Source organism: Phyllobates terribilis, unplaced genomic scaffold, assembly GCF_046119375.1.
Source record: "Phyllobates terribilis strain yellow unplaced genomic scaffold, ASM4611937v1 Scaffold_12__6_contigs__length_324123572, whole genome shotgun sequence".
Classification (NCBI taxonomy): Eukaryota; Metazoa; Chordata; class Amphibia; order Anura; family Dendrobatidae; genus Phyllobates; species Phyllobates terribilis.
The window spans coordinates 195,787,540-195,931,718 of NW_027362772.1; the positions used below are offsets into that span (position 1 = coordinate 195,787,540).

The 144,179-nt window shown below is 45.1% G+C and overlaps 1 protein-coding gene across 1 annotated transcript; it reads left to right on the top strand.

The window, feature by feature from the left end:
- Window positions 1–7,901: 7,901 nt before the first annotated feature.
- On the top strand, window positions 7,902–91,337 carry LOC141173197 (visinin-like). Its single transcript, XM_073657822.1, has 3 exons — window positions 7,902–8,380; window positions 84,215–84,326; window positions 88,901–91,337. Exons 1-3 carry the CDS (start codon window positions 8,000–8,002, stop codon window positions 88,990–88,992), a joined length of 585 nt encoding a protein of 194 aa, XP_073513923.1. The 5' UTR covers window positions 7,902–7,999; the 3' UTR covers window positions 88,993–91,337.
- The last annotated feature ends 52,842 nt before the right edge of the window (window positions 91,338–144,179 follow it).

A 144,179-nucleotide genomic window follows, 5' to 3' on the forward strand; every position in this document is an offset into this window, starting at 1 on the left:
TACTGTATAGAGTAATATATGGGGCCCATTATTCTGTATTGAGCACTATGTGGGTCCATTATTCTGTATGAAGGACTATGTGGTGCCCATAATACTGTATGGAGGACTATGTAGTGCCCATAATCCTGTATGGAGAGGACTATGCGGTGCCTATAATCCTGTATGGAGGACTATATGGTGCCCATTATTCTGTATAGAGGACTATGTGTGGCCCATTATTCTGTATGGAGCGCTATGTGGGGCCCATTATTCTGTATGCAGCACTATGTGGGGCCCATTATACTGTATAGAGGACTATGTGGGGCTCATTATTCTGTATGGAAGACTGTGTGGTGCCCATTATACTTTGTGGAGGACTATGTGGGGCCATTATACTGTATGGAGGATTATGTGGTGCCCATAATACTGTATGGAGGACTATGTGGTGCCCATTATACTGTAAGGAGAATTATGTGGGGCCCATTATACTGTATGGAGGACTATATGGTGCCCATAATACTGTATGGAGGACTATGTGGTGCCCATAATACTGTATGGAGGACTATGTGGGGCCATTATACTGTATGGAGGACTATGTGGGGCCGATTATTCTGTATAGAGGACTATGAGGGGCTCATTATTCTGTATGGAAGACTATGTGGTGCCCATAATACTGTATGGAGGACTATGTGGGGCCCATTATACTGTATGGAGGACTATGTGGTGCCCATAATACCGTACGGAGGACTATGTGGTGCCCATAATACTGTATGGAGGACTATGTGGGGCCCATTATACTGTATGGAGGACTATGTGGTGCCCATAATACCGTATGGAGGACTATACTGTCTGGTCTAGAATGATAAGTCTGCAGTCATTCTGTGTGACTGCAGACTTTTGAGTCAGCTTAGGTCATGGACTGTGCACTGTGACGATTCACCGGCTTCTGAGCTGTTGTAGAATTTACAATAGATATCTCTCATGTAATGTAAAAAGTGAGTGAAATCTTTGGCCTTGTACTATACCTATATTTCTTATCTGTGCATCATATATAAGTATCTATTATTTTAATCCAGAAAAGTGGGACAATTTTCTTATCACTTGTCATCCGTGTGCAAGTCAGTTTTTTTTGCTCAGCAGCTATTAATCTTTTACACGACCATTTACAGTGTCCTATGTTACAGAATTGTAAAGTATCCATACATATTGGATGCATGCTGTAGCGCCGGCGTCCCTGCCCTCTGCTAGGCAGGGACGCTGTTCCCCTCACCTCCCTGCTCCGTGCCCGGCGTCCTCCTCCCGCTCTGCTGGCAGCGCGCGCTCCTTCCCGGCCACTGTGCTTAGGGCGCGCACGCGCGCGCTCTCCCTCCCTCTTAAAGGGGCCGCGCGCGCCGTCCTAAGGAGTCCCCGGCCAATGGCCGGAGGACTTCACCATATATAAGGCACCTCCTCCAAAATGGAGGTGCCCGAGCAATGTTGTTGCACTGTTCTACTCTGCTTCAGCCCTCAGGTCCCGTTGCCAGTTACCTGCCAGTTACCTGCCTGATTCCTGCCAGAGTCCTGCCAGTTTGCTGTCTGTTTCCTGCCAGTTATTCCTGCTACCTGCTTGCTAGCCTGAGGTCCGACGGTCTGCCTTACAACTCCTGTCAGTCTGTCTAAGGACCAGCTTGCCCGCTCACCTGGGAGCGCACATCAGCTACCTGCCTGCTTGCTAGCCTGAGGTCCGACGGTCTGCCTTTCTACTCCTGTCAGTCTGTCTATGGACCAGCTTGCCCGCTCACCTGGGAGCGCTCCTCCGCTACCTGCCTGCTTGCCTGCCCGGAGGCTCCGCCGTCACGTGCTGTGACCACCAGCTATTCCAGAGACTCTTGCCCGCTCACCTGGGAGCGCTTCTCCGCTACCTGCCTGCTTGCCTGCCCGGAGGCTCCGCCGTCACGTGCTGTGACCACCAGCTATTCCAGAGACTCTTGCCCGCTCACCTGGGAGTGCTTCTCCGCTACCTGCCTGCTTGCCTACCTGGAGGCTTCGCCGTCACGTGCTGTGACCACCTGCTATTCCAGAGACTCTCGCTTGCTCACCTGGGAGCACACATCCTCCATCTGCCTTGCTAGCCTACCTGGAGGTTCAGCCATCACAGGTCGTACCTACCCTTTACCTAGAGACTGCCCCAGTCACTTGCCGTGACCTCCAGCCCGTTCACCCAGAGACTGCCCCGGTCACTTGCCGTGACCTCCAGCCCGTTCACCCAGAGACTGCCCCGCTCACTTGCCGTGACCTCCAGCCCGTTCTTCCAGAGACTGTCCCGGTCACTTGCCGTGACCTCCTGCCCGTACACCCAGAGACTGTCCCGGTCACCTGCTGTGACTGCCTGCCTGGTCGCCACCCGCTCCCTTACAAGGACCGCCCCCTTGTATAGTAGCTCAGAGGTTCCGCCTCCCAGACCCGTTACACATGCTATACTGTGGCATCCAATTTTTTTTTCGTACTCATAGACTTGAATGGGTGAGTCTCATCCAATTTCAGAGTCAAATCGCAGCAAGATACAATTTTTTTTCTCACACCGAATTAGTATTAGAAAAAAATGTTTCTCTCTGCGGCCTCATTGCATAACATCAGTCAGTGTGCGATCTGAAAAAACATCAGATAGCACATGCCTGATTTATATGTTTGTTTGCATGAGCCCTTGGTGGCATTGGACTCCTGGATTGTCATTATTGGTTTATTATTTTCTATACAGTATATAAAAATAAATCATGGAAAACCTGTTTAAATGGGCTATCCCAAGTTTGGAAATTATCCCCTATCTGCGACGGTCCTGAGAAACGGAGCACTGAAGAGCACCATGTAAATGGAGCTGTGGTTGATCATACACACTGCGGCGCCATTCACATGTGGCTCTTCAAATAACTCCTTTAAGAGAATGTTGAAAGGCACGACAACGTAAAAGCAAAATTCACTGATCGGGGCGTGGAGGTGTTATAGTATGTGGGGTTTGTGTGGCAGAGCTGCTTTTTTGTCCCAGTTTGGCCCTGCTTGTGGCCCTCATCAAATGGACTTTGAGAATAGTATTGGGGAGTCAGAGCCATGCACCTCAGCTAGTGAGATCCTCACATGACGGGAAGATGGAGATTCCCATAATGGTTTGCTGGTCTAATGTAGCATGTAATAAAAGTAATGTACTGCCACGTGTAATCGTGAGTTTCTGCCTCTGGATTGTGCAGAAGATGTATTTTTAAAGTTTTGTGCCTGCTATCTGATGTATACACTTCTCATCAGTTTGGTTAGTAAAGAGAAAAGTATTTTTGGACTCTGGTCTCCCTCATTCAGCTCTACTGCATTGGGTCCTAGCCCGCCATGTCAAGCAGCATCATGCAGTTTGCAGTGGCGTATTGCTAAGGTAAAAAAGCACCCACCCACCTAGGATCCTCATTTTCCGGCACTGTGGCGGGGCACGGAGGATGCGCACCTTGGGCACTGCCGTCCCGCCCATTACACAATGAAGATTAACTGAAGAAGAACACATGACACAATTTCCAGTTTTCATCTTCTGTAGTGCTGTGGTTAACTTTAGTTCAGTAACAAGCTTAATCCATAAAGGTTAGTGTAGGAGAGCTGAACTCCTCACCTTAATGTGCGCAATGGATAAAGAGTGACATTAATTCCTCTTTAGTGACAGATCAATAAGGACAAGAAGATTAAGCATGTGGTAGTGGAAATTAAATCTAAAGCAGGACTTTTGTAATTGCATTTACAAGAATGCCTGAATGCCTAGAGTACCTCTGCCACACATAAATTGGTAATATGTATACGTATATATATATATATTTCACAAGTGCAAAGAAAACAGTTTCTAATACCTGAATTTACCTTGTCTTCAAAGGAAAGGTGTCAAGCAATTTACCTTGAAGGGCAAGTACACATATTCAATATGTAAATATAGAATATAGTAAATATAGAATAAAATAGTAGGTTGATACAGGGATTTATTCTGACTGCTGGTTTCAGAGTCGGGAGGGAATTTTTCCTCAGGTGAAGATTGGCTAAATCATTTGGGGTTTTTGCCCTCCTCTGGATCAACTTTAGCAATTACAGAACTAACAGGTCGAACTTGATGGACGCAAGTCTTTATTCGGCTTTACTAACTATGTAACTATGTAATATTTGCTGCGTTTTTGTGACATTTTTCCTGCACAGATTTGTCATAAAAACGTATGTATTTCCGAGTGCCAGCAAAGTGAATTCTATTGCTGAAGTCTCATGCACACCTTGCTTATCTCTTCTTGCAGATTTGAAGCAGTTTCATATATGTAGAATGTCAATTCTTTCAGTGTTTTTGCAGCGTTTTTCACCTATAATAATCAATAGAAAAAATGCATCAAAAATGGTTGTAAAAATTAGTAAAAAATGAGCGTATATTATGCTGCTTTTTTCCTGCCAACCCATTAGTATTTGCAGCAGATTTTTTGCTGCAAATACCGAACATGTGCACATATCCTAAGTCTCATATTACAAATAGCTTAAAAGCTTAAATAATTTGTTTTACAATAAAAAAACCTTCACCACCTATCCAACACTGGGACCCCATGTTTGCTAGAACAGAGGGTCCAGAGTCCCTGGTACAAAGTAGTTTGAATGGAGCAGTGATCTTTTATGTAGACCAGTATTTTATCTAAAGTCTATGAGACTCACTGAGAATTAGCTCAGTGCGGTATTCGGCTATCTTAAACAGTCCCATAGAAATTGGATCACACATAGTGTGTAGTCAAGATCAAACACAAGCCAGCATTCCAAAAGACAAAAGAAAGATATAACTATAGCAGTAAACTGAGAGATCAGGAACAGAAGTCGCTACGAGAATTTAGTGACATTAAGAAGGCACAAGATCCAACTAGAGAGCGATAATCAAAAGTCGAAAGACAACTGTCCTATTTTTAAGACAATTGAGGGATTTAGGAAAGAAGAATAGTTCTGACTTGTCTAGCTAAGTGTAAAACAAAGAAAGATATAATATCTTCTATAATTTTAATGGATTTATAGTTGAAGGAGTGTAAACCTGGATATAAACAGGCAATAAAGACAATAGCTCACATTTATCAAAAATGACATAATTTGCATCAAATCTTTAGTGTTCTCACTCAACTTTGCTATATATTATTCAAATATTGTACTTTATTGATACATTTTAGCACATATTATGCCAGCGCAACTTTTGAAGCATTTTTAATACACGTCGCAATGTTAGATAAGAATGGGACACCAATATGTCAAGTGACTAAACAAGAGCGAATCTGATGAGATTAAAGAATGTCTCTTATCATAGTTGAAGCCCCAAGGCACAATAAATGTAATATATAGAAAAAAACTAAAACAACTAATACTTCACCACTTACTTCATTAGCCATCCCCACTCCTCGCTGCCCCCTGTACAGTGCTTGGCACCTTTTTTTACAGCTGCCGAATGCTGAAACCTCAGATCTTTTCATGTTAGGCTGGGACTTCCGAACATGACCAAGCCCGGGACATCCCTTCGGATTCAAATCGCAAGGTCACAGTGCATGTTGAAATTTTGCGCCTAGAGATGAGTGGATTTTTTGAAAATCAAATTTATCAACTTCACTGAATTTTCCAAAAAAATTAGATTCATGGTGAATAAGTTTGCACAAATTTCAATACTGGAAAGCTTGTAATTGCTTAAAAGATACATGTGGGGGAGAAGAGAAAGAGAAAACCCTACTGTACACTGTACAGAAGAGAGCGAGAGGACTCCGGTAATCATATGAGCTTACACTCTACAGGAGAGAGAGGACTTTGCTTACCATAATAGCTTACAATATACAATAGAGAGAAAGAAAACACTGCTGATCATAAGAGCATAAGACTAGAAAGAGACTTATTTAGTGACTCTGTAGATGGAAAATGACTGTGCCATGCAAACTGAGCATCACTGGGAACCGCTGATCTGTGATGGGCCAGGTACTGACGACTAGTAGACAAGGTAGATTTCGATAGCTGCAGGGCATTATGGTGAGGTCTGTGTGGCAACACAAAATGAAATTTAACCACTCTCTGTCGTTTCAGGAGTGTTGGAAATGGTGCTGGACAATTATTGGAATTCCAAAATGCTCAAATTTGCTTTAAACTGTAAATTTCAGGAAATTTGACTTGAACTTTATCCTCCACAGACCGATTCACTCATCTCTAGTTACGATCTTATGATATGCATAGGCAGAGACATCTGTAATCTAGTCATAGCCTGATGTCCCAGTCTAGAGAGCACGATAAAATATCGAAGGCGGAATGTTGTAACACCATTACCTCACGACTTTGACTTTGACTTGACACACCTGATGAAGGCTCTATGAGCAGAAACGCGTTGTGTGATCCTTTTTAAGACCCCCTTCTCCCTCCCCTTTTTTTGTATATCCAAGTCCCTTATGTGTATTCACATTTTTTTAATAAACCTACTAGTATTAATCCCTTGTGGAATATCCTCCATGTGATTGCACCATATTTGGAAGATTCAACAATTTTTTGGTTACTCTTTCTTCCATGGGAGCGCCTTCAGAATTCATTTGTCTCAATTTACCTCACGACTTTATGACACACATGTGCAGACATATTTCTGGCCTGGTTGCTGCCAGAAGTCCAAGCCTAGCATGAAGAGATCTGAGTTTTGGGCACATGGTGTAGGAATGTAGAGTCGCTGAGTACCATATGGGGGACAGTGAGCAGTGGAGGTAGCCGAAAAGATAAGTGTTGAGGTATTAGGGGTTTTTTTAACCTTTTGCCAGTACATTGCAGTCACCTGCAATAAATCTGTGTTCTGGGGAATACGGATTTTTGTAACATTAAGTAAGAATTAAATTCCACTCAAATATTTTTGCCCATATCTACAAGCTATGCAATTTATTTAGAATGTTGTGCCAATACCTACATTTATTATGCATCTTAAAAAATAAAGTTGCTTCATAAATGTATTTGTTCCAAGCATTTTTTGGCAACAGCTATGACCTGTTTAGAGTGTGCGACTTTAAAGAAGCACTCCCATCAAAGTTTTTATCCTCTTAATGTATTGCTCTCATCATATTATATAGCACTGTGTACTTACAATTGCTCATTTTGTCTTTCTACCTAGCTAATTCTTCTCTTTTCTCTGCTCTGTGTAGAAACAGGGAGTTTCTTGTCCCTGCATTTATCAGTCCCCTCTTTATCTACTGACGCAGTTGCTCTGCTCCTCCCCCTGTCAGGGTCTTTTGCAGCGACTCGTTACTCATACAGGGAAAATTGACATCCAGTTTCTACATAGAGCTTAGAAGAAATAAGCTGGTCAGTTTTAAATTTTGTGATGTCATAGACCGAATGGAAAAGAGAAGAATTAGCTAGGTAGAAAGACAAAATGAGCAATTGTAAGTACACAGTGCTATATAATATTGCAGTATATTAAGAGGATACAAATTTTGATGGGAGGAGGAGGAGTGCTTTTTTAATGTAGAAATACTTTTCTAAATTTGTTGTTCACCGCAAAAGGTTTCAAGTCATTTTTAAGTTTTGGTGTAAGTATTAAACAAATGATATATTAAATTGAGTAAAACATGGCTAAATTTGGCGTACAGATTTACGACAAGAAAATGTTTTAAATTTTGCATATGTTGTGCAACTGCAAACAAATATGTTCTTGTTCAGTTGTTTTCCATTCTTGGAAAATGGAGATGGACTATGAGCATATGGTGGAAATAGAAGACATGACTAAATCTACTCAGGACTAAAATCCCCTAACATTAAAAGAGACATGCATCACTAAGCCCTTTACTTATGCACTCCAGTAAGCTAGGGAGGAGTGGGCTGGCCTTCTGGTATCTGATGTAATAATTAACTTAAGAGTCTATAAAAGATGAAACTCTAAATCTTAACATCTTTACTTCAAATCAGGTCTCTGGAAGTAACGTTGGTTTGACGTTAGCATTTAACCTAACAGAAATAGCTGCAACCTCAAAAAAATAGGTTACGTGAATCATACAGAATGGGGAACAGTAAAAGTGGAGCCCTATCTAAAGAAGTTCTTGATGATTTAAAGTCAAATACAAGATATTCAGAGGACGAGCTTTGCAAGTGGTATGACAGTTTTAAGAAGCAATGTCCAGATGGCAAGATTACTCGCCCAGATTTTGAAAAAATCTATGGCAATTTTTTTCCAAACTCTGATCCCAAAACCTATGCACAACATGTGTTCCGCAGTTTTGATACAAATGATGATGGCACATTGGATTTCCGGGAATACATCATCGCTCTTCACCTCACCTCTTCTGGAAAAACCAACCTGAAGTTGGAATGGGCATTTTCTTTGTTTGATGTTGACAGAAATGGTGAAATCAGCAAAGTTGAAGTCTTTGAGATTATTGCAGTAAGTAGACATATATTGCAATATTTAAACAAGCATAACGATTATTATGATTATTATATTTATGAAAACATGAAAATTAGAATTAAATTAAAAAAACTAATTTCTTTTGTGTAGTTATTCTTTTTTAGAAAGAATGCTCCAAATGTTATTTTTAAGCTTCTCCTCCTCACATCTAACATGTGGTCTCCATCCAATGCCATGACAACTATAGTGAATTGGTTGGTGAACAAATCCAAAAACAATCATGATTGACCTCATTGTCTTGTAATAGATTCTATAAGATTTAGGATTTGAAACTATTGTCAAAAATACCAGGCCCCTGGAAATCTAAAAGCAGTGTGAGCAGACTCTATGAAAAAAATCCTGCGACAAGAAAATATATGCAAAGACAGATTTCACAGATAAAAATGCATGTCTGTCCAATATGTAGGAAGTATATGGAAATGTTTTTATTAGAAATTAGGTTAATATTTTATGAAAAGAAGAATTAATTTTAAAACAGACAGGGCAGTTACTCATAGAGTTTAATGGAACCATTCATTCTGTGTGTTCGTTCTATTAAACTGCATGTACTATTCTCATTTATTTTGCATATCAGACTTTCAAGTCTGTGGGGATCAGTCAAAAGTGGAAGAGATCCCTTTTCAATCTGTTTTTCAGACATTTTAATAGCAAAAAAGTTGGCCTCGTTCAGTTTTTAAAAACAGATGTAAAACGCATGCAATATGGATGAAACATGGGAGAAAACAGTTCTATTTGAAGAACGTAAATACAGAAATTGATGTGTGAATGTAGCTTAAGGATTACAATTGACTAAAAGTGAGAATTGACATAATAATAACTGTAGAAAAGGAAGGCAAATAAATAGCATTCTTTAACTTAGGAGTCTGAGATATTGTCTTCATGTACCTAACAATGTGATTGTAGCTAGTGTGTCCCTTGTATTTATGTTTAGTTAGCATTGTTTAGTAAGCCCATTCATTGGCAGCGCCATCCACAGATTGTCATCATTCAGTCTTTGTCCCCAGTGGGTCTTACAATCTTATTTTTCTATCTTGGATATACATTCCAATTTTATGCCATAGTGAATTAACCTGTGCAGATGCTTTTCAGAGCATGGTTGGAAACCCATACAAAAACAGGGAGACATAAATACATATGACTCGTATGGAGATACAATAGAATGATTGTAATGCCCACAGTATATGTGCTGTATTATTGTGTTGTAATAATGGTATTTTTGGGGTTATAGTTTTAATTCTGATGCATAAGTAGATTAATGATTATACAGAGTGTAGAGGTCCTGCCTGATGGAAAGATTCCATTGCTGCCTAGTGCCTACCCTTACATCTATGTGTCTTAGTGCTCGCTAGAACTCAGCCCTTCAACACAGCTATGTGCCTAAAGGAACATTTACACTCCAAGGTAATCGGGAATAATCGCTGTTGTTTATCATAAAAGATCATTTCCATTAATCTCGACAATGCATGTTCCCGTGTAAACAGGACTCCCACTGCTGAGAACTATGGCAGCCTATGCTCACCAAGCAATCTAGAACAGTTTGCTCAGTGCACATGTTTTACTTTGGTCTGCATGTGTAAACCAATATTCAAACGACTGCTGATCAGTGAAAGTTTACCGACAGGCGGTCATATTTGTGAACAAACCTTAAGTTATACATTTGTTTCAAGTCATGTTTTAAGGCTTTATTTTTGCAAAATATCATTTTACAATCTAATTTATAAGGTCACATATATGAAAATCTATGGATGTTTACTGTAATTCACCTGAATGTTTTTTTTTATTTAACTGTAGAAAAGATTTCAGTCTTTTTAATAGATTGAATAGTGGCAGAAATATGGATACAGTATGGAAAACTTTCATATACAAACATTACCATTAGTGATGAGCGAGTATGTTTTGTTAACCCTTTCGCCGAGTATGCTCGGCTGAGCACCGAGTATTTATAGCTGCTCGGTGTTATGTTTGAATCACTCCCGTGTGCATGATTTGCGATGGTTTGACAGCTTTATTACATGGGAGGAATGTGTAAGAAGCAGACATTCCTCACATGCATCAAAGCTGTCAAAAAGTTGCAAATCATGCACACGGGAGCGATTCAAACATATCACCGAGCACGCTATAAATACTGGGTGCTCGCCCAAGTATACTCGGCGAAAGGGTTAAGAAAACATGCTCGCTCATCACTAATTACCATAACTTTAAGAACCATACCCAGTAGATGCAAGGTGCGTTATATCTGCTTCAACGGGATCGTGGGGTGCAGATGGGTTGCCAGGGCAGCCAGGGGCCTGCTGAAGTCCACCGTGTCTGTCATGATAATGCTCCTGTGAACACCAGCCTATAGCAGGACTTTTCTCTATATACTGCAATACCATAGTATTCTATATAGTACTGCAGTATATAGACTAAGTGATCAGATGGTAGCAGGTTCAAAGCCACCCAAAAGGACTAAAGAAAAGTTTCTACAAATTTCTTTTGCAAATTTCAGATTTTGTTTTTCATTACTTACAAAAAAAAATCTTTACAAATTTAGTATTGCCATAATCAATCTGACCTACAAGATTATTCTACCAGTTCATTTTAAAGACACAATAAATAACGTAAAAAATTCAATGCAAAAAACAATAATAGAATTGTGTTTTTTACACTATTTTTTTCACAGTATCCCAGTGCATTGTATGCTAAAATGAACGGTGTAATTTAAAATTATAATTCCTTTCTCAAAAAACAAACACCCCAGAACAGCTTTGTTGATGGCAAAATAAAAAGTTATGGATCTTGGTAGAAGGGGAAGAGAAAATGAAATCGCAAAAGGCCACTGAGGAGCCTTTTACCTGCATCATTCTGTATTTCTGTATCTTCATGTCAAACTTACAACTGTCTTCACAATGTCCTGCATAACCGACATGGTTCAATAAAAATTCTGCTGTCTGTAGACTGTAATCACTGGCCTTTTATTATTCACTTTTCTCTAACTGCACTCAACTATCTGTAGTCCATCTGTATCCAGATCTTTCCTGAGTTCTTTCTCAGGCTGTCCGTCTCAGGCACTTCTTGTGAGTAAATCGATATGAATAGGCAATTGTAAATAGGGAGTAGACCTTTTCCTGTACATGTAAACTAATTTGAATGCCAGAAGCTTATTTCCTTAAACATACACATTTGCAGGCAAGTGATTGTGATAAGGCACAATCTGATTGCAGACACAATGCTGTACCGGCCTACAATAAACACGCCGTATTTAAGTTTAGAAAATGGAATCATTACTTTGTAAAATCAGGATAATAATTATGTGGCATCATAATATTTGAAGATCTTCATAATGTAATATGCACAATGCTAACATTTGTTTTTAAAAGTAAACGTAAATTGTTAGTGTACATAATATTTTATAATTATGATCTTTCTTTCCTTATACAGATTTAATGTTTTTTTGTGCTTATGCAGGTAAGAGAAGTGAAATATGAAACATGAGCGGATCATTTGAAACTTAAATTTGCCAGCTTCCCCAAATTTTTTTTTTTTAATTTGATTTGCGGTAAATAAATATGTCAAGAATCGCAATACCATGAAGCCTCTAATTGCCTGGAAAAGATGTGTGTAATGCTCGGAGGTATCCTAGGACTGTGCTGAACTCCTCCTGAGTTCCTTAACGCAAACCTAGGCTTATTGATGTCCAAGTAACCTCAACCTGGCTAGGGAAAAATGGATGGTACCAATGGTAACCAATAGCTTATTTAACAAAACTGCTCTATTAGATCACATGGGTAAGCAAAAGTGCATAGTGTCATAGAAGTTTGCAAATCAAATAGATCCTTAAGCACTTGTTTAGTATGTAATACATGTCTCAAATTTCATTGCTTCCACAAGATGCAGCCCCTAGCAAACACTGCAAGTACTAAATGATCATAGCCCTGTGGCTAGTGACATCTTACCCTTAAGTGATTGGATCCCCCAGAGCAGTAAAACGCAGTCCCCAACTCGTGTTTCGATTTTCTTTTTTTTTCTTTTTCAAGGGGAATAAGTGGTAGTGGTGTATCCTAGGACTCTACTAAACCCCTCCTGAGTTTCTTAATGCAAACCTGCGCTTTTTGATGTTCAAGTAACCTCAACCTGGCTAGGGAAAAATGGATGGTAACCAATGGTAACCAATAGCTTATTTAACAAAACTGCGATATCAGATTTTTAGGCTACTTAAACTGTAAAAACAGTTCAAACTTATACCTTGCTGGTGTTTATACAGAATCGATGAAAACGGAATAATCCATGAGTTTTTGACATGGGTTGGTATAAAAATTCTCTGTTTGGGGAGTATCAACAATTGTTTTCTTTGTTAAATGAAAAAGCATATAAAAATTACCCCTTTATTTAGAAATCAAAAAGAGTGTACTGATTTGAAAGTAACAAAGTAATGGCTTCTCAACTAGGAATGAAAAAATTACCTCCCTGAATAGCCTTTCTGATATTACAATGGAGGCTGAACATAACAGTAAGGTGCTAGCACAATGGGCCAGTTCTTGCCACTAGTCCAATCTTCTGACCTAGAAGTCCATGAAATTACAGATCAGGATATCTGTCTGAGAAAGGACACAGTTTAGGTACAAATGATCCTGACAGTTCAGCAGGTACGACTGTTTGCTGAGAGGCGTCAGGTTGTCATATTGGCAGATAAAACATCTGGTCCATCATGTCAAATATACTTTAGCTATTGCAGCCCTGGTGCTGGCCCAGGTGGGGGAGCATTGGTCTGCAGACATCACAAAGAGTCTCCTGGCTAGTTGTTGGCAGGTGTCCACTTAGTGAAAGCTTTGTAAAGCAGGTAACACTGCTTATCCTGGTAAAAAGCTAATTTGGACAGAAAAAAACAGAAAAATTGCCCCACTTTGCTTTTATAACAAGGTCTAAAAGCACGGCTATTCAATATGCAGCCCTTTGCCTACTGATCACAATGTGGCTGTGATCTCACAAGAATTCCAGTATACAGCGTCCTTTGCTGATTAGCATGACTGAGGGCCCCATTGTTTCATTTTCATTACCCCACTATGACAGTTGGTTATCATGGCCAACATTGTCATCAATCATCATTTTCACTCTGCCAGTGTTATGATCTGCAAACAAGAACTAAGGAAAGAAGGGGAAAGCTTTCCCTACAGTAAGACTAAGCTGAATCTCTACGATGTAGCGGGCTGCCTGTTCCTAGCGAACAGACCCACCTTAGTCCTAGGCTAGTCTGAACGAAGACCTATAGAATAAAGGGAAGGGGTCCCTAAAAGAACTAAGGACTGGAACAAAAATGGGACACCTCCTGAACAGAGAAGGTTGTTGCAGAAAACAAAAGATAAACTGACAAAAAGGTACTAGAGGTCCCAGAAGGACCAAGAAAACCTTAGAGGTATAGGCACCGTAGCACCTGTCTAGCAAAACAGTCAAACAACACTTAAGTCCAGCACAGCCAAAAGGGCGGAGCTGGAATATAAAGGCAGATGGTCACGTGACCGCAAAACACAAGATGGAATAAACAAACAGGAGGGTTCTAACAGCCAGCCCCATCACCTGCCTATGCCAACTCTATTTTTTGCAAAGCGAGGAGGACATCCTCTGCCATATAAAAACAATTAAAATTAGCTGACACTTTCCTGGCCCTCACCTTCCTCAAGCAGGTATATTTCCTTAAGAAATGTTGCACAACTATATTCACTATGTGTTCCAAGCAGGGAGAGTCAGTTACTTTGCCCAACCATAGCACAGACAGAATATTTCGGGAATTGTCGCTCATTATAATTGCCAGCTGCAGTTCACAAAGAAACAGCTAGTGTGAGAGTTGCCAATTGATGCACACCAGGTACACATCTGATGTTTGACTTTTGCCCCCTTGCTTTTAAGCTGTAAAACCACTTAACAGCACTTTACCTTGCATTAGCAAAAAGAATGAGGTTGGTGTGCAGAATCATCGCTGTGCTCTATGCCTGTTGGAGACATGTCTTTTGAATATGATCTGGAGTAGGTATAGGATGAAACAGATAACCACTATATGGCAGTGGAAACAAATGTAGCTCACAGTCGTACCGACTCTACCACCTGTACTGGTTGTGGTGGTGCATCGCTACCACTCAAAACATTCACCAAGTGGGCCATGAAGCTCATATATTGTTTCTGTCCATAGTTGCTGTTCCAGATGTTTATGGTGCAGTGCACTCTGGTGCTCAAAGACAAGTCTCAAGAGTGGCCTATGTTCTCCTGCATATGAATGCACACAGATGGGCACCCATTTCTCTGAGAAATAATAGCGGATTAGTATCTTGAGGATGAGTGCACGCTATTATTTCTCAAAAGGCAGCCGACACCACCAGCAACTTGACCAGTTGACAGTTTAGTTGTACAAACCAGTGGATGACTGGGAGTGCATGCCTTTTTCTTTGACACTCAATCATGGATTAACATTTGCTGGTGCAGCGGAGAAGTAGGGAAAGGCAAATACTAGTGGTGGATGACAATAATGTTCATAATGACATTGACCATGTAATATTTGAGCGTAGTATCTGGCTGACAAAAAGACGAGCATGTGAAAAGGGAGGAGGATGTGTTATGACTGAACCCTAACACACGGGGATGAACAAACCAGGGTATATGTTAAACTTGCACACCACAGGTTCATATACAGACTAGGCAAATCCCTAACCTGATTTGTCCCTGCCTGACCACGGAGGTTCGCACCCTAAAATTATGCAATGGTGCCCCTACTCAATGTCGACTGATCCAGAGTGTCCTTAACTGCACCCTCAAAGAGAGTAACCCAAAACAACAGAATGTAGTGGACACAAACAGAGAGTGAGACACAGGGCTAAAGATGTGTTCACACAGTCACACAGGAAAAATGGAAGAAAATAAGAAGAACCACACAACAAACAGAAAACGTAGAAAACCTGCCAGACCCCAAACATAAAAGAAAGGAAAGGGTGCTGGGGAGGAAGACAAACAAACAAAATGTAGGAAAAGCAACATTGATTAATAAGGTAAGATAATCCCTAGCTGAGGAGCTAGATCTCCAAAAACCATCTGTCTTGAAATATAGCCAGGAAAGATGCAGGTGCAAGGTCAGTATAAAGAGCTCCTCCCAATAAGTGATAGGACAGAACCAAATTGGGAAGTGAGAGACACCTGAATATAAGCAAACAAAGGAAAGGAAAGAAAAGACATATGAACCATAAGCATTTGGACAGAAACCAAACTGGCTGTGGCTCAGCAGAAAGAGAACCCAACCATGCAGCAAAAAGTCACCAGAAACGAGTCCCAAAACTGAGGCATGACAGGAGGATAATTTGAAGGTTGCTCTGATTGCTGGCCAGAGGCTGCCAAAGTATCCTCTAGGAGCAGCATGCAAAAGAACTCCCACACAGAAGATGCCCGCATGTATGACTTGCTACCACCGTGACCAGACCTTTCAGGCTCTGTTGAGCCTACTTCACCAATAGCACATGTAGCATTATTTGCTCTAGAGTTGACTGCTGAACAAGCAGATTTTGCCCCAGGAGTTCTTTTTGCAGCATGTTGCCTGCACTGTATATCAACAAAGCAACACTCTCCTCCTCTGATGACATCACCCCCTTGTCATTCATCTTGTCCACTGCAAAATCAACATTATCATTCTCCTCTCTGATTCAGCTGACAGTTGTATCTAAGTGGGAAATTACCTGAACTCCTTACCCTCCCACCCCTTCACTGTCTGTTTCCTACCTCAAGTTTTGCCCTGGCTCAGTGTACTGCTATCACTGCCAATTCGCATACCACTATGGCCTACAGAGCCAGCAACACAGCTTGGCCTTAAAGTTGGCTCCTCCATCTTCTCCAACCCCACTTCATCTGGGGAGAAATGCTGACTTTTCATCTTTTAAAAAATATCAGCTGGAAGAAGCTGTGGTGTCGGATATTCTTTAACACCTGGAGTTAGAGGAGAAATTCCACTATGTTCAATATTAAATGTTATGGTGGCAGAGGAGATAGACTGAGCAGAACATTGTAGCTGATGGTGTTGCTGTCAGAGGCTACATAATCCTGCTGTGACTGAGACAAGTAATGCGACCTATATTCCATTATGCACTCCGCATCTTCCCCACTGATACGCTTGCCAGAGGAAAAGGAGGCCAAGTGTGACCAGTGTTTAGTACTACTTCGGCCGGGATGGTTGCTGCCAGCAGCACCTGTGGTGATGCTGCTAACAGCTGCCCCATTGCTAGCTATGGTATGGTTTCTTTTTCTCTCATTCTGCCACCAGCACCAGTGCCAAATTTTGGTTTAATATGTATTTTGGGAACAAGAATAATGTTGACATCATTTACAAAAATGTGTTACTTACCACACTTGGCCAACTCTGAAAAAGCATGGAATTGGCCAGAAATGCTAAGCAGTGTTCATGTCAAAAAAGGCTAATTCAACAGTTTAAACAGACATCTCAAAATAGACCTGCACAGTTAAATGGCTTGCTTTAATGTAATAAATTGCGGATGTTTGCAGATTTTTGGCTAAAGCAGATTAATTACCCTGCCCAAAAAGGATCACTTAACACCAAATGCCAGGAGGTAGGGATACTGCTTAAAAATGTTGCAAAAGCCCACAGTATTGTTGTGGGTTTTACAGTTGCCAAACTGGAATATGAAAACAGGTATGCAAACAGTAAAATGTTTGTATATTGTTTTTAGATTTTTTTTAAATACTATTATCACCCTTGACAAATAATGTAACCCTGAATGCTTTGATTGGTAAAGAAAGGAAATTATGGCAACTACAGCAGTATTTTTGTAGAGCATGATAATAAAATAATTATGCAAAATATACCTTTTTTGCTCTAATTTTATAAATGTTTTTTGTTTTAAATTCACCCTCTTTAACAAAAATGTCATATCCTTAAAGAACTATGTTACATTGTCAGTACATGCACATGGAGTAATGTGCTGCCACATGCAGCAGTATTGTTGTGGCATGTACAACTTAAATTCAACTATTAACAATTATGCAAAAATATAACTTTTTTGTATTTTTTTCATAGATTTTTTTGCTTAATCCCCCCCTCTCTTTAACAAAAATTCATGGCCCCACTATCAGTATTTCATATGCATTCGGTCAGTATTTTTTCTCAGGAGTGGGAGCCAAAACCACAACAATCAGAGAAAAGGTATAATAGAAACAAGTGCACCAATTCTGCATTTATCACACACTCCTGGTTTTGGCTCCCACTCCTGAGAAAAAATACTGGCCGAATACTGATTGTGGGGCCGTGGCCTAAAAAGCTACATTGCTAGGTAGGTACATGTTCGGAATGTAATTTGTGGCAACAGCCAGCAGTATTTTTGTCGCACATAAAGTTGTTGAATTTGATTAGTAAAACAGATAGAAAACCTTAACCTTTTTGTATTTCATTTATTTATTTATGTATTTTATTATTCCCCCTTTAACAAAATGCAACATAACCCTAAAATGCTATGTTGCAAAGTAGCAATAAATAACTTCACACCTGGAAAACGAACATGCGACAGCGGTATGCAGTATGGACTATAAAACAGATATTCAAAAATTAAAATGTGGCCTTTAATTAAAAGGTTTAACCCTTTCGCGCCAGAGCCTGTTTTCACCTTCGGAAATTTTTACATTTCTGACCAGTGTCACTTTATGAGGTAATAACTCTGGAGAGCTTCAATATATCCCAGTGATTCTGAGACTGTTTTATCGTGACATATTGTACTTCATGATAGTCATAAAATTTGTTCGATATAACTTGCGTTTATTTCTGAAAATATTGGCAATTTGTCAAAAATTTGGAAAATGTCCTAATTTTCAAACTTTTAATTTTTATGCCCTTAAACAAGAGAGTTATGTCACACAAAATAGTTAATAAATAACATTTCCCACATGTCTACTTTACATTAGCACAATTTTTGAAACATTTTTTTTTTTTGTTAGGAAGTTAGAAGGGTTAAAAATTTACCAGCAAAATTTACAAAACCATTTTTTTTACGGACCACATCACATTTAAAGTGACTTTGAGGGGCTTTTTTTGAGAAAATACCAAAAAGTGACACCATTCTAAAAACTGCAGCACTCAAGGTGCTCAAAACCACATTCAAGAAGCTTATTAACCCTTCAGGTGCTTCCCAGGAATTAATGGAATGTGCAAGGAAAAAATGAATATTTTACCTTTTTCCACAATAATGTTACTTTAGTCCCAAATTATTCATTTTCACAACGGTAACAGGAGAAAATGCACCATAAAATGTATTGTTCGATTTCTCCTGAGTGTGCTGATACCCCATATGTGGTGGAAAACTACTGTTTGGGTGCATGGCAGGGCTCAGAAGGGAAGGAGCACGGTTTGAGTTTTGGAATGCAAAATGGCTGGAATCGATAGCGGAAGCCATGTCCCTGAGATGCCTAAACAGTGGAAACCCCCCATAAATCAACCCACTCTGGAAATTAGACCCCTCAAGAAATGTATCTAGATGTGTAGTGAGCACTTTGAACCTTCAGGGTCTTCACAGAATTTTATAGTGTTGAGCCGCTAATATAAAAAAAATCACATTTTTCACACAAAAATGTTGTTTTAGCCCCAATTTTTTTTTCACAATGGTAACAGGGAAAATGGAAGACAAAATTTGTTGTGCAATTTTTCCTGAGTGCGCCGATACCCCATATGTGGTGGAAAACTACTGCTAGAATTCATCTAGGGGAGTAGTGAGTATTTTTAACCCTCAGGTGATACACAAACTTGTAATTGGGCTGAGTAAATTAAATATTACTATTTTTTTTCACTAAAATGTTGTTTTGCCCCCAAGTTTGCAATCTTCAAAGGGGCTAATATGAGAAAATGTTACACAATTTCTCTTGAGTACATCAATACCCCATAAGTGGTCAAAAACTACTTTTCAGGTACAGTGCAAAACTCAAAAGGGAAGGAGCGCCATATTACAGTGCAGATTTTACTGTTGTGGTTTGTAGGTGACATAACCCAATGGGAGAGTCCCTGAGGTCCCAGAACAGCAGAAACCCCACATAAGTGACCCCATTTTACAAACTACACCTCTCAATGAATTTATCTAGGGGTGCAGTGAACATATTGATACCATATGTGACTCAGGAATTTATACCATTGGGCGGTGAAGAAAAAATAATTATATTTTTACCACAAAATAATTGTTTTATCCCCAGATTTTACATTTTCACACAGGGAAATGTGTCACAATTTCTGATGAATGTAGAAATACCCCATATGTGGCTGTCCAGTACTGCTTAGCCATATGGCGAGACTCGGGAGGGACGGCGCGCCATTTGACTCTTGGAGAACAAATTATTGTAGATTACTTTGCAGACTCCATTTACAGAGCCCCTAAGTGCTAGAAGAGCAGAATCCCCCCTCAATTGACCCTATTTTGGAAGTTATACCCCTTTGTGAATTTATCTACAGTGCCAACCACATTTTTATACACGCCTAAAAAAAACTGACACCACTGGATAACAGGTCAGACAAGCGTCCACAATCCATCTGCCTCATCACAGAGAATCTTCCATCAGGGGATATCCGTGTGAATCACGTATTTCAGAGATTTACACGGAAACACCGGTGTTAGCGCTCAGAGCACAGCGTAGGATAAATGTGAGCTGAGCCTTACTGCGTTGTTTTGGGAAACAGAATGAACAAATCAACAGCAGGTGAAGAATTGGTTTTATTTATTTTTTACGCCGTACCTTGTGCTGTATAAGTGATTAGGTGACTTTATTCTTCGGGACAGTATGATTACAGCGATACCAGATTTATAGCAGGTTTTTATGTTTGGCTGCTGTCACACACTAAAAGACGCTTTATTTTTTGCAAAGACTAGTTTTTGCATCGCCATATCTTGAGAGCTGTAATTTTTCCAGATTTCAGCTGACAGTTATGTGAGGGCTTGTCTTTTGCGGAACAAGTTGACATTTTTATTGGTACCATTTTCGGGCACATGACATTTTTTGATTGCTTTCTATTCCGTTTTTTGGGAGGCAGAATGAACAAAAACCAGCAATTCAGGATTTGTTTTTTAAGGTTTTTCTTAATGCCGTTTCGCGGCATAGAAAAAAGAACTGTTTTTGCATCGCTTTGTTCTGAGAGCTATAACTTTATTTTTCCACTGATGGAGCTGAATGGTGGCTCTTTTTTTGTGGGACAAGATGACATTTTTAGTGGTACCATTTTTATTTCCATTTTGATTTTTGGTCGCGTTTTATTCCATTTTTGGCGGTATGATGAAAAACTATAATTTTTTCTTCCGTTTTTTTTTTTTTACGGTGTGCTCAGAAGGGGTTAAAAAATGTGAAAGTTTTATAGATCGGGTTGTTCCGGACGCGGAGATACCATATATGTGTACTTTTTTTCTTTTTTCATAAATATAAGGATTTATTGGTTTAATATTTTTTTATTATTATTTATTTTGATATTTTTTTTAATCGTTTGAAAACATTTTTAAACTTTTTTTTTTAATTTTTTACTTCATTCCTGTATGTAACTTCAATTATTATTTTTCTGATCACTGGTCTCATGCAATGCAATAGACATGTATTGCATTGCACGAGACCTGACAGTTTTACCCTGGCACATCTCCTGTTAGACTCTGCTGCTGGCTGAGCCTAGCAGGCCACCCACCATACATGGCAGACCCGGAGGTCATCATGTGACTTCCGGCTGCCATGACAACATCAGATCTTATCACGGGGCCGTCGGAAAGGTGAGTGGACGACCCCCTCTCCCTATATTTTAAATTCCACGATCGCTAAGGATTGTGGCATCTAGAAGAGAGCAAAGGGTTAACATCATTGGGAACTGATCCAATCAGCTCCCAATGATGTCTCCTCTCAGAGCTGTAGCTCTGCACAGGAATATCAGCACTTGCAGGATCCTGGGGGTCCGCCGACTATTCATAAACGTCTACGCTGCACAGAGCGTATGTACAGTGAGTGGTCGGGAAGCGCTTAAAATAAAAATAAAAATAAATAATTCACCCATATCTTTAAAAAAGTATGGCACGTAGAAAACTAGGCTGGTTCACATCACCTGCAACAGGTCACTGTATTTGGTTGGTGTTTACTGGTCTAATGTTGGACTATTACAACAAGAAATTGTTCAAAATACATATGTATATTTTACAACACGCACATTTTTTGAGGTAAAAAATTGTGTTTACATTTCTGGATTGTGGAGATTTTTCTTATTGCTTATCTGACTCACAATCCAGGATGCACATTTTCACTGACACACAAGCCTTGGTTTCAGGATTTTGGCTCTGTAGCAAAGAAGGGTAGATAGGATAGAGATGCTCTCCTTTTGGTATTGAGTGAAGTACACTGCTCAGAAAAATAAAGGGAACACTCAAATAACACATCCTAGATCTGAATGAATGAAATAATCTCATTGAATAATTTGTTCTGTACAAAGTTGAATGTGCTGACAACAAAATCACACAAAAATCATTAATGGAAATCAAATTTATTAACCAATGGAGGCCTGGATTTGGAGTCACCCCCAAAATTAAAGTGGAAAAACACACTACAGGCTGATCCAACTTTGATGTAATGTCCTTAAAACAAGTCAAAATGAGTCTCAGTATTGTGTGTGGCCTCCACGTGCCTGTATGACCTCCCTACAATGCCTGGGCATGCTCCTGATGAGGTTGCGTATGGTCTCCTGTGGGATCTCCTCCCAGACCTGGACTAAAGCATCCGCCAACTCCTGGACAGTCTGTGGTGCAACGTGACATTGGTGGATGGAGCGAGACATGATGTCCCAGATGTGCTCAATTGGATTCAGGTCTGGGGAATGGGCGGACCAGTCTATACTTCAATGCCTTCATCTTGCAGGAACTGCTGACACACTCCAGCCACATGAGGTCTGGCATTGTCCTGCATTAGGAGGAACCAAGGGCCAACCGCACAAGCATATGGTCTCATAAGGGGTCTGAGTATCTCATCTCAGTACCTAATGGCAGTCAGGCTACCTCTGGTGAGCACATGGAGGGCTGTGCGGCCCTCCAAAGAAATGCCATCCCACACCATTACTGACCCACTGCCAAACCGGTCATGCTGAAGGATGTTACAGGCAGCAGATCGCTCTCCACGGTGTCTCCAGACTCTGTCACATCTGTCACATGTGCTCAGTGTGAACCTGCTTTCATCTGTGAAGAGCACAAGGCGCCAGTGGCGACTTTGCCAAACCTGGTGTTCTGTGGAAAATACCAAGCGTCCTGCACGGTGTTGGGCTGTGAGCACAACCTCATCTGTGGACGTCGGGCCCTCATACCACTCTCATGGAGTCGGTTTCTAACATGCACATTTGTGGCCTGCTGGGGGTAATTTTGCAAGGCTCTAGCAGTGCTCCTCCTGTTCCTCCTTGCGCAAAGGCGGAGGTAGCGGTCCTGCTGCTGGGTTGTGGCCCTCCTACGGCCCCCTCCACATCTCCTGGTGTACTGGCCTGTCTCCTGGTAGCGCCTCCAGCCTCTGGACACTACGCTGACAGACACAGCAAACCTTTTTGCCACAACTCGCATTGATGTGCCATCCTGGATGAGCTGCACTACCTGAGCAACTTCTGTGGGTTGTAGAGTCCGTCTCATGCTACCACGAGTGTGAAAGCACAACCAACATTCAAAAGTGACCAAAACATCAGGCAGAAAGCATTGGTACTGTTATGGGGACGGTTGCAAACAACTTTATTAATAACGGAAAGCAACCAAACATGGGGTCCGCGATGCAGCCTGGAAGACTGCGGCCGAACACCTTCCGGGTAATAAGGTCAAACAACCAACTAATATATAAATCCCCCCAGTGTTACTGCACACCGGGATGGGAAAAGGGATTTGCACAATCTCCATTAACTGCACGAGAGATGTGCGACAAATAACGTAGCCGTAGCCCTGTTAACTGCACAGAGGCTATGCAGCAGGCGCTAGGAAGTGTGTGTGACTCACGCCGGCGTATACGTGCTCCCAGCCGATGTACGATCGGACTGCGGAGTAACTCTCCCCGTGGCTAACAGGCGGTGCCAGGAATACGGAGTCTGCAGTCGGCTCGGGGTGTATAGCGACCCCCTTGTCGGAGCCAGACTGTCAAACGGAACTACCTGCCTCCCTCCAGCTAAGACTGCCTATCCCCAGCTAAACCTGCCTGTCCGAAGCTAGAGTAGCAAGAGAGCACGTGGAGCCCAAACTGACAAGCGTCCACACATGAACACCACCTTAGTTCAATAATCAGAGCGCGTCGCCATGCTATTTAAAGACACCAAACCACCAATCATGGCATGCTCAGTGCAGTGCACCCTGGACTTAGGCTGTAGCAGCCCTGTTCCTTCCCGCAGCCGATGCTTAATGCTACTAGGAACAAAGACCCGAGAGACAGCCTGTACATCTTTTGCACTAGTTAGGCATTGGGCCTGATGGTGATGCTGAGCTGTGTCTGCCCTGGCTGGACCAGAATGGGAAACCACAGAATCCACTGATGATTCTGACCCAATTTCAGACCCAGCACACACCTGACACCTAACAGGTACCGATTTGTGGTCTGTGATCACCACCTGCAGAACCACTCCTTTATTGAGTGTGTCTTGATAATTGCCAATAATTTCCATCTATTGTCTATTCCATTTGCACAACAGCATGTGAAATTGATTGTCAATCAGTGTTGCTTCCTAAAGCCCCCGTCTCACATAGCGAGATCGCTAGCGAGATCGCTGCTGTGTCACGGTTTTGGTGACGCAACAGCGACCTCACCAGCGATGTCGCTATGTGTGACACTTTGCAACGATCAGGCCCCTGCTGTGAGGTCGCTGATCGCTGCAAAGTGTCCTGGACCATTTTATGGTCGTTGCTCTCCCGCTGGTCAACACACATCGCTGTGTGTGACCAGCGGGAGCAGCGATCAGGCTGATAACTATGGTAAACATCGGGTTACTAGGGGCACACGCGCAACTAGTAATCCGCTGTTTATCATGGCTACGAGCCTGCTAAAGTGAGCGGTAACCTCCCTCTCACTGTAGCAGAGTGGTAACCATGATAAACAACAGGTTACTAGGAGCGCGTGTGCCCCTAGTAACCCAATGTTTACCATAGTTACCAGCCTGCTCCTGCTTCAGCAGGCTCGTAACCAGGAGCAGGACATCGTGGAAAGATTCTTTCCACGATGTCGCTGCTCCCCTGATCGTTGGTGAGCCTGCCTGTTTGACATCTCACCAGCGACCACATAGCGACGCAGCAACGATCCCTGACAGGTCGTATCGTTGTCGGGATCGTTGCAGCGCCGCTAAGTGTGACGGGGCCTTAAGTGGACAGTTTGATTTCACAGAAGTTTGATTTACTTGGAGTTATATTCTGTTGTTTAAGTGTTCCCTTTATTTTTTTGAGCAGTGTATAAGAAAAAAAGTAACCCAGGTAAGAGAAAATGGCTGCACTCAATACTAAATAAAATGATGGGATTTCATCTGCCCGGTTTAGCAATTCTATGCTTCAATAAAAATTCAGCACTTTATTTGGCATTGAGTGCCGCTATGTTTTCTTACCTGGATTATAACAAGTTCTCACTATGAGCTGAGCACCATTTGATGTATTATCTTTTCTACCTGCCTTGTGGAGTACTTTAAGATCCATAGACGGGGGTTTCCCTCTTTATACTATTAAGTAGCTATTATCTGAGGCTTGCATTGCTGGCGGTGAGCATTACTCTCTTTTTCAGCAATAAGAAAAAAAATGCTGTCATTAGGGTCCTGATTAGAGATGAGCGTTGTTCTACTCGAACTGTTCGCCAATCTCAAATTCGAGCTGTTTTGGGCGGTGTTCGAGCCGTTCGGCGAACACGAACAATTTGAGAAAAATTCGGCTGTTCGAGGTTATGTTCGATAACTGTTCGTGCACCAAAATCATAACTGGATTTTTTCTCAGTAATGATGAAAATTAATGTTAATACGCAGTTTGAGTGTACAGCGGGGTGGGGGGAGGGGCAGGGGATGGATCTCTGCAGGAACAATGAAGACCTCCATTTTTTTTTCTCTTTCCCGCATTTGCAGTGGGGAGGTGCAATCTGTCAGCCTATCAGCAGCGCACACACGGAGCGAACTGCTGTTTTTCACACAAGCAAGGGCATGTGTCATTGGCAGTGTATGTCACATGTCCTTGCCCTATAAGACCAAGCCATTTTCCCCGTCGCCACCATTTTCTCACTGCTGCAGCTGCGTGTTAGACGGCACCACTGTTGCTGTGTGCGCTATACCTTGTTAATTTCAAGCCAATTTTCGCACAAATCTACAGATAGCTTGGGAGTAGGGAATAGTTGTGATTGCAGTCCTTTTAAGGACTAGGTTACAGCATTTCCTACGACTTTTATCAGGCAGGTCTGTGCTCTTAAATAGATAGATTGTGGGAGTAAAGACTAATTGTAATTGGAGTCCTTTTCAGGACTAGGTTACATCAGTTCCTATCAGTTTTTGCCAGGCAGGTCTGTGCCAGTGCTGTGCAAGTTTTTTTCACAGCATTTGGCTGAATCTAGCAAAGCTAATCCTTTTTGGCCTATTGCAGAGTGTGTTAGTCAGTGGAGTAGCCTATCTGTGTTGCAAGATATACCACCTGTGTATAGAATACCAATTTTTTTACTGCACCTAGTGAAGTAAAATCTTTTGGGCATAGCATCATTCTAATAGTCCATCTATACTGACCTCCATCAGGTTGCAAATTGAATATAATTTTTTTCTGCATCTAGCTCTGAAAAAATATTGGGCTTCTAGCTGTGTGTGGGACTTGTTCTATTAATCCATCTATACAGACCTCCATCAGGTTGCAAACTGAATATATTTTTTTCTGCATCTACCTCTGAAAAAATATTGGGCTTCTAGCTGTGTGTGGGACTTGTTCTATTAATCCATCTATACAGACCTCCATCAGGTTGCAAACTGAATATATTTTTTTTTGCATCTACCTCTGAAAAAATATTGGGCTTCTAGCTGTGTGTGGGACTTGTTGCATTAGTCCATCTATACTGACCTCCATCAGGTTGCAAACTGAATATATTTTTTTCTGCATCTACCTCTGAAAAAATATTGGGCTTCTAGCTGTGTGTGGGACTTGTTCTATTAATCCATCTATACAGACCTCCATCAGGTTGCAAACTGAATATATTTTTTTCTGCATCTACCTCTGAAAAAATATTGGGCTTCTAGCTGTGTGTGGGACTTGTTCTATTAATCCATCTATACAGACCTCCATCAGGTTGCAAACTGAATATAATTTTTTTCTGCATCTACCTCTGAAAAAATATTTGGGCTTCTAGCTGTGTGTGGGACTTGTTCTATTAGTCCATCTATACTGACCTCCATAAGGTTGCAAACTGAATATAATTTTTTTATGCATCTACCTCTGAAAAAATATTTGGGCTTCTAGCTGTGTGTGGGACTTGTTCTATTAGTCCATCTATACTGACCTCCATAAGGTTGCAAACTGAATATAATTTTTTCTGCATCTACCTCTGAAAAAATATTGGGCTTCTAGCTGTGTGTGGGACTTGTTCTATTAATCCATCTATACAGACCTCCATCAGGTTGCAAACTGAATATATTTTTTTCTGCATCTACCTCTGAAAAAATATTGGGCTTCTAGCTGTGTGTGGGACTTGTTCTATTAATCCATCTATACAGACCTCCATCAGGTTGCAAACTGAATATATTTTTTTCTGCATCTACCTCTGAAAAAATATTGGGCTTCTAGCTGTGTGTGGGACTTGTTCTATTAATCCATCTATACAGACCTCCATCAGGTTGCAAACTGAATATATTTTTTTCTGCATCTACCTCTGAAAAAATATTGGGCTTCTAGCTGTGTGTGGGACTTGTTCTATTAATCCATCTATACAGACCTCCATCAGGTTGCAAACTGAATATAATTTTTTTCTGCATCTACCTCTGAAAAAATATTTGGCCTTCTAGCAGTGTGTGGGACTTGTTCTATTAGTCATCTATACTGACCTCCATCAGGTTGCAAATTCAAAATAATTTTTTGTCTGCATCTACCTCTGAAAAAATATTTGGCCTTCTAGCAGTGTGTGGGACTTGTTCTATTAGTCCATCTATACTGACCTCCATCAGGTTGCAAACTGAATATAATTTTTTTCTGCATCTAACTCTGAAAAAATATTTGGCCTTCTAGCAGTGTGTGGGTCTCATTGTATTAGGCCATCTATACCAAGCTCCACCAGCTTTTCAATTAATAATAATTTTTCGCTGCATCTAGCCCTGAAAATAATTTTTCTTCCCAATAGTGGTAGCAATAGAAATATGGGGCGCGCTCCTGGCTTACAAAAATATACGCTTCATAACAAAAAACACCAGCTTAGCGCACTGCATTAATAAGATGGCATCATCATCTCTCCCAGTGCTAGGCCTACTACCCAGGCTAGCATTCCTGTGCCTAAAACACAATGTATGGGTCCGCGCTAGCCACTATGCTGAGGGGTCTAAAGCTGCTGCTAACGCTTTATAACAATTCAATTGGCAGATTTTCACAGAGCTCTTCCACAATGCCCACCCATCGGGACAACAGTTGCCCACCTTCCCTATGGGATCTAGTGGCGAATAGTTGATGCCATTAATCAGAGCGTCAGTTGCCCCGTCGACGTGGCAAGCATACGGTAAGGCATGGGAAGAGTGGACACGACTAGTAGCAGGCAGACGGGTAGACCAATGTGAACAAGCCAGATCACAAGTCACCATAGAATTTCTCCACCAGCTAATGATGAGGGGCATATCAGGGGCGTCAGCGCAGCGGTGTCTGACCGGAGTAGCATTTCACTTCCATCTACTGAATTGGGGAGATGTGACAAAGATTCATCATCAGACAATCCATAAAAGGGTGAAAAAGGGGTCAGCCAAATCAGGAGTGTAGACGTCCCGTCCCGTGTCACTAAAACTGATTTCTCACATCATATCCCTAACACCATTAACATGACACTCACAATTTGAAGCAACACTACTGTCTACTGCATTTGTAATTGCCTTCTTCGGGGCGCTATGCATAAGCGAATTAGTCCCTCAATCCAAAATTAGCACCAGTGGAGGCTTATTACACCAGGACGTAGTCATAGGCAATAATGCAATACGTCTACGCATACACAAATCTAAAATGGTTCCAGCGGGCAGGGGCACTTGGGTACTTCTACAACCCACAAACGGTACACTGAGTCGGGTAACAATAGTAAAACCATATCTAACCATCAGATCACAAAGTAATTTGTTCCTATCACACATTGATGGGACGCCATTATCAAGATACCAGTTCCAAGCTATATTTAATAAATGCATAACATCGGCAGGGAACCACCCCAAAGATTACGGGACACACTCATTCCGCATAGGCGCGGCCACAGAAGCAGCAAGAGCAGGACTGTCAGAAACGGAAGTTCAGAGGATAGAGAGATGGTGATCCACGTGTTTGGCAAGATACATAAGACCGGACTTGTTATCCTAACGTGGTTTGTTTCTTTTACAGGTGACGCTAAGCCAACAGTGTGGGTGATAGGCCACTCGTATATATATTGGGCAGATTAAAGGGCGAAAGTCCGCCCAGGCGGGAGGAAATTAGAGTTTCATAACACATATTTCAACTGGAGAGGTATTAGAGGCCTGCTATGGCCACAGGTACTAATGGAGGTAATCAAGGTAGGGAGAGAGGCAAGATGTCCGGTCATCTTAGTTATACAGGCCGGGGAAAACAACCTAGGTCATCACAAGAGTGCATAACTAATGGCAATAATGAAACTAGACACTGAGCGCTTCAGAGAATTTTTCACAAAACTAGCTATATTATGGTCAGAGATTGTGCCGATAGCGCTATGGCAAGGTGCGCGAGACATCACGGCCATCGAACGGACAAGGCGGGTAATAAATATTCGGATGGCAACATTTAGAAGAGACAGAGGCGGTGTAGTGGTACGACACCGACAACTGGAAGGAGATAATGCAGGCCTCATATGGCCCGACGGTGTTCACTTAATGGATATTGGACTGGACATATTCCTGTCAGGACTCCAGGACGGAGTGGAACAAGCGTTAAGAGTGATGGGTGGGGGTCAGAGTCCTGCATACGAGTACGCAGGATCCTCCGTGGCCTGGAAATAGAAAGGACATGTTGGAGAGTTACACTTGTTGGCCAAGTTGCCGGAGTGGAGACCCAGGGCATGCTGCAACAAGCTGAATTATTTTAGAAATAAAATGTCTTTCTAATGGAATGAGTATAAAGAGTTAATAAAGCTGTGACCGATCCTCACCCATCCAGTTGTAAGAGTTACATTATTGTATTGTCAAGGAAAGGGGGGCGGTAGGGGAGCTGAGCGTCTGGGTTTGGTTGGGGGTCCCCACAGTCTGCCTAGGCTAGATGCATTTAAAAATTCTTATTAGATACACAGGCGGTGCAGCTTGCTTCGCAGCTGGGCTACTACGCCCAAAGTATTGCCTAGGCTAGATGCAGTTAAAAATTCTACGCTGACTAGCAGACACTGAAGATTTGGAGCAGACCTCTGAGTAAACAGCTCTTCAGACTCAATCATCTGTGTTACCCCAAGCCATAGTGTATGTAGTTTCTTACAGTTAAAAGGGGGGGGGGAGCGACCCAACCCACCTGGAATTGACGATGCCAACGTCACGTAAGACACAGCAAGGGGACTCCAAAAAGAGTTTCCATTTTTTCCCAAAATTGTGGCACAGACACCACTTAACCCTAGAACGCATACCTGGGGCCTCGCAGTCCCGCCCTGTTAATTGTTTTCTATTTTCTGCAAGATTACTTTAGTTAGAATTTTGAAACTCTAGGTATTCTTCATGTATATAGTTGTTTGTCATTTGAGTTTGAGTTATTCAATGTTATTTGCACACGGGCCTAAAAGGCCCCAGGTATATGAAAGTGTAGATTTTTATGGTCATGCGTTCTAGGGTTAAGTGGCATCAATTGCCCCACAGTTGCTTAAAATGGTTGGTGAGGTGATATTACCAAATCCTCAAGCTTTTAGCCTCCCAAGGATAACACAGGATTAGAAAAGTCCTTGCGAATCCATGATTTGTTCATCTTTATGAACGTGAGTCTGTCTACATTCTCAGTGGACAGCCGCGTGCGCTTATCTGTCAGCACACCATCAGCAGCGCTGAACACACGTTCAGAGAGAACACTGGCTGCAGGGCATGACAAGATCTCCAAGGCGTGAGTGGCGAGCTCCGGCCATTTTTCCAGATTGGAATACCAAAATGAGCAAGGGTCCAGTGACACAGTCATGGCTTCGATGTTCACTTGGAGATACTCCTGCACCATCCTCTCTAGGCATTGACTATGTGTCAGACTTCTTGTCTCCTGTGGCCTTGCAAAGGATGGTCTAAAAAAGTGGTGAAACGATTTCACAAAATTGCTGTTACCAGCAGATACTGTGTTACTGTTACGGTTTGAGTGATGAAGACTCGACAGTCCCGCGGTTGGCAAGTTAGAACTGTGAGATTCACTTCGTGCACCACTGGTGTTTTGTGGAAAAGCACATGTAAGATTCTGCAACAGCGTCTGCAGATACTCCTGCATGCGTCAATCCCTTTTTATGGCAGGAATTATTTCGGCAAATTTACTTTTGTACCGGGGATCTAAGAGTGTGGCAACCCAGTAGTCGAGATTACTTCGAATTCTGCAATCTGAGGGTCATGTTGCAGGTAGTGCAGCAAGAAGGCACTCATGTGTCTTGCGCATCCAGGAGGACCAAGTCCTTGTTGTGTTGGTAGCGAGGTAAGAATCATGCTTCTTTCCTCTGCCCTCTCCCCCCAACCTCGCACAACAGAAATGTGATCAAGGTCTCCCTCATCTGATGAGTCTTCCATGCCCATCGCCAGTTCATCCTCCACTTCTTCCTCGGCTCCTGCACCTTCCTCAACAGTTTGGCTGCTACCATGCGCCCTGTTTAATCCCTCTCCCCCACCCTCCCATGCCTGCCTCCTTGGTGCTGCCAACCGTCTGGACCTTGGAGATGTTATCCCTTCCGCATACGACTCCTCCTCTACTTCCTCCACCTCCTCTTGTCCGACCACCTGACTCTGAATTCTGTTTAATGTGTGCTCCAGCATGTAAATCACCGGAATAGTTATGCTGATAATGGCATCGTCGTCAGCACTAAACATCTTCGTCGCCATTTCAAAACTGCGCAGAAAGGTGTGTGGCGCCCCTGAGGGTGCAGTCACCACAGAGTTACTGCATCTCACCCAGAGGTGTGGTATCTCACCCTCAGGTAAGGAAGGCGTATGGCTCGGGACCCTAACACCTGCATCCAACACATACCCGCAGTGGGGTTAGGGCGAGATTGCTCCTAAGGGAGAGCACAGTCCCAGGTCCCTAGCTGGTGGGAGGATCCTATGTAGTGGGTGCTTAGGGGAGCAGCTTAGGGGAGCACATGACAGGGAGAGTATAAATAGGAAGCCATCTTAGAAAGAGCAAGCCAGTCAGAGGAGGAAAAGTGACAGGAGCAGAGGCTCGGCATGAGCTCTGCTCCGGAGGCGGGCCTAGCCTGGGAGGCCCAGGACTGAAGGAGAGAAGAGAGGAGTGGGAGCAGGAAGGCTCCAGGAACCGAAGGGACCCTAGGGCTACGGGCCGTGCAGAAGGCCACCTGTACTCCCGCTGCTACCAGGAGGTAGAGGGGTCAGGCCAGATAAGGGGAACCGGTCCCTCAACTAGAGGAGAAACAGCAAGGCTCAACTAGAAACCGGAGGCTGCAGCATTTCATGTACTGCAGGCAAAAGTCCACACCAGTCTCACTAAGAAGGTAGCCACATAGGACCCAGGGGACGGAACACAAGTCGCCCGCCAAGGCCCGAGGATACCGGATAGAAGTGTCACTGGGTGTGAGGTGCAGGGAGAAGGCTAGAGAAAGGACACACAGAAGGGGGTCCTGCTAAGTACTCCGGAGCTATCTGGGGGTGGACTGAGCCCCTCACTGAGTACGCACAGCACGACGGGTGAGATAGCTCTGGTACCTGTAATCTGGACTGCAACAACTGTGAGTAAAGATCTTGGGACTGCATCACACGGACTCTGTGTTCATTACTGACTCCCTGCACTACAACCACCATCATCCACCCACACTGCCCTGAAGCTACACTCTTCCTGTGGTGAGTAATAATACCATTGCAGCAAAACCACCAGCTTCAGAGGACTGTTCCGCAGCGGCGGCCCCTTTGGCCGCACTCCACAGGTGGCATAGTCGGACATTATAAAATCCATATATACAAATTACCGTTGGATTGACCGCCCTGGGTCACGGACCGGGTCACCGCCACAGTGACTACAACCCCCAGCGTCTACCGGCCCGGCTCCGGGTACCCCACGGCCCAGGGGGCGCGTCAACTTCATAGGTCCCTGATCTGAGACCACTCCTGCTGTGTGATTTGCCCCATCTCTGGATCTCGTTGGCCCAGGCTATACGTCAGAAACTATTGCACCAGGGCTTGTCGGTGCTGCCACAGTCGCTGCAATATGTGCAGAGTTGAATTCCACCGTGTCGGCACATCGCATTTCAGCCGGTGAACTGGCAGGCCCAACGACTTCTGTAGAGATGTAAGTCGTTGAGCTGCGGGATGCGAACGGCAGAAGTGAGCACACAGCGACCGTGCCCTCTGCAGAAGGCCATCTAGTCCGGGATAGTGGGCTAAAAATTTATGGACAACCAGGTTCAACACGTGAGCCATACAAGGCACGTGTGTAACATTGCCCCGGCGAAGGGCCGCACTCAGGTTTGCAGCATTGTCGCACACGGCCTTCCCTGGTTGCAGGTCCAGTGGAGACAACCATTCATGAAACTGGGTCTCCAGAGCTGACCACAAGTCCTCAGCTGTGTGACTCACATTTCCCAGACATTTCAAAGTAAACACTGATGCCGTTGAGCCCTGCTGCCAGCATAGTAAGGAGGTGCGCAGTTAGAAAGCAGGTGGCATTACCAGACAGGCTTTGGGTGCAGGTGGAGGACCGAGAGGAGGTTGAGGAGGCAGAAGCAGTGGAGGAACTTCTAGATAAAGAGGATTGACGTACAACTCGCGGGGACGGCAAGACTTGGACAGCAGCCCCTTGTCCTGCTGTCACCATAGTTACCCAGTGCCCTGTCAGCGACATGTAACGCCCCTGTCCATGCCTACTCGTCCAAGTGTCTGTGGTGAAATGCACCCTGTCACACACAGAGTTTCTCAAAGAAGCGGTGATGTTGTGTGCGACATGCTGGTGGAGCGCAGGCACACCTTTCTTTGAGAAGTAGTGCCGACTGGGCATCTGGTACTGGGGCACTGCGACGGACATAAGGTCTCAAAAATCCACTGTGTCCTCCAGGCGGAAAGGCAGCATTTCTGTAGCCAACAGCTTGCAGATGGTAAAATTCAACCTCTTAGCTTTCTCATGGCTAGGAGGAAATGGTCTTTTACTTGTCCACATCTGAGGGACCGAGGGCTGGCTGTTGTGCTTTGACGGGGTTGAGTAGGGTGTCCCTGGCAAACTGCCGGTCTGTGAGGAAGATGCAGGCGGACATGTTAGGTTGCCTTGATCCAAAGGTGGTGCTCTCGATGTCAGAGAGCTCTCAACACCAGCAGGTGTTTCCACTTCCCAATGAACTGACGACCTGCCAATCACACTGGCTGTTGCAGGTAAAGAGGTGGCAGGTCTGCGCCCAAAAACATGTGTGACTGCTGTCCCCCCAGTCACAGAGGATGAAGAGGCCGCGGATGCACAAGATGGGGCAGACGGTGGTTGGCCCAGCCTGCTAGGCCGCATTGTAGCACAGTGAGCTTCCCACAGCAACTTATGCTTCATATCCATGTGACGGTACATGCATGAAGTACTCAAACTATGGATTTTTTGGCCTCTACTTAGCTTTTGGTGACAAATATTACAGATAACACGAGTTGGGTCATCCTTATCGATCTGAATAAATGCCCAGGCTATGCAAGGCTTAGAGTCCATGCGACCTGAAGAGCCACTACGACTTGTGGTCAGAGGCGGAGTTGTGGTTGAGGATGCAGTTGTTGACGTGCTTCCAGTACTCCGTCTCTGTCCAGGAAGGCGCAATCTAACCTCGTCGTCAATAGCATCTGTGACGCCCCGCTGCGCTTGGTATCACAGATCCTAGAAGAGTGTATTGATGGAATCCTCCACAAGAGGCCCCCATAAACATTCACACATCTCCACCTTCCACCTCAGACCAGCAGAGGGAGCCCGTTAGGGATATAAATAGGGAAGGTGGAGCTAGGCAGTTCAGTTCCTCTGAAGAGTTCCTGCAGTAGAGAAGCCTAAGAGAGGTCAGTCTGCAGTGGAGCTCAGTCTAGTCTAGAGAACTCAGTTAATAGTTCAGCAGTGGAGCACGAGGCTCCTGCTAGCTAGATTCAGGGAGCCCAGATAGAGCTTAAGGTGTGCCGGCGTCATAAGATCGGTGAAGCGCGGCAAGCTGCCGTTAGTGTGTATAGCCTATTGAGGGCCCGAGTAGGCCGAAGGCGAGTGGCGAGTTAGTACATAAGGGGCAGAGGAGCTTAACCAGCTCACCCCGAAGCATTTACCGGACACCGGATCCGAGCTTACCGGGATCTCTATGACCCAGTAAGGCATAACCGGAATCCCTGGAGAACTACAAGTCCCAGGATCGCTAAGGTGCTGATACGTAACAGAGCCAGGAGACGCTTAGGCCCCGCATACTGGGAGCGTGAACTTCAAGAGAAGGCCCTACCACAAGGTCAGCCAGCGCAGGACAGAGACAAAGTTAGGCCTAGCTCCAGGCAGGTCAGAAACTTACTGCGCAGAGGCAAGAAACAGGAGGCCCTACACCCGCTCATTGGGGAGGATCCTGATATGCACCCTTCACCCTACAGTGCTCCAGGATGTGCCTGAATTTCCTCTAGTAAAAGGTACTGAAGTGACTACCGTGTCCGTTTCCGTTCTTGCTCTGACCCAGCTGGGTCTCGCCTGTCCTGCATTCCCCCTGCATACGCTGCCCTGAGACCTAGCTCCACCTGTGGGGAGCTATACCATCGAGCTGCCTTATCACGGGCCTCAGTGGACTGCTGCAGCGCTGGTGCTTCTCACCAGATACCACAGGTGGTGTCACAAACTCTTATAAAATTAACAATTATCCACCCTTTTAAAGAGTGAACCCAGGGTACGGGCCAGGGAGCCGACCACCGCGACATCCCAAAGGCCAGGCAAAGGCCCGGGTGACCTCATCGACTGGCTGACTGTGGGTTGACAGTAAGTGGGATCTCCAACCTTGTCATCATCACCCTGTGTGTTATCACACCCGTCGTCCTCAAAGCCAACCTCTTCCTGCCCTGACCGAAAAGTCAAGTTGTCGCTCCAATCAGGTATTTGAGTCTCATCATCGTCTTCATCATTGTCTCCACCAACAGGAGTTACAGTTTGGGAACGAGGGTCTACATTATGCTCAGAACCTTCTTCATCTGGTCCTGGATCCGACTTATAAAGATTCTGGGCATCAGTGCAGATCATTTCCTCGTCTGGATTAACAGAAGCTCTGGAGCAGACCTCCGTTTCCCAGGCTATAGTATGAGTAAACAGCTGTGCAGACTCAACCATCTGTGTTACCCCATACTCAGACGGGCAGCTGGAGACTTGGGAGCTGTGAGGAAGCAAGTGCGATTGGGGTGACACCTCTGAGGACTGGAGTATTTGTGATGTTGAAGTTGAGGTGGAGGAGAGCCCACTTGAAGGAGCACTTGATATCCGCTGAAGCACCTGCTGTTTTTGTGCCTCATCTGGAATTTGTAGCGATGGGCGTGTCCGTAACAAAGGGATCGTATCACATTGTCCACGAAAAGAAGTCGACATGTTAGTTTGGCTGGAAGATGGTCTTTCTTCTGCAGATGTTACCCCCCCCCCACCGCGGGGGCTCGCTCGACCCACCAGCGGACAGGCACCAGTATTAGGAGAGGGGGGCTGGCCGTCAGGGTCCACCGCGGCTCTGGCACAAACCCGGCGACACGGAGGTGGCACGGGCAGGAACGGACTGGCCGTGTCGGCTTCTCACTTTTTGGATTTTAGAAGGGCATGACATGCCTATATCTGTGTCTCCCCCTCCTTTTACTCCTCCACCTCTTTTATTTTCGCATGACTATATGTACTTGTCACTTTTCCATGTGTTAGTTATGTCTTCTGAGCAGTTTGTCAGCTTTTGGACACCTTTGAAGTTGTTTTCTATGTGTTTCTATGTGTTTTTGTTTGCCTGCCATTGGTTTTAACGGTGTTCGAAGGTGTTCGACGAACAGTTCGACGAACAGTTCGGCGAACACACGGGTGTTCGACGAACCGAACCGAACTCGAACACTACGGGGGTGGCTCAACACTAGTCCTGATACTGCAGTATATCACAGATCAATTCAGTCACACTGAGTGAGTGACTATACTGCTACAGCACTCCTTTATATATCACTTGAATCTTTGAAGTACTATTCACAGACTGCGACTACCACTCACTTTTCAATCTGCTTCTGCATTTTCAATCTAGGTACTTCTGTATACCACAATCAGATTAGACCTTTTTATATTCCTATGTAGATTGATCAGTGCGCTCTGACCTCCTATCCCAATGCTGTAAAATCTTAAACTTACGCTGGCTGTGATAGCCCCAATGATTGGCTGCGCTAGACCATGTGATGTGACAGCTGTAAGGCATTATGGGGAAGCTGTTCGGCCAAGCCTGACATCATTAGCCATCGTTCTGAGTCTTCATCAGTGTGTGAAATGGAGCAGAGGTTTTTTTTATTTTGCGACCTTGTGTATCAAATTGTAAACTGTTCGAATTTGTGGGAATCTGCAAATGTGAAAAAATTTGACTATAAGTCGATGCTCTGCAAATCAATCCACTCATGTCTAATAATTACTGAAAATATTCTCTTTTCGTTTTAAAGGGAATGTCCAGACCATCTTTCTTTCTTTATTTCTTTGAAATACCAATATTAACTGTATTAAACCTCTGCCACTGTGGTCCCTGATTGTCTCTCTATACTTCTGGCCAACAGGCTTCTAAATGGCTTCAGTTGTCACACTGCACTGCATAAGCATATGACTGTGACATGCTACATGATGATCATCAGTGATCACCAACCATCTAAGCATGTGACAATAGAGGCCAGTGATTGGCCACAATGGTCTTGTACTTAGACGAAACATGATCAGAAACCCACAAATATACAGAGACTGGCAGGAAATGGGAATTTAAAGAGGTTAGTATTAGTTAATTTATTTTTAATCACATTCTCTGCTTTTTGAGAAAGATATACACCCCTTTAAACAAGGGCTTTGCATTAAATGCCTGTAGCAATGCGATCTTACATTTAAAATATACCCTAAGCTAAAGAAGATTTGAAGACACATTACAGTTGATGTTTAGTAGAATGGTGGACAATTATGACATCAAATGTGGTAGTTAGATAATTAAGTAGCACCACCTGCTGGTTGTGGGCCCCAATGAAATTACACATAAAAGATCAAAAAGCAGAAAAAACCCTTTCCATGGAGCAGAAAAAAGACTATGTGGGTTAATTTATTTTAAAGTTATTAACCTTCAAAAAGTATTATTCAAAACTCACTAAGACATTTGCGATTCAATTGGTGTGAATTGCCCCAAAAATGCCTACCGCTGTTTTATTGCAGAAGATGTATGAGCCAAAGGGCAGCATACTGGGCTCAATAGTTATCATTGTTGTACTGCAGCGCTGGGGTCCTGGGTTCAAATCTCATCAAGGAGAACCTTTGCAAAGAGTTTGTGGGTTTCCTCTGGGTACTCTGACTTTCTTCCACGCTCCAAAGACATACTAATAGGGAATTTAGTTTCTGAGCCCCAAAGGGGACAGTGATGATTATGTATGTAAAGTGTTGTGGAATATGTTGCTGCTAGGTAGGAAAATCAATAAATAATTTCAAACACAGCTTCCTGGCCTTCTTCATAATGCCTTGTAAATACCATATCATATGGTATAGAACAACCATTTGGGAGGGATTGTATAAAAGCCAAGGCAGGGAATGCAGCCTTTGCTTTCAGGTGATTCTTGAATATTTTTAATATAATTTTTATGTAGGTGAAATTCCAGATAGCGCTTCTGTTTGAAGGAAACAATCCCAAATTGGTTGCCAGAGGGTTTTCAGCCAAAAAAGGTTGATAGAGGTCAATAGCGACCGCTGTATGTAAGAAGTGTGACAGAGTGTGTCACTCAATGGGCTCCCCGCAGTGTGATCAGGGGTTGCCGATAGTTGCTATGGAAACTGGAGATCTTATAATTGTCTCAAATCTGCCATAGAACAAAGCCTAATAAACTGTGCTTGAGGCGTGGTCTGATAGGTGCCCTGTTAATATAAGGGCTTGTCCAGACAATCATATAATAGGTCTGCGTGCTGCCAGAGTTTGCCAAGGACTGCACATGGAGATCCATTATAACAAGTGTGCCAGTGCACATGGCCAATTTTCCACTTGGACTGATGGTGCGAAAACAATGACAGACTGCACTACATTGGCCTATTTTATGGACCACAATAATGCATTTAATGTAAAGACAGGTTCTGCACCCATTCACATTGCTGACAAACATATGGAGCTGCACACAAAGGCAGACACATGCGCAATTTGCAGAAACGAATAAACTGACTTTCAATACAGTTGTCTGTTTAATCAAGAGATAGTGTGTTTCAGTCCACTTATAGGACTAATAAATATTGCTAAAAAAAGAGAGAAAAGTGTCATGGAAAAAATATCCTGAATATAAAGACGTTTAATTAAATACTATCATGTGAATATGCTATTCAAAGAGATGTGGTATACATAAGGTAGCAAACACAATTTCAAGAAATCACATTTTAAAATAGAATGTTGAAATGTAATGGCAAATTAAAGTGTATGTTCACAAATGCCAGGGGACTAGCAAGCAAAATGAGAGAGCTTGAAACTTTGATACTGGTGTTAAAGATTACTGTAGTTGGTGTTGCTAAGACATGGTTGGACTCTTCACAGGATTCATCTGTAAGGGCTTGCTCTCACTTACGATTAAATCGGACGGATGCAATCCGATAAAAAATCGGATTGCATCCGTACCAATTTAATCCTATGAGTGTGTGCTCAGTGGCGTTTTTTTATCCAGCGTCGATCAGATTGCGATCGGGCTGGAAAAATATCGGAGCATGCTGTGATTGCATGCTGCATTCGGATCGCACGCACCAATATAAGCCTATTGGTGCGTGTGAAACATCGCACTGCACTCAGATATCACCCGAGTGCAGTGCAATACCCGCCGAGGCCAGCCACAGAGGAGATGGAGAAATTGATTTCTCCGTCCCCTCCGCAGCTGTGCTGCGATCCTTTCTGTGTGAGAGGATCGCAGCACGGAGCACTGACATTCGGCTCCCGCTCGCAGCAGAGAAGGAACCGGATGTCATTAGCATATCGCATCTGATGCTTTCGCCTCAGGCTCCATACGCTAGTGGGGATCTGAATAAGTAGGTGGAATTACAAATACTGAAAAAAAAAATATTTTGGGATATAATCTATAAATCCATCAATATCAAAGATGGTTGGATGGTCAGCTCCATAATCAAATAGAGTGGGCTGCACGTGCTAGTATATGAGAGAAAATTCTTAACCTCTTTCTAAGATAATTTTATGGGCCAGTTTGAGGAAGAACCAACAAGAGGTGATGTTCTGTTGGATCTGGTCATTTCTAGCTATGTAGACCTTGTTGTCATTGTTCGTGAAAACCTTGATAACATCGACTATAATATAATTTAATTTTGCTTAACCGTTTAATGACCGCCGTAACACATTTTCACGGCGGCAGTTAAGAGTACTTATGCCTCAGCGACGCTCTTTCACGTTGCTGAGGAATAAGGCTGTAGCATAATCCCAGCGTCTGAAATTCTCCGAGGTCTCAGCTACTGGGGGTAGCTGAACCGCTGGAGAACATGATCAGGGCCAGTTTTTCCGGTCCCAGATCATGTGATCGCCATTATTAAATGAATAGCAGCGATCCAGTAAAAAAAAAAAAAGTGCTGCTGTTAAAATCATTTCTCTCTCTTCTGACATGACATGCAGGTGCATCTCACTAAATTAGAATATCATCAAAAAGTTAATTAATTTCAGTTCTTCAATACAAAAAGTGAAACTCATATTATATGGAGTCATTACAGAGTGATCTATTTCAAGTATTTATTTCTGTTAATGATGATGAGTATGGCTTACAGCCAAAGAAAACACAAACATCATTATCTCAGTAAATTAGAATACTTTATAACAGCTTGAAAAATGATTTTAAAATCTGAAATGTTGGCCTACTGAAATGTATGTTCAGTAAATGCACTCAGTGCTTGGTCGGGGCTCCTTTTGCATCAATTACTGCATCAATGCAGTGTGGCATGGAGGCGATCAGCCTGTGGCACTGCTGAGGTGTTATGGAAGCCCAGGTTGCTTTGATAGCAGCCTTCAGCTCATCTGCATTGTTGGGTCTGGTGTCTCTCATCTTCCTCTTGACAATACCCCATAGATTCTCTATGTGGTTAAGGTCAGGCGAGTTTGCTGCCAATCAAGCACAGTGATACTGTTGTTTATAAACCAGGTATTGGTATTGTTGGCAGTGTGGACAGGTGCCAAGTCCTGAAATTTCCATCTCCAAAAAGCTTGTCGGCAGAGGGAAGCATGAAGTGCTCTAAAATTTCCTGGTAGACCGCTGCACTGACTTTGGCCTTGATAAAACACAGTGGACCTACACCAGCAGATGACATGGCTCCCCAAGCCATCACTGATTGTGGAAACTTCACACTAGACCTCAAGCAGCTTGGATTGTGGCCTCTCCACTCTTCCTCCGGACTCTGGGACCTTGATTTCCAAATGAAAATTGGAACTCTGGGTCCTTGTGGAGTGTGTCAATGACTGCCTTCTGGATATCTGTCAAGTCAGCAGTCTTCCCCATGATTGTGGAGCCTACTGAAACAGACTAAGGGACATTTTTAAAAGCTTAGGAAGCCTTTGCAGGTGTTTTTTGTTAATTATTTTAACTTACTGAGATAATGACTTTTGTGTTTTCATTGGCTGTAATCCATAATCATCAATATTAACCGAAATAAACACTTGAAATAGATCACTCTGTTTGTAATGACTCTATGTAATATATGAGCTTCACTTATTGTATTGAAGAACTGAAATAAATTAACTTTTTGATGATATTCTAATTTAGTGAGATGCACCTGTTCATGTCAGAGGAGAGAGAAATGATGCCCACCCAGTACCTCCGCCATCCCTGGGCCCTCCTCTTCTGTCTCTGATCACGTGATCTACGATCAAGTAAAAAATAAATAAAAAAAGTGCCGCTGTTACAATCATTTCTCTCTCTTCTGACATAATATACATGTCAGAGGAGAGAGAAATGATGCGCCCCAAGTCCTTTCAGTGCCTCTGCCATCCCTGGGTCCATTTCCTCTGTCCCCCGGCCCCCACGTCATATTCCAGTAAAGAAAATGGTTGGCACATGTGTAGTGCACCCGTCAAGATCTGCCAGCTGGTACCCGGCAACAGCAGATCATTTTTTCTGGTTTTATAAAATCTGTTGGCCAGAGGCTTGGACGCCAAGCAAACCCCTCCTATCTGCTTACTGTTTCCCTAAATCATCGCCTATGTGCTAAATTACCATATTCCCCCCTCCTCTGCACGTCACAGGGCCCTGTGACAGACCCTGTGACGTGCCCTGCTCTGCCTCCCCACCCACGCATGCGCAAAGCGCCGCTCCCATCGAGCACACTTTGTTTCTCTCCGGTCCTGTTTGGCTGCGTACTGCCAGCGGAACGAAAGTCTCAGTGACTCACAATCGATTGCGCAATACAAGGCTGCGGCGCAGTACGCGGCCAAGCGGGGAGGCAGAGCAGGGCACGTCACTGGGCCAGTCACAGGGCCCTGTGACGTGCAGGGGAGGGGGGAATATGGCAATTTAGCACAGAGGAGGCGATTTAGGGGAATAGTAAGCAGATAGGAGGTGTTTGCTTGGCATCCCCCGGATGCCAAGCCTATGGAAAACAGACTTTATAAATGCAGATTTCACTGCAATCAGACCTCTGCTATGGGCCATACAAGGTAAGTATAAATTTACTTTTCTATCACCTGTATGGCCATAGTAGAGGTCTGATATCGCCCAGGGGGGGTGACAGATTCCCTTTCAACTGTTCAAAACAGGGCAAAAGCACTTAGTTTGAAAAAGTAAATAAAGTACTGCCACGCTACTGACTGGACCTGGGGGATTAATAAGGTGAAACCACAAATGGGGGTAATCACCTAGTCTTGTTAATAACCAGGTGAGCCAATCTGCAAAGTGCAAAGAAGAAAAGGTGAAAACACATGGGAATAAGGATAAATGTAAGTGTATTCCAATACTACAAGATACAGGTACAAATGATGATGAATGGTTCAATTAAAATAGTCCTGAATATAAAGACATTAAGATGCATAAATACACTGTGTTTAAGATATGATTAATAGATGAAACATACATGAGAATACTGGTGCGTCCTCTTTCAACTGGCTATTGGCTAGAAAGAATGATGTGTTGATTCCTTGTAAATCCTCTACTTGCTGTCTTCCGTGAAACGTCGATACTTGGTGCGAGAGAGCCGACTGGTGGTGTCACGGGTGTATCAGAGGTGCAGACAGTCAACCTGCAGTTGGTTGCAGGAGATCTCTACGTTTGGCATTACAGACATCTTCTTAGATGAGAGGCTGTCTCTAGGACCTAGCGGCTACCTCCCTCTAGTAATTAGCCGTCTGTCCTGGGTGTATATATACCTGGTGTGTCTGAGAGGGAGGTGCCGGCTATATTCATTTCTACTTGTGAAGGCTTAGCAAGAGCAGTAATTTGTCCTCTCTGGAGCTTGAGGCCGAGTTCGCATTTGTCTGGAGTCGTCTAAAGCTAAATGACACGCCCCCAGGGGCCGTGGGGTACTCAGAAGCCGGGCCTGTTGGTTCTATTGGGGTAGTCACGGAGGCGTGACCCGGTCCGTGGCCCAGGGTGGTCAATAAATAAAGAAAAGAGGGGAATAAAGTTTTGGGGATAAAGTTTCGTGACGCCACCTGTGGTATGCGGCTATAGGTGGCTGCGGCTGCTGTTCAGATCCACTGGGGCCGTTGGTGACGCAGCAGAGATGGTTCAGCTCTCCACAGGTAGAGCTAGGCCTCAGGGCAGTTAAAGAGATAATTTTAGATGTTGGTGTTGTAGGCGTTGTGTTGTAAGGCAGGTGACGCAGCAATTAAGTCAAGGACACAGCGGGGTGCAGTCTTCAAGTTTACCAGGTATATATATACCCAGGCCAGGCAGCTAATTACCAGAGGGAGGTAGCCACTAGGTCCTAGAGACAGCCTCTCATCTAAGAAGATGTCTGTAATGCCAGATGTAGAGATCTCCTGCAACCAACTGCAGGGCAACTGTCTGTCACCTCTGATACACCCGTGACAGGTGGTGAGTGCTGAGTCTGTAGAGCCAAAGGTTCCCTGGATACCGTGCAGACAGTGTCTGGTGGGGCTGGAGAGGCATGTCATGTCACAAAATTACTGAGTCCCATGGAGACCAATAGACCAAACAAAGGGGCCCCTGGCTCTACAGACTCAGCACTCACCACCAGTCTGCTCCCACGCTCCAAGTATCGACATTTTACGGAAGCCAGGAAGCAGAGGATTTACAAGGAATCAACACATTATTCTTTCTAGCCAACAGCCAGTTGAATGAGGAAGCACCAATATTCTCACGTATGTTTCATCTATTAATCACATCTTAAACCGAGTATTTATGCATCTTAATGTCTTTATATTTAGGACTATTTAATGGGATTATTCATCATCATTTATAACTTTATCTTGTTGTGGGTTCTGGGTGGGGTTTTATATAGTATCCCTTCTCTGCACTTCCTTGCTGGCTATATTTCCTGCTGAATGTACATTTAGGAGTTCCAGCTCTTTATCTAAGGGGTTTACTTTGCTGAGTAAACTCCCTTTGTATTCTTACAGTAAGTTGGTTTGCTTTCCCTCCCAGCATCTTTTCCTTTTGTCTCTTTTTAGGTTCTTGGGAGGATTTACTGGTTCCTTTAATTTTTTGTACTCCTTAGGCTATGTGCCCACGTAGCAGATTTGATGCAGAGCGTTTTTGCCTCTCTGGCAGAAAAAAATGCATGCAGATTTACATGCATTTTTTCTGCCAGAGAGAAGCGTTTTTTCAGCATTTTTACATGCGTTTTCGCATGCGTTTTTTCAAGCAGTTTTCCAAGCGATTTTGAGCATCACTTGGAAAAGTGCTTGACAAGTTGGTAACACTATATAAATCCATGCAACCAGCATGGATTTATATAGTGTGACCAAGTAATAGTTAAAAAAAAGATTATACTCACCTTCCGGTGTCATCTCTGCTGCGTCCGGTCTATTGCAATGGTCGCGGTGGTGTGAAGGACCTGCGGTGATGTCATTGAGTCATGTGATGGGTCACATGACTCAGTGACGTCATGGCTGGTCCTTCACAACAGCGCGAGCATTGCAAGAGACCGGACGGCGTGGACAAAACACCGGGAGGACATCGGAAGGTGAGTATAAACTTTATTTTTTATTTTAAATTCTTTTTTTTACAGGTTCTATGGTACCCGAGTCTGGAGGAGAGTCTCCTGTCCTCCACACCCGGGTACCATCCGCACATGAGAACGCGCCAATTATGCAAGTACAGATGCAGTCTTGCGGAATTGGCGTGTTCTAATGCAAGTCAATGGCGGAGATTACGCTGCGTGTCCGCAAAATTAATGGACATGCTGCGTATTTTTGAGCGCAGCATAAACGCTGCGGAAAAATACGCAGCATTGGCATTGAAAGTGCGGAATTGCATTGGAGACCATGGGGGAAGGTTTACCAAGCGTTTCCCAAGTGTTTATGCTGGGGAAATTCCGCAGCATAAACGCTTGAAAAACGCATTGTGGGCACACAGCCTAAACCTTCACTCCTTTCACCTTATTTGAATTATGTCTTAGTTTCTCACCTTGGGTTCTTGTATCTCTCCTCACACTTTCCTTTACCCTTGTTTGCAATGTGTTGCGGCCTCCCCTCTGGTTCCTCAGGAGATATGAGATACCCCTCGATGGCCTTTTAGGGAGCCAGGCCCTAGCTGGTGTTTTTTAGTTGTGAGTCTAAGGCCTTTCTAGTCTGTACAGGGACCAGTTGGGTGTAGGTGCAGCGTTTCCCTGGTGTGAGTGTGAACACATTAATAACAGCATGTCATTGACATGCATTACACCACATGTGCTCACGTGTAGCACAATGCACATTGTTAACGTGAGTCATGACCCAAGTGACAGTGCGGGGTTTGGTGTATGCAAGAGCCAGCTGGAAATGGCCAGAACCATGAACGAAAATAGAAGACAAGATATGATCTAGAAGACCAGCAGCAGCTGGACAGATGCATGGAGGGCCTAAAGGAGGTGTGTAACACATTTTTTTTAACCCCATCCCTGTCCTCTATAATCAAGCAAAATGGCCCAAAGTGAATAACAAAAATAGATGTGAATTCAATTCAATTTGAATTGAGTCTCTCATCTCTAGAAGCCAAAGCGCTTAGTACATCAAGTAACATATGCAATTGGCTTAATGTACATATGTTCCAAGATAAGTTGAACAAAATCAATGTGACAAAGGAAACTCAGAATCTCAGCTCAGTTATTGCTGTGCTATTATTCATAATTGTTTAGACACTCTAGTGACCATTACACTGCGAAGCAATTGGTGCAAAGCTAATGTAGTGCCCATCTTCAAAAAGGGCTCTATCGAAACTACAGTGAAGAGAAAAAGGGTAGCAATGTTTTGAACTTTTGACTTTCAGACTCCATATCTCACCATCCACTACTGCTTCAAACGTGAAACTACCATCATTTTATAGGCAATCATCTCATACATAAACTTGACTTTCAACTACTTTGCATATGATTACTTATGCAGATTATTGTCATAGAATGTTAGAGTTGGAAGGGGCCTCCATGGTCACAGTGTCCAACCCCCTGCTCAATGCAGGATTTACTAAACCATCTCAGACAGATGTCTGTCCAACCTCTGTTTCAAGCCTTCCATTGAAGGAGAACTCACCACCTCTCGTGGCAGCCTGTTCCACTCATTGATCACCCTCGCTGTCAAAAAGCTTTTTCTAATATCTAATCTGTATCTTGTCCCATTCAGTTTAATTCCATTGCTTCTTGTGTTTCCATGTGCAAATGAGAATAAGAATGATCCCTCCATACTGGAACGTCCCTTCAGATATTTTTAAACAGCTATTAAGTCTTCTCTTATCCTTCTTTTTTGCAAGCTAAACATTCCCAGATCCTTTAACCGCATTTCTCGTAGGACATAGTTTGCATTCCGCTCACCATCCTGGTAGCTCTTCTCTAAACTTGCTCCAGTTTTTCAATCTCTTTTTTTAAAATGTGGTGCCCAGAACTGTACAGTCTTTCAGATGAGGTCTGAACAAGGAGGAGTAGAGTTAGATGATTACTTCACATGATCTAGACTCTATGCTTCTCTTAATACATCCCATAACTGTGTTTGCCTTTTTTGCTGCTGCATCACACTGTTGACTCATGTGCAGTCTGTGATCTATAAGTATAATCAAGTCTTTTTCACATGTGCTGATGCTTAGTTCTATTCTTCCCATTCTGTAGATGTAATTTTTGTTTTTCTTGGCCTGATGTAGAATCTTGCATTTTCCCTGTTAAATACCATTCTATTAGTCACTACCCATTGTTCAAGCTTATCTAGATCCATCTGAATGCTTTCTCTGTCTCCTCTAGTGTTAGCTATCCCTCCTAGCTGTGCATCGTGTGCAAATTTGATCAGTTTTCCTTTAGTTCCATTATCTAGATCATTTATAAAAATGCTGAGCAACACTGGGGCCAGGACAGAGCCTTGTGGTGCTCCACTTGAAACACTCTTCCAGTTGGATGTGCAACAATTTATTACCACTCTTTGAGTATGATCACTGAGCCAGTTGTGAATCCACCTAACTGTAGCCTTGTCAATCCCATACTTGGTCATTTTCTCAATAAGGATAGTCTGAGATACTTTATCAAATGCTTTGCTGAAATCAAGATATACTATACTTACCTCATTTCCTTAATCCACCCAGTCAGTGATTCCATCATAGAAGGAGATTAGAATAGCCTGGCATGAATTGTTTGCTACTAGAGATGAGAGAACATGTTTGGAAAATGTTTCGTAATTTCAAATTCGACATGAACATCGCACATTCAGATTCGTGATTGGACCCCCAAGTGTTTTTACTCAGAATCGGCAAAATTTGTACAAAGTGCGTTAAATGATCGCGCTTCCACTAGTGTATTTTTTAGGACTTTGGCTAGGATAGTGGTGCTGTATGATAAGCGGCAGTAACCTGTTTGATGAGGGGAGGGGGTGAAGAGCGGTCAGAGGTGCGGCGGACTGTTATTCTTAATTTTTTTTTCTTAACTTAATGTGTGGAGATTCCAGGAAGCCAATCAAGGCGCAGGAACCATCCACAATGTCCAGACACAAAGGCTTGTGTCATTGGCTGCCGAAGTCACATGTCCCTCTCCATAGATCGGACATGTTGTTTTGGCACCATTTTGACAGTGTTAAAGTGCAGAAAGGCTGCACCTGGATAGTGAGAGAGTGAGATAGTTAGCTAAGTGGTTGCTTGTAAGTAAGATAGTTTAGATAGATAGGATCCTGTGTGGCTGTGAGATCGACCTTCCAGCAGATCAATAGTTTTTGATAATAGTGTGGTCCAGACAGAGACACCAGGACACATTTCAGCATAGAACTCTGTTGTGCCGATATAGTGCTCTAATGTCTCTAAGTTCCAGACTGTCATCGCACAGGCAGGTGCCAAGGGAGGGTGGATTACAGAGATGGAGGTGGGCTCATGGTACCAGACAAAGTGTTAGTGAAGGTGCAGGAGCCGAGGAATAAATGGAGGAGGACGAGGAGGAAGAGGTGATGGGCGTGCAACAGTCAGGAGATGAAGAGGATAATAATCCCCTCTCTGTTGTCCGTGGTTGGCGGGAGGGGATGGAGGAAGCAAGCTTCAGTGTTATCTCGCCACCAACACACCATGGGCTTGGACCTCATGGAAGAGCCCGACACATGATCGCCTTCTTGCTGCACTATCTGCACCATGATCCCCATATTGTTAGAATTCGAAATAGTGCTGACTAATGGGTTACCACTCTGTTACATCCACAGTACAAAAGTAAATTTTGCCAGATGCTTTCCGCCTCTGAAAGGGACATGTGCATGCTGGAGTATTGAAACACGCTTGTAGACAACCTTAAGAGTGGTTTTCTCCAAGACAACAGTGAGGCACACAGTGTGCATCGCAGTTGTAGACCTCCAACCCTGGTAACGTGAATTTGTCAACGCAAAAACATTAGCTGCAGCAGTGTAAGTAGCAGAAGCAATTTCTGTGAGTCGTTTCACACATTTTTTAGACCAGCCCGTACACCAGCACAACAGAGTACAAGTCTGACACATAGTGAACAACTGGAGAGGATGGTGCAGGAGTATCTCAAGCTCAATATCAATGCCATCAGGGAGGGTTTGGACCCTTTACATTTTGGTATTCAAAAATGGAAGAGTGACCTGAGCTCGCCTGTCATGCCTTGAAGGTTTTATCATGCCCGGCAGCCAGAGTTCTCCCAGAACATGTATTCAGCGCTGCTGGCGGTGTCCTGACAGATAAGTCCGGCTGTCCACTGAAAGGGTAGACCACCTAATTTACATAAAGATGAACAAGTCATGGGTCAGCAAGGACTTTTGCACCCAAATTGCAGACTTTGCAGACTAGGCCATGGTGTCGTTTTTAGTGTGCTGCATTGATCTCACATTGTTGCAGTCTGTGACATCTTTGCCATGGCTAATGTGCCTGCTGTTGCCGCTGATGTAACCAATAATTTTTTGAAATGTGGAGACTTGTGGTTGAGTGTCAGTCCCCATTATACTATTTCTACTCTGGTGAAATTGATGCCACTTTGGTGGTGTCTGTCCCTAAATTTTTGAAATGGTACTCTATGAAACTGATGTTTGTGCCACCTGAGTGTGGCTGATCAGAAAAGCAGTTTGAGCTGTTGCATGAGGTATCAGGACTCCCAGCACAGCTTGCGTACACCAATCCCTCAGCCACCTCATCTTACTTTGAAGTTCAATTCAAAGCTGTAAATGCTGGCCCAGACCCTGATACTTCATGCATGGCCCATGGCTGACTGCTGCTGTGCCATTATAAAATTTGTACTGTGGGTCAATTGATCAGTCAACTACCTGTGTTGCTATCTGTCAGGGATTCACAGGATTCCGATTACTCAAAGAGACCGCCCACTGTAATCTCTTGAGCAAACAACTCTCTGCTGCCCCCTATCGTCCGGACGATTGCACGATTGGCCGATGATCAATATAGGAGGCTGCAGGCTGTTCTCACTAAGTAATTACAGCAAGCTAGCAGTGAGCATACGGCATACACACCACTTTCCAACACATGGAATATATGTATATGCCCTCGTACTATCACTGATAGCCTCACGATAACCCACTTAATATTATTTGCTGCCACCACCGATCAATTTTAAAATATAATACAGGCCTGATCGGATGCCTGCTTTCTGTTAGCGTATATAGCTTCGGGGGAGGAACGATTACAGGACAAAAGAAACAGGACTATTAAATTTTATATTTAATCCAAAAGGGAGGCAGTGTTTATGAAAAATATACAAAAGGCTTTACAAAGGGAGACATTACAATAAAGAATATACAGTTACACAAATAAAATGGGATTAAAGAAGAACTTACTAAAAAGATCGCAGAGATGATTCTGTTTAGCTGGAGGGGAGGTGCTCCAATTGACTGTTATTGAACGTGACCTGTGCTATATGAAATATATACTCACAGCATGAGTGCTGACCCAACCTCAGCTGGGTCTTTTATGTCGAAGCGGGACCTGCCCACACATCCCCTGTGATGACATCACGTGGGCTGGGCTCCAGCCTTCATATTTTTATTAAAATATCTAACTTCCGCGATAACTTATCGCTGGTTGATCGCAGAAGCTTGCAAGTGGCGTCATATTCTTTATTACGAATTTACCTTTCCTTAGGGACTACACATGGCATAGCTGTAGTCCATTATTCTTTTACTTTTGTGCCACAGCTCACCAGAGGGGCTCACAGCTATGGAAAACTATACATATTGTTCCTTAGCTGACCCAGCTGCTAATAATACGTGTCTCATTATTATCAGAAGTATAAAAGTTCCGATATTCCATATTTTGCGTCGGTTCCGGCGAGACTGCAGATTTCTGTTGAGCAAATGGGGAATGCCCTGGGGGTGAGAGAGAATTCTTTTGAAGCCAGGGATTGCATCCTTCTCACCTAGGTGTATATTTGTCACAGGCCGGCATCACTAGAAATTACACTCGTAAGTTAATTGGGTTAGTAGCTCCCTTTGTACTAGCATTTACCTATTAGCCACTTCTCCTGTGTGTGCTAATTTGCATAGAGACAGCTCCTTAGATTGCCAACTTTTCTACTCTGACAGATGGTCGATAAGGGAGGGGGGAAGAGTGGTTTGGGAGAAATTCATAATATTTCTATGACACTATCCTTATTTCTTTTCTACCAATAGTACTCTATGAAACTGATGTTTGTGCCACCTGAGTGTGGCTGAACAGAAAAGCAGTTTGAGCTGTTACATGAAGTATCAAGGCTCTCAGCGCAGCAGGCGTACACCGATCCTTCAGATACCTCGTCTTATTTTGAAATTTAATTCAAAGCTGTAAATGCTGGCCCAGACTCTGATACCTCATGCGTGTCCCATGGCTGACTGCTGCTGTACCATTATAAAATTTTTACTGTGGGTCAATTGATGCCACTTTTCCTGGTGTCTGCCCCTTATTTGATCTGTTTTGGCAGCTTTGGGGCCCCTTTGAAGGTGTTGTCTATGCGTTTGGTTTTGCCTCCCATTGAATCCAATGAGTTTCGGATATGTTTGATAAACTGTTCATCGAACTGTTCGGCGAACATTGGAAAATTCGTCGATCTGAACTGAATCGAACCTTGAAAGGTTCGCTCATCTCTATTTGCTACAAACCCACGCTGGCTCTGGTTAATTACTGTATTCTTATCCAAGTACTTACATAAATGCAGCTTAATAATTTGATCAAAAATCTTTCCTTGTATAGAAGTAAGGCTCACTGGCCTGTAATATCCTGGCTCCATCTTCTTTCCTTTTTTAAAGATAGGGACAATATTTGCCCTTTTCCAACTTTCTGGGACTTCTCCTGTTCTCCAGGGTTTTTTAAAGATTCTGGGTAGTGGTTCTGCAATTTCCTCTGCTATCTCTTTCAGTACCCCAGGATGTAATTCATCTGGACCAGGATATTTAAATTCATGTAAATTAGCTAAGTGTTCCCTCAACATCTCTCTGTTTGTAGATAGTGTGGATTAGTTTATTCAATAGCACAGTGAAGATCAGTTGATGTTACATTTGCTTTCTCAAAGAACACAGATGCAAAATAAGAATTTAAAAGTTTGGCCTTCTCAGTATCATTTTTGACCACTTCACCCTTTTCATCCTGTAAAAATCCTAAAGCATTTTTGACTTTTCTTTGTTTTTGACATACCCCAAAATCCTTTTTTATTGCTTTGGGTCTCCATTGCAAGCTTCACTCATTACTAGCTTTAGCTTTTCAAACGCTTGCCCTGCATTCCCTGCAAACAGAATTACATTCTTCTTTAGATATGCCCCCCTCTGATATACATTTTTTTTTTCCTTTTTAGCAAGTGTTTAAGCTCTGTGCTCATCCATTCTGGTTTCTTTAAATGCTTCCAGTTCTTCCTTCTTTTTGGGATTGATATTGATTGTGCAGTGAGAATTTCATTTAGCAAAATCTCCCGTCCTTGAACATTTTTGTCCTTTTGAACATCTAGCCATTGGACCTTTCCTACCCTCTTTCTGAGTCCATTAAAATCTGCCTTTCTGAAGTCCAAACTTAAAGTCTGAGTCCTAGCAGGTCTTCCTCCTCTTGTAATCCAAAATTTGAGGATAGCATGATCGCTGCCTCCTAAATTCCCAACCATCTTTACTTCCTCAACCATTTCCTCCCTGTTGGTAAGAATTAGGTCCAAGATAGCAGATCCTCTTGTTCTCTCTTCTACCTTTAGAAAGATAAAGTTGTCAGTGAGAGAAGATAAGAATTTTCTGGACCCATTACTTTTGTCTGAGAGAGATTCCCAACAAATATCTGGATAGCTAAAATCTCCCATGATCACTATGTCATACTTTTTTTAGAACAAAAAAGATATCTGTTGTAAAAAGAGTTCATGCATATCTTCAGTCTGACCAGGTTGCCTATAGTAAACACCTATAATAGTGTCCTTTCTGTTCTTCTCTCATTGTATTCTTACTCAAACAGTTTCTACAGAGCTACCTTTCTCTGAAGCTTGGATCTTTATGGAGATAAACCGTTGTGCTCAAACGTTTACATACCCCGGCAGAATTTTTGCTTTCTTGGCCTTGTTTCAGAGAATATGAATAATAACAAAAAAAAATTTCTCCATTTCTTGGTTGGGTGAAGCCACTTATTGTCAAACTACTGTGCTTTCTCTTTTTAAAGACAACAAAAACATCCAAATGACCCTGATCAGAAGTTCACATACCCTGGTGATTTTGGCCTGGTAACATGCACAGAATTTGACACAAATGGGTTTGAATGGCTAATAAAGGTAACATCTTCAGCAGTGCTTGTGATCAGTGTGTGTGCATAAAAGCTGAATGAGTTTCTGGGATCCAGACAGACTCTTGCATCTTTTATCCAGCCACTGATGTTTCTGGATTGTGAGTCATGAGGAAAGCAAAAGAATTTTCAACAGATCTACGGAAAAAGGTAGTTGAACTGTATAACACAGGAAAGGGATACAAAAAAAATTCAAGGAATTGATAATGCCAGTCAGCAGCGTTCAAAGTGTCATTAATAAATGGAAAATCAGGTCTCTGTAAAAACCAAACCACGGTCAGGTAGACCAACAAAAATTTCGGCCACAACTGTGAAGAAAATTGTTCAGGATGCAAAGAAAAACCCACAAATAACATCAGCTGAAATTTAGGACTCTCTGTGGCTATTTCAAGAATCACAATAAGGAGGCACTTGAAGAAAAATGGGCTGCATGGTCGAGTCGCCAGAAGAAAGCCATTACTGCTCAAATTCCACAAAGTATCTTGCCTACAATACGCCAAGCAGCACAGAGACAAGCCTCAAAACCTCTGGTACAAGGTAATTGGGAGTGATGACACTAAAATTGAACTTTTTGGCCACCACCATAAACGTTACATTTGGATAGAGGTCAACAAGACCTATGATGAAAGGAACACCATTCCTACAGTAAAGCACGGAGGTGGATCGCTGACGTTTTGGGGATGTGTGAGCTACAAAGTCACAGGAAACTTGGTAAAAGTTGAAGGAAAGATGAATGCAGCACATTATCAGCAAATACTAGAGGCAAATTTGCACTCATCAGCTGCGCATGGGACGTACTTGGACGTTCCAACATGACAATGATCTAAAACACAAGGCCAAGTCGACCTGTCATTGGCTACAGCAGAACAAAGTGAAGGTTCTGGAGTGGCTATCTCAGTCTCCTGACCTCAATATCATTGAGCCACTCTGGGGAGATCTCAAGCGAGCAGTTCATGCTAGACAGCCCAGGAATTTACAGGAACTGGAGGCTTTTTGCCAAGAAGAATGGGCAGCTTTACCATCTGAGAAATTAAAGAACCTCATCCACAACTACCACAAAAGACTTCAAGCTGTCATTGATGTTAAAGGGGGCAATACACGGTATTAAGAACTGGGGTATGTGAACTTTTGATCAGGGTCATTTGGATGTTTTTGGTTGTCATTAAGATTTACAAAGAGAAAACACAGTAGTTTGACAATAAATGGCTTCACCCAACCAATAACCATGAGTGGAGAAAAAGTTTTTTTTTATCATTCATATTCTCTGAAACAAGGCCAAGAAAGGAAAAATTCTGCTGGGGTATGTAAACTTTTGAGCACAACTGTACGCTTTCCTAATGTGGCGCCCATGTCTATAGCACCACAAAATGCCTGCATGTGTGATATAATTCATATGTATTGCCAGCAGTGGTGAGGGATAAGTTCTCTGCTGTTATCATTACATACACACATTGTTACCTGATCCCTTTCTGGAGGATTGCGCACTTTTGCCAAACCAGGAAGTTGTGCACGATCCATCAGAGAGGGGAGAAGGTGCATCAGTAGTGGTAGTTGTAGTGTGAGGAAGAAGAAGCACCATCATGGAGTTCCCTGTGCAAGAGAGAGAAGTGTGCTCTCTGCAAGGGCAAGCTGCATGAGGCAGGGTCCAGTCTCTAGAGCACAGAGATGTCCAGAGTCTGTGCTAAACTGTGTGTCTGCTCGGTCTTCATATAACGAGCAGTGAAGTGTTTTCCCGGGAGCTCAGGAACCGCATGGAATCAAAGACACTGCTGTAAGAGGAAGTGAGTATTTTGACAGGATTCATGTTGCCTGCTTTCTGGAAGGGATCAAAGATCCAGTAACTGATTTCCTTGGACCCCTGGGGATCCAAGGAATCATCTACCAGAGGTAAAATTAGCAGCAAGAAGGCTACACAACCTCACAGCAGAGAATCTGAACCCCCCACCATGCAGGTCTGACCAAAAGCCTGTATGTGAATTATACAGAAGCTTCTAGAACTGTTTGCAAAAACTCCAGTAAAAGGTACAAATTGGTTACTTATTACCCTGTCCAAAGCCTATTATTTTCTGCTACGCCATTCCTGCTCCAACTCCCCTGGGAGCCAGCCTTGGCTGAGAAGGGATAATCATCTGGCACTGCTCCTCACCACCTAACTCACAGGGATCTTCATCAGTGCCCGGCCATACCAGGCTGAACGTCCCAACTGGCGTCACAAACCCTTTTTATTATTTTATTATTAACCCCCACAATTGTTAAAGACTGGCGCGTGCCCCCGGTCGGACCATACCAGCACTCGGACCGCCATGCAGCAGTACTGTGACCGTAGCGGCCTGGCCGGGATGGCACACTTACATGTAATGCAACACCTTCAACCCTATTGTTAAGCCTGTTTCTAATAAATAAATTGTAGCCTTCAGGGTTTGTATTCCAATCATGTGTATCATCCCACCAAGTTTCAGTTATGCCTATGACATCATATCCCTCTTCCTGTGCTAGCCGCTCCAATTCTCCTTGTTTGTTTCCCATGCTCTGTGCGTTTGTATAGACACATTTTAGTTTATAGTCGGTTTTTCTTACTCCTCTATTTTCATTCAGAATTTGTTGTCTTTGTTCTTTATTTTCACTTCTACAACACCTGGCAAAAATTATGGAATCACCAGGCTCGGAGGATGTTCATTCAGTTGTTTAATGTTGTTGAAAAAAAGCAGATCACAGACATGGCGCAAAACTAAAGTTATTTGAAATGGCAACTTTATGGCTTTAAGAAACACTAAAAGAAATCAAGAAAAAAAATGTGGTACTCAGTAAGGGTATTTTTTTTTCAGACCAAGCAGAGGGAAAAAATTATGGAATCACTCAATTCTGAGGAAAAAATTATGGAATCACCCTTTAAATTTTCATTTCCAAAACTAACACCTGCATCAAATTAGATCTGCTCGTTAGTCTGCATCTAAAAAGAAGTGATCACACCTTGGAGAGCTGTTGCACCAAGTGGACTGACATGAATCATGGCTCCAACATGAGAGATGTCAATTGAAACAAAGGAGAGGATTATCAAACTCTTAAAAGAAGGTAAATCATCATGCAATGTTGCAAAAGATGTTGGATGTTCACAGTCAGCTGTGTCTAAAATCTGTACCAAATACAAACAACAGCGGAAGGTTGTTAAAGGCAAACATACTGGTAGACCAAGGAAGACATCAAAGCGTCAAAACCGGAAACTTAAAGCAATATGTCTCCAAAACAGGAAATGCACAACAAAACAAATGAGGAACGAATGGGAGGAAACTGGAGTCAATGTCTGTGACCGAACTGTAAGAAACCGCCTAAAGGAAATGGGATTTACATACAGAAAAGCTAAACAAAAGCCATCATTAACACCTAAACAGAAAAAAACAAGGTTACAATGGGCTAAGGAAAAGCATTCATGGACTGTGAATGACTGGATGAAAGTCATATTCAGTGATGAATCGCGAATCTGCATTGGGCAAGGTGATGATGCTGGAACTTTTGTTTGGTGCCGTTCCAATGAGATTTATAAAGATGACTGCATGAAGAGAACATGCAAATTTCCACAGTCAATGATGATATGGGGCTGCATGTCAGGTAAAGGCACTGGGGAGATGGCTGTCATTACATCTTCAATAAATGCCCAAGTTTACATTGATATTTTGGAGAGTTTTCTTATCCCATCAATTGAAAGGATGTTTGGGGATAATGACATCATTTTTCAAGATGATAATGCATCCTGCCATAGAGCAAAAACTGTGGAAACATTCCTTGAAAGAAGACACATAAGGTCAATGTCATGGCCTCAAAATTGTCCAGATCTCAATCCAATTGAAAATCTTTGGTGGAAGTTGAAGAAAATGGTCCATGACAAGGCTCCAACCTGCAAAGCTGATCTGGAAACAGCAATCAGAGAAAGTTGGAGCCAGATTGATGAAGAGTACTGTTTGTCACCCATTAAGTCCATGCCTCAGAGACTGCAAGCTGTTATTAAAGCCAGAGGTGGCGCAACAAAATACTAGTGATGTATTGGAGTGTTCTTTTGTGTGTTTGTTTTTCATGATTCCATTTTTTTTCCTCAGAATTGAGTGATTCCATAATTTTTCCCTCTGCTTGGTCTGAAAAAAATTACCCTCGCGTGCTGCGCCAATTCTCTGGAATGCACTACCCAGGACAGTTCGATTAATTCCCAATACCCACAGTTTCAAGCGAACCCTAAAAACACATTTCTTTAGACTGGCGTATCACCTAAACACACTCTGTCCATCCCAGCTTTCCCCCATATTAAAATCTTCTTCAACTTCGGGTTCAAACCAACCATGCACATAAAAGCCTCTGTCAGGACTGCACACATACTGGCTGGCGACCAGTCCATGTATTATTATTTATCCTATTCAGTATATCAAGGCTGCATTATACAATATATGTACTTTTTACCTTTTGTGTCTCCCCCACTTCCTCATAGACTGTAAGCTCGCGAGCAGGGCCCTCACTCCGTTCGATATGAGATGCTTATTCTGTATTGTCTGTATAAGTCCCCCCTAAAATTTGTAAAGTGCTGCGGAATATGTTGGCGCTATAAAAATAAACTATTATTATTATTATTATTATTATTACCCTTACTACCACATTTTTTTTCTTGATTTCTTTTAGTGTTTCTTAAAGCCATAAAGTTGCCATTTGAAATTACTTTAGTTTTGTGCCATGTCTGTGATCTGCTTTTTTTCAACAACATTAAACAACTAAATGAACATCCTCCGAGCCCGGTGACTCCATAATTTTTGCCAGGGGTTGTAATAGCTGGGTTCTCAAAAGAATTCATTAGCTGCATATTTTTTTTCCTAGCCGTATATTTTCCATCCCATATTGCTCTAGTTTAAAGCTCTCCTGATGAGTGTAACAAGGTGTCTACCAAATATATGTTTTCCTGTTTTCGGAAGATGCAACCCATCTCCTGCAAGGAGTCCATTATACAGGTAATTCACTGCATGAGCAAGAAACCCAAAATTTTGCTGACGGCACCATCAATATAGCCAGATGTTCACCTGTAGCATCCTGTTCAATCTCCTTGTTCCATGTCTATCCACTCAGAGGATGGATGCGCTCCCAGTTACTTCACTTTTCGGCCTTGGTCCTCAAAGTCTCTGCATATAGTTTCCAGGTCCTTTTTTGCTGTATCATTTGTTCCTATGTGTATTAGTAGACATGGGAAGTCATCTGTAGTGTTGAAGAGTCTTCATACCCTATCAGACACATCTTTGATTTGGTCACCTGGAAGACAGAACACTTCTCGTGAGGTGATGTCCGGTCAACAGATAGCGCAGCTTCTGTTCCGCTCAGCGGAGAATCCCCCACGACCAACACTCTCCTTTTCTTTTTCACCACAGTGCTTCTTTTTCTCCCTTCAATAAACTTCTGATTGCTTACTGGAGTGTTCTTTGTTGGCAAAACACCTTTGTGATGTACATCTTCGTAGTTGTCCTGCGTGAGAGCCTGATAGCGGTTCTTCAGTGGTATAGGGGCTGACTGAAATGTGTATAGCAATAGAGAACAAATGGAAGTCAGCTCACCCTCCACGGATTTCAGCATGTTGAAGCCAGGAACAACGTGTGGTTACACGTGGAATCAATGCAAAAAAGAAGTGAAAAATTACAGCTCCAAAAAGTTATATTAAAAGTTTTTATTACATCATTTGAAAATCTGATGATCATTTTAAAATCTGATGAGGTCACAAGTTACATGGAAATTCACATAGCAATGCATTTCCAACGCCAACCAGTGTTATTTGTAGCATCTTTGTAGCTTGACAAATAACGCTGGTTGGCGTTGGAAACACATTACTATTGAATTTCCATGTACAGTACAGACCAAAAGTTTGGACACACCTCATTTAAAGATTTTTCTGTATTTTCATGACTATGAAAATTGTACATTCACACTGAACTAGACAACCAACAGATTAGACCCCTAAAATATAACTTTTATTCGAATATGCTAAAAAGGACTCAGTAGTCACCATAACAACAAACACAAAAACAAGACAAAATGCCAGGGAACAGGGATAAGTCACACATCAGTCAGGAAGGATTACGGGCTCTATCTGTCCCTATTTTGTCCCTAAATTCTCTCCCTTCCTGACAGCGGAGGTTGGCACCCTAATTTTTGCTCCATGGCGCCCCCGCTCAACGTCGGTGTCCCTAATATCCCTGGTAAATATCTATCTTTATATTTAAAAAACCACAATCGTGAATAAAAGATAGAGAAAAGTGAACGTACAGATTAAGAAGCCGACAATTCATCATAGATATGCATTTAATGAGACCCAAGTCTATATATTGCGACAATAATAATAGCCCTGGGAATTTTTTAGAAGGTAAAATTTGTCTCAAGATAGCTGGTTTATTACATTCATACACAAACCAGCATATACTAAATAACCAAAGCTAATAAAGCAGGTTCTGTTATATATGAGACTAATCCCCAGAAGTAATGCCCACAGACCGGTATCACATGTGCATCCTGCTCTATGTCGTTCTAAATTGTCAGAGCCAGAATGTGATAGAGACTGTAACACATACAAGCAAAACAAATGACCAATTCTAAATGCATTATAACAATCTCAATATCATTTAGTAAGGAATAGCATTTATCATTGGTAATGCATTATGTCACATCTCATAGATATCAAAGAAATAACACAAATCATTAGTGATTCCTAATATCCTATGTCAGAAAATACAGGGATTTAGCACTTATCATAGATAGTGTTATGTTCTGCTACCAAAGCTAAGGAAAGAGAGGAGATCTGTCCCTACTATAAGACTCAGCTGAATCCCTACGATGTAACAGGGAACCTGATCCTGCGATCAGACCTGCTAAAGTCCTAATCTAGTCTGTACGAAGACCTATAGATGTGGGGAGGGAATCCCTACAAGTACTAAGGACTGGGAGGAATATGGGACACCTCCTAACAGAAATAGTAGCAGACAGACGAACAAACAAAATAGATAGAACATAGAGGTCCGTAGACCAAGCAAACTAACAGAGTTAGATACAGAGCACAGGCTAGCTAGAAAGTAGATATACAAAGAAGTCCAGCAAAGCCAGAAGGGCGGAGCAGGATTAAATAGGCCAACAAAGTCATGTGACCAGCAAAGGAAAAAAAACCTAACAGCAAGGTTCTAACAGTACCCCCCCTTCTAAGAGGATCCTCCGGATCCCCTAGGACCAGGCTTATCAGGAAATCTCCTGTGAAACGCTCTGATAAGTCTGGACGCGGAAACATCATCAGACCTCACCCAAGAGTTATCCTCGGGTCCGAAACCTTTCCAGGCCACAAGATACTGCAAACTACCTCTATACCGTCTAGAGTCAAGGATGCGTGAAATTTCATATTCCCCGTCCTCCACCACCGGAGGAACAGAGGCAGAGGCGTCACCATCCGACACAACAGCTTTTTTTAACAGAGAGACATGAAAGACCGGATTAATTCTCCAGGAGGTAGGAACCTCCAACCTAACAGCAGATTGGTTGACAACCTGAAGCACCTTAAAGGGCCCTACAAACTTGGGACCCAATTTCTTAGAAGGAATCCTCAACCGCAGATTCCTAGAGGACAACCAAACCATGTCACCAACAGCGAACAAAACCTCCTGTCGTTTCCTATCAAAGTAGTCTTTAGATTTTCTGTTGGCCTCCTGAAGATTACCACGCACATCCGTCCAAACTCTTTCCAAATCACCGGAAAAATTCTCCTCCTCAGGCACGGCAGATCCCAACTTGGAGAACGACCCAAACGACGGATGTCTCCCAGAACAACAAAAAAAAGGCGAACAACCAGCAGAAGAAGATGTATGATTGTTCAGAGCAAATTCGGCAAGTGGCAGAAACTCAGACCACCCCTCTTGATTGTCTGCCACAAAACAACGCAAGAACTGCTCAACATCCTGGTTTTTCCTTTCTGTCTGGCCATTAGATTCAGGATGATATCCGGACGAAAACGACAAATGAATTCCCAACCTGTCACAAAAGGCACGCCAAAAACGAGCCACGAACTGAGGACCCCTATCAGAAACAATGTCAGTAGGAACGCCATGAAGTCTGACAATTTCCTTGACAAAGGCCTTAGCGAGAGTTTTAGCGCAGGGCAGTTTGACGAAGGGAACCAAGTGACACATCTTGCTAAAACGGTCCACGACCACCCAGATGACAGTAAAACCCTCAGAGGGGGGAAGGTCAGTTATAAAGTCCATAGCCAAATGTGTCCAAGGAGCACTGGGGACCTCCAAAGGACAAAGCAACCCCGCAGCAGGAGTATGTGAGGACTTAGATCTAGCACATATAGTACATTGGCGCACCCACTTAATGACTTCCTTCTGCCATCCAGGCCACCAAAAACTGCGACCCACCAGTCTCTTGGTCTCAGAGATTCCGGGATGACCTGCCAACCGAGATTCGTGACACTCAACAAACAAATCTCTCCTAAAGGTCTCAGGCACAAACAACCTCCCATGAGGAGTGTTAGATGGGGCATTCTCCTGAGCTTTAAGAATCTCATCTTCCAAAACGGAGTCTAAAGCAGCTATCACAACACCTTCTTGTAAAATGTTTTCCTCTTTCTCAGCACCGACTATGGGAGAAAAACTGCGAGATAAGGCATCCGCCTTAACATTCTTAGTACCAGGGATGTAAGTAACGGAGAAATTAAACCGCGAGAAAAACAGTGCCCACCTAGCCTGACGGGCATTCAGGCGCTTGGCAGCATCAAGATATATCAGATTTTTATGATCCGTAAGAACCTGAACGGGAAATTCCGCACCTTCCAAGAAGTGGCGCCAGTGTTCAAATGCGAGTTTAATAGCCAATAATTCCCGATTACCAATATCGTAATTCAGTTCAGTCTCCGAAAATTTTTTTGAAAAAAAGGCACAGGGATGTAATCCATCCCCGTTATCCTGAGACAATACTGCGCCAACCCCCACAGAGGAAGCATCAACCTCAACCAAAAACGGCCTAGTAACATCAGGCTGCATAAGGATGGGAGCAGAGGTGAACCTCTCCTTGAGATACACAAAAGCTTCAATGGCCTCAGAAGACCACTGAACCGCATCAGCACCTTTCCTGGTGAGATCAGTCAGAGGTTTGACAATACTAGAAAATTTTTTTATGAATTTTCTGTAGTAATTGGCGAAACCCAAAAACCTCTGTATCGATTTCAAACCAATAGGCCTAGGCCATTCCTGCACAGCCTGAACCTTAACCGGATCCATCTCAAAACCTTTGCTGGAAATAATGTAGCCCAAAAAACTAATTCTCTGTACAGCGAACTCACATTTCTCCAGCTTAGCAAAAAGCGAATTGTCCATTAATAACTGTAATACCTCACGCACGCTCCGCCAATGAGACTCCAGATCTGGCGAATAAATCAAAATGTCATCCAAATACACAACCACATTTTTACCGATCAAAGGTCTAAGGATGTCATTAATCAGATTCTGGAAAAATGCAGGAGCATTAGTAAGACCAAAAGGCATAACCAGATTCTCAAAATGACCCACAGGAGTGTTAAAAGCAGTCTTCCATTCATCACCCTCCTTCATGCGCAACAGATTGTATGCCCCCTTAAGGTCAATTTTAGAGAACCACTTGGCCCCCAATAACTGGTTAAACAGATCAGGAATCAATGGCAGTGGGTAAGGATTGCGTACCGTAATTTTGTTAATCTCACGAAAATCCAGACAAGGACGTAAACCGCCGTCCTTTTTTTTTACAAAAAAAAATCCAACCGCCACAGGAGACTTAGAGGGCCTAATGTGACCGGCGGCCAAACTTGTCTGTATGTATTCCTCCAAAGCCTTCCTCTCAGGAATAGTAAGGTTAAATAAACGACTTTTAGGAAGAGTCGCTCCAGGGACAAATTCAATAGAACAATCATAGTCTCTATGGGGAGGCAAAACCTGCGATTCCTTCTCAGAAAAAACTCTCCAAAAATCCTGAATAGGAACAGGCAATTCTCCCCTATCCAAAGCTGCAATACGCCCATTACAACACTTGTCATAACATTTATGGCTCCAGGATTTAATTTCACTGGTAGACCAATCCAGTACAGGATTGTGAAATTTTAACCAGGGCAAACCCAATATTACTGGAGAAGGCAAGTTATTCAACACTACCAAATCCAATTTCTCATGGTGAACACCATTAATAGTGAGAGGAAATTCACTGACCTTGAGAGTAATATTCTTCAAAGGGGAGCCATCCACAGAAACCACAGCAATGGGGGATGATAAAGGTTCAGGTTTTAAATTGAGTTTTTCCACGAATCCCCCATCAATTCCATTCAGTGTAGACCCGCAATCAACAAACACCCGAAATTCCATTAATTTTTTCTGAGCAATCGTGGAAGCAGCTAAAAATATACCCTTGGAATTTAAACAGGCAATACGGGCGTGACTGACCATTTTTTTTTCTTTCTTCATCCGAAGCTCACAGCCTTTAATCAAATGACCAGATTTTCCACAATAGAAGCACAAGCCTTCCGAAAAACGACGGTCTTTTTCTTGAGAGCGAGGTGCCACCGATCCAATCTCCATCGGTTCACCACTGTTAGTACACACATTATCATAACCAGAAACTGACATAGCAGAGGATTTGCTCTCATTAACCCTAGCACGCAGTCTTCTATCCACCCGTATAGCTAATTGCATAGCCTGTTGCAAATCCTCAGGTGTAGGATAAGCAATTAGCAGGTCTTTAACCCTTTCACTGAGCCCAGCAAGAAATAGACTTTTCAGAGCAGAATCGTTCCACCCTGTTTGAGTGGACCAACGACGAAAATGTGTACAATATTTTTCCACATTACCCGATCCTTGTTTTAGACGTCTCAACTCAGTCTCAGCTGATGCGACACGGTCAGGATCATCATATAATAGTCCCAAAGCAGAAAAAAAACTATCCACTGATCTGAAGCATGAATCACTAGGTTGCAAAGAAAAGGCCCACTCCTGAGGCTCTTTGCGCAAAAGTGACATTATGAACCCTACGCGCTGGGATTCATCCCCAGAGGACTTAGGTCTCAAACGAAAATACAATAAGCAAGCATTTTTAAATGAAAAAAATTCTCGGTGTTCACCAAAAAATAAATCCGGCAAACATACCTTAGGCTCCAAGAAATGTGCTCCAGGACAGTTACTCACGTGCTGACGGAGTTCGGCCACCTCCAGAGAGAGTCCCTGCAGGCGATGAGCCAAATCCTGAACCGACACCATGATGGAACAGAAAAATCTTTCCTTAGAGAATTTGCAGGCTGGACTTACTGTTATGTTCTGCTACCAAAGCTAAGGAAAGAGAGGAGATCTGTCCCTACTATAAGACTCAGCTGAATCCCTACGATGTAACAGGGAACCTGATCCTGCGATCAGACCTGCTAAAGTCCTAATCTAGTCTGTACGAAGACCTATAGATGTGGGGAGGGAATCCCTACAAGTACTAAGGACTGGGAGGAATATGGGACACCTCCTAACAGAAATAGTAGCAGACAGACGAACAAACAAAATAGATAGAACATAGAGGTCCGTAGACCAAGCAAACTAACAGAGTTAGATACAGAGCACAGGCTAGCTAGAAAGTAGATATACAAAGAAGTCCAGCAAAGCCAGAAGGGCGGAGCAGGATTAAATAGGCCAACAAAGTCATGTGACCAGCAAAGGAAAAAAAACCTAACAGCAAGGTTCTAACAGATAGTCCCTTATATCATGTCCCAAATGCAAAGACAGTCTGATATCATATAAATAGACAGGGAGCAACACTTATCATTGATGATCCCTCATATCTCGTCCCAACGCGTTTCTCCCTGGTACTCTCCAGGGTTCATCAGGGGAACTGGAGAGGCAATCAATCCTTCTCTCCAGACGCTCAGTCAGTGCTGCATATGAAGAAATGGGAACATCTCCCACATATATAGACACCCACACTCATCTCCCAATGTTCACTAATTGTACCTGTGATTAGACGCCCCCTTTTTCCACCATGTCACTCACCCTGGCAGTCCAGCGCACGCCATTAAGCTCTCACCACGTGAGTAGTGTACATAAAGCACACACCCACAGTCTGGAAATGTGAGCCCCTGTCTCCGCCAGCAGCACATACCGGAAATGATGTCACTGGAACGCACGCCATGCTGCGTGGAACGCAAAACGGAAGTTCCGCCCCCTAGTGATGTAAACCGGAAGTGAGGTCGCTGGAACACATACCAGAGTCAGTGGAACACACAGCATGAAAGCACATACATAAATGGTTCTGGCAGCAGCACCAGAAGGTGCCCATAATCGTTTTGCAGTACCAATCTGCAGATAACCACCTCAAATAATCATAAACTCATAGATGGTTAACAAAAGGTACACATATAGTCAAACTAAGGGTATGGTATATTAGATTCACCACTGTGGAAAGCACAAATCTATAAAAGGGATACAGTAAAATTTATTATTGTGTCTCCATTGAAAAATAATGGAAGACAGGAAAAAATCCCATTTCTATTGTAGGTAAGTCTCAGTGTTATTCACACATTCTAACTCATCTGCCCTTAAATATTTGTTTATTGTTAAGATAGGGATAAAAATAAAAAAATTCCCATCGTAATAGTGGGTGTAAACAAGTGATAGCCCTCACGGGCGATTGTCACCAAAGCTGATATCTTCTTGCCCCCTAATATCCTACTCTGGATTAAATGAAACTCGAGAAGCTCAACTGCTCATTAAGACCCCCTGGGGCCATCGACTCCATCCAAAAAATCCAACGGGCTTCCCGCTGGAGAATTCTCTTATTCCAATCTCCCCTCCTGATAGATTGTTCCACAACCTCCAAAGCTCTAAATGAGATACATTCAACGTCACCCCCATGCTTTGAATTCACATGCCTGGCAAGTGGTGTGTCCCTGCCGTGTCTTATATCTCCAAGATGTTCACCAATTCGAACACGTAGTTCACGTTTGGTTTTCCCAATGTAATCCATTGGACATGTACACGTACAGAGATATACCACTCCTGACGTTCTGCAGTTCGCAAAACCTCTCATGTCGTACACCCGGTTTGTCACTGCACTTTTGAAGCTCTTTGATGGTGTCACAAATTTACAGAAAGAGCAGTGCCCACACCTAAACGTTCCATTAGACCTGTTTTGTAGCCAAGTATCCCCCCTATTTTTACTTGGAGTAAAGTGGCTATGTACAACGGCATCCCTAACCGATCTCCCTCTCCTATACGTCACCGAGGGTGTTTTGGAGACAAGGCTCGCCACATCTGGATCGACCTGCAAAATACTCATATGTCTTTTAAGGATATCCATGACTCGTCTCAACTGATCATCATAGGTACCGATCAGGCGTGTAATGGATTCAGAGTCAGGTCTATCCCTTGGGGTAAGAAGGGATGATCTATCTATTTCCTTTACTTGCGGATACGCCCTGTTAATTACTCGTTCAGGGTACCCCCTCTCATGGAATCTCCCTGATAATTTACATGACTCAGACTGGAAATCATTCCACGTGGAGCAGTTCCTCCGTATTTGAAGGAACTGCCCCTTGGGAATGCCCCTCTTGAGTGGGGGAGGATGAAAGCTCCCCCACTCAAGGAGGCTATTTGTTGCCGTTGGTTTCCGATATTGTGACGTTTTCAAGGTGCCATCTCTACTCTTTGATATCTTTAAGTCAAGGAAGGAGATATTCTCCAACCCTACCTCACACGTGAAGGATAGTCCAATGGTATTCATATTCAGATGCGCCACAAATGACCGAAAGGACGCCTGGTCACCTGCCCACAGGACAAGTATGTCGTCTATATATCTACCCCAAAAAAGTATTCGTGGGGCCCAGACGACATCCTCGTCCCTGAACACAATGGTGTCCTCCCACCAGCCCAGGAGCAAATTAGCATAAGTGGGGGCACAAGGGCTCCCCATTGCTGTGCCCCTGAGCTGGTGGTAACACTTCCCATTAAATAAGAAAAAGTTGTGACGCAGGACAAAGTCCAATAATTCCAAGAGGAACTTGTTGTGTGGTCCAAAATGTGTCCCCCTGCTCCTCAGATAATACTCGACAGCCTCCAACCCCACTTCATGCCGGAAGGCATCAAAACTATGAATTAACAAATGTGGAATTATATACTTAACAAAAAAGTGTGAAACAACTGAAAATATGTCTTATATTCTAGGTTCTTCAAAGTAGCCACCTTTTGCTTTGATGACTGCTTTGCACACTCTTGGCATTCTCTTGATGAGCTTCAAGAGGTAGTCACCAGAAATGTTTTTCACTTCTCAGGTGTGCCCTGTCAGGTTTAATAAGTGGGATTTCTTGCCTTATAAATGGGGTTGGGACCATCAGTTGTGTTGTGCAGAAGTCTGGTGGATACACAGCTGATAGTCCTACTGAATAGACTGTTAGAATTTGTATTATGGCAAGAAAAAAGCAGCTAAGTAAAGAAAAACGAGTGGCAATCATTACTTTAAGAAATGAAGGTCAGTCAGTCCGAAAAATTGGGAAAACTTTGAAAGTGTCCCCAAGTGCAGTTGCAAAGACCATCAAGCGCTACAAAGAAACTGGCTCACATGAGGACCCCCCAGGAAAGGAAGACCAAGAGTCACCTCTGCTTCTGAGGATAAGTTTATCCGAGTCACCAGCCTCAGAAATCACAGGTTAACAGCAGCTCAGATTAGAGACCAGATCAATACCACACAGAGTTCTAGCAGCAGACACATCTCTTCAACAACTGTTAAGAGGAGACTTTGTACAGCAGGCCATCATGGTAAAATAGCTGCTAGGAAACCACTGCTAAGGACAGGCAACAAGTAGAAGAGACTTGTTTGGGCTAAAGCAAACAAGGAATGGACATTAGACCAGTGGAAATCTGTGCTTTGGTCTGATGAGTCCAAATTTGAGATCTTTGGTTCCAACCACCATGTCTTTGTGCAACGCAGAAAAGGTGAACGGATGGACTCTACATGCCTGGTTCCTAGCATGAAGCATGGAGGAGGAGGTGTGATGGTGTGGGGGTGCTTTGCTGGTGACACTGTTGGGGATTTATTCAAAATTGAAGGCATACTGAACTGGCATGGCTACCAGAGCATCTTGCAGTGGCATGCTATTCCATCCGGTTTGCGTTTAGTTGGACCATCATTTATTTTTCAACAGGACAATGACCCCAAACACACCTCCAGGCTGTGTAAGGGCTATTTGACCAAGAAGGAGAGTGATGGGGTGCTACGCCAGATGACCTGGCCTCCATAGTCACCAGACCTGAACCCAATCGAGATGGTTTGGGGTGAGCTGGACTGCAGAGTGAAGGCAAAAGGGCCAAAAAGTGCTAAGCATCTCTGGGAACTCCTTCAAGATTGTTGGAAGACCATTTCCGGTGATTACCTCTTGAAGCTCATCAATAGAATGCCAAGAGTGTGCAAAACAGTCATCAAAGCAAAGGGTGGCTACTTTGAAGAACCTAGAATATAAGACATATTTTCAGTTGTTTCACACTTTTTTGTTAAGTATATAATTCCACATGTGTTAATTCATAGTTTTGATGCCTTCAGTGTGAATGTACAATTTTCATAGCCATGAAAATACAGAAAAATCTTTAAATGAGAAGGTGTGTCCAAACTTTTGGTCTGTACTGTACCTTGTGACCTCATCAGATTTAAAATGATGTAATAAAAACTTGGAATTTTTTAATATAACTTTTTGGAGCTGGAATTTTTCACTTCTTTTTTGCATAGGGGCTGACTGCCTTCTTATCATCCTGCTTTTTTGGGTCACATGATTCCATTTCTCTTCTTCTGCACGTATATTGAAAGTTGCTTCTCTGCAAACATCTGAATAGCTATTTCTACTCTGTCATTAGCTTGTGCCGGAATGCTGAAAAGTTCTCCTCTTGCATCATTCTGAAGAGATTCTTCTGCTCTGTCAAGGAAATCTTCATATTCATTGATGAGCTTCTGTGTAGCTATTCCCTCCTGAAGACTTTACACCTTTTCCTCTAACAGAGTCACAAGCTTGCATTTTAGGCACGTAAAGATTGTCTTTTTCCTCTGGCAAGTCTGTAAATGTATAGCACACATTGCAGCACACCATATTATTATTATTATTTATTTATATAGCACCATTGATTCCATGGTGCTGTACATAAGAAGGGGTTACATACCAAGTACAGATATCACTTACAGTAAACAAACTAACAATGCTAGACTGGTACAGAGGGAAGAGGACCCTGCCCTTTCAGGCTTACAATCTACAAGGGATGGGCGAGGATACAGTTGTTGAGAGTAGAGCTGGTCGTGCAGCGGTATGGTGGAGCGGTGGTTACTGCAGGTTGTAGGCTTGTCGGAAGAGTTGGGTCTTCAGGTTCCTTTTGAAGGTTTCCACGGTAGGCCAGAGTCTGATATGTTGGGGGGTAGAGAGTTCCAGAGTAGGGGGGATGCATGGGACAAATCTTGTACGCGATTGTGGGAAGAGGAAATAAGAGGAGAGTAGAGAAGGAGATCTTGTGAAGATCAGAGGTTGCATGTAGGTAGGTACCAGGAGACTAGGTCACAGATGTATGGGGGAGACAGATTGTGGATGGCTTTGTATGCCAGGGTTAGGGTCTTGAACTTGAGTCTCTGGGCAATGGGAAGCCTGTGAAGGGATTGACAGAGGGGAGAGGCCGGGAGTAGCCGGGGGACAGGTGGATTAATTGGGCAGCAGAGTTTAGGATAGATTGAAGGAGTGCGAGTGTTAGGAGGGAGGGCAAAGAACAGGAGGTTGCAGTAGTTGAAGCAGGAGATGATGAGGGCATGGACTAGAGTTTTTGCAGAGCCTTTGCTGAGGAGTGTGCGGATCCAGGAAATATTTTTGAGTTGGAGTCAGCAGGAAATGGAAAGGGTTTGGATATGTGGTCTGAAGGAGAGGTCTGAGTCCAGGGTTACCCCGAGGCAGCGAGCTTGTGGGACTGGGGAGAGTGGGAATATGCAAATAATCTCCCTCAAGCTTTAATTTCTGGTTTGTCAATGTCACTGCATTGTTACTGTTTTGCTCCTGATGGTGGAAAAATCTTTTTCTTCCTGTATACTACAAATTACAACCTGTTCTCACATTCCCTAATAGTTATTAGGTGTGCTATTAGGTCGATTCCCAAGCAAAAGGTCACTGGTTTGAATGAAGGAGCAGCCATGAAAATTTCCCAAGAAAAGGGAAACCGCATCATCCAGCTCATCGATAGCGGTCTCTTGGCCAAGAAAATTACCAAACTGCATCATGTTAGTGCAATGACAGTTGGAAGAATACGAAATTACGTCCGTCCATCCATTCCAAAGCCAAGAGGTGGATGTCAAAGCAAAATATCAGAGCCAATAAGTCAGCTCATCACAAGGTCTATCAGTTCTGGTACAACAAACACAGCAGTGGAGGTAGCTCATATGATTCGTAATAGTGAGATCACAGCCATCCATGCAAGCACCTTGCGACGCATGTTACATAAGTCTGGAACGGTGGCCCGAAAAAAGGTGAAGAAGCCGCGACTTCAATATCGTCATAAGAAGCGTTGGCTCAAGTTTGCAAAAAAGTACGAAAAGTGGATAATAAAAGATTGGAAACAGGTGATTTGGAGTGATGAGATAAAAGTCAATAGACTAGGCTCTGATAGGTGCAAATGAGTCTGGAAGAAACAATCGAAAAAGGGACTAACGGATTGAAAAATTAAAGAAACTGGCAAGTTTGGTGGAGAAAGCCTGATGATATGGGGTTGTTTTACAGCCAAAGGCATTGGATACTTGACCAGGATCGATGGTGTTCTCAATGCTGAGCTACAGTATATGTGAGTATCATACAAGATGAGTTACTTCGTACACTCAAGTACTATGAATATGAAAAGAACGACAGTGTTCCAGCAAGAAACGTCCTGAAGCATGCGTCGAGATTGGCGAAATGGTTCAATAACAATGAAGTGTTGGTGCTGGCTTGCCCTCTGCAGTCTCTAGACCTCAACTCAATTGAGCACTTGTGGATAGAGTTGAAGAAAAAGCTGTATCCATATCCAAGTAAGTTGAGCAGTATGCACAAACTTTGGGAACATGTAGAAGAGACTTGGGATCAGATTTTGATTGAGAGATGGCTGAATCTGATCGAGAGCATGCCCAGAAGGATTCAGGCAATATTGAAAGCCAAAGGTCGGTTACAAAATAATAAACATTAACAATTAGATTGGTAAGAGCAAAACAGTAACAATGCAGTGACATGACAAGAATCTGCATAACTAATCATATGCAAAATAGTTGCAAGTCAAATTAATGTATGAGATGTATGAGATGATTGTCTATAAAATGACGGTGGTCTCCGAGGTAGTGGATGGTGAGATATTAAGCCTGAAAGTCAAAAGTTCAAAACAAGTTTTCAAATCAAACTGAATTGTTTTTTTTTGAAGAGGTGAGAAGGAGCCTGGACAGAGGGGTACCTGTGAATATAGTATTTTTGGACTTTGCAATGGTATGTGACACTATTCCACATAGATGCCTAATTGGAAAATTTGTTTCCTACATGTATAGATTATAATTCTCCTATTAGGCATCTGTGTGGGACAGTGGGACTCTCTGGGGGCGGTCTTGGGTATCAATATCTACATGGATGTATGCAGCACAGTCTCGTAAGATGTTCATGAATTACCAAACTGAGTATTTGGGCATCCATATGGCAGATGAGATTCGATGTGAAGAAATGTTAAGGTATGCAGATAGGCACTAATGTGGGCATCGTTTGGTTTAGAAGGAGTGAAACTAGGAGAGTCACTTGTAGAGAAGGATCTGATACTTATAGATCACAGATTAAATAGCAACATGCAATGTCAATCAGCTGTTCCTAAAACCAGCAGGATATTGTTATGAATTAAAAGAGACTTGGATTTTTTGGGACAGAGATATAATTCTACCACCCTACAAAGCATTAGTGTAACGTCATCTTGAATATGCAGTTCGGTTCTAGGCACTAGTTCATAGAAAGGGGCTAGAAAAAGTGCAAAGAGGAGCCACAAATCTAATAAGGAGTATGGGCGATTTTTAGATACAAGGAAAAGTTAAAAGAATAAAATGCATTTAGTCATGAGAAGAGACATTTAGAGGGGACATGATTAATTTATACAATTACATAAATAGCCCATGCAAAAAAGATAGTCATAAACTGTTCTAAATGAACTTCTCTCAAATGACATAGGGCAAACTTTTCATCTAGTGAAAAAAAAGTTCATTCTCCAAAGTAAGCCTTCTTTACTATGTGAACTAATAAGAAGTTGTGCAATGTAGAAACCATGCTTTCAAAAAAGCATGAAATGATTTCTTAGAACTTGATAAAATAAAAATAACATAAGTTTAAAATTCTTGTTCTACATGTCGATTCAGTCAACTGACACCTTGTGATCAGCAGGCAAAATGTGCTCTTCTAAGGCAGGTTGTTTCATGCACTATAGTTGTACCTATACCCCTTTCCATTATTCAATATTTCAGTTCTTCAATACAAAAAAGTGAAACTCATATATTATATAGAGTCAGTACAAATAGAGTGATCTATTTCAAGTGTTTATTTCTGTTAATGTTGATGATTATGGCTTACAACCAATGAAAACACAAAAGTCATTATCTCAGTAAATTAGAATAGTTAACAAAAAACACCTGTATAGGCTTCCTACACGTTTAAAAAGGTCCCTTAGTCTGTTTCAGTAGGCTCCACATTCATGGGGAAGACTGCTGACTTGACAGTTGTCCAGAAGGCAGTCATTGACACACTCCACGAGGAGGGTAAGCCACAAAAGGTCATTGATAAAGAAGCAGAGTGCTGTATCCAAGCATATTAATGGAAAGTTGAGTGGAAGGAAAAACTGTGGTAGAAAAAGGTGCACAAGCAACCGGGATAACTGCAGCCTTGAAAGGATTAAGAAAAGGCCATTCAAAAATTTGGGGAAGATTCACAAGGAATGGACTGCTGCTGGAGTCATTGCTTCTAGAGCCACCACACACAGACTTATTCAGGACATGGGCTACAAGTGTCACATTCCTTGTGTCAAGCCACTCATGACCAATAGACAACGCCAGAAGCATCTTACCTGGGCCAATGAGAAAAAGACATGGACTGTTGCTCAGTGGTCCAAGGTGTTGTTTTCAGATGAAAGTAAATTTTGCATTTCATTTGGAAATCAAGGTCCCAGAGTCTGGAGGAAGAGTGGAGAGGCCACCATCCAAGCTGCTTGAGGTCTAGTGAAGTTTCCACAATGAGTGATGGTTTGGGGAGACATGTCATCTGCTTGTGTAGGTCCACTGTGTTTTATTAAGACCAAAGTCAGTGCAGTGGTCTACCAGGAAATTTTAGAGCACTTCATGCTTCCCTCTGCCGACAAGCTTTTTGGAGGTGGAAATGTCATTCTCCAGCAGGACTTGGCACCTGTCCACACTGCCAAAAGTACCAATACCTGGTTTACAAACAACAGTATCACTGTGCTTGATTGGCCAGAAAACTCGTCTGACCTTAACACCATAGAGAATCTGTGGGGTATTGTCAAGAGGAAGATGAGAGACACCAGACCCAACAATGCAGATGAGCTGAAGCCAGCTATCAAAGCAACCTGGGCTTCCATAACACCTCAGCAGTGCCACAGGCTGATCGCCTCCATGCCACGCCGCATTGATGCAGTAATTTATGTAAAAAGGAGCCCCGACCAAGTATTGAGTGCATTTACTGAACATACATTTCGGATTTTAAAATCATTTTTCAAGTTGTTGTTATAAAGTATTCTAATTTACTGAGATAATGACTGTTGTGTTTTCATTGGCTGTAAGCCATAATCATCAACATTAACAGAAATAAACACTTGAAATAGATCACTCTGTTTGTAATGACTCTATATAATATGAGTTTCACTTTTTGTATTGAAGAACTGAAATAAATTAACTTTTTGATGATATTCTAATTTTGTGAGAAGCACCTGTATATTATGGAATTGTGTAACTATATGAAATGTCATTAGGATTTGCAGCTTGCTGCAATTGCTCCTTAGTTTATATTTTAAGCATAGAAAGAAATATTTTACCCCTTCTAAACTCACTGCTTTCCTATACAGATGGCTGAGAGAGCACAGATGCATCTCATAATGTTTTCTAAAAAAAAGATTTCACACTAACTTTATAATTTTGTTCAGTGCAGTTTTTAAATTGGATTAAAAGCATAAAATTGTAAACTTTTCTTTCTAAATATTCTTGCTACAAAAATGAGGTTTTTCTTTAAATCTTAGTAGAGGAATCATGCTGCAGAGAAGGGTACATATAATATAACAAGCTACTTTGTATTTTTGCCAATAAGGAAAATGAGAATATTAAAATTGGCACTGGCAGATGTCACATAATCCAAGCAGGTACAAAATGTCCAGGAGAAGAATTACTAATCTATAAAATTACCAAAATAACGCAGATTTCTACCTTCGTGGAGGACAACTAAGGTTATACTGTATAAATGTATGAAGCAATGTTTGTGATTTTTATTCCCATGAAGTGATTAAAAAAAGAGTTTTGCATTTAAAATGTAGATAAATGGAATCACAGAAATACACTTTAACCCCCTAAACTAGGTCTAGTCTGGATCTTTTTTCATTTTTTTTCCATCAATGCATTGCAGTAACCATAATTGTTTTAAGTTGATACAGCTGTATGAGGCCTTGTTTTTTGCAATATAAATTTTATTCGTCAGTGACAGTATTTGGAGAAAGAGGAAAAAACATCTATTCTGCTGTTGATTTTGACATTTCAAATTTTACACTATTTATGTGCAGCACAAGTAAAACATTATTCCGTGGGTCAGCTTGATTAGGATGCTATTAAAAATATCTTGTATTACTTTTCTGCATGTTTGAAAAAAAGCACCCCCACAGCCCTCCACACATAGAATGATTGCTCCCACAGCCCTCCACACATAGAATGATTGCTCCCACAGCCCTCCACACATAGTATGATGGTTCCCACAGCCTCCCACATAGTATGATGGTCCCCGCAGCCCCTACATACAGGTTGATGGACCCATAGCCTCCATACACAGTATAATGGTGCCAAACACACCCCACACACAGCTTGATGGCCTTTACAGTCTCTCACGCACAGTATGATAGCGTCCGAAGTCCACTATACAAACAGTTTAATGACTTCAACAGCCCTGCACAGAGTAGGATAGCCCAAAGAGCTGCTTAGTAACAGAGCATAATGGCCCCATAGCCCCCACACACAGCATGATGGTCCCTATAGTCTCCCACACAAAGTATGATGGCCCTAGAGTCCCCCACACATAGCATGATGGCCCCTACACACCGTATGATGCTTCCACTATAATTGACTGTCAATGGATGCTACTCACCCAGAACTGTTCCACCGACACACTCCTCTGGTCTGTTTTGTGAGTGGACTGAGGATCCACACACTCCAAATAGCATTAATAAGCTATAAAAAAAACTTTTACTGTATGCAATTTATTTTAGTACAATTTCATTACCAATTTAATATTACATATATTACCATACACAGAAGAAATTTCTTAATCCTTGTTTGGCAATTGTAAACATATTCGTTTGGCACAAATGCCTCCGACATGAGATCCAGACTTCAAGACATGTAGCAGACACAGAAGCAGTCAGCTCCAAATGCACTGACTTAGGCTATGTTTCGGGGGAACGCCCCATTTCTCAAGCATGTGAGTTGGAACATTGCAGAGGTTTAAATACTTAATCATTATCATCATTATTATTATCTACATACATAAAACAGCTCGGATTACAAATGTGCACCACAATACCCAGTAAATATAAAAATTATTGGCATAATAAATTCTATCGAGCCACCTTCACGTGATAGTAACACATTTATCATATTAGGAACTGAAGAATTCATAGTGAGCAAAGTTTCTCATTGCAGCAAACGTTTACCATTACATCTGAATAGTCACTTACAGAGTCTTCCAAAATTAACCATCTAAGGTCAGACATAACGTGTCTCCTTTCAAAAAAGTGTTATGCAACATGAATTTCACCATTTTATCATCTTTTTTTTCCAATTTATTTATAATTTTTCAGAAATCTTTTCTTAAAAAAAAAAAAAAAAAAAATCTCTTTTCTTTCTTTCTTTCTCCTTCCTCTTCCATAAACCTTTTACATATTTACATGTTGCTAAACACTATTCATTTAGTATTATTTTTATGTATATAATTTATTTATTTATTTTACTCACTTAGATAGCGCCATTAATTCCACAGCGCTTTACATACATTATCATCACTGTCCTCATTGGGGCTCACAATCTAAATTCCCTATCAGTATGTCTTTGAAGTGTGAAAGGAAACCAAAGAACCCGGAGGAAACCCACGCAAAAACAGAGAGAACATACAAATGCCTTGGAAATGTTGTCCTTGGTGGGATTTGAATCCAGGACCCCAGTGCTGCAAGGCTGCAGTGCTAATTACTGAGCCACAGTGCTGCTGTGTTATTTTAATAACTTTAATAATATACATAACAATTACCATATATTTATTTTACAAATAGCAACTAGGATCATAAGTGCACCCCATGACACCCAGAAAACATAAAAACTAAAAATATTAAATACTATAGAAACACATTCCATGATAGTTGTTCATTTAAGCCCTTAGGAATTAAAGAGTTCCTAGTAAAAATTCAAAAAACTTCTCTTTGCAGAAAGCGTCTTTTTACTATATCTGAATTGTCACCTACAACTTCTTCTAATATTAACCATTTGAGATCGGACACAGGCATAAATTGGCCAATTCATGTCTGCCTAAGAGCCATCCACAATGCGACCTTCGTTGTTGGGAACCTAACCTAATATGAAACCTCTCCTGGGATGATAGCGTACAAATTATATGGGTGGGTAGGAACAAGCTGTGATTAAAATCGCCATAGAATGATGGGTGGAGTGCTTGGTAAGAGCACTGTGTATACAGGTTCCCTGCAAAGAAGGTTACCTTGTCGGTGGCTATTGGGCACACATGAATTGGCCAATTTATGCACTGAGTATCTTCATTTGAATGCAATGACGAACTGGGACTGAAATTCAGCCCTGGCATTGGAATGCACATAGGCCCATGCTTTCCCTACATCCTTTACCCTGCCTGGAGGAAATCAAGATTTACTACATGACCAATATTTTTAATAATACTGCTATATAAGATTTTTTATTATTATTAATAATAATAATAATAATATTATTATTATTACTATTATTATTATTAATAATAATAATAATATTGCAATATAACAGACAAACACCACCAGACCATAACCACATATTTTTAGCAAATACTGCATTACAAATACCACTATACTGATCATTAACCAAAATCACTGTACTAGGACTGATATTACCACCATACAGTGACCATATAATTGTAATTTCAGTTCTACAACAGTGTTTTGCAGACCATATATGTGTGTACTGTTCAGGTTCTCACCAGTGGTATGCTTGCGACTGTAGTCAGTCATTATTCCTTTTCTTCTCCATTTGGCCCAGACCACCATGATCACTTCTTCAATCCATAACCTGTTCCTGCAAAGTGTAACGCACAAACATCTTTGGCTAACTGCTTCACCAGCACACTGCTTACATTTCCCCACCTTTATACAAACCATACAGTGCTATAACCAGTGACCTAGAAAGTAATATTGTCCCTTCTGTGCCCTGTATAGTAATGGTACCCTCTTTTTGTGCACCACACAAAAGCTGTGTCCCCTCTGTGTGCCTACAAAGTAATAATGTTCCCTCTGTACTTCCTCATAGTAATAATGCACCCAGTGCTACCTTACAGTTATACAGTACCCTATAGAAATAATGTTGCCATGTGCCTCCTTATAATAATAATTCCCCTTTAAAACTAATCTTCCTTGACCCCTTATAATAATAATGACCCACATCTCTTTCACATAATAAAAACACCCTCTTTGCTTTCTCATGAAAATGATACTGCCTCCTCTGCTTCACTTGTAATGATAACGACCCCCCAGTGTGCCTCCTTATAAGAATACCTCTCAAAAGTGCCTTTTTATTGTAAGAATGTCTCAGAGCCGGGATGTAGCATGTGTCCCCACAGCAAAACTCCTATAATTGTACATAGGCACAGTCACAGAAGAGCATACTTTTAAAAACACGGAATATGTATTTCAGCACATACACAATTATTTTGCCTCTACTGACACCCATTAGTGTTTACCCTCTATGATACCCTTTCTATAGCCACCATAGAGTATGATACCTCAAAAAAATGCCCCTATACAGCAGTGGTTCTCAACTCTCGTCCTCAACCACAGCTCCCCATGTAGTATGATGGTCACCACAACTCCCCCACACAGTATGGTGGTCACTAAAGCCCACCATTCAGTATGGTCATCCCAGCCACCGCACACAGTATGATGTCCACTTCAGCCCTCCACACAGTATAATATCCAACACAGCCTCCACAAAGTTGATACACCCACAGTATGATATCCACCACAGCCTTCCACACATTATGATTTATACCCCAGCTTCCCATATAGTATGATGTCCACCACAGCTCCCCATACAGTACGATATCCACCACAGCCCCTACACAGTGTGATGTCCACCATAGCCCTCATAAATTATGATGGCCACCACAGCCCCCACACAGTATGATGTCACCCACCACCTCTCCATAAATTATGATGGTCACCAAAGCCCCTATATAGCTCACCCATAGATTGTGATATCCTCTACAGCACTCATGCAGTATGATGGTTGCACAGCTCCCTATATACATTATTATGTCCTCCACAGCCACCCATACAAAATGCTGTCCCCGACAGCCTCCATACTGTACATTATGATGTCACCCACAGACCACCATAGAGTATGATACACCCACCATCCTACTCCCTGGCTTGGTAATATAAGAAATTGAAAAAACTTTATAACGTATTTTTTTCGGACTATAAGACACACTTTTTTCCTCCAAAATTTTGGAGGAAAGTAGGGGGTGCGTCTTATAGTCTGATATATATATATACTGTGGCTGTGGGTGGTGTGGGGGGAGTTAGAGCAGAGGAGGAGCGGGGCACATGAGGCAGTAGCCCGCTGCTGCATCCTACACTGTGCCCGCTGCTAAAGAAAATGAATATTCACTGCTCCCCATGTCCATGGGCATGGGGAGCAGTGAATATTCATTTTCCTTAATAGCGCGCACACTGTACTTGCAGCGCAGCTCCTGGTATATGGCACCCTTCATCCCTCATCCTGGTATGTATGGTCTCCCTCATACCTCTTCCTGGTATGCTGGTATGTATGGCACCCCTCATCCCTCTTTCTGGTATGCTTGGCAGCCCCTGATCCCCATCACTCTGCACACAAAAAATAAACAATTATACTCCCCTTCTCTCTGCACCAATGCTGCATCCTGCTCTGCTGCCGACAGGGATCTTACTGTGTGAGCCGTGCATGGTGTAACTGCCATGCGCCCTCACACTGTGAGATCCTCTGCCAGACTAGTTACTGCTCCCCACCCCGGGACTGTGTGCATGGGGAGAAGTGACCATTCACTCTCCTTAATAGCACACAATGTACCGGCAGCGCGGCTCCTGCAGCGGTTCTGCGGTCTGTGTGCCCGCAATTAGAGACCATGAATATTCACTACAACCCACTCACTTTAATAGCGGGCACATGTGACCACCGGCTGCAGCAGGAGCTGTGCTGCAGGTACAGTGTACGCGCTATTAAGGAGAGTGAATGATCACTGCTCCCCACGCACACAGTCCCGGCGTGGGGAGCAGTGACTATTCCTGCACAGCATCTCACAGTGTAAGGGCACAGGGTAGTTACGCCATACGGGGCTCACACTGTGAGATCCCTGTTGGCAGCAGAGCAGGACACAGCAGTGGTGCAGAGAGGAGGTGAGTAAAATTGTTTTATTTTTTTGTGTGCAGTGTGATGGGGATCAGGGGGTGGCAAGCATACCAGGATGGAGGGGTGCCATACACACCAGGAAGAGGGTTGAGGGGGGCCATACATACCAGGATGAAGGGTGCCATACATACCAGGATGAGGGATGAAGGGTGGCATACATACCAGGAAGAGGTATGAGGGGTTCCATACATACCAGGATGAGGAGTACCATACATTCCAGAAAGAGAGATGAGGGGTGTCATACATACCAGGAAGAGGGATGAGGGGGCCATACATACCAGGAAGAGGGATGAAGGGTGCTATACATACCAGGAAGAGGTATGAGGGGGGCCATACATACCAGAATGAAGGGTGCAATACATACCAGGAAGCGGGATGAGGGGGGCCATGCATATCAGGATGGGGATGTGGGCCAAGTATAACAGGAAGGAGGGGGCCATATATACCAGGATGGGTGATATTAACAGAATTGGGGGATATTACCCCTATAACAGTGTCAGCAGCAGACCCCCTCCCCCTTAACAGGGCATTATGACCACATTTTTTGCTTACATTTTTTTTCTATTTTCCTCCTCTAAAACCTAGGTGCGTCTTATAGTCCAAAAATACGGTAGTTGCCTAATCTTGGTTCACCGTCCACCACAGCCTCCGTCTTCTCTTTTATTTTTTCTGGACATTGGACTGATTTGGATGGGGTGATGCAGTGAGATCATTGCGCCACCCAATGTCCCCTGCATGGCACCGACCTCCAGCAGGCTGCAGCTGGATGACGCCTACATTTTGCTGGAGTAAATGGAGGAGCAAGGAGCTGGTGATTCTGTGCTTTGCCCCAGCTGTTAATAATGCCAATACTGTTAATAGTGTCGCAATCAATGTGCATTTGTTAAATTTGTTTGATGACCAGTCTTACCCTAGATAAAAGGGTTAAAGAATGAAGTCATGTACAGGGATAAAGTCCAATAAAATGTGTAGCAGGGTTTTGTAGGTTGTGTAAATGTGTTAAGTTTATGGGATATAAATTGTTACAATGGTGACATAGGATTAAAACTGTTGTCATACAGTGGGGAAAAAAAGTATTTAGTCAGCCACCAATTGTGCAAGTTCTCCCACTTAAAAAGATGAGAGAGGCCTGTAATTGACATCATAGGTAGACCTCAACTATGAGAGACAAAATGAGAAAACAAATCCTGAAAATCACTTTATCTGATTTGGAAATATTTTTTTTTCAAATTTTGGCAAGATTTCTGGCTCTCATAGACCTGTAACTTCTTCTTTAAGAGTCTCCTCTGCCCTCCACTCATTACCTGTAGTACTTGCACCTGTTTGAACTTGTTATCAGTATAAAAGACACCTGTCCGCAACCTCAACCAGTCACACTCCAAACTCCACTATGGTGGACAAAGAGCTGTCAAAGGACACCAGAAACAAAATTGTAGCCTTGCACCAGGCTGGGAAGACTGAAGCTGCAATAGGCAAGCAGCTTGGTGTGAAGAAATCAACTGTGGGAGCAATAATTAGAAAATGCAAGACATACACGACCACTGATAATCTCCCTCGATCTGAGGCTCCACACAAGATCTCACCTCGTGGGGTCAAAATGATCTCAAGAACAGTGAGCAAAAATCCCAGAACCACACAGGGGGATCTAGTGAATTATCTGCAGCCAGCTGGGACCAACGTCACACAGGCTACAATCAGTAACACACTACACCGCCAGGGACTCAGATCCTGCAGTGCCAGACGTGTCCCCCTGCTTAAGCCATTACATGTCCAGGCCCATCTGAAGTTTGCTTGAGAGCATTTGGATGATCCAGAAGAGTATTGGGAGAATGTCATATGGTCAGATAAAACCAAAGTAGAACTGTTGGTAGAAACACAACTCGTTGTGTTTGGAGGAGAAAGAATGCTGAGCTGCATCCAAAGAACACCATACCTACTGTGAAGCATGGGGGTGGCAACATCAGGCTTTGGGGCTGTTTCTCTGCAAGGGACCAGGACGACTGATCCGTGTACATGAAAGAATGAATGGGGCCATGTATCATGTGATTTTGAGTGCAAACTTCCTTCCATCAGCAAGGGCATTGAAGATGAAACATGGCTGGATCTTTCAGTATGACAATGATCCCAAGCACACCACCAGAGCAATGAAGGAGTGGCTTCGTAAGAAGCATTTCAAGGTCCTGGAGTGGCCTAGCCAGTCTCCAGATCTAAACCCTATAGAAAACCTTTGGAGGGAGTTGAAAGTCCGTGTTGCCCAGTGACAGCCCCAAAACATCACTGCTCTAGAGGAGATCTGCATGGAGAAATGGGCCAACATACCAGCAACAGTGTGTGCCAACCTTGTGAAGACTTACAGAAAACATTTGACCTCTGTCATTGCAAACAAAGGATATATAACAAAGTATTGAGATGAACTTTTGTAATTGACCGAATACTTTTTTTTCCACCAAAATTTGAAAAACATTTCTTTACAAATCAGACAATGTGATTTTCAAGATTTGTTTTCTCATTTTGTCTCTCATAGTTGGGGTCTACCTATGATGTCAATTACAGACCTCTCTCATCTTTTTAAGTGGGCGAACTTGGACAGTTGGGGGCTGACTAAATACTTTTTTCCCCACTGTATACAGTATAAAGTATTATTGCAAGAAGGTTCATACTTGGATTTTTGCGCCTCTATCATAGTTATTGGCCTCTTTCAAATTATTTTAGCATGTTCTTCTATCTAAGAGTTTTACAAATGTCCCAGCAGAAACCAAGAATAGATTGTTTTTTCCAATAGATTTCTCCAGTGCAGATCACTGCAAAAACTGGCATAGGAAAAGATAATTATTTACATAGTGAAGGAGAAGGCAATATGGAAAAATGGAGAAGGACATTGGAGAAAATCATAGATACCACTAATGTAGGGAGATGTAGGGAGATGTAGTTGGCACATTTGTTTGGATATATCGCTAATGTAGGGAGATGTTGTTGGCACATTTGCTTGGGTATACCACTGATGTAGGGAGATGTTGTTGGCACATTTGTTTGGGTATACCACTAATGTAGGGAGATGTAGTTAGCACATTTGTGGGGGCTCTTTTGTGGATTGATCGTGTTCGTGGGTAATCCTGTGTGGTTGCTTATTACTTTGTTGGTATTATTATTGGCCTGTCCTACTACAGAGGCTTAACACTGAAGGTACTTTCTAATGAGGCAATCGTGTAGGTATTATTTGGTCCTGGTAAAGAACAATTTGCTGTGGTCTCTTCTGGCAAAATCTAAGAGTGCAATCTGCATGACATCCAATATCGCCGTCATACAACAATCATGTGAAATAAATTGTAAATATTAATTGAAGTATTGGATGGATATAAAAACCTAGGGTTTCTCCACGCAATACAATTGTACTACAAATAAGGAGATTCTACACCAGTACAATTAACTTTATTAAACAATTCTAATTGTGCTGAGTCTATGACACAGTCAGGGACATATCTATAATGGGTGCAAGGGTTTCAATTGCAACCAGACCCTAGAGCCTAGGGGGCCCAAACGTTCCCTTTATCTCAAATGAAAAGACTATTACTGTTAAAGGCCAGTGATAGTTGGGGGCCCTGTTTCAAGTTACGGCACTGGACACAGTATTTCTTTAGGTTATAATGCCCAGGGGTTAATCTGGGCATGTTGACAATGTAATTACTATCTACTTTTTCCACGGTTCATCTGAATGTGAGATAGCATTTTTTAAGGTTCCCAGAATATTAAGGTCACTGTACTTGTAAAATAATATACAGCATGAAGATTTTATTCTTAAGAAAAAGGTAAGGTCTTGTAAGCTAGCTTCTTCATTATTCACTTTTAAATCCTACATAGTGAAAAAAAGTAATATGTTGTAGAAAACTTATATGTATGGCTTTCTTGTTATGTAGCTAATCAAGTAATGGAACTTTTTAAACTATTTTGAAATTCAAAATTCAAAACTTTATTTCCATTGCTTACAGGCAATATTCAAGATGATTCCTCCCGAAGAACAGAAGATTCTACCTGATGATGAAAATTCACCACAAAAAAGAACAGATAAATTATGGGCATATTTTAAAAAGAAAGACAATGGTAAGCTACCATAATTGTCTGTGTTATCCCCTATGGTTTGTGAATGACAGAAAACTATATTACAAGTGATTAGATAGAGTTTATCAGCAGAATATGTGCTCAAATCAGTTAGTAGTCTGTATTAAATTATGAAGGTTCAATAGGCAAAACCCAAGAAAAAACAGAAATGAGAATATACCCTACAGTAAGTAAATCAGTAAATGGAAATAGCATGTAAATAACATAATAACTTAGTTAATGCTATTTTGGTCAAAAAAGCATAAAAACCATCCCACCTTGACAAGGTGTACACGTTGTTGTGGTGGGATGGCTTTTATGCTTGATGTACTATTTCCATTTACTGATTTACTTGCTGTTGGGTATTTCTGCTTTTTTGTTTTTTCTCTTGGTTTTTGTCTATGAAATGGCCATAATGTGAACATGCTCTTACACTTTGCATGTATACTGTGATGCTAGTCACTACTCACGAATAACCCATGAGGCGGGGTAGTCAAGAGGTCCAAGGTCAAAAGCCAAGAGAGTACGTCATAGACAGAGAGGCGAGAGACAGTCCGAAGTCAATATTCCAAGAAGGTACCAAAATTGTAGAAAGTGGAAAAGGCACTTCCAGGTAAAATTTCTTAGGGCTTTATTTCATATAAAAAAAATTACAATTTCCACATGTTGGCGGTAAAACACTCTGACCCATTTCTGGCGCTTGGTGCGCCCTTAGTCATACTCAGTGACTAAGGGCGCATCAGGCGCCAGAAACGCATCAGAGTGTTTCCTAAGAAATTTTACCTGGAAGTGCCTTTTCCATTTTCTACAATTTTTGTGAATTACTCTGTGGGTCAGAAGCTTTGGATAAGGCACTCATCGAGATGGAAACAGACAAGCAATGACATAGTACAGTGAGATCTCCCCTCCTTTTGTCATTCCAATAAGTTAGCAGATCACGACAAAATGACTAGGCAAACAGATGGTCAAGACAAATCCTAGGTCGAGCAGCAAAGATCAGAATATCAGACAAGGAGCACAGAGCAAGCGCACACCTCATGAACTAAGCTACAATTGGCAGCAATTAAAGTCAGAGATTTGATTAAATAGCCAGATAATTACTCTGGCCAAGAGACACATGGATGAAGCCCCGGCACACCCTGGTCCTGATTGGTCGGCTAAACTGTCTCTCCAGACACTGACAGCTCAGCACACCCCAGCATTTGATTGGACGGCTGAACTGTCCATCACCATACAGACAGCTCAGCACGCCCCATTCCTAGATTGGACGGCAGAACTGTCATTCACTGCATCCAGACACTCAAATAGGAGGAATCGTGACATATACCAGCTTATACTCCAGCCCAGTATTTTGATTTTGCTGAAGCTACAATAGGGCAATGAAAGAAGCAAGGGAGACCATTCATAGCAAACTATTTGAAATAATCTTCAATATCTACATATTGTTATATGAAATCTGGCATACTTACAAAATTAAATTTAGTTTTCTACATATATATGCTGCTGACTAGTGTTTTATTTTTTGGAGGGGGACATTTATTTCAGTTGCCATTAAAATAAAAGTGCTGTACAAATGTTTCTTGTTAGTCCATTTTCTTTTTTGCTTGGGGCCATCTCGTTTCGTATGATGCATCATGTGAACTCCCACCTATATAAAACATATAACGAAACGGTAAAATTATAGAGTCTGGTAAAAGGACAAAGTCCAGCCCTTGGTAGCTCCATCAGTCATTGTATTCGCAAAGATCAGTCTCATGTTGCATTTCTGACATCCGTTTAACTACACTCTGACGGGATATTAAAGATCTTCCTATCTGCTTCAACTATTCTCCTACCATCTGCAACTCGGTCCTTTAGTAGGACATTCTGGAACTTGTAGTAAAGAGGGGCATCTGGCAGCATAACCATCCTGCTGGAGCATGTTACATTAACAGTAGGTAGCATAAGATCAGTCCAAAATGGTGTCTAGGGTGGGCAAACAATGATTACAAAAAGGTACATCGTTTATTATTAATGTTGTTGTACACATATATTGACATACATCCAATAAGCCAAGTGGTCTAAAGAGAAAAGAAGTCTTCTTTAAAAAATAATTTTTACATCTACATTATTACCAAGGGATAATAGTTTGTCACATCATGATATATAACATGACAAGTTCCAGATGACAAGTTCCACGGTTTAAAACAGTCACTTTGTGAACACTTTGATTTAATCATGTTTTGCACTGGTCTGGCATTTCAGTGTGTAACTTCTCCATTCACATCCAATCTATTAAAGCACCACTCCAATGGTGCTAATAATCTAAGTTCCCTGACCCTAGTCTTATACTTACAAGTCGCTGTCTTCAGCTCTTCCTGGCGCCGTTTCGGTTCCGTGCCGCCATCTTGGACCACAACTTTTGACTGACCAGTAGTCACGGTAACCTAGTCTATTAGAACCTCATTCTGGCCTCTTTCTGGCTGTCCTATACTTAAATGAAGTAGTGACTTTCGGCTCACAAAGGAAACACTAGAGCGATCCAGCAGGTTACAAACTGGAGCGGCGCTGATAAAAGATGAAAATGGCGGCTCGTGAGTATAAGACTAGGGGCAAGGCACTTACACTAGTGTCAGTCAGTAAAAAGTATTCTAGTTACTCTTTAGAATCTGGCAATGTACGAGGGGATACCCCAAAAAAACGAGAATTACTTATTTAATTTTTTTTATTCAAGATAACATCTTGAAAACATTAATACCCTTCAAAATACTGTCCTTTAGAAGATATGCGCTTGTCCCAATGGTATTTCCACTCTTAGAAACATTTTTTATTTTCTTCTGAACTAATGCTGTTAAATGCCTCCAGCTATTTTTTCTTAACCTCTTCTATGTCCTGAAGATGCTGCGACTTCTTCATAGGCTATGTGCCCACGATGCAGAAATGAAGCAGAAAATTTCTGCAGCATTTCTGCATCTCCCTGGCAGAAAAAACGCATGCAGATTGTGCATGCGTTTTTCCTGCAGAATACATGCGGATCCACATGCGGATTCACATGCGTTTCCGCATGCAGATTGACAAGCACTTTCCAGGCGATAGCATCACTTGGAAAGTGCTTGACAACTAGGTCACACTGTATAAATCCATGCAAACAGCATGGATTTATACAGTGTGAACCGTAAAAATAAAATAAAATAAAGCTATACTCACCCCTGATACCCCGGCGTGTGCTGCAGCGCTCCTTCCTGGCTGGTTCCCGGCTGCCGGCATATCGCGAGACAGAGCGGTGAAGGGCCTGCGGTCACATGACTGTGACGTCACCGAAGGTCCTTCAGCGCTGCCGGCATGCAGAGAGAAGCCTTCGGAAAGGTGAGTATAAACTTTATTTGTTATTTTATTCTTTTTTTTTACAGGTACAGTGGTACCCAGGTCTGGATGAGAGTCTCCTCTCCTCCAGAACTGGGTACCATCCGCACATAGAGACGCATAGAATTCGCTTGGAGAAATGTACAGACGCGCATTCTATGCGTCTCAATGCAAGTCAATGGCGGGAGTTCCGCTGCGCTTCCGCAAAATTAAATGACATGCTGCGGATTTTTGTACGCAGCATAAACGCTGCGGAAAAATCCGCAGCATGTGCATAGAACATGCGGAATCCCCTTGGGGACCATGGGGTGCGGATTACCTAGCGTTTCACAAGCGTTTACGCTGCGGAAATTCCACAGCATAAACGCTTGAAAAACACTACGTGGGCACCCAGCCTTATTCCCAAGAAGGAAGAAAAACCTAAAGGAAAAGAATTTTCAGGAAACAGAAGAGGTTAAGAAAAAATAGCTGGAGGCACTAAACAGTATTAGTTCAGAACATGAAAAGTGTTTCGAACAGTGGAAAAACCGTTGGGACAAGTGCATATCATCTAATGGACAGTATTTTGAAGGGGATTAATGTTTTCAAGATGTTATCTTGAATAAAAAAAAAAAAGTAATTCTCGTTTTTTGGGGGGCACCCCTTTGTATCTACTGGCTGCTACTTTGAAATTGACAATCATGTGACAACTATCACATTCACTAAACTATGATGAAAATAAATCAATGACACAAGCAAATATAATAAACTTTGTAATGTATTTCATCAGATAAATGTGCTTCCTTCTCTACTTATTAGCCTTCTCTTCTCCTCCATCCTATCTCCATGAAGCATCAGATTACAGCTGTCTAATGAAGTCTATGAAAAGAGGAGTTTGATAAAAAGTTTTGTCTCATCCTAGAGCTGGATCCACAGCTTCACTGCTTAGTGACTAATGTATAATGCTGCTACTTCTGAGCATGTGCTACATAGACTAGGAACATCTAGTGTGTATTGTGTATGGGAGACATCATAACACCTAGATCTAGCCTGCAGAGGGAAAACTAGTGAAAATTCAGGATTATAATGATACAATGGAAGAAAAAAAAATTAGAAATTCCTCATGTACACATATGACAGCTTATTCTGACAGGTCATCTAAAATGAAAGGTGTGGTTTAAATTAAGCTTTGGATGTGAATGAAGTAAAATTTACTTTAAATCTTATGCACTCTTATTTGTTTTCTTGTTTCTTAGATAAAATTGCAGAAGGAGAATTCATTCAAGGTGTCATGGCAAATGATGACATAATGAGGCTTATCCAGTATGACCCCAAAGCACCGAAATAAAGCAAAGCATAAAATAATTCTATACATGATTACATGAAGTTTTTATGTGTTTGTGAGTTATCAAGTTAATTATACATGTTCTAATTTTCAGTACAGTAATTAAATATAAGATTGACAAACAATTATTTACATTTCCGATTTACCAGTTCCATAAAACTAAAATGTTGTATAGCAGTCAAAAAGTATTATTTCCCAGATTGAAGTAACGCAGATATGAAAATTGTTGGAGTAATATTCAGTCACTATCGGTGTATGTGGCCTTTCTTTGCATTAATCACAAAGGGAAGTGTTCAAAGCCTATCTGGTTGCCTGAGGTTTCATACATATGACCAAGTCTCTATTACAAGGCCCTAAGACCCTGCAATGCACTGTTTTGCCCTCTACAAACAAAGCTTTTAGGGGAGAATACCTCCATAATACTCCATGTGCTGCAGCATGTCCTGATTCTTATAGAGTCCATAAGAAAAAACCTGTGTGCCTCTATATGAAATCAATGAACATCGAAGGCTCATAGGTTTCTATGGGAGGCATTTTATGGGTCTGTACAACATGAATTCCTGTATATGGTTGTTGGGATGAGGCCATATAGGTCAGACAGAGACACTCAATATTAGTACATTAGTACATGACATGGCATATGTATATGTATGCTTAACATTGCAAAATAAAGAATTAGTCAATGATTCCTCTAAGATGCTCTGATCTTTTCTTTGTGGTATAAGTGATATAATCAAGATAACCACATTGACAGTTCAAAGCTGGCGTATGTCATATAACTTGTGATGCCTTAAAACAAGGCAAATGCTCTGTAACGGTAGACTTATTGAAGACATTTCGGTGACTGTCCTAATATAACTGTAGTTTGCAGAAATCCAGAGGCATACACAGGAATTTTTAAAGAAAGAGAGGGAGTTTGCAACTAGATGCTCTACTCTCCCTGCTGTCTACATCTGCCAGTGAAAGGTATAATTCTCCCATGTAGTGTTCATCCTGTACCAGCAAACTGCAGATAGCAATATATTCAGACTGTATCATAAGCCTAAAGAGGAAAGCCACGGAAAAGAGTAATGGCACAAAGGGAATTGTTTAACTCCATGTATCTTTCTTGCGTACTTTCTTGTATACCTTCCCTCAAAAATCCATGTACCTTCTGCACATATAATTATAAGAAACCATGTTTAGTTTATTTACTAATAGCAAGAATTAATTCAGAACAATTAAGAATAATGATTATTAATATTCATAACAATTTTTCATTTACAAATAGGTTATATACTATTTTATAGTTAAAAACGTTAATATTTCATGTTTTGACATCCTACTTATAAATATTTTTGTAGCAAACCCAATGTAAACTCTTGAAATATAGCTTGTTTGTAATCTTTTTTCTGATTAACATGGTATGATTTGTAATGTCTCATTCCCCATTTTGTGATAGGTATATCCTTAATATATAAGACTGTGGTAAAGAGCTTATATTTCACCAAATGCCAGAAAACTACCTAAATAGATGAAAAAACATTAAAGGGTTTGTATCATCTTTTTTCTTCGGAGCAACTGCTTCCCTGCCTCCAGGGTTCCTGCTCGCCAAGGGACATTGTGCACCTCTATTAACAGTTGGAAATGGAGGCATTGCCCTAATGGTGTGCTGTCCGATACTGCAAGCAGAGGGAGACTTGCCTCTGCAGCATCAGAGGAGAGTAGGGGCACAGAAGCTGGTTGGATCCAGTAATCCAACCACCTTCAGAGAAGCACTTGCAAGGTCTAAAGAAAAGAGCTTCCTTGCATGAGCTACTTGCTTAGGAAACCAGCCACCTCTGAAAGAATGTAGAGGTGGCTGGTAACCTAGGCAATGAGCAGTAAACTATAGAATTAAAAATCCCTCTGATCTTGAGGACAGAAAGGATTTTAAATAAGAAGAATTGCAAAGTTGCTTGTTTTCACAAGCATTTTGTAAATGTATCAGTTTAACAAGATGGGATAACCCCTTTAAAGTATTTCAAGCCTTAAAAGAACACTAAACCTGGAAGTTAATAAAATAATAAATGTGGTAATCATGCCTGCATTGTTTATCAGTCTATGGAATGTTCTGAATGTCCAAAAACAGTCTTGTAGATATGTTGCAAAGAACAAAAGGTATTCACTTCCTATTATTTTCCACTTTTGATTGCAATATTGTATTGCAAAATTATCGCAAAGTGAAAAATTAAAGGAGGAAGGGCTGAGATTTATTTGACTTGGTTATTTTGTTTTTTGGTGTTCTTTTAAGTGGTGAATTTTAATAATAATAGTGTGTCAGTGAACATTTTTGTTCAGCCCAAATAATTGTTAAAATAAACACTGTATGGCCAGTACACTTGATTGTGTCTTTTTTTTAATAATGATTTAAAAAATAATGAATACATAACATTTGAAGCATTTTATCAGAAAAATAAATTTCAGTACATACACATACCGAAAGTGAAACCAAAGAAATGGACAAGCAAACATGTTGGTATTGTGACGCTGAGTCACTACTCACGGACAAACCGTGAGACATAGAAGTCAGGAGGTCTGAGGTCAGATACCAGGAGGGCTAGTAGTACAGAGGAGTAAGACATAGGCTTGGTCAGGTAACAGTCCGGGGTCAGAAGCCAGAAGGGTACATCAAGACACGGGAGTAAAACAAAAGTATAGTCAGAGGCCAAATCCGGGGTCAGATACCTGAAGTCAGATAGCGTCAAGAGTAGGAGGAATAATCCACAAGAATAGTCACAACAAATCCTAGGTCCGGCAACAAGGTCCGAGGAAAGAGAGACAGAGCTAAGCAAACATACCTAACTTACGCAAAGCTACAACTGACACTGACTACTAACAGATAGCCAGCTAAATACCTTGATAATGATTAAGGATGGGAGTCACCTGGGGAAATGCCTGCAGACTAGACCAGATTGAGCAGCAGGGCTGTTAAACAAAATGCTGACAACCCAGCATGCCCTAGGATCAGATTGGATGACTGGACTGTCACTGACAAAACTGACGCACACTCCAGATCCCATAGGACGGCTAAGCTGTCACTCACAGCATCCCTCTGTCTCAGTCAAATTTGAAACCGTGAGAGATATGCGTGCAATGTATAGGTGCACATTCACACTGTGACCATTTAACAGACAGAATTTAAGACAAAAACAAATGAGCAAATACCCTGCAGCAAGTAACAGTAATAGTACATGTAAATAACAGAGAACTTAGTTGACACCATTTCGATCAAAAGATCATAAAACCCATTCCAACAAGGTGTACCCAACCAGCATAGTCCCTAACTCTTGTAGTTCACCTCTCTAGTCGCCAACAGGCCTCAAAATAGATAGGGGCAGAGAAAGACCCAGACCTGACTGTTTCACAAAATTGAAACATTTCATTATAACAAGAATTCTCAGTATGTACCATACAGAAAGTAACAGGACCGAATTTATGGTGTGTCTAGAGATGATCAAAGGAACATACAAAGTCATGGCAAGTGATGACGACTGTTCAAGGATCCATTATGTAAGTATGGTTACTATGTTTGTTATAGAATCATAAAAGTAACTGTGACTGTAGTTAAAGGAGCTTCTGACATTTAAGAAGCACACCAGCAATTTGTGCAATTTTTGACACATATAGGGCTCGATTCATCAAGACTGGCATTCTTCACGCCGGTCTTGATAATGGAGTGTGCTGGACTCAGACACTTCTGATTCATTAAGAGGCACACATCTCTTCATGAGTCAGGAGCGCCAGGTGAGTGACGTGCACCTCTGTGTGCACTGCGCCACAAGTCCTACTCTAGCCTGTGCTGCAGCATTTTTTGTTGCGTAGCAAACACTGCCGCTCGTCATGAATTTGATGAGTGGTTGTCATCATGCCCCTGTTCTGCACCAGCTCCACCCATTTTGGCATAGCTTGGAGAACCTTGCGTGAAGATCCCAGAAGTTGCAAAATTTAATCTGCTGTATATATAAAATAGGATACATTGAGACTGCTGAATTTACATCATGTAGGATGCACTGAGAGTGCTACATACAATAAATAGGATACACCAAGCATGCGGTATATACAAGACACTGAGACTGCTGTTTACATCATATAGGATACACTGAGACTTTGCTTTATACATCATATAGGACACACTGAGAATCTGCTGTATATATAAAATAGGATACATTGAGACTGCTGAATTTATATTATGTAGGAAAATATTTAGATTTGAGAGTCTAACTAGCCTGATGAAGAGACCTGCGCAGTCTCGAAAGCTTGCAATTTGTTACCATCTTTTTACTTAGCCATTAAAAGGTATCAACCACTGAGGACTCTCAAATGTAAATATTTTTCTATCTACTGGCTAACACGGTACAAAAATATATATTTTCCCTGCATCATGTAGGATACACTGAGACTCTGCTGTATACATCACTTAGGATACACTGAACCTGCAGAATACAGCAAAAAGGATCGGGGCAGCCAACAGGAATTTAGGGGCCCCATGCTGGCAAAATTTTTGGGCCCCCTTGAGACTCCGCCCAGGTTCCACTCCAGCTCCGCCTCCATCCCTCGAACCTTCCATGGTCCCACCACCCACTCTTGGATAAACTCTCTTTTCTGCATCATGTCTTCACCAATCACACATTAACAGTTCCCATCGAACACCATATCACATACATAGCAGGCAGCTTTTGTTTTGGCAAAAAGATTTTTTTGAGCCGCCACCACGACAAGGTAGCTCTTCTGGCCGAGCCCTACTCTACTCTAACCTATTAAACATTTCTTATAATACCCAATATTCTTTTTAGGTATATTTGTTTTATGGGAATGTGCCACATACATTTTTTAAAATGATCAATAATACCACATACAAGGGGCAAATAACACCACATCATGACCAGATGACATATTACCACCACATAGTGACCGAATAATACCACATACAAGGGACAAATACCGCCATACCGTGACCAAATCACATATTACCACCACAAAGTGACTGAATAATACCACATACAAGGGACAAATACCACCACACTGTGACCAGATCACATATTACTACCACATAGTCACCGAATACAACAATACTGATCATTAATAAAAAAAAACAGAATACTAATATTACCATAAGTGCCATTATACACAGGATCTCAGTACATAGTATACAGTGTATAGTGTCAGTGTACAGGTAACACACTGACTCACCGGTGACGTCTCTAGTTGAAGTCCTTCATCTTCACTTTTGTTGTTCATCCAGCACAGACTGCCATCACTTCTTCCAGCCAGGACTCATCTCTGCATAAAATAACACAGTTATCTAGAGCAAAGCTTCCAGAGCACATTACCCAATTTGTCCCCAACTTCTACACTACACCAGATGAAGAAAAAAAAGCGACATAGTGCCCTGCACAGTAACAAGACCACCTACCCTCCCCACTGAAAACTGTATCTTCAAAATAAAATACATCACAGGAGTAATAATATCCTTTAATTAGGCCCTACAGTAATAATGTCCCACACCCTGCCCCCATGTCTCCATCCTGCCCCCATTGTCTCCATTCTGCCCCCAATGTCTCCATTCTGCCCTCATGTCTCCATTTGTCTCCATACTTCCCCTATTTGCCTCTATTCTGCCCCCATGTCTCCATTCTGCCCCTATTGTCTCCATCCTGCCCCAGTGTCTCTCCATCCTGCCCCCATGTCTCTCCATTCTGCCCCATGTTTCCATTCTGCCCCCAATGTCTCCTATTCTGCCTCCATGTTTCCATTCTACTCCCAATGTTTCCCGTTCTGCCCCCATGTTTCCATTCTGCCCCAATGTCTCCCATTCTGCCCCCATGTTTCCATTCTGCCCCTAATGTCTCTCCAATCTGCCCCCACGTTTCCATTCTGCCCCCCACGTCTCTCCAACTTGCCCCCATAGTGAGGCACACGTTCACAGATAACTGAACTGGCAGAATCCTGCCACTGGGACCCGGAGAGCAGAAGAATGGGGGCCCGACCGGGCCACCTCTGCTCACCGGACCCCATACACCAGCAAGGGCAATAATGCCCTGATGGCGGCCCTGAATAGGATACACTAAGCCTGCTGTATATACATCATATAGGAAACAATGTGACTGCTATATACTGTACGTTGTCAGAAAATACTGCCATTTCTGGCCTCCATTAAAAATTTCTTTCAGTGTGTCAGTGAAGAAATTCACAGCAGTTTGCTGTTCAAACTACTTACCTACGGGCCAGGTAGTTAAAACTCTGTTTTCTCCATCACATGGATCACATATACGTTTTCAGAAAATACTGCCATTTCTGGCCTCCATTAAAAATTTCTTTCAGTATGTCAGTGAAGCAATTCACAGCAGTTTGCTGTTCAAACTACTTACCTACAGGCCAGGTATTTAAAACTCTGTTTTCTCCGTCACACGGATCACATATACGTTGTCTGAAAATACTGCCATTTCTGGCCTCCATTAAAAATTTCTTTCAGTGTGTCAGTAAAGCAATTCACAGTAGTTTGCTGTTCAAACTACTTACCTACAGGCCAGGTATTTAAAACTCTGTTTTCTCCGTCACACGTATCACATATAAGTTCGCTCCAAACTCATTCATTTGTAGTGAGCATGGAAGATACTGTCCTACATTTAAAAAGGGCAAGGCACGTGGCATGGGACGGGCAACTGGACATGATGGTAATGGTGCATGCAGAGGCCGAGGGCAAGCTGAAATTGTGCCACAACAAACACCCACATCTTCTCGCCTGAACTTCCTGTCCCAATTTCTAGGGGACTGCAGAACACCACTATTGAAACCAGAGCAGTGTCAAAAGGTTGTTGGTTGGATAGCGGATAATGCTTCCAGTCACTTAGCCACCATCACCACCCTGTCTTCCACACGGTCAAGTCTCAGTAGCCGTGAGTCTGGACCGCATATTCCTCACCCTGATCCTCCTTCCTCCCACCATGCCGAGTGCCCAGAGACAACTGATCCCACACTTGGACACTCTGAAGAGCTGTTCACTTTTCCATTTATAGATTCGGGCCTCTCGCCCGGTCCACTTGAAGCAGGGCAAGAGGAGATCGCGTGTAGTGATGCCCAAATATTTGAGCAGCCATGGTCACACGAAGGCGACGGTGGGAAAGTGTCACAAGAGGTGGACGATGATGAGACACAATTGCCAGAAAGTCAGGAGGATGACCAGGGTGCGGAAGTGGAAGACGAGGTTGTGGATGATATAGTAACTGACCCAACCTGGCAGGAGGACATGCAGAGCGAGGACAGCAGCGCACAGGGGGAGGCATAGCAACTCAACAGGCAGGGAGAAGCAGTGTGGTGGCCACAGACAGAAGGCAGGCAACCGTTCCCTGTAACACCAACACGAAGGAAGTTGCCAGTACAACTGTTAGGTCTTCCCGAGTCTGGTTGTTTTTTAAAGTCTCTGCCGATAACCCCAAAAAGACCATTTACACCACCTGCCAGGCCAGCATCAGCAGGGGTGGCAAAACGACCAGCCTGACCACCACCAGCATGATCAAGCACATGGCAGCAAAGCACCCGACTTTGTGGGCCGAACCTCAGGGTCCAGGAACAGTGTCTGCAGGTGGCACCATTGGTTCTTCCGCTGTTGTGCATGCAAGCCAATCCCCTGTCCATGGTGCATGTGAAGATGCCTCCTGCCCTGCAGCTGTCGTTGCGCACTCTCAAGCAGCAGCATCAGGAAGCACGTCCATGTCCTTGTCCCAGCGTAGCATTCAGTTGTCCATAACCCAGTCCTTGGAACGCAAGCGCAAATATGCAGCCAATGCCCCACAGGCCACACTACTAAATTCTCACATTTCACGACTGCTTGCGCTCGAAATGTTGCCTTTTAGGCTCGTGGAGACGGAAGCATTCCGCAACCTGATGGCAGCGGCTGTCCCTCGATACTTGGTTCCCAGCCGCCACTATTTCTCCCGGTGTGCCGTACCCGCATTACACAAGCACGTGTACCAAAACATTAGCCGTGCCCTCAACAACGCAGTTACCGGGAAAGTCCACTTAACCACGGACACGTGGACAAGTGCTTGTGGGCAGGGACGGTACATCTCGCTGACGGCACACTGGGTTAACATAGTGGAAGCTGTGACCCAGTCGGACCTTGGAACGGAACACGTCCTCCCAACGCCAAGGATTGCGGGCCCTAGGTCAATCAGGGTTGCCCCCACGGTCTACAGCTCCTGCACTTCATCCTCCTCAGTCTCCTCCTCCTATTCAGCCTCCATCTCCGAAATGACCACATCATTCACACCACTGAACCTACAGCCAGGCATGGTCGTGTGTGACAATGGCCGAAACCTAGTGGCGGCTCTGAGGCGAGGCAAGCTTACACACGTACCATGCCTGGCCCATGTGCTTAACCTCGTGGTTCAGCGGTTTCTCAAATCCTACCCGGAGCTGCCGGATCTCCTTGTTAAAGTACGCCGCCTGTGTGCCCATTTTAGAAAGTCAGCTACAGCTTCCGCTGCCCTTGCGGTGTTTCAGCAGCGTTTGCAGCTTCCGGCTCACAGACTGATGTGTGATGTCCCCACGCGTTGGAACTCTACACTGCAGATGTTGGGAAGGATTTGTGAGCAGAAGAGGGCAGTTGTTGAGTACCAGCATCAACAAGGCCATCGGTATTCAGTTCAGACTCCACACATAAGACCTCAGGAGTGAACATGGATGTCAGACATATGTACAATCCTCCAAAACTTTGAGGACTCCACCAAGATGGTGTGCAGCGATGACGCCATAATTAGCGTCACCATCCCGCTTCTCTGTCTTCTGAAACGCTCTCTGCTCACAATCAAAGAGTGTTAGATAGGGGGAAGGGGAAGTAGGAGAAGTGTGGATATATAGAAAAATTTAAAATGCATAACCTTTACTAATTTATTAAATCTTAAAATACAAAATATCTAATGCATCTATAGATGCATAAAAGGTAACCATCTATTAGAGTATAAAGATGGTACCCACTAATAAGTCTGGCTAGATGCAGTGTAGGGCAAATTAGGGACACCTCTGTCCAGTCCCTCTAATATAGGACCGAGGAAATATGTAAATGATATCCCCATATATTGGAATAGCTTATATCAGGTGGAGCAGTTATGCAATTCAAAGAATAAGAAAATTTATTGTTATCTTTGCAGATTATTCCACTATCATGTATAAATCTGCCTTGGGACACAACTGTATACCCCCTAATTATCCCATAAAAATGAGATGACATTAGTCTAGCGGTTTGTAATATTATGGTAGTAATAGATATCAGCTATAATCACTAACTCTGCCCAATACCGCAGTAGTCCATAATAAAGTGCACTGTGTGTGTATTAGTGCTTGTAATAACTGAGCCGGCACCACTTGAAATCTTTGGCAGGAGGAAAACCTCACTGCCAAGCGATCATAAATCTTATGACACTGAGGAGCAGCCCGCTGTGCCGAACGACTCCTCACATGTCAGGTACTAATGATCACACTAATGTTCAGCGTGCCTGGCCGAACAGCTAATCACTGGGGTGAGGGGCAGTCTGTTGTCCCCTATCTCACTCCCCGCACATGTGCTCAGCGTCCCGGCTTCAAACAGCTGATCGCTGCAGTGAGGAGCGATACACTGTCTCCTTGCTCTCTCGCTGCACACGTGCGTGCATGCCGGCTACAACAGCTGATCATTGCAGACCTGGACTGTCTGTTGTCCGCTGCAGCTTGGGATACTGATGCGGTTCTCCCTGGTCAGAGTACCGCAATTGTGTGCATATTCCTAGGGCTTAATCTCATTCCCCCCTACACTATCAAATAGCTCAGATATATTACCTGACGCGCGTTTCGCCGGTATACCGGCTTTCTCTAAGCCCTTAGAAAAAGCCGGTATACCGGAGAAACGCGCGTCAGGGAATATATCTGAGCTATTTGATAGTGTAGGGGGGAATGAGATTAAGCCCTAGGAATATGCACACAATTGCGGTACTCTGACCAGGGAGAACCGCATCAGTATCCCAAGCTGCAGCGGACAACAGACAGTCCAGGTCTGCAATGATCAGCTGTTGTAGCCGGCATGCACGCACGTGTGCAGCGAGAGAGCAAGGAGACAGTGTATCGCTCCTCACTGCAGCGATCAGCTGTTTGAAGCCGGGACGCTGAGCACATGTGCGGGGAGTGAGATAGGGGACAACAGACTGCCCCTCACCCCAGTGATTAGCTGTTCGGCCAGGCACGCTGAACATTAGTGTGATCATTAGTACCTGACATGTGAGGAGTCGTTCGGCACAGCGGGCTGCTCCTCAGTGTCATAAGATTTATGATCGCTTGGCAGTGAGGTTTTCCTCCTGCCAAAGATAGCCCTTAGAAAAAGCCGGTATACCGGCGAAACGCGCGTCAGGGAATATATCTGAGCTATTTGATAGTGTAGGGGGGAATGAGATTAAGCCCTAGGAATATGCACACAATTGCGGTACTCTGACCAGGGAGAACCGCATCAGTATCCCAAGCTGCAGCGGACAACAGACAGTCCAGGTCTGCAATGATCAGCTGTTGTAGCCGGCATGCACGCTCGTGTGCAGCGAGAGAGCAAGGAGACAGTGTATCGCTCCTCACTGCAGCGATCAGCTGTTTGAAGCCGGGACGCTGAGCACATGTGCGGGGAGTGAGATAGGGGACAACAGACTGCCCCTCACCCCAGTGATTAGCTGTTTGGCCAGGCACGCTGAACATTAGTGTGATCATTAGTACCTGACATATGAGGAGTCGTTCGGCACAGCGGGCTGCTCCTCAGTGTCATAAGATTTATGATCGCTTGGCGGTGAGGTTTTCCTCCTGCCAAAGATTTCAAGTGGTGCCGGCTCAGTTATTACAAGCACTAATACACACACAGTGCACTTTATTATGGACTACTGCGGTATTGGGCAGAGTTAGTGATTATAGCTGATATCTATTACTACCATAATATTACAAACCGCTAGACTAATGTCATCTCATTTTTATGGGATAATTAGGGGGTATACAGTTGTGTCCCAAGGCAGATTTATACATGATAGTGGAATAATCTGCAAAGATAACAATAAATTTTCTTATTCTTTGAATTGCATAACAGCTCCACCTGATATAAGCTATTCCAATATATGGGGATATAATTTACATATTTCCTCGGTCCTATATTAGAGGGACTGGACAGAGGTGTCCCTAATTTGCCCTACACTGCATCTAGCCAGACTTATTAGTGGGTACCATCTTTATACTCTAATAGATGGTTACCTTTTGTAACATACCTGGCGGCGTCCTTGCATGGTGGTCCATCTCCCACTGTGCAAGAGCGCGCACTTGATCTCCAATCCAGAATGTCTCTCTGGCTTCCCTCCATGCTGTCTGTTTGTGTCTGTTTCTGCTGCTTAAGGGCGGCGCCTGATCACTTCCTGCTTTTTGTACCTGCTGTGGGTCACACCCCTTGTGCGTCCTCAGCCTATTGCTGTCTGTCACCTGGTATATAGCTCAGCTGCTCCCATCTATCCCTGCCTGAGCATAGTGTTTCATTCAGTGTGTGCTTTCACTCTGAAGGTGCCAGGTCCTGTTCTTTGTCTCCTGTCTTGCGGTATCAGTTCCCGTGTCTGAACTGAGTCCTGTCTATGTCTCCTGCCTTGCGGTATCAGTTCCCGTGTCTGAACTGAGTCCTGTCTATGTCTCCTGCCTTGCGGTATCAGTTCCCGTGTCTGAACTGAGTCCTGTCTATGTCTCCTGCCTTGCGGTATCAGTTCCCGTGTCTGAGCTGAGTCCTGTCTTTGTCCCCTGCCTTGCGGTATCAGTTCCTGTGTCTGAACTGAGTCCTGTCTATGTCTCCTGCCTTGCGGTATCAGTTCCCGTGTCTGAGCTGAGTCCTGCCTTTGTCTCCTGCCTTGCGGTATCAGTTCCCGTGTCTGAACTGAGTCCTGTCTGTGTACTCTTGCCTGCTGCCTTTCCTGGAGGCTGTATTTCCAGGCCTGTCTGAACATGCTCCTAGCCTGTTCCTCCCGCCTTCTAGGGGCCGATTACCTAGATCCGTTCCTGTATCTTGTCTGTCCTGTCTGTACACGCTCCTTGCCTGTTCGTCCCGCCTCTCTGGGGGCCGATTACCCAGACCTGCTCCTGTATCTTGTCTGTCCTGTCTGAACACGCTCTTGCCTGTTCGTCCCGCCTCTCTGGGGGCCGTATTCCCAGACCCGCTCCTGTGTCCCGCTGCAGTGTAGGTCTCGTCCGTACACTCAGTTCCAGTCTGTACTCTCTCCTATCCTTTACCTGTTTTGCCTCTATGTCCGTTCCCTTCCTTTTTCTGCAGAGTCTGAACTCATACCTAACTCCTGCTTGTTGTCTCTGTACTCCCGTTTGTGAGTTTGTGGTCCACTCGCTACTTCACTGCAAGTACCCTGTGGGTATCTGGCTCTGCCTTTCCCTTCCTGTCTGTTCCGTGTGAACAGAGCCCTGTCCCCCCTACTCAGCCTAGCCTGCTCTGACTCCTTTGCTTACCGCTCTGGCGGTTCTAGTCTGCTGACTCCTTTGCTTACCGCTCCGGCGGTTCTAGCCTGCTCTGACTCCTTTGCTCGCTGCTCCGGCAGCCTTGCTCCGCTCTGACCCTTTTGCTCGCTGCTCCGGCAGTCTCGCTCCACTCTTGCTCACCGCTCCAGGCGGCCTCGTCCTGCTTTACTCTTGCTCACTGCTCCGGCAGTCTCGCTCAGCTCTGACCCTTTGTTCACCGCTCCTGGCGGCCTTGTCCTGCTCTACTCTTGCTCACCGCTCCAGGCGGCCTTGTCCTGCCCTGTTCTCGCTCACCTCTCTGGGCGGCCTCACTCTGCTGTGTTTGTCCGCCACATCTGTGGTTCTGTTCCTGAGTCCCAGTGTGTACTGGGTCCTATCCCGCCAGTGTCCCTACCTGCTAGTGCCTCCCTGTCTGCACTCTAGCTGTGCTTGCCTGTCCCCCTCTGCCTGTATTGTTCCTGAGTCCCAGTGTGTACTGGGTCCTATCCCGCCTGTGTTCCTACCTGCTAGTGCCTCCTTGTCTGCACTCTAGCTGTGCTTGCCTGTACCCCCCTGCCTGCATACCCGCCTGCCTGCATACCAGTCTGTGTGCCAGCCTACCAGTCTGTTCCTGTATTCCCCTGTGTGGGTCAACAGCCGTGTCCGGGGTCTGTCCTGGAGTAGCACCTGGTCCCTCTGCTCGGTTCCTCCTTGGTGCACTGGCGTCGTATGCCGTCGTGCGACCCTGGTCGGATCGGGTGAATACCTAGTTAAGCCCCTCCAGGCATTCACTCTCCGGCACGGTCCAGTGGAATCACTACAATCACATGCACACGCCGCTCAGCCCGGGCGTGTGCATTACACCTTTTATGCATCTATAGATGCATTAGATATTTTGTATTTTAAGATTTAATAAATTAATAAAGGTTATTGTGATGAAAGCCGGCCGGTGGGTGCAGCTCTCTGGCGCCCCCTTACCTCTCAGGTCAGTCAAGGTACTGCACCTAGAGAAAGTAGTGCCAGGTAGCTGCAACCAGCGCAGGGAACACGGTAGTGTGTTATCCCTTCAACGTCACTACACAGCACAACTCGCTAGCGCCCTCTTAGCCTCAGGTCAGTCAAGGAACTGCACCTAGGATAAGCGGTCGCCAGAGAGACTGTCCTGTAACCTACTGGGTATCGGGGCCCTCTGTAGTGAGGGCGGTATATATATCTTCCTTGGCCGCGCCAGGAATATATATATCTGAACCTCCGACCGTCACTACCAGCCTTCCCCAATCCCCAGTTGGTATGCTGCCACCAGTCCCTATTTTAGATATACGCCCAGTCCGTGAATGGGCCTATATCGGGTCAGGAACCAACCCTGGGTAGCGTTTTTGGCTTGAGCCGAGCTCACACGGACGTGCGTTCGTTATGCAGAATAAAAGGCAGGCCCACAATTACTTGAGGTAATTGATTATAATAATACACTAGATACACGATATACAACTAAATATACACAGGTATAAGGTCAGGCTAAACTATACAACAATGGAATACAACACACAGAATCACCACAGCATATCAGTTACCGGTTTCTTGATTTTCTTGTGACGCAGGGAGAGGATTCTGCGATCGCAGGCACGGTTCTTTGTTACAGGCTGAGGCCTACTACCGCATGGTCAAACTGCTCCTCCCCTTGGTGGCCTCAGCTGGTGCTCAGATGTTCAGCACACCACTCTTGGGTCAAGACTGACTTGTCTCTTGTCTGTCCTGCTATCTTACCTGCCCTGTCCCGCCCACTGCTGGTGAGGTCAGCTGGCTCAGTCTCCACCCTCAGGTCTAACTTCGATCAGAAGCCCAAATTCTATGGAACCCAATAACTTCTTCTGGGATGGTCTCATGATACCCCCAGGAGTTCCCATGGATTCGGGCCGCCGTAACCGACCTTTTGATATCAATTATGATACCATACGGTCCTCAGGAATGGCTCCGCGCTATATCTTGGCTTCCAGAGCACGTACAAACGTCTACCGCGGAGGCTTGTGTGCGCAATGGCTCCGGGACGCCGTGATATTTTTTTATTGGCCCATCCCACGCAACATGCGTGTACTATTCATGTTTCTATATCTTATGCCTCCATGCTTGTGACAGACAAAGAAACTAGTCCTATGGGACAAATGGTCAGGTACAGATAGACGAAGCACCCCCCCCTGCTGGCTGTGTTTCCTCTCGAAGTCTTTGAAGCTCCTAGCATTCAAGTGTTAAGTAGGCTTCTTATCTTACAGGAGCCTGGATGGGGGGAAACTATCTAGTTGACGTTTTAACAGAAGGTCCCAAGGGTGGGGGCTGCTGAAGTGTGGCCATCCCTGGATATGATTTATCATTACCAAGATGGCGGCTACAGGTTCATCACACCTCCCCCTATACGAGGGCGCGAGGGGGTAGCACATTCCTGTGTTCCCCCGTGCGTCCTTCTGCACCCTCCCCTTGCCGGGATAACCCGTCAGCGTTACCGTGGTCACGGCCTCTTCTGTGGCGAATGGAGAAGTGGTACTGCTGGAGAGCGAGGCTCCAGCGTAGCAACCTGCCATTCGACCCAGAGACCGTGTGTAACCAGCTGAGGGGGTTGTGGTCCGTCTCCACGGTGAAATGGCTCCCGTACAAGTAGGGCTGCAGACGCTGCAGGGCCCATACAATTGCCAGGCATTCTTTTTCCACCGTGGAGTAAGCCACCTCCCGGGGCAGTAGCTTCCTGCTCAGGTACAAGACAGGATGTTCCTGGCCTGTCGTGTTGACCTGACTTAGCACAGCACCGAGGCCAAAGTCACTGGCGTCGGTCTGTACCACAAACGGCCGGTCGAAGTCGGCAGCTTGCAGTACAGGGGAGCTACTTAGGGCGGCCTTGAGTGCCCCGAAAGCTGTCTCGCAGGCGACTGTCCAGTCGACTGCGACGGGCAGCTTCTTCTTGGTGAGGTCCGTCAGGGGCTTGGCCAGGGTGCTATAGTGTGGGACGAACCTCCTATAGTACCCGGCGGTCCCCAAGAAGGACATCACCTGCTTTTTGGTCCTAGGAGTGGGCCAGGATGCGATGGCATCCACTTTCCCCGGTTCTGGCTTCAGAACCCCCCCGCCTACCCGGTGACCCAGGTAGAGGACCTCACTCATGCCCAGCTGGCACTTTTCCGGCTTGATGGTCAAGCCTGCCCGGTGGATCCGACCGAGCACCTGCCGCAGGTGCTCTAGGTGATCCTCCCAAGTGGGACTGAAGACTGCAATATCGTCCAAGTACGCAGCCGCGTACCCTTCAAGTCCCTCAAGCAGCGTATTGACCATCCGCTGAAAAGTGGCAGGGGCATTCTTCATGCCGAATGGCATCACTGTGGACTCGTACAGTCCAAAAGGGGTGATAAAGGCAGAGCGTTCCCTTGCCGCGGGGGTCAGAGGAATCTGCCAGTACCCCCGGCTCAGATCCATGATGGTCAGGTACTTAGCCCCGGCCATCCGATCGAGCAGGTCATCGATGCGTGGTATGGGGAACGCATCGGTGGCCGTTACAGCGTTGAGCCCCCGGTAGTCCACGCAGAACCGTGTAGTTCGGTCCTTCTTTGGTACGAGGACTACAGGCGAGGCCCACGCGCTGCTGGATGCCTGGATCACCCCCAGCTTCAGCATCTCGTCTATCTCTTGGCGCATGTTTCCCTGCACCTCGAAAGAGACCCGATATGCTGAACGCCGGATCGGCGGGTGATCGCCAGTGTCCACGTCGTGGACAGCCATCTCAGTCCTTCCGGGCAGGCTGCTGAACAGCCCCCGGAAGGGGTGCAGGGTGGTCCCCAGCTGGGACCGTTGGTCCTCCGTGAGCTGGTGGCCAACCCCCACATCCTCGATGGACCCACCCGCCTTGGCTTGGGTGAGCAGATCCAGGAGGGTTTCTACCTCTCCTTCCTCGGGAAGGTTGCACACTGGGTGGGCAGTCGCTTCCCGCTCATGATGAGCCTTCATCATGTTCACGTGGAAGGCCTTCCTCCTTCCACGGGCGTGATCCAGGGTGACCAGATAGGTGACGGCATTGAGTTTCTGGTGCACGAAGTAGGGACCTTCCCAGGCTGCCTGAAGCTTGTTCTGTGGTACGGGGACCAGTACCCACACCTTTTGACCCACCTGGTAGGTCCTCTCACAAGCATTCTGGTCGTACCACCGCTTCTGGTCGGCCTGGGCCTGGGCCATATTGTCCTGCACCAGCTTTGCCAAGGCCATCATCCTGTCCCGGTGGCGCACGACATACTCGATGACCGACACCTCGGGGGTGGCCAAATCCCCTTCCCATGCTTCCTTCACCAGAGCCAGGGGGCCCCGTACCCGTCGCCCGTACAGGAGCTCAAAGGGGGAGAACCCCGTTGAGGCCTGCGGAACCTCCCGGTAAGCAAATAGGAGGTGTGGGAGGTAACGCTCCCAGTCTCTCCCGTGGGAGTCGACCAACATCTTAAGCATCTGCTTTAAGGTGCCATTGAACCGCTCACACAGGCCATTAGTCTGTGGGTGATACGGGCTGGCCACCAGATGTTGCACCTGCATTTGCTTACAGAGGGACTCCATCAGCCGCGACATGAACTGGGTCCCTCGGTCGGTGAGCATTTCTTGGGGGAAACCCACTCTGGAGAAGATCTCCAGTAAGGCGGTAGCCACCTTGTCGGCCCGAATGGACGACAAAGCTACCGCTTCCGGGTACCGGGTGGCATAGTCCACTACCGTGAGTATGAAGCATTTCCCGGAGTGGCTGGGAGTGGACAGAGGTCCAATAAGATCCACAGCGACCCTCGAGAAAGGCTCTTCGATGATTGGCAGAGTTACCAGTGGGGCTTTGGGGCGCGGCCCCGCCTTCCCCACCCTCTGACAGGTGTCACACGAACGGCAGTAGGCACCCACCGCGGCTCCCATCCCAGGCCAGTAGAAATGCTGAGCTATCCTGGCCTTGGTTTTAGCGATCCCTAGGTGTCCGGCCATCGGAATCTCGTGTGCGATCCGCAACAATTCCGCCCTGAACGGATAGGGTACCACTAACTGTCGGTCCCTGGGCCACGCCTCCGGTGAACCCTGCTGGACCGTTACCCGGTACAGCCGTCCCTGGTCCCAGACCACCCGCTCGCAGTCTGACTCCATGGGAGGCTGTGCCGCCTGTTCCTTGAGAGCTTTCAGGCTGTCGTCTGCTTCCAACGCAGCCTGAAATTCCTGACTTGATGTGGCCAGAATCGACGAAACTGCCACATCCTCCGTCAGCCCCTCCGGGCATGTCACCTGGCCGCTGTCTGACCCGGCAGACACTTGGTCAGAAGTGGGGAAGCCGTCGGACCTCTGCAAGGCTCCTTGGGCTCCGGCGCTCCCACTCCTGGTGACAGCGGCTATGACCGCTGTGACCGTGGGTAGTGCCTGCTTCCCCTCTGTTTCTGACCAAGCCGCCCGATCAGGCAGGCTTCCTAGGCCTTTGGACATCTCGGATGTGGGGAACTCCTGCCCTGGGGTCTTACCTGGCGGCTCCTCTCTTGGGACACCCCCACCTCCCATGGCCTGTTCCTCCCCCTGCAGTGGGCCTATACTCAGCAGCCTGGATACCCCTGGGAGCCCTACACTGCCGGTAGCTGCCCCCCTCTCCATCCCTGAGCTTCCCTCTACAGAATCCTGCCCGCCCCCTCCCTCACCGGAGGACAAGAGGTCACGGCACGCCGGCTGAGCACCTCTGCGGGCATCCCCACACTCCCCACCTGCTTTCACTAACCCTGTTTGTGTTGTGTCTGTGCAGGTGTTACCCTCAGGTTTCACTCCCTCCTCCTCAGCAGGACGCACACTACATACAACATGGTTGGCATTAGCAGCAGACAAATCAATACACTCTTGGGGGGCCGAACTTGGGGGTTCAGAGGGTACATACTGCGATACTAGACGCCCCAAGTCGGTCCCTAATAAAACATTTGCGGGAATATTTGGCGTTACTCCCACCTCCCGCATCCCCCTTCCGGCACCCCAGTCCAAATACACCATGGCAACGGGAAGTGCCGGCTCCACGCCTCCAACCCCGGAGACGGAAAGAGTCTTTCCTGGTACCAAGTCCTGGGGGGACACCACCTCAGGCCGTACCAGTGTTCGTTCAGCGCCCGTGTCCCGCAGTCCCATGACCGCAGAACGGCCTATGGTGACGGGTTGGATGTTGTCCAGGGACCTACCACCACCCCCTCCCACACACAAAACATTGGGCGCTCTCTGGGACTGGGATGGGGTCTTTTGGCGCTGGGGACACTCAGCCCTAAAGTGTCCTGGTTTGTTGCATAGATGACAACGTCTTACGTCTGGTCCTTGCCTGGAGAGGGCAACAGGGGGATACACCCCTTGTGTTCTAGGGGCCGGGGAAACAGGGGCATGACTGGGCTTACCCCCTCTCCAGGTGCTGCTGGCAGACTTCTTCAGCTCAGGCGCCCTGTTATTGGCATACTCGTCTGCCAGGGCGGCTGTAGCAGAAGCCCCTGTTGGTTTTCGGTCACGGAGGAACTGTCGGAGGTCCTCTGGGCAGTTCCACAAGAACTGCTCCGTGACGAACAGTTCCTGGACCTCCTGGCGGGTAGTAAGCGCTAGACCCGAGGTCCAGTGCTCTGCGGCTCTCAACAGCGCCCGCATATGATCGGTCCAAGTGTCCTTGGGGCCACGCAGCAGGCTCCGGAACTTCTGGCGGTACGACTCGGGAGTGAGGTTGTACTGCCGGATCAGGGCCCGCTTGATGCAGTCGTAGTTCTGTACCTCCCCGGCAGGTAAGTCCCCCAAGGCATCCAGGGACTTACCCCTCAAACGGGGGGTCAGGTATCTGGCCCACTGATCCCGGGCCAGATGGTGCTGAAGACAGGTCCGTTCAAATGCCACCAGAAAGGAGTCCAGGTCCCCATCCTTCTCCAGTAGAGGGAAGTCCTCAGCTCGGACTTTGGACGACTTGGTCTCCTGATGGGTTGGTTGCTCTAGCGGAAGCCCCCGCTGGGCCAGGTCCAGTTGGTGCTGGCGCTCCGCAGCTCGCTCTGCACGCTCCGCAGCCTCCCGGCGCTCTGCAGCTTCACGCTCCGCAGCCTTCTCTGATGCTGCCAGGAGGGTTTTGTAGACGGCATCGCCATGAGACTGGAGACTTGCCATAGCCGCTTGTAAAAGGGCTTGTGATCTGGACAGGCTGGGCTGGGTAGGTGGTGGGCAGCCCACTGCGGGACCGTATACTGGGGACTGGCTCCCTGAGGTGCCCGGGCTGGACTCCTCCTCGCCATGAGTAACAATGTCCTCCCCTCCTGCCACACGGACCGTAGCATTAGCCTCCTGCAGGGTCTTGCTCCTGGTGCCGTCTGCCATCTTGGTAACTGACACCGCTGCAACCCTGAGTTTGCACACACCTTGTTATACTTTTAGCCTGACCGTCTAACGTTGGGCTGACCTTAAGACTCCAGCAGTGGAAGTTACCACTGGCAGTCTTTAGTGCCTGGGAGTAGGGGTCCCACAACACTATTATTCTGCAATCCCACCGCTCTGCCACCAATGTGATGAAAGCCGGCCGGTGGGTGCAGCTCTCTGGCGCCCCCTTACCTCTCAGGTCAGTCAAGGTACTGCACCTAGAGAAAGTAGTGCCAGGTAGCTGCAACCAGCGCAGGGAACACGGTAGTGTGTTATCCCTTCAACGTCACTACACAGCACAACTCGCTAGCGCCCTCTTAGCCTCAGGTCAGTCAAGGAACTGCACCTAGGATAAGCGGTCGCCAGAGAGACTGTCCTGTAACCTACTGGGTATCGGGGCCCTCTGTAGTGAGGGCGGTATATATATCTTCCTTGGCCGCGCCAGGAATATATATATCTGAACCTCCGACCGTCACTACCAGCCTTCCCCAATCCCCAGTTGGTATGCTGCCACCAGTCCCTATTTTAGATATACGCCCAGTCCGTGAATGGGCCTATATCGGGTCAGGAACCAACCCTGGGTAGCGTTTTTGGCTTGAGCCGAGCTCACACGGACGTGCGTTCGTTATGCAGAATAAAAGGCAGGCCCACAATTACTTGAGGTAATTGATTATAATAATACACTAGATACACGATATACAACTAAATATACACAGGTATAAGGTCAGGCTAAACTATACAACAATGGAATACAACACACAGAATCACCACAGCATATCAGTTACCGGTTTCTTGATTTTCTTGTGACGCAGGGAGAGGATTCTGCGATCGCAGGCACGGTTCTTTGTTACAGGCTGAGGCCTACTACCGCATGGTCAAACTGCTCCTCCCCTTGGTGGCCTCAGCTGGTGCTCAGATGTTCAGCACACCACTCTTGGGTCAAGACTGACTTGTCTCTTGTCTGTCCTGCTATCTTACCTGCCCTGTCCCGCCCACTGCTGGTGAGGTCAGCTGGCTCAGTCTCCACCCTCAGGTCTAACTTCGATCAGAAGCCCAAATTCTATGGAACCCAATAACTTCTTCTGGGATGGTCTCATGATACCCCCAGGAGTTCCCATGGATTCGGGCCGCCGTAACCGACCTTTTGATATCAATTATGATACCATACGGTCCTCAGGAATGGCTCCGCGCTATATCTTGGCTTCCAGAGCACGTACAAACGTCTACCGCGGAGGCTTGTGTGCGCAATGGCTCCGGGACGCCGTGATATTTTTTTATTGGCCCATCCCACGCAACATGCGTGTACTATTCATGTTTCTATATCTTATGCCTCCATGCTTGTGACAGACAAAGAAACTAGTCCTATGGGACAAATGGTCAGGTACAGATAGACGAAGCACCCCCCCCTGCTGGCTGTGTTTCCTCTCGAAGTCTTTGAAGCTCCTAGCATTCAAGTGTTAAGTAGGCTTCTTATCTTACAGGAGCCTGGATGGGGGGAAACTATCTAGTTGACGTTTTAACAGAAGGTCCCAAGGGTGGGGGCTGCTGAAGTGTGGCCATCCCTGGATATGATTTATCATTACCAAGATGGCGGCTACAGGTTCATCACAGTTATGCATTTTAAATTTTTCTATATATCCACACTTCTCCTACTTCCCCTTCCCCCTATCTAACATGCTTATTTTTGGTGGTGTACACCTGTGGATATAGATCTGATGAGAATAGACCATCTCCTTGACTCACAATCAAAGAGGATGCATTGCAGGCGGAGCACAATGAGATGGAGCAAGGAACCATACAGGGTGATTACACACAGCCAAGCCTCATCTCATCCCAACGTGGATTGGGTGACAATGAGGAAGAGGAGGAGGAAGGACAGGAGTTAGTTTCATTCACTATAGATGGTACTACCTGCACAGCTGTCATATCGTCTGTTCAGCGTGGATGGCCAGAGGACAGAGAGGAGGAGGAGGAGGGGGAGGAGGAGAGCATGGTCAGTCATCCTCTTGGTGAGGACACGGAAGTCTTGCCTGTTAGTAGTCTGGCACGCATGGCTGAGTTTATGTTACACTGCCTTTCCCATGACCCTCGCGTTCTCAAAATTTTGGGTGACAGTCATTACTGGTTGGTGACACTTCTAGACCCATGCTACAAGGAGAACTTTATATCTCTTTTTCTTGAGACGGACAGGTCTACAAAAATGTGACTGTACCAGAAGGCCCTTGTTGCGGAACTATTAAAAAAATTCCCATCTGAAAACGCTGGCAGCAGAGGGCACACTTCGTTGGACAATACAGGTGAGCGAAACACAACTCCAATCCAGCAGAGGCAGGGGAACACTGTCATAGTTCTGGGAGAGTTTTCTCAGCCCCTCCCATCGCACAGGCCCTGAGGCGCAGGGTACTCTCACAAGGAATGCAAAGTTTTGGAAGATGCAGATTTTGGCTATTTGCTCTTGTCCTCCTCCATCTCCTCATCCTCCACCACCATATCACCAGGGTGACCGTGGTCCATGATGCAAAACCCACATAATTTTTTTAAAGGGTGTTTATGATGCCCGTAAAAAAAAACTTTATACAATATGTTGATGTATACCCCCCAGGGGTAAATATTTGTCAGCCCATACATTTAGTGCATGGGCATTACAAGTATAGGAGGCCCGCTCCTTTCTAATGGGAACATTTTTTTATGAGGCCCTCCTCCACGTCTCTTCCAAGGGGCATTGAAGTGCCTCCAAATTTTTGGCAGCCCTTGCACTCACACCATACCCTATAACTGTATAGCAGACTCTCTCCTTTCTTATGGGAATTTGTCGTTACTATAGCCTTGCTCTATGTGTCTTTAAATTCTTACTGGGGTTTTTGCTAAAATTGGTCAGCCGCTGTACTCACGGCATACCCTATAACTGTATAGCAGACTCTATCCTTTCTAATGGGAATTTGTCGTTACTGTGGCCCTGCTCTATGTGTCTTTAAATTCTTAGTGGGGTTTTTCCTAAAATTGGTCAGCCATTGGACTCACTGCATACCCTATAACTGTATAGCAGACTCTCTCCTTTCTTATGGGAATTTGTCATTACTGTGGCCCTGCTCTATGTGTTTTTAAATTCTTAGTGGGGTTTTTCCTAAAATTGGTCAGCCGTTGCACTCACTGCATACCCTATAACTGTATAGCAGACCCTCTCCTTTCTAATGGGAACATGTCGTACTTGTTACTGTGGCCCTGCTCTATGTGTTTTTAAATTCTTAGTGGGGTTTTTCCTAAAATTGGTCAGCTGTTGCACTCACTGCATACCCTATAACTGTATAGCAGACCCTCTCCTTTCTAATGGGAACAAGTTGTACTTGTTACTGTGGCCCTGCTCTATGTGTCTTTAAATTCTTAGTGGGGATTTTCCTAAAATTGGTCAGCCTTTGGACTCACTGCATACCCTATAACTGTATAGCAGACTCTCTCCTTTCTAATGGGAATTTGTTGTTACTGTGGCCCTGCTCTGTGTCTTTAAATTCTTAGTGGGGTTTTTCCTAAAATTGGTCAGCCGTTGGACTCACTGCATACCCTATAACTGTATAGCCGATTCTCTCCTTTCTAATGGGAATTTGTCATTACTGTGGCCCTGCTCTATGTGTCTTTAAAATCTTAGTGAGGTTTTTCCTAAAATTGGTCAGCTGTTGGACTCACTGCATACCCTATAACTGTATAGCAGACCCTCTCCTTTCTAATGGGAACATGTCGTACTTGTTACTGTGGCCCTGCTCTATGTGTCTTTAAATTCTTAGGGGTTTTTTTCCCAAATTTTGGCAGCCATTTTTTTTACTGAGACCCTCCTCTATGTCTCTTCAAAGGAATATTGGGTTGCGTCCAAATTTTTGTCAGCCCTTGGAGTCACTGGATACGCAATAACAGTATAGGAGACCCACTTGTTAATAATGGGAACAACAAAGCTGATGGCTCCCTAACAATAGCGAGGGCCGACTGCTGGCCTTTTAAGAATAGTAAGGACCGTCTGATGGCCCTATAAAAATAGGCTTTATGACTTTCAGAGTCCCTCCATCATAAATAAAACCGGATGTGTCTGATGATGTGTCACACACCACATTGCCAGATAAGGTTATAAAATGTTAAAATGACATTTCCCGGTGAATGCATTTGTCTTAAAAAATAACGGAAAAAAAACAAAACAATAGGTTCTTTCTTTAGCATAAAAAACAGCGTCACCAATTTAACCTCAATGTAATCACATTGTTCAGCTCCTGCACCTCCTCCTCCATCTCTGAAATGACCACATCAGTCACAAGCTGACAGCACTGCAGCACTGCCTTGGCCAAGCGCAACAGGCTGTGCAGAAGATAACATGCTTAATGCTTAATTGACAAACCGCCCAGTGCTGCAGAGTTGTTGAAAGCTGTAACACAGCAGCCTGATCTGTGGCTCTCACCGCTGAACATACAGCCAGGCATGGTCGTGTGTGAAAATGGGCGGAACCTGGTGACGGAGAAATGACACCCAGAGTAGATATGATTTCTCTCTATGCCAGTCCTTTCACCGAGCTAAATACAACTCTCATCAAAAAAAGCTGTGGACTGGCTCCGTACCGTCCCTGGCCACATTCACCTGTCCACGTGTTTGTGGGTAGTCGGTCCTTCCCAGTAAGTGCACTGGGGAGGGCACGGGTAATGTTGTGGGACCCGTGTTTGTGTAAGGCGAAGATGACACCGGGAGAAACGGTGGCGGCTGGGGACCGAGTATGGACACCCGGGCGCCACCGGCATGAGGTTGTGAAAAGTGTCCACCTCCACGAGCCTAAAAGGCCATATTTCAAGTGCAAGCAGCTGTCAAAAATTTGGCAGTATAGTATTGCAGCCTGTGGGTGGGTGGGTGGTTGACTGCATACTAGCGCTTGCATTCCAATGAATGGGGTAGGGACAACTGAACGCTGCACTGGGACAAGGACGTGGACAGTGATTGTTGCAAGTCTGCAACGACAGGTGAATGGCGGGATGCATCTTCGCATGTGCCATGTGTTACGCTCGCGCCCGGACTGACTGGCGTGAGCGTGATTAGTGATCCCACTGTACCATGAACCGAGGAGTGCCTGGAGGGGCGTAACTAAGTATCAACCCGATCCGACCAAGGTCGCACGGCGGCTTAGTCGACTCCGTGGACCAAGGAGGAACCGAGCAGAGGGACCAGGTGCGACTCCAGGTCAGACCCCGGTCACAGTTGTTGACCCACACCGGGGAATGCAGGAACAGGCAGGTTAGACTGGCATACAGGCAGGTGGGTATTGGCAAGTACGGCTGGTACGCAGACAGGTGGGTACTGGCAAGTACGGCTGGTATGCAGACAGGTGGGCACTGGCAAGCATGGCTGGTATGCAGACAGGTGGGCACTGGCAAGCACGGCTGGAGTGCAGACAGGGAGATACTGGCAAGCACGGCTGGAGTGCAGACAGGGAGATTCTGGCAAGCACGGCTGAAGTGCAGACAGGGAGATTCTGGCAAGCACGGCTGGAGTGCAGACAGGGAGGTACTAGCAGGTTGGAGCGCAGGCTGGATAGGGTCCAGTACAGACTGGGAGACAGGTACAGAGCTGCAGATGCGGTAGACAAGCAGAGTAAAACGAAACCGACGGAGCGGAGGACAAGGCAGAGCAGAGCGGAACCGCCGGAGCGGTGGGTAAGTCAGAGCAGAGAGAAACCGCTGGAGCGGTGGGCACGACAGAGCGGAGCGAAACCGCAGGGGCGGTGGACAAGGCAGAGCAGAACAGGGCTGAAGGTGCAGGCAGAGAGGACAGGGCTTTATTCACATGGAACAGACTGGAAAATGCAGGAAGATGGGTAGAACACAGGAGGTGGATAAGGAGGAAGGGAAAAGGGACAAGCAGAACCAGATACACACAAGGTACTTACTATGAAGTAGCGAATGGACACAAAACAAACAAACAGAAGTACAGAGACAATGAACTGGAGTTAGGTGCAGGTTCAGATACTGCAGGAAAAGGGAAGGTACGGACTTAGAGAAAAACAGGTAACAGGCTAGAATACAGTTCAGACAGGAACTGCTACTGCAATGAGATACAAGAACGAGCCTGGGTATACAGCCCCCAGAGAGGCAGAACAGACTAGAAGTCAGAGATAACAGGCCTGGGTATACAGCCCCCAGAGATGGCGGAAACGGACAAGAAGTCACAGATAACAGGTCTGGGTATGCAGCCCACAGAGATGGCGGAAACAGACAAGAAGCAGAGCTGGACCTAGCAACTTCAGAGTCAAGGAGCACACTGAATGTTAGTGTTGCTCAGGCACCTCCTACTGGGTGGAGGGGGTTTAAATATCCAGAGACTCATAACAATAGGCTGGAGACGCATTAGGAGTGCGCCCACAGCAGCTATAAGAATCAGGAAGTAACCGGGCCGCCGCCCTAAGCAGTCAGTCAAGAAAAAAGCACACAGCATGAACTGGAGCAAGATTTGCAGGCTGGACTGACAGGTAAGATTGCGGTCTTGCATAGTGGGAGGTGGTGCACTATGCAAGCACGCCGCCAGGGATGTTACAGTACCCCCCCCCTTTACGCCCCCTCTTCTTCAAGTCTGCAAGGGTCTTCTGCAGAGAATTTGGAGGCCAATCCTTTTCTTCAAGAGGATTACCTCTTCGGTCCATTAGAGGAAACAAAACTGATCTCATCATCTTGGTGACTAGGATGCTTCCTTCTATCAAGCCATCCTCAGCAACAGATGAAGTGGGTGAAGTACCAGGAACAGCACACAGGAAAGTCTCTCTCCGTTTGTTATCAGGTAGCACCCTGGTGGATTCAGGAGACAACTGGAGGTCCTCCAACTGGTTGGAGGGGTGCAGAGACTCGGGGGTAACCACCGCCTTGACGTTCACTTTGCCAAGCTTACTGAATGAAGTGGGCGGCGTACCAGGTACCGGGTGTAGGAAAGTCTCCCTCCGTTTGTTATCAGGTAGCACCCCGGGAAATTCAGGAGACAACTGGAGGTCCTCGCCTGGTTGGAGGGATGCAGAGACTCGGGGGTAATCACTGCTTTGAAGTACATTTTGCCAAGCTTACTGGATGAAGTGGGTGGCGTACCAGGTATCGGGTGTAGGAAAGTCTCTTTCCATTTAACAGGTAGCACACCGGGGAATTCAGGAGACAACTGGAGGTCCTCCGCCTGGTTGGTGGGGTGCAGAGACTCGGGGGTAATCATTGCTTCGATGTACACTTTGCCAAGCTTAATGGATGAAGTGGGCGAAGTACCAGGTACAGGGTGTAGAAAAGTCTCTCTCCCTTTGTTATCAGGTAGCACTCTGGAGGATTCAGGAGACAACTGGAGGTCCTCCGCCTGGTTGGAGGGGTGCAGAGGCTCGGGGGTAAACACCGCCTTGTTGGACGTAGGACCAGATTTATTAGAGACGGAGGGACCTTGCTTTAGGACCATCTTCAGACTGGATTCAGAGATGACTTGTCTGTAAGGCGGGACGGTACCTGAAGCCAGATCATTGGTACATTCGTCGAGACGGTGTGGGGACAACGCCTCCGCTTCTCTTCCTTCGGAGACTTCAGCGCACAGTGAGTCAGCGACTAGCAGATCTGGTGAAGAAGAAGAAGAAACTGCTGACTGTCCTGAAGATGTGGGGACTGGACACCCCTTGTACCTTAGCAGTCCCCCAGGATACACCATGCAGGATCTCCTGACCTGAGTGGGCACTAGATTTCTCGGCTCTGGACGACCTGTGGGTAAGCCAGTCAGCACCTGGAATGTGAACTTCTTCATATGTAATGCTCCAATCTGGAGCTTAATTTGTACAGACATATTTTGACTGTTTCTGAGTAGAGCTCGTCCTTCTTCTGACAATGCCCAAACCAGCTTCTGGAGTTGTCGGACGGGAATCAGACACCGACTCTTCAAGGCTTTAAGCCCAAAACTTTCGGTTAATCCGAGGCCTTCACTTGCCACGGAGACAGTCATGGTCATCTGTGGAGAGGAAACACTAACGCCAAGAGCAGCCTCTCCTACAGGCCTAATGTCTTGGGATTCTCCAACCCTCGCTGGACAAAGACCGTCAGGGGGTCCCAAACCACCGCAGCGGGACCGCAATCTGATTTTGTGACTGAGTTCTGGCTTCTGCTTTGCCTGACGAACATAGTCATCCTTCATGGATTCTGTGCAGAAAGCTGCCTCTACAGGCTGGGGAACAGGAGGTCTTTTGGAGGACAGAACCTGGCGTGATGGTTTACCTCTACGCCTTGCACGTCTGGACTGCCTCTTGAGGTTGGGAAGAGAAGTATTCTGTGGAGCATAGTAATTCTGTGTGGATTCTGGGTGGGCAGCAGTCTCTTCGGGCTGGAGGACTGGTAGGCTACCTACACACATTACCCATCGGGGCTGCTCCGGGATATTGGGAAGGGAAGCTTTAGCAGAGGCTTCAGGATTAGGGTCATCGAAGACCATTAGAAAGGCCACCAGAAAGGCCTGCAGGTCAAAGATGATAGGATCCCATCCTTCCCATAGGGGGGTGATCCATTTCAAGGCAGCACCCTCTAGGTAGGACATCATGAATGCTACTTTAACCTGATCAGTAGGAAAATAGTGAGCATAGAAGTTGAAATGCAGCATGCATTGCTCCACTAATGCACGGCTTCGTTTTGGATCCCCATAGTACCGTGGTGGATCCGCAGGAACGAGTGCTGATAGATCCATTTGGACTGGTGCATAAATCGCCTGGGCCATAGCTTGAGAAAAAAATATATATTTTTCTTTCTTGGTGCACGTATTCACCAGACAAGGATTCAAAATGTCTCTGAGAGCGAAAGCCATGGGGCTCAACGGGAACCATGGCCTGAGCAAACTGTTACGCTCGCGCCCAGACTGACTGGCGTGAGCGTGATTAGTGATCCCACTGTACCATGAACCGAGGAGTGCCTGGAGGGGCGTAACTAAGTATCAACCCGATCCATCCAAGGTCGCATGGCGGCTTAGTCGACTCCGTGGACCAAGGAGGAACCGAGCAGAGGGACCAGGTGCGACTCCAGGTCAGACCCCGGTCACAGTTGTTGATCCACACCGGGGAATGCAGGAACAGGCAGGTTAGATTGGCATACAGGCAGGTGGGTATTGGCAAGTACGGCTGGTACGCAGACAGGTGGGTACTGGCAAGCACGGCTGGTATGCAGACAGGTGGGCACTGGCAAGCACGGCTGGTATGCAGACAGGTGGGCACTGGCAAGCACGGCTGGAGTGCAGACAGGGAGATACTGGCAAGCACGGCTGGAGTGCAGAGAGGGAGATTCTGGCAAGCACGGCAGGAGTGCAGACAGGGAGGTACTAGCAGGTTGGAGCTCAGGCTGGATAGGGTCCAGTAAAGACTGGGAGACAGGTACAGAGCCGCAGATGTGGTAGACAAGCAGAGTAAAACGAAACCGCCAGAGCGGAGGACAAGGCAGAGCAGAGAAGAACTGCTGGTGCGGTGAGCAAGCAGAGCAGAGCAAAAATCGCAGGTGCGGTGGGCAAGGCAGAGCAGAGCGGAACCACCAGAGCAGTGGAAAAGGCAGAGCAGAGAGAAACCGTCGGAGCGGTGGGCAAGACAGAGCGGAGCGAAACCGCCAGTGAGGTGGACAAGGCAGAGCAGAGCGGAACCGCGCGGAGCGGTGGGTAAGTCAGAGCAGAGAGAAACCGCCGGAGCGGTGGGCAAGACAGAGAGGAGTGAAACCGCCATAGCGGTGGGCAAGACAGAGAGGAGTAAAACCGTCGGAGCGGTGGACAAGGCAGAGCAGAGCGGAACCGCCGGAGCGGTGGGTGAGTCAGAGCAGAGAGAAACCGCCGGAGCGGTGGGCAAGACAGAGAGGAGTGAAACCGCCAGAGCGGTGGGCAAGACAGAGTGGAGTAAAACCGTCGGAGCGGTGGACAAGGCAGAGCAGAGCGGAACCACCGGAGCGGTGGGTGAGTCAGAGCAGAGAGAAACCGCCGGAGCGGTGGGCAAGACAGAGCGGAGCGAAACCGCAGGTGCGGTGGACAAGGCAGAGCAGAACAGGGCTGAAGGTGCAGGCAGAGAGGACAGGGCTCTGTTCACATGGAACAGACTGGAAAATGCAGGAAGATGGCTAGAACACAGGAGGTGGATAAGGAGGAAGGGAAAAGGGACAAGCAGAACCAGATACACACAAGGTACTTACTATGAAGTAGCAAGTGGACACAAAACTCACAAACAGAAGTACAGAGACAACGAACTGCAGGTTCAGATACTGCAGGAAAAGGGAAGGTACGGACATAGAGAAAAACAGGTAACAGGCTAGGATACAGTTCAGACAGGAACTGCTACTGCAATGAGATACAAGAACGAGCCTGGGTATACAGGCCCCAGAGAGGCGGAACAGACTAGAAGTCAGAGATAACAGGCCTGGGTATACAGCCCCCAGAGATGGCGGAAATGGACAAGAAGTCACAGATAACAGGTCTGGGTATGCAGCCCCCAGAGATGGCGGAAACAGACAAGAAGCAGAGCTGGACCTGGCAACTTCAGAGTCAAGGAGCACACTGAATGTTAGTGTTGCTCAGGCACCTCCTACTGGGTGGAGGGGGTTTAAATATCCAGAGACTCATAGCAATAGGCTGGAGACGCATTAGGGGTGCGCCCACAGCAGCTATAAGAATCAGGAAGTAACCGGGCCGCCGCCCTAAGCAGTCAGTCAAGAGAAAAGCACACAGCATGAACTGGAGCAAGATTTGCAGGCAGGACTGACAGGTAAGATTGCGGGCTTGCATAGTGGGAGGTGGTGCACTATGCAAGCACGCCGCCAGGGATGTTACACCATGGATCACTTATGATCGGCACACTTTTAGGCAGTGACCTGGGAGTCAGAAATGCTTCCAGAGGTCTTCCCCATGCTGTTCCCATGTCTTTTCAGCACTGCATGCATGTGTCTGATGATGTGTCACACACCACATGGCCAGATAAGGTTGTAAAATGTAAAAATGACATTTCCCAGTGAATGCATTTGTCATGATTGAAAGCAATGGAAAAGTGAAAAAAAGCATCAAAAACGCTATGTGTGAACATAGCCCAAGATGTGGAGGAGTATTTTTGGTTTTGGTTATTTATTTTGCCTTATATACAAGTCATTACCCTGGAAAGGATGTTCCTTAATATATTTCCTAGGAAAATCCATTTTGGTTTTGTTTTTGTATGTTTTATTGTGAGTCCGTAAAAGTGGCGTAATACTCTGACAACATTGTTGACAGCAGTGACCTGGGAGTCAGAAATGCTTCCAGGGGTCTTCCCCATGCTGTTCCCATGTCATTTAAGCACTGTTCCCATCGATTTGGGCAATTTTAGGCCCTCTGCAAACCGCCGTGGGGAGCCGCCTGAAAAATGCTCAAGTTTCCCATAGACTTACATTGGGCTCGTTGCTCGGGTTGAGCACCCGAGTATTTCAATTTGCTCGAACCGAGCAACGAGTACCTGAGCATTTTAGTGCTCGCTTATCACTACAGGCTATATTTCATTTTTTAATTCTTTGGTGCAAATATTTTTCTCCATACAGGAGAAAAAAATTATTTCTTCTGTTTCTAACGTAATACAGTAGGGGATATCTCAGTTTGAAATTGTTTGGAGCATATCTCCTATGTTATACAGGCCTCATGCACCGTAAAAAAAATCTTTCCTCTTTGACTAACGTCATAAAGCAAGCCAGATGTCAGTTTCAAATTTTCGGGTGCTGATATTGTTCTCCACACAGGGGTACATACAATTAAATCGAAATTGGTTTTCTTACTACTGTCATATATTAAGCACGCTACATCTCATATTTTATTTCTTTTGTGCAGATATTATTCTCACAGGAGTACACATTAGTGATGAGCGGGCACTAAATGTGCTCAACTTAGTGGTTCAGCGGTTTCTCAAAACCTACCCAAATCTGCCAGAGCTGCTTGTGAAAGTATGCCAAGTGTGTGCCCATTTCAGAAAGTCAGCTACAGCTTCCGCCACCCTGGCAGTGCTTCAGCAGCATTTCCAGCTTCCAGCTTACCGACTGGTGTGCGATGTCACCACATGTTGGAAATCAACGTTGCAGATGTTGGGAAGGATTTGTGAGCAGCAGAGGGCAGTTGTTGAGTGCCAGCTTCAACACGCACGTTGGAATTCAGGTCAGCCTCCACACATTAGAGCTGATGAGTGGGCATGGATGTCTGACATCTGTGCCATCCTCCAAAACTTTGAGGACTCCATCATGATGGTGAGCGGCGATGACACCATAATTAGCATCACCATGAAGCAACTCTGTCTACTGAAATGCTTGCTGCTCACAATTAAAGAGGCATTGCAGGCAGAGCAAGGAACTACACGGGATGATGCTACACAGCGCAGCCTCATCTCAACTCAACGCGGATTGGGTGATAATGAGGAGGAGGAGGAGGAGAGCATGGACAGTTGTCCTCTTGGTGAGGACAGGGAAGTTTTGGCTGTCTTGGAAGTCTTGATACCCCTCTTTCAGTCTGTGGGAAAGCTTTATGAGTTTCGCTTAATGATGACGTTCAGTGGACTAAACCGTGGCTTTGCTTATGCACGTTATTTCTCAAAACGCATTGCAGATCAGGCCATTGCCCAACTCTGTAGTCATGAAATTCAAGGTGTAAAGAAAGATCTTTGTGTGTCGAAGCACCATCGAGAAGTGTGAGCTGATGTTGGACGGGCTGCCATTGCTTATGCAACAAGCTGCATTAGAGGACTTCTTGGGAGAAATGATAGCCAGAGTAGATACAGTTTCCCTCTATGCCAGTCCTTTCACCGAGCTAAAGAATATGGCTGTGGTGAAATACAGCTGTCACTGAGAAGCAACATTGGGCCAATCAGAGGATTTGATTCTGAGGTCCCACCTTTCTCCCCCACTCAAGAGCCCCAAGCAGCTGCAAGGTTTGTGCTATGAACTCTCCTGAAGGAGAAGCCAGGGCCCACTGCAGGATTCTAAGGTTCTCTGGTGGGCCCGTCCAACCTTGCCGAGAAGCAGCCCTGGCTAAGAAAAGTCTGTGTGAAGGTTCCCGGACACTGTATGGTTGCTTTTTTACTGAGGAAGAAACCGGGGGAAACTGACGCAAACACGGGAAAAACATACAAACTCCTTGCAAATGTTGTCCTTAGCGGGATTTGAACCCAGGATCCAAGTGCTGCAAGACTTCAGTGCTAACCACTGAGCCACCGTGCTGCCTTCTCTGTTCTCCCGGCTCTGATATCTAACAAACAGGCCATGCTGGAGAAACTTGCACCTACTGCCACACAGTGTCTCCGGCTCCTTTATGAGAAACTGATGTTTGGGCAGCCACTCAGTCTCCCAAATAAAATTCCTGAGAAGAAAATTGTGGATGGCTTTGCTTCTGGTACTGGGTGCACTGCAAATACCATGGCATGCCATAATTCACTGGAAATATTCCTGGCTGGTTGGAGACAAAGCTCATTCCCACAGAAAAGTACCAGCAGCAAGCTAAGGAGATGGTGGCCTCTATCATCATGAAGGAATTAGCTTGTGGTCTAGGAGACCGACCACTGCTGCTGTCTACCTTGTGAACATTGTGTTGAAGCTTGCAAGGTGTCACGGGTTTACCGTGACAGAGAGGAGTCAGAAGACCGCAGCGTCTGATTCCTCCCACTCCTGCACTCATTAGAAGCCTTTCGCCTTCATATTAATAGCTGCATGTTTCTTTTAGCAGTGCAGAGGTTGATCTGCTCAGTTGTGAGCTCCTGGAAACTTACCTTCATTTAGGCTCTCTGCAGATTTGTCCCCTGCATCTCCCCTACTGTGTAACTCTGTACCCCAACACATCAGACTCTCGCCTACTGTGTAAACCTTGAAATGGAAGCTGAAGACCCACTTCTACTGACAAGTGTACAATCTGCAGTAACCCTTGCTCCACCATACCGCTGCACGACCAGCTGTACCCTGACCTACTGTATCCTCACCCATCCCTTGTAGATTGGTTGTGTGCCCTCGCGGGCAGGGTCCTCTCTCCTCTTGTACCAGTTGGTGACCCCTTTTCACTTGCATTATCTTGGTATGTCACCCAGCTTTTCCTGTGCTGTGATCTCCCCTACAGCTGCCTCTTTACTTTATATCTGCCATTTACTTGGTGTGTTCTTCAACTACCCACTGCTCCCCAAACCCCACTTTCCCACTTTTATCTATGACCTCCTTGTTCATTCTGCCCTGAATATTCAGCATCTGGCTCAGCCTTAATAAGCTGATCAAGATGAGCACAGACCACTCGCCTCAGGTTCACACCTGAATGCATTCTATAGCAAATATATTGTGAGCTCCCCTACTGCAATGTCTTTAGTCTGCTTCCATCACCTTAACTGTATCATCGCTTAAGTGTGAGAAATAAGAATTATACCTGAATTGAACCTGAAGGGAACTGAAGGGAACTGGATACTTGGACACTGTAAACAATGTTTTTGTTTGTTTTACACTTACCCCTTTAATCCTTCACTTTTTACAACCACCCCTAATCCCAACACCTAGAAAGGAACTAGTCATCTCTCCCTCTATCCTCCCCGTCCATCTCACCACCTGTCATTTACGTGGGTTGTGGAGCCACTGTGCCACGGACTGAGGAATGCCTTGAGGGGCGTAACTAGGGGCCTTGATAAATCCGACCCTGGACGCATGGTGGCTTTACGACTCCGTGATCCAAGGAGGGACAAGGGAGGTAGCCCAGGTGCTACTCCAAAACAGACCAACGGATGCGCAGCAGCTGGACCCAGTAGGATAGGTAGACTGGGTTGCACTGGAGTGCAGCAGGCTTGGTTTGCCCCAGGTGTGGTAAGATGAGTTTGCACCAGAGTGCAGCAGGCTTGGTAGCAAGGACTTGAATGCCAGCTTTACAACATAGAAGGTAGAACAGGAAGGTTGATCAGGCACCTCCCCAACAGGGAGGAAGCAATATGTATGGAGTGTCCCACATTCATTGGATGGGGACGTAATAGGAAGTGCGTGCACTGGCCCTTTAAGAGGATGGGAGTGCACGCATGCGTGCCCTAAGGACACGGCCGGAAGACCTGCTGGAAGCAGGTAGAGCAAGGGAGGGGAAAGGGCTGGCTGCAGCGAGGGTGAGTGTACTGACACACCGGAGTCCCTGCCTATCAGGGCTGATGTTGCTGCCGCTTTATACAACACCACAACAGCTGCAACTCTCGATTCAGTTGCCCCCCTCACACATACCAAAGCTTGCACAATCGACAAGCAACCCTGGCACACCAGCCTAACCAAAGAAGAGCGACGGGCCTCCAAGGTTGCTGAGCATAGATGGAAAAGGTCCCACTCCAATGAGCACTTCATCGCATTCAAACAGCCCTCACTATTTTCAAGTCCACACTCACTGCGGCAAAACAAACATACTTCTCATCTTTCATTTCCTCCCTTTCTCACAACTCTAAGCAGAAGATTGACACCATCAGACAAAGCTTTTGCCTAAAGTCCCCACATCCCCTCCTCACATCTACTCAATCTTCCTCCTCCAAAACCAGCTTCTCCATCATTACGGAAGACCAACTTTCCTCTTTACTCTCCAAATCACACCTCACCACTAGTGATGAGCGAGTACCATAATTTTCGTAATCGCTATACTCATAACGAGTACATTGTAATACTCGCGTATTCGTTCCGAATAGCGAGTACAGTTTAAGTCAATGGGAAATGCGAGTAATTTTCTGCTGGACCCTACAAAGGGGTCTGGGGACCTGAGGAAAAGGCTGAAATGGATGGGAAAGTGATGAAACAGAATGAGAAGAGCCTGGAGAATGTGCCTGCATGCATTTCTGACTCACATATGGTTTCTGGGAATAAGTTTGTCGCAGTATTATGCCACTTTTACAGACACACAAGAACAACTACCAAACCTTACCTAAATTGCATTTAACAGGCCAAAAAGGTTAAGAAACAGTTTTTCCTGCATAATCACTTGTATATAAGGCTAAATAAACCAGAGAAACCCCAAAAATATCCCTTTTAGCCTTTGTTCACACATACTGTTGTGGCTTTTTTACAATCGCCTTTTACAATTGGGAGGCCCCTGACTTATACATTTTGTAGGTCCCTCTATCATACATCATTTTTAGTTCGTTATTCCCCAGCACTTTACAAGCACAGCTAGAATGCACCAGTAGGTATGTTGATATTTGACCTGAGAGGCCTCAGGTGGCCCTGTAACATACGTTTTGGAGGGACAGCTGTTACTTAGACATTTGGGCCATCCCTCCATCATTGACACTCAGATAGTGGAATACATATTCCATAGCAGTTTACAATGTGCCCATTGTAGAGTTGGGCTTGACCCTCCTCCTCCTCAACCTCCATGTGATACTGCAGCCCTAAATTCAAATGTTCAGAGGGCCTGCAGTAGGCAGGAAAGCTGAGTTTTGTGAGAGCCCTCGTGTGGTGCTGTAACATAGATTTTGAAGTGCCCTCCTCTACAAATTTTGGAGGTGCCTCTTGTGTACATTTGAGAATGCCCTCACTTATGCATATTGTAGAGCCCTCACTATTATTTAACTCATTTAAGGGCAGAGACTACAGAGAAAATGGCCAAGAGACATGGAGTACTAGAAGGTAGCGGTGAGTGCAGCCTATGATCCTCAGCTATGGCTGAACTCTGTGAACCGGAAAAATAAAGCTGCATTAGTCAACTGGATGGTGCGCTTAAATATATCACTTGTGCAAGTCAATGGACAAAGGATATATGGTGCACCCCTCCAGGATGAGTTGGAGAAGGTTCTCCAAATGGCTTAGAGATTTTGTTTGTCAATATTCCCCAGATTATATAGCAAGGGAAGACTTCTTGATACTGTACTACTTGGTCCAGTGCAGAATGTGCATCGCATTTCCAAAAATTACTCCTGGGGCTGGGTGCTGTGTCATAGGTGCAGGAAGATTCCATGACAAGGGCCTCCCTTGACAAACATTATCTACGATGGAGTACTGTAGTAGTTGTGACCCTCAATTCAAGTTTTCAGAGGGCCATCAGTCGGTCATCAACAGTCAGTGTAAATTTCTATTGAATATGTATCCGCTATCTCAGTCACAATGTGGCACAACCTGTGACAAGGGCCTCCAATGACAAATATTAGTTTGGTAGGACTACTATACATTCCAAATTTGTCCACTGAACAATGTGCATAGGGTTTGTGAAAATTAGCCCTATGGGCTGAGTCATGGTTGACGCAGGAAGCCACCATCCCAAGGGCCTCCAATCACAAATAGTAGTTAGGCTGGAGTAGGAATACTGTCCTGGTTTGTCCACTGCATAATGTAGTAGTTAGGCTGGAGTAGGAATACTGTCCTGGTTTGTCCACTGCATAATGTGCATAGTGTTTGTAAAAATTAGCTCTATGGGCTGTCATGGTTGACTTGTTATTTTGGCTGTGCCTGTGACAGCTAGCTTGGCTTGTGCCATCAACATCTGAAAATCTGTCAACAAAACCCAAAATGCCAAAAAAGCCTGTTGTTAAGGGACGTGGACGTGGTGTTGTCAGTGGTGTGCGAGGAGTCACTCAGTCTGTGTCAGGTCAGAAGAAGCTTGATGCATACACTATGTTCCTTGAAAAAGTTCCCGGTCTGAAACATAAATGTGTGTGGAAGCCAGAAGAGTGAGAGCAGATTCTGTCTTGGATAGCAGACAAGACCTCTACGCATTTGTCAAGCAGCGACAAATCTTCCACGACCACACAGTCTACTGTGGATACACAGAAGGCTGGCCCTTCCAATCCAGAAGCTGGTTCTCCTTCCTCCCGCCATTATCAGTCACAGGAAACATATGACCCCAAGCTTGGCCACTCCGAGGATCTGTTTGGTAAGTATCCTTTGGTTGGTTCTGGCCTATCACCGTGCAGCATTGAAGAGGGACAAAAGGAGGTGGCGTGCATTGATGCTCAAGTATTTGGGGACCTACGGCTAGAAGAAAGCCACTTGGAGGAACGTCATTTACTGTCTCCAGAGGAGGAGGCTGATGATGATGAGACACAGTTGCCATCAGGTCAGCCTACAATGTCAACTGGGAAGGAGGATGAGATGGAAGACGGGGTGGTCGATGATGAGTCCACTGATCCGACCTGGACCGTTGGCACGCATAGCCATGACAGCAACAGAGAGGAAGATGGATATGTAGCAAACACAGGCACCAAGGGGTCGTGGTTTGCCCAGAGTGAGAACTGGGTCAACTGTTCCCAAGAGCACCCCCGCTGTGCGTCAAGTCAGGGCTAGGGGGTGTTCAGCTGCTGTGTGGAATTTTTTTTCAGAGAAAAACATTGTTGTCTGTAGCATCTGCCATACCAAGTTGAGCAGAGTCCAGGGCAAAGGCAACCTGAGCACCACCAGTATGAGAAACCACATGGCAGCCAAGCACCCCAGAAGGTGGGCAGAACACCAGGGTACCAAATCTGCGTCTGCTGGTCAAACCAATAATAATAATAATACTCTTTATTTATATAGCGCCAACCTATTCCGCAGTGCTTTACAATTCAGAGGTTAATATTCAACAGTCATAAGTAACATAGCTAAAGATAATACAATAATTAAAGCAAAAATAATGACGACCCGGCTCGTAAGAGCTTTCGATCTACAATGAGGTGAGGGTGACACAAAGGACAGGGGCTTATTTAAATGATGGTCCAGCCATCTTGAGGGGATGAGGGATAGATAAAGGTTGCATGAGCTCATCACCAGCCAGTATCTGTAGTGCTTCTGGGTTCGGTGGAGACTTATGCCATGTCGCTTGGGCTATGTCCTTCAGAATCTGCTGTTCAAGAAGCAGGTGCTCATACCTCCTGCCCACAAGTTGCGGTTGCTCCAACACAACAAACATCAACCACATCCACTTCCTTGTGCCAGCAAAGTGTCCAATTGTCTGTGCCTGAGAGCTTGGAAAGAAAGCGTAAATACCCAGCCACGCACCCACAGGCACAAATACTAAGCTCGCACATTGCCAAATTGCTAGCTGTGGAGATGTTGCCATTTAGGCTTGTGGGAGCACAGTCTTCCGTGATCTCTTGGCTGTGGCTGCCCCATGATACAGTGTTCCCAGCCACCACTATTTTGCCCGGTGTGCCGTCCCTGCGTTACACAAGCACGTGTTAAACAATCTGAACCCTGCTCTCACCATGGCCGCAACCCAGAAGGTCCACCTAACACCAGACACCTGGACAAATTGTTGTGTACAGGGACGATACATTTCTGTCATGGCACACTGGGAGAACCTGGTAGAGGGTGGGACAAAGGCGCAAACTGAAACATCACACATCCCACCCATGCTAAGAATAGCGGGCCCAACTTCTGTCAGGGTTTCCACCTTTTCATATTTCACTACGTCTCTCCCCTTCTCCTGCTCCTCATCCTCTGCTGAATTACCCTCCCCATCACTGCCAAGCTGGGACCTGTGCAGCAGCGCATCGGCAAAGTGGCAAGACGCTCTGCTGAAGCTGATCTGTTTAGGTCTTAAAGCACACACTGCAACAGAGCTGTGGCAAGCTTTAAAACAACAGACCAATCAGTGGCTCTTCCTGCTGCATCTCCAACCCGGTCTGGTAGTGTGCGATAATGGGCGTAACCTGGTGGCGGCTTTAAAGATCGGCAAGCTGGCACACGTGCCATGCATGGCTCACGTGCTGAACCTAGTTTAGAAATTTCTGAATACTTTCCGTGACTTGTTGTACCTACTTGAGAAGGTGCGCTGTATTAGCGCCCATTTCCACCATTCCTCTACTGCTTTTGATGCTTTTACAGAGCTGCAAAAGCCCTTGAATTTGCCAAGTCATGGACTCGTTTGCAACCTGCCCACATGGTGGAACTCCACCTATCATATGTTGGAGAGGATTAGTGAACAGCAGAGGGCAGTAGCTGAATACCAGCTTGAGCATGCCGGTCAGACTGAGAGTCAGCCACCACACATAACAACTGTCGAGTGGGTGTGGATCACTGACATTTGTGAGGTTCTTGAGAACTTTGAGTACTGCATCAACCTTGTGAGCGGTGATCAGGCTATTATCAGTGTAACCATCCTGCTGCTGTGTCTCTTGAAACAATCACTGCATAATCTCAAAGAGGAAGCTTTGAGTGCCGAGCATGTTGGTATGGAGCCAGATTTCCCAACGGGTGATACTACCCAGCCTAGCCAATACTCTGAGGCAACATTGGGTGATGAGGAGGAAGATGAGAAGGGAGAGGACTTGTTTTTCTGTGCTACTGACGGGACTCGTAATGCTACAGAGGGGACACCCAACCCAACTTCATGTTTTTCCAGCCTGGATGGGCTGGAGAGGAGGAGGTGGAGGAGGAGGCGAGTCAGCGTAAGTGTAACGGGTCTGGGAGGCGGAACCTCTGAGCAACTATACAAGGGGGCGGTCCTTGTAAGGAAGCGGGTGGCTCCCAGGGAAGACGGGCAGGTAGTCACGGCAAGTGACAGGGACAGTCTCTGGGTAGAAGGGCAGGTAGTCACGGCAAGTGACAGGTACAGTCTCTGGGTAGAAGGACGGGTACTCACAGCAAGTGACAGGGACAGTCTCTGGGTAGAAGGACAGCAGGCAGGTGGCAGGTGAGCACTCCCAGGTGAGCGGGCGAGAGTCTTTGGACAGGCAGGTGGTCACGGCAAGTGACGGCAGAGCCTCCAGGTAGGCTAGCAGGCAGGTAGCAGGTGAGCGCTCCCAGGTGAGCGGGCAAGAGTCTCTGGACGGGCAGGTGGTCACGGCAAGTGACGGCAGAGCCTCCAGGTAGGCTAGCAGACAGGTAGCAGGTGAGCGCTCCCAGGTGAGCAGGCAAGAGTCTCTGGACAGGCAGGTGGTCACGGCAAGTGACGGCGGAGCCTCCAGGTAGTCTAGCAGGCAGGTAGCAGATGAGCGCTCCCAGGTGAGCGGGCAGGCTGGTCCATAGACAGACTGACAGGTGTCGGAAGGCAGACCGTCGGACCGCAGGCTTGCAAGCAGGTAAACGGATATCAGGCAGGTATCAAGCAGGAATCTGGCAGGTGACTGGCAGGTAACAGGCAGGAATCTGGCAGGTGACTGGCAGGTGACTGGTAACGGGACCTGAGGGCTGAAGCAGAGTGAAGGCTTTGCAACAACATTGCTCGGGCACCTCCATTTTGGAGGAGGTGCCTTATATATGGTGAAGTCCTCCGGCCATTGGCCGGGGACTCCTTAGGACGACGCGCGTGGCCCCTTTAAGAGAGGGGGAGCGCGCGCGCCCTAAGCACAGTGGCCGGGAAGCAGAGCGCGCTGCCAGCAGAGCGGGAGGAGGGAGCTGGGCACGAAGTGGAGAGGTGAGGGGAACAGCGTCCCTGCCTAGCAGGAGGCAGGGACGCCGACGCTACAGTACCCCCCCTTTAGGCCCCCCCTTTTTTAGGCCAGACAGAAATTTATCAAGGATGAGAGGGGCATGGATGTTCTCCCGGGGCTCCCACGTTCTCTCCTCAGGACCAAACCCCTTCCAATCTACCAGAAAAAAAGGTTTTTCCTCTTACCTTTTTGGTGGCCAGAATGTTCTCTACCTCAAACTCGTTTTCAGCGGAAACCGGAGCAGGAGGCGTACCTGTAGACTTGGAAAAAGAGTTAAGTACCACGGGTTTGAGGAGAGATACATGGAAGGAGTTAGGGATCCGCAAGTTGGCCGGGAGTTTCAATTTATAGGCCACTGGGTTGATTTGTTTGATAACTTCTAGTGGGCCGATGAACCGAGGCCCTAACTTGTAGGAAGGAATCTTGAGCCGGACATACTTGGACGAGAGCCAGAGTTTATCTCCACGACGGAATTGTGGAGGATCCAGGCGTTTTTGTCAGCGTGTTTTTTCATCCGCTCGGACGACTGAAGGAGTGCGGATCGGGTACTCTCCCAAATGGAGGAAAATTTGCTAACGAGAGATTCCGCAGCCGGATTGTCCACCGAGGTGGAGACGGGAAATGGGATCCGAGGATGCTGACCGAAGACTACAAAAAACGGGGATTTGGAGGAAGATTCGCTCTTGTAATTATTGTAAGAGAATTCGGCCCATGGTAGGAGATCCACCCAGTCTGAATGGTGGGCATTAACGAAGTGCTGGAGGTAACTGGTCAGGATCTGATTTATCCGCTCCACTTGACCATTGGACTGTGGATGGTAAGCGGAGGAGAAGTCCAGGGTGACGTCTAGCAGCTTACATGTGGCTCTCCAGAAGCGTGAGGTGAACTGAACCCCACGATCCGACACGATGTGGAGGGGCAGGCCATGGAGACGGAAGATGTGGCGGATAAAGTCTTTAGCCAGCTCGGGTGCAGACGGGAGGCCTGGCAGGGGAATGAAATGAGCCATTTTGGAAAAGCGGTCAGCGACCACCCAAATGACCGTACAACCGGCAGAGACAGGGAGATCTGTTATGAAGTCCATAGCTATATGCTGCCAGGGGGCAGCAGGTACTGGAAGAGGAAGGAGGCGACCGGCTGGCAGGTGTCTCGGAACCTTGTTGCGGGCGCAGGACACACAGGCAGAAACAAAGTCTATTACGTCCTTGTGCAGGGTAGGCCACCAGTAGTGCCGGGTGATAAGCTGGAGGGTCTTTTCTGACCGGCATGGCCAGCAAGCTTAGACGAGTGACCCCAGTGTAGGATCTTCTCCCGACGATCAGGTACCGTTACGAACGTCTTACCGGGAGGGAGACGATTTAGACTCCCGGGGGCCACCTGCATTACTCTGGCGGGATCGATGATGTGTTTAGGTTCCTCCTCAAGATCAGACACCAGGAAGGATCGGGACAAGGCGTCAGCTTTGATGTTTTTGTCAGCCGGGCGAAAATGAAGAACAAAATCAAAGCGAGCAAAAAACAAGGACCACCGCGCTTGGCGCGGGTTAAGTCTCTGGGCACTCTGGAGGTAAGCCAAGTTCTTGTGGTCCGTGTAAATTATTACCGGGTGAAGAGCCCCCTCGAGCAGGTAACGCCACTCCTCCAATGCCAGCTTAATGGCCAATAACTCTCGGTCTTCTATAGAATAGTTGCGCTCGGAAGAGGAGAAGAGTTTGGAGAAGAAGCCGCAAGTTACCATTCTCCCGGAAGACGATTTTTGGGTAAGTACCGCTCCGGCTCAAGAGGAGGAGGTGTCAACTTCCAGGAAGAATTGCTTGTTGCCGTCCGGGCGATGCAGCACTGGGGCGGAAGAGAAAGCCTGTTTTAAGGAAAGAAAGGCTTCCTCAGCTTCGGGCGGCCATTCTCTGGGATTAGTGCCCTTACGGGTGAGCGCAGAGATTGGGGCAGTCCGGGAAGAGAAGTGCGGTATGAAGAGGCGGTAGTAGTTGGCGAAGCCCAGGAACCGCTGAATAGCCTTCAACCCCTCTGGTCGAGGCCACTTCTCGATGGCAGACAGTTTCTCAGAATCCATTCGTAGGCCGGTCTGAGAAATTATGTAGCCCAAAAACGGAAGCGAGGTCTGCTCAAAGAGGCACTTCTCATATTTAGCGTAGAGGTGGTTCTGCCTGAGCCTGAGCAGAACCTGACGAACATCCCTCCGGTGTGTGGGGAGATCCGGAGAGAAGACCAAGATGTCATCCAGGTACACCACTACGCAGGTGTAGAGAAGGTCCCGGAAGATGTCATTGACCAACTCTTGAAAGACGGCGGGAGCGTTACAGAGACCGAAGGGCATTACCAGATATTCATAGTGGCCGTCCCGGGTGTTGAATGCCGTCTTCCATTCATCCCCCTGACGGATATGGACCAGGTTATACGCCCCACGGAGGTCCAGCTTGGTGAAGATTCTAGCCCCCCTCAGACGGTCAAATAATTCCGGAATGAGCGGAAGGGGGTATTTATTCTTCACCGTGATCTGGTTAAGGCCTCTATAGTCTATACAGGGACGGAGTGAGCCATCCTTCTTTTTGACGAAGAAGAAGCCTGCTCCCGCCGGGGAAGTAGATTTCCGGATGAATCCCCGGGCTAGATTCTCCTCAATATATTCTGACATGGATCGGGTCTCAGCAGCGGACAAAGGGTAAATGCGCCCACGGGGAGGAGTAGCGCCGGGCATCAGGTCGATTGGGCAGTCGTATGGTCTATGAGGGGGTAATGTCTCTGATTCCTTTTTATTAAAGATGTCCGCATATGACCAATAAGGAGCCGGAAGACCAGGTAGATTGGCTGGAGTAGGAGAAGGATGGACAGGATGGACGGGAACTAAACAAGTCTTATGGCAGTCCTGTCCCCAGCGAAGGACTTCTCCGGTCTGCCAATCAAGCACGGGTGCATGTCTCTGAAGCCAAGGTAGGCCTAGTAAGAGGGCGTGAGAGAGTCCAGGCAGAACATGAAAGAAGATGCTCTCAGAGTGCAGCATTCCCACCTGCAGGGTTATGGATTCGGTGATGAGTTGGATGGGATGTGGTAAGAGGCCCCCATCCACGGCAGCGACAGATAAGGGTACAGCTAGAGGTTTGGTGGGAATGCGGTATTTCTCTACCAGAGACTGAGAAATGAGATTTCCGGCAGCTCCAGAATCAAGTTGGGCTAGTTCAAAATAACGATTCTCCCCGCAGATGATAGAGACCGACAGCAACAGAGATGGAGAGGGTTTACTCTTGTCTAGGACCACCTCTCTGAGCGATTCTAGACACAGGCGTTTCCCGACCTCTCCGGGCAGGAATGGATCCGGTGCTCCTTACTGCCACAGTAGAAGCAGCTCCCCTCGGCACGGCGTAACTCTTGACGGGTTTTGACCATCTTGGTCTGGTCGACCTGCATAGGCTCGGGTGAGTGCGCCTGGGGAGTAGCGGGAGAAGTGACAGGTTTCTGAAAGGTAGAGGCTAGACGTGGAAACCTCCTCTCACGGGTGACCTCTTTGGCGCGTTCCTGGAACCGGATGTCAATCTGGGTGGCAAGAGTTATTAAGTCGTCGAGAGTGGTAGGTATGTCCCGACCGGCGAGTTCATCTTTAATACGGCCGGACAGACCCTCCCAAAAGACAGACACCAGGGCGTCATTATCCCAGGCCAGCTCCGAAGCAAGGGTACGGAACCGTATGGCATATTGGCCCACGGTGAGATTTCCTTGATGGAGGAGTAGCAGAGATGATGCGGATGAGGTCTTCCGTCCAGGTTCGTCGAAGACTTTCCGGAAAGCCGTGAGAAAGGCTGGCAGGTTGGACACCAGGGGGTCTCCTCTCTCCCATAGAGGATTTAGCCAAGCCAGTGCCTCCCCCGTGAGATGGGACATGATGAAGGCTACTTTGGCCCGGTCGGAGATAAACTGGTGGGACAGGAGTTCAAAGTGCAGGGTGCACTGGTTTATGAAGCCCCGAGCTTGAGCGGGGTCGCCTCCGAAGCGTGGAGGTGCAGAAAGCCGGGTTCCGGGGCAGGATGCCATGGTATTGGTGGGCAGCGGCGCTGCCGGGCTGCGAGTCAAGACACTAGCGGTGGTTGCTGGTGGAGCAGTCAGAGTGTCCAGGCGAGAGTTGACATTCCGCAGATGACTCAGGATGGACTCCTGTTGGGACCTCTGACGGGACAGTTCATGACATAGGTCTGAGAGCGAGGGAGCTTGGGTGCCACCGGGTTCCATGGCCCGAGCAAACTGTAACGGGTCTGGGAGGCGGAACCTCTGAGCAACTATACAAGGGGGCGGTCCTTGTAAAGAAGCGGGTGGCTCCCAGGGAAGACGGGCAGGTAGTCACGGCAAGTGACAGGGACAGTCTCTGGGTAGAAGGGCAGGTAGTCACGGCAAGTGACAGGGACAGTCTCTGGGTAGAAGGACGGGTACTCACGGCAAGTGACAGGGGCAGTCTCTGGGTAGAAGGACAGCAGGCAGGTGGCTGGTGAGCGCTCCCAGGTGAGCGGGCGAGAGTCTTTGGACAGGCAGGTGGTCACAGCAAGTGACGGCAGAGCCTCCAGGTAGGCTAGTAGGCAGGTAGCAGGTGAGCGCTCCCAGGTGAACGGGCAACAGTCTCTGGACGGGCAGGTGGTCACGGCAAGTGACGGCAGAGCCTCCAGGTAGGCTAGCAGACAGGTAGCAGGTGAGCGCTCCCAGGTGAGCAGGCAAGAGTCTCTGGACAGGCAGGTGGTCACGGCAAGTGACGGCGGAGCCTCCAGGTAGGCTAGCAGGCAGGTAGCAGATGAGCGCTCCCAGGTGAGCGGGCAAGAGTCTCTGGACGGGCAGGTGGTCACGGCAAGGGACGGCAGAGCCTCCAGGTAGGCTAGCAGACAGGTAGCAGGTGAGCGCTCCCAGGTGAGCAGGCAAGAGTCTCTGGACAGGCAGGTGGTCACGGCAAGTGACGGCGGAGCCTCCAGGTAGGCTAGCAGGCAGGTAGCAGATGAGCGCTCCCAGGTGAGCGGGCAGGCTGGTCCATAGACAGACTGACAGGTGTCGGAAGGCAGACCGTCGGACCGCAGGCTTGCAAGCAGGTAAATGGATATCAGGCAGGTATCAAGCAGGAATCTGGCAGGTGACTGGCAGGTAACAGGCAGGAATCTGGCAGGTGACTGGTAACGGGACCTGAGGGCTGAAGCAGAGTGAAGGCTTTGCAACAACATTGCTCGGGCACCTCCATTTTGGAGGAGGTGCCTTATATATGGTGAAGTCCTCCGGCCATTGGCCAGGGACTCCTTAGGACGACGCGTGTGGCCCCTTTAAGAGAGGGGGAGCGCGCGCGCGCCCTAAGCACAGTGGCCGGGAAGCAGCGCGCGCTGCCAGCAGAGCGGGAGGAGGACGCCGGGCACGGAGTGGAGAGGTGAGGGGAACAGCGTCCCTGCATAGCAGGAGGCAGGGACGCCGACGCTACAGTAAGGAGAGGATGGGTACTGTTTCTACTGTTGGGGACACAGAGCATTTGCCTTTTTGCAGCTTGGCCCACATGGCACTGTTCATGTGTAAGTGTCTGTGGCAAGACCCTCGCGTGATACACATTTTATCCAACAGTAATAATAATAATAATTTTTATTTATATAGTGCCAACATATTCCGCAGCACTTTACAATTAAGCGGAGACATGTACATACAATAAATTCAGTTTAAACAGTTACATTAGGAGTGAGGTCCCTGCTCGCAAGCTTACATTCAAGAAAGCAATGGGTGGACACAATAAGTGAAAAGTGCTTGGTATTTCAGGTCAGGCAATTATAATAAGTAGGGATTTTCATATAAGACTGCAGGATCCGGTCATCAGCCAGTATGTTTAAGTGCAATAAACAAGTACTGAGTGTAGTTATCGTGTGCATGGAGGGTGTGGAGACAGATGAATAGTAGGGTGCAGATTCAGAATAATATTGAGAAGGAGGGAACAGGGGAAAGTTAGTTTACTGAGTAGTTGAGGTGGTAGACTTGTTTCAAGAGATGGATTTTTAAAGCGCGCTTGAAGACGTGGTGGCTAGGCATCAGTTGGATCATCTGGGGTAGAGCATTCCAAAGAACTGGTGCAGCACGAGAGAAGTCTTGGAGACGGAGGTGCGAGGCTCGGATTATGGGGGATGTTAGTCTTAGGTCATTTGTAGAACGGAGGGCACGTGTAGGGCGATCAACAGAGATGAGAGAGGAGATATAAGGCGGTGCAGAATTGTGGAGAGCTTTGTGGGTGAGAGCAATGAGTTTATATTGGACCCTGTAGCAAATGGGCAACCAGTGTAATGACTGACACAAGATGGAGGCATCGGTGAAGCGGCTGGACAGAAATACGACCCTGGCTGCCGCATTCAGGACGGATTGAAGTGAAGAAAGTTTGGTAAGAGGGAGACCGATCAGAAGAGAGTTGCAATAGTCCAGACGAGAGAGAATAAGACCGACAGTAAGAGTTTTAGCAGTTTTAAAGCTGAGAAAAGGTCATATTCTGGAGTTGTTTTTAAGATGCAGGTGACAAGAGCGACCTATACTGGTTGGCCACCTTTCTCGATCCAAGATACAAGGAGAAATTTCCTTCTTTCCTTTTGGAGTCAACAAAGAGTTTCACAATTGAATTGTTCAAGAGGGCAGTTGTAGATCAGTTGCTCAAAACATCACCCTCAGACAATGCTGGTGACAGAGGTACCAGCTCTTTTCAACACCAAGGGATAATGGGGAGAGACAAGAACACCAGCTCCAACAGAGGTGGGGGAAAATGTACATAAATTGGGCAACTTTCAATAGACCAGCACAACAGTAAAGGCTATCTGTGCCTGTAACAATGCCAAGGATTGATAAGCTGCAGAATATGGTCAAGGGGTACTTAAGTGGCCATACGTGCGTACTTTCTGATGCTTCAGTTCCCTTTAATTATTGGGTGTCTAAGCTGAACACTTGGCCTGACCTCTCCTTATATGCCCTGGAGGTGCTGGCCTGCCCGGCTGCTAGTGAGGTGTCTGAGCGTGTTTTCAGTTCCGCTGGGGCAATCATCACTGATAGGCGCACACGCCTCTCCACAGAAAATGTAGACAGACTTACTCTGATTAAATTCAACAAGGACTGGATATCTCCAGATGAAAGCAAGCCAACCTAAATTCACCAAAAATGCAGATTCATGCTACTGCTGTTAACGTCACCCCCTTCCCATAAGAACCCGTTTCCTTCCTGCGTCAACCATGACTCAGCCCATAGGGCTAAATTTTATAAACACTATGCACATTGTGCAGCGGACAAACCAGGACAGTATTCCTACTCCAGCCTAACTACTATTTGTGATTGGAGGCCCTTGGGATGGTGGCTTCCTGCGTCAACCATGACTCAGCCCATAGGGCTAATTTTTACAAACCCTACACAGATTGTGCAGTGGACAAACCAGGACAGTATTCCTACTTCAGTATAACTATTATTTCTGATTGGTGGCCCTTGGGATGGTGGCTTTCAAAATAGTGGTTAAAATGGCCTGGTGCTTGTTTGTAGTAGGCAGTAGGAAATGTTTGGACTACTGCTTTGTGCAGGGCAATCAAAGATTTTTTACATACACTAATATGGACAGAAGGCAGGCTCTGACCCCTAAAACAGCAGGGAAAATAGACCAGTCCTAAAAAAAAAAAAAAAAAAAAAGGCAGCACACAATGCTAATTCTGCGTGTGCAGGAAAAATATTGCTTTGCCTCTGAAAAGAGCTGTTTTAAGATGGACACTGGAAGAATACCTTATCCTCTCCCTAGCTAATACACAAGCTCTCCCCTGTACTCTGACTCTGTTGTGAGTCTTCAGCTCTGAAAAGAGCTATTTTTTAGTGGTATTATGGAGCTTGTGAGCGGCTCCTTTAAACACAAAACTAGTACACACTGCAGGTAGCCCATAAAAGGGCTTTTGTTTGATCAAGAGGCCTAAACACTCTCCCTACCAGCTCAGTGATCTCTCCCTATGCTTATAGAACGCAGGCTCCAGACACAATGTGCACAAAATGCCGGCGGCAGGGCTTAAATAGACTCTATGACGCTGGGCGGCCAGCCAATCACATTAATGCCACAACCAAGATGTCTGCGGCATTACTGTGATTGGTTAAGAAGCTGAGCATGTTTAGTGGCTGCAAAGGAGGTGCCAAAAAGAAGGGCGGGACATCCGAATATAGCGAGGCGAGTACACAAATACTCGCCGAATAATGATTAATCCTAATACCGTACTATTCGTGCGAATAGTAACGAATACACTCGCTCATCATTACTCACCACCTGTGAACTCGACCCAATCCCATCCCATCTCATCCCCAACCTTACCACAGTCTTCACCCCAACCCTAACCCACCTTTTCAACCTGTCACTAACAACTGGCGTCTTCCCCTCATGATTCAAACATGACTCGATCACATCCATCCTCAAAAAGCCCTCCCTTGACCCATCCTCTCTGACTAACTATCGTCCCACATCACTTCTCCCCTATGCCTCAAAACTACTGGAACAACATGTCCATTTTAAACTGTCCTCCCACCTCTCCTCCTGCTCCCTCTTTGACTGCTAACAATCTGGCTTCCGACCGCACCATTCTACTGCAACTGCCCTGACTAAAGTCAAAAGCAACCTACTACCTGCCAAATCAAAGCGGCACTACTCTGTCCTCCTCCTCCTCGACCTGTCATCTGCCTTTGACACAGTGGACTATTCCCTCTTACTACAGACTCTCTCATCTCTTGGCATCATGGACTTGGCACTATCTTGGATCTCCTCATACCTAACAGACAGGACATTCAGTGTCTCCCACTCACACACCACCTTCTCATCTCACCTCCTATTTGTCGGTGTCCCCCAAGGCTCAGTTCTAGGGCCCCTGCTCTTCTCCATTTACACCTTCGGCCTGGGACAACTCATAGAGTCTCACGGCTTTCAGCATCACCTCTATGCTGAGGACATCAGGCTCGGACTGGCCTGGCGAGGTGCTGGGAAAATTCCCGGTGGGCCCGGTGACCCCCGCAGAGAACACAGTTTCGGAGTCAGCAGAGAATTAACAAAAAAAAAAGGAGGGGGGGGAGTGGTCGCGGGCCCTTTAAGGGCGCACTCCCCTTCACAGCCGAGATGCCCAGGATAGTAGCGGGAGGGGCCTGGGAGCAGGAGAGCAGGGGCTGCACTGCAGCGTCACACTTAGCAGACAGGGCCGCAGGTCTGCTAAAAGTGACGTCACAGAGCGCCCTGAACTGCAGTCTCCCGCCTTAGGAGCGCTTCTGCACACCATATGGGCCGGATTAGAGACAAGCCAAGGTAGTGTAATATTTGTGTGTGTTTTTATGAGTTTTTATGTATATGCCTGCATGTGTGTGTATATGCCTGCATGTGTGTTTGTGTGTGTGTGTGTGTGTGTGTGTGTGTATATAAATATGCCTGCATGTGTGTGTGTGTGTGTACAGTACAGACCAAAAGTTTGGACACACCTTCTCATTAAAGATTTTTCTGTATTTTCTTGACTATGAAAATTTTTCATTCACACTGAAGGCATCAAAACTATGAATTAACACATGTGGAATTATATACTTAACAAAAAAGTGTGAAACAACTGAAAATATGTCTGATATTCTAGGTTCTTCAAAGTAGCCACCTTTTGCTTTGATGACTGCTTTGCACACTCTTGGCATTCTCTTGATGAGCTTCAAGAGGTAGTCACCGGAAATGGTCTTCCAACAATCTTGAAGGAGTTCCCAGAGATGCTTAGCACTTGTTGGCCCTTTTGCCTTCACTCTGCGGTCCAGCTCACCCCAAACCATCTCAATTGGGTTCAAGTCTGGTGACTGGAGGCCAGGTCATCTGGCATAGCACCCCATCACTCTCGTTCTTGGTCAAATAGCCCTTACACAGCCTGGAGGTGTGTTTGGGGTCATTGTCCTGTTGAAAAATAAATGATGGTCCAACTAAACGCAAACCGGTTGGAATAGCATGCCGCTGCAAGATGCTGTGGTAGCCATGCTGGTTCAGTATGCCTTCAATTTTGAATAAATCCCCAACAGTGTCACCAGCAAAGCACCCCCACACCATCACACCTCCTCCGCCATGCTTCACGGTGGGAACCAGGCATGTAGAGTCCATCCGTTTACCTTTTCTGCGTCGCACAAAGACACGGTGGTTGGAACCAAAGATCTCAAATTTGGACTCATCAGACCAAAGCACAGATTTCCACTGGTCTAATGTCCATTTCTTGTGTTCTTTCGCCCAAACAAGTCTATTCTGCTTGTTGCCTGTCCTTAGCAGTGGTTTCCTAGCAGCTATTTTACCATGAAGGCCTGCTGCACAAAGTCTCCTCTTAACAGTTGTTGAAGAGATGTGTCTGCTGCTAGAACTCTGTGTGGCATTGACCTGGTCTCTAATCTGAGCTGCTGTTAACCTGCGATTTCTGAGGCTGGTGACTCGGATAAACTTATCCTCAGAAGCAGAGGTGACTCTTGGTCTTCCTTTCCTGGGGCAGTTCTCATGTGAGCCAGTTTCTTTGTAGCGCTTGATGGTTTTTGCAACTGCACTTGGGGACACTTTCTAAGTTTTCCCAATTTTTCGGACTGACTGACCTTCATTTCTTAATGTAATGATGGCCACTCGTTTTTCTTTACTTAGCTGCTTTTTTCTTGCCATAATACAAATTCGAACAGTCTATTCAGTAGGACTATCAGCTGTGTATCCACCAGACTTCTGCACAACACAACTGATGGTCCCAACCCCATTTATAAGGCAAGAAATCCCATTTATTAAACCTGAGAGGGCACACCTGTGAAGTGAAAACCATTTCCGGTGACTACCTCTTGAAGCTCATCAAGAGAATGCCAAGAGTGTGCAAAGCAGTCATCAAAGCAAAAGGTGGCTACTTTGAAGAACCTAGAATATAAGACATATTTTCAGTTGTTTCACACTTTTTTTGTTAACTATATAATTCCACATGTGTTAATTCATAGTTTGATGCCTTCAGTGTGAATGTACAATTTTCATAGTCATGAAAATACAGAAAAATCTTTTAATGAGTAGGTGTGTCCAAACTTTTGGTCTGTACTGTAAATACATGTGTGTGTGTGTATACAGTACAGACCAAAAGTTTGGACACACCTTCTCATTTAAAGATTTTTCTGTATTTTCATGACTACAAAAATTGTACATTAACACTGAAGGCATCAAAACTATGAATTAACACATGTGGAATTATATACTTAACAAAAAAGTGTGAAACAACTGAAAATATGTCTTATATTCTAGGTTCTTCAAAGTAGCCACCTTTTGCTTTGATGACTGCTTTGCACACTCTTGGCATTCTCTTGATGAGCTTCAAGAGTTAGTCACCGGAAATGGTCTTCCAACAATCTTGAAGGAGTTCCCAGAGATGCTTAGCACTTGTTGGCCCTTTTGCCTTCACTCTGCGGTCCAGCGTTCAGGTCTGGTGACTGTGGAGGCCTGGTCATCTGGCATAGCACCCCATCACTCTCCTTCTTGGTCAAATAGCCCTTACACAGCCTGGAGGTGTGTTTGGGGTAATTGTCCTGTTGAAAAATAAATGATGGTCCAACTAAACGCAAACCGGATGGAATAGCATGCCGCTGCAAGATGCTGTGGTAGCCATGCTGGTTCAGTATGCCTTCAATTTTGAATAAATCCCCAACAGTGTCACCAACAAAGCACCCCCATACCATCACACCTCCTCCTCCATGCTTCACGGTGGGAACCAGGCATGTAGAGTCCATCCGTTCACCTTTTCTGCGTTGCACAAAGACACGGTGGTTGGAACCAAAGATCTCAAATTTGGACTCGTCAGACCAAAGCACAGATTTCCACTGGACTAATGTCCATTCCTTGTGTTCTTTAGCCCAAACAAGTCTCTTCTACTTGTTGCCTGTCCTTAGCAGTGGTTTCCTAGCAGCTATTTTACCATGAAGGCCTGCTGCAGAAAGTCTCCTCTTAACAGTTGTTGAAGAGATGTGTCTGCTGCTAGAACTCTGTGTGGCATTCACCTGGTCTCTAATCTGAACTGCTGTTAACCTGCGATTTCTGAGGCTGGTGACTCAGATAAACTTATCCTCAGAAGCAGAGGTGACTCTTGGTCTTCCTTTACTGGGGCGGTCCTCATGTGAGCCAGTTTCTTTGTAGCGCTTGATGGTTTTTGCAACTGCACTTGGGGACACTTTCAAAGTTTGCCCAATTTTTCGGACTGACTGACCTTCATTTCTTAAAGTAATGATGGCCACTCATTTTTCTTTACTTAGCTGCTTTTTTCTTGCCATAATACAAATTCTAACAGTCTATTCAGTAGGACTATCAGCTGTGTATCCACCTGACTTCTGCACAACACAAGTGATGGTCCCAACCCCATTTATAAGGCAAGAAATCCCACTTATTAAACCTGACAGGGCACACCTATGAAGTGAAAACCATTTCCGGTGACTACCTCTTGAAGCTCATCAAGAGAATGCCAAGAGTGTGCAAAGCAGTCATCAAAGCAAAAGGTGGCTACTTTGAAGAACCTAGAATATAAGACATATTTTCAGTTGTTTCACACTTTTTTGTTAAGTATATAATTCCACATGTGTTAATTCATCGTTTTGATGCCTTCAGTGTGAATATACAATTTTCATAGTCATGAAAATACAGAAAAATCTTTAAATAAGAAGGTGTGTCCAAATTTTTGGTCTGTACTGTATATATATATGCCTGCATGTGTGTGTGTGTGTGTGTGTATATATGCCTGCATGTGTGTTTGTGTGTGTGTATATAAATATGCCTGCATGTGTGTGTGTATATACATGTGTGTGTGTGTATGTATATGCCTGCATGTGTGTGTGTGTGTGTGTATGTATATGCCTGTGTGTGTGTGTGTGTGTGTGTGTATGCCTGGATATGTGTGTGTGTGTATATATACCTGCGTATTTGTGTGAGTGTGTGTGTATATATGCGTGTGTGTGTGTGTGTATATATGCGTGTGTGTGTGTATATATGCCTGCATGCATGTGTGTGTCTGCATATGCATTTCTGTGCGTGTCTATGTTTACGTGTGCATTTGTGTGTATGTATTTTAGTGCCTGCATGTCTGTGTGTGCGTGTCTACGTGTGTATATGTGTCTTCACACGTGTGTGCGTTGTGATGTAGCGCTATTCATCACGCTGGGGGTACTCGCTTCACCGGGTCAATTAAAGCACACATGCAACGTCTTTCCGGTATTTCACAGTCCAGCAGTTTATTACACATCATAAACTGCACATAACATAGTCCATCTCAGTGGCTCACCGACATATTACACATACACTGTGTTCCAAATTATTATGCAAATAATATTTTCTCAGATTTTCCCAAATTACCTATATGAATTGCAGTCATTGTAATTTTCCAGTCAAATAACTATTAGAGTACAATTGAAAGGTTTTTGTACAAACTGCCTATGATAACAGTATATTTTTAAAAAAATAAAAAACTCAAACTGCACTCAAAATGCATGTTCCAAATTATTATGCACAGCAGAGTTTTCAACCTTTTCATTTTAATAAAGAACAAAAAAATGGTCATTTTTTTAAATTATAAGCATTAGCAGGTTATTACAAACTGAAATCCAACAGTTTTTAACTTAAAACTTTATTCTAGGTGATGTTACATTTGCACATAGGACCCCTTGTTCGAAAGGAGCTTCTGAACTCTCTCGTCCATTGAATTTGTCAGGTATTGGATGGTTTCTGCTTCAATTGTTATGCATGAGGACAGAATACCTTCCCAGAGCTGTTGCTTAGATGTGAACTGCCTCCCGCCATCATAGACACTCCTTTTGATGATGCTCCAGAGGTTCTCAATGGGGTTGAGGTCAGGGGAGCATGGGGGCCACACCATAAGTTTGTCCCCTTTTATCCCATAGCAGCCAGAGATGCAGATGTGTTATGTGCAGCATGAGACGGTGCATTATCATGCAGGAAAATGATCTTGCTG

Bases quoted from the DNA above. Each gene is read 5' to 3' on its own strand.
- LOC141173197 (XM_073657822.1), top strand. From the start codon at position 8,000: ATGGGGAACAGTAAAAGTGGAGCCCTATCTAAAGAAGTTCTTGATGAT. The intron at 8,381-84,214 runs GTAAGTAGACAT...CATTGCTTACAG, and splicing joins AAGTCTTTGAGATTATTGCA to GCAATATTCAAGATGATTCC. The intron at 84,327-88,900 runs GTAAGCTACCAT...CTTGTTTCTTAG, and splicing joins TTTTAAAAAGAAAGACAATG to ATAAAATTGCAGAAGGAGAA.